Raw genomic sequence first — 120,000 nt, forward strand, 5'->3', positions numbered from 1 at the left:
ATGATGATGATGATGATGATGATGATGATGATGATGATGATGATGATGATGATGATGATGATGATGATGATGATGATGATGATGATGATGATGATGATGATGATGATGATGATGATGATGATGATGATGATGATGATGATGATGATGATGATGATGATGATGATGATGATGATGATGATGATGATGATGATGATGATGATGATGATGATGATGTTGATGATGATTGATGATGATGTTGATGATGATGTTGATGATGATGTTGATGATGATGTTGATGATGATGTTGATGATGATGTGGATGATGATGTTGATGATGATGTTGATGATGATGTTGATGATGATGTTGATGATGGTGTTGATGATGATGTTGATGATGGTGTTGATGATGATGTTGATGATGATGTTGATAATGATGTTGATGATGATGTTGATGATGATGTTGATGATGATGTTGATGATGATGTTGATGATGATGTTGATGATGATGTTGATGATGATGTTGATGATGATGTTGATGATGATGTTGATGATGATGTTGATGATGATGTTGATGATGATGTTGATGATGATGTTGATGATGATGTTGATGATGATGTTGATGATGATGTTGATGATGATGTTGATGATGATTGTTGATGATGATGTTGATGATGATGTTGATGATGATGTTGATGATGATGTTGATGATGATGTTGATGATGATGTTGATGATGATGTTGATGATGATGTTGATGATGATGTTGATGATGATGTTGATGATGATGTTGATGATGATGTTGATGATGATGTTGATGATGATGTTGATGATGATGTTGATGATGATGTTGATGATGATGTTGATGATGATGTTGATGATGATGTTGATGATGATGTTGATGATGATGTTGATGATGATGTTGATGATGATGTTGATGATGATGTTGATGATGATGTTGATGATGATGTTGATGATGATGTTGATGATGATGTTGATGATGATGTTGATGATGATGTTGATGATGATGTTGATGATGATGTTGATGATGATGTTGATGATGATGTTGATGATGATGTTGATGATGATGTTGTGATGATGTTGATGATGATGTTGATGATGATGTTGATGTTATGATGCTTGATGATGATGTTGATGATGATGTTGATGATGATGTTGATGATGATGTTGATGATGATGTTGATGATGATGTTGATGATGATGTTGATGATGATGTTGATGATGATGTTGATGATGATGTTGATGATGATGTTGATGATGATGTTGATGATGATGTTGATGATGATGTTGATGATGATGTTGATGATGATGTTGATGATGATGTTGATGATGATGTTGATGATGATGTTGATGATGATGTTGATGATGATGTTGATGATGATGTTGATGATGATGTTGATGATGATGTTGATGATGATGTTGATGATGATGTTGATGATGATGTTGATGATGATGTTGATGATGATGTTGATGATGATGTTGATGATGATGTTGATGATGATGTTGATGATGATGTTGATGATGATGTTGATGATGATGTTGATGATGATGTTGATGATGATGTTGATGATGATGTTGATGATGATGTTGATGATGATGTTGATGATGATGTTGATGATGATGTTGATGATGATGTTGATGATGATGTTGATGATGATGTTGATGATGATGTTGATGATGATGTTGATGATGATGTTGATGATGATGTTGATGATGATGTTGATGATGATGTTGATGATGATGTTGATGATGATGTTGATGATGATGTTGATGATGATGTTGATGATGATGTTGATGATGATGTTGATGATGATGTTGATGATGATGTTGATGATGATGTTGATGATGATGTTGATGATGATGTTGATGATGATGTTGATGATGATGTTGATGATGATGTTGATGATGATGTTGATGATGATGTTGATGATGATGTTGATGATGATGTTGATGATGATGTTGATGATGATGTTGATGATGATGTTGATGATGATGTTGATGATGATGTTGATGATGATGTTGATGATGATGTTGATGATGATGTTGATGATGATGTTGATGATGATGTTGATGATGATGTTGATGATGATGTTGATGATGATGTTGATGATGATGTTGATGATGATGTTGATGATGATGTTGATGATGATGTTGATGATGATGTTGATGATGATGTTGATGATGATGTTGATGATGATGTTGATGATGATGTTGATGATGATGTTGATGATGATGTTGATGATGATGATGTTGATGATGATGTTGATGATGATGATGTTGATGATGATGTTGATGATGATGTTGATGATGATGTTGATGATGATGTTGATGATGATGTTGATGATGATGTTGATGATGATGTTGATGATGATGTTGATGATGATGTTGATGATGATGTTGATGATGATGTTGATGATGATGTTGATGATGATGTTGATGATGATGTTGATGATGATGTTGATGATGATGTTGATGATGATGTTGATGATGATGTTGATGATGATGTTGATGATGATGTTGATGATGATGTTGATGATGATGTTGATGATGATGTTGATGATGATGTTGATGATGATGTTGATGATGATGTTGATGATGATGTTGATGATGATGTTGATGATGATGTTGATGATGATGTTGATGATGATGTTGATGATGATGTTGATGATGATGTTGATGATGATGTTGATGATGATGTTGATGATGATGTTGATGATGATGTTGATGATGATGTTGATGATGATGTTGATGATGATGTTGATGATGATGTTGATGATGATGTTGATGATGATGTTGATGATGATGTTGATGATGATGTTGATGATGATGTTGATGATGATGTTGATGATGATGTTGATGATGATGTTGATGATGATGTTGATGATGATGTTGATGATGATGTTGATGATGATGTTGATGATGATGTTGATGATGATGTTGATGATGATGTTGATGATGATGTTGATGATGATGTTGATGATGATGTTGATGATGATGTTGATGATGATGTTGATGATGATGTTGATGATGATGTTGATGATGATGTTGATGATGATGTTGATGATGATGTTGATGATGATGTTGATGATGATGTTGATGATGATGTTGATGATGATGTTGATGATGATGTTGATGATGATGTTGATGATGATGTTGATGATGATGTTGATGATGATGTTGATGATGATGTTGATGATGATGTTGATGATGATGTTGATGATGATGTTGATGATGATGTTGATGATGATGTTGATGATGATGTTGATGATGATGTTGATGATGATGTTGATGATGATGTTGATGATGATGTTGATGATGATGTTGATGATGATGTTGATGATGATGTTGATGATGATGTTGATGATGATGTTGATGATGATGTTGATGATGATGTTGATGATGATGTTGATGATGATGTTGATGATGATGTTGATGATGATGTTGATGATGATGTTGATGATGATGTTGATGATGATGTTGATGATGATGTTGATGATGATGTTGATGATGATGTTGATGATGATGTTGATGATGATGTTGATGATGATGTTGATGATGATGTTGATGATGATGTTGATGATGATGTTGATGATGATGTTGATGATGATGTTGATGATGATGTTGATGATGATGTTGATGATGATGTTGATGATGATGTTGATGATGATGTTGATGATGATGTTGATGATGATGTTGATGATGATGTTGATGATGATGTTGATGATGTTGATGATGGTGATGATCATGGAGGTTTAGCCACTCTTTCCAGACCCAAAAGTGGTTGTCGATAATCAAAAGGCTTGACAGAATAAGTGTGTTTTCAGTAGCTTCTTGAACTCTTCAAAGGTTTTTGCGTTTCGTATATAATCAGGTAGCTCATTCCATCTTTTAGCACCTTGAAAACTGAAGCTTTTTCTCGGGGCATCTGACGAGCATCTTGGGATTTGAAACAGTTTCTGACGTGAGGGCCGAGCAGAGGTTGTATTCCGTTGAAATAAATTCTCTATATAGATAGGGGCCATCGATCGATCAACTTTAAACGTGAGTGCTAACAATATGAGAAGGTTCCGTTGCTTAATAGGCAACCAGTGTAACTTTTTGAATAAATAGTTTGCTGAGACGTTCCGTGAATAACCCAATACAAACTTTGCAGCCAAATATTGACTTTTTTGAAGTTTTCTGATAAGTTTCTTACTTAACCGAAGGTATACAACGTTACAATAATCCAGGCTAGAAAGAACAAAACAGGACACAAGTTCTTTCCTTTGCTTTTTGCCCAGAAACTTTCGAATTGAATAGAATTTCCGAAGTTGTATATAACACTGCCTACAGACGCGGTTCACCTGATTTATAAAAGTCAGCTTGCAGTCTAAAGAAAAACATAATAAGTTTATCGAGCTTCTCAATGGTAACTCAATCCCCAGTAGAGTAGAGGAATTAATGGACGGAATATTAGAATTGCGATTGCAAAAAACAATCAGATCAATTTTGCTACTGTTATTCACTAACTTCAACTTGCACATAACATCAATTATTTGTTTCAAAATGAAACTTATGGACGTAAAGTTGTAATTTAATTCAAAAATAATTGGCTGTCGTCTGCATAAAAATGGTAAATTACGCCAGTTGCATTTAAAAACTGATACAGTGGGGTCAAATAAAATGAAAACAACACTGGTCCCAAAATCGAGCCCTGTCGAACACCAGCTTCATTGTAAAAGTAATTTAAGAGCTCATTCTCAACAGTGACTCGCGAATTGCGGCTTTTCAAGTAACTATCAAGAAATCATAATACAGATCCTTCAAAGCCAAGTTTTTTTTTGTAATATTTTGAGTAACACATTAAAATTGACTGTATCAAATGCAGATGTCAAACCAAGAGATATCAGAAGTGCTAGCTTCCTTCTTGCCAAAATTTCAGTCACTCTTAAGGCAATAAACTATTGCTGTTTCAGTTGAATGATGCTGACGATAAGCAGACTGTAGTGGCGGCCACAATCCATTCCAGTCGAAGTCATCGACCTTTTGCTGAAGAATACATTTTTCGACTATTTTTGACATTGTTCTAATATTTGTAACAGGTCAATAATTTTCTATTTTATTCTCGTCGTTTTTTATGGAGGAATTAATATTCCTTGCTTCAGCGAAGATGGAAACACGCCCGTTAACAAAATAGAATTTATGAGGTAAGTAAAAAAATTGACGTAGCAATTGATGATAACTTTAAGGACGTGCGTGGGTCATGAGGTGCCGTGGAATTGGATATTTTGTTCAACTTTAGGCGTAAATCCAAACTACTCACCAACATAAAGGAAGTAAAACTGGATTTGCTAGTTGCCTCTATCTCGAGCTTTGTGTTATGAAAGTTCTGCAAGAAGGTACTAACTTTTTCTCTGAAGAAATTACAAAATCTGTGTGGTAAGGTAGTTGGATTTTCGTTCTTAGGTAACTTAAATTTTTCTTCTGAACAATTCGTCAAAAGTAAGAAGTCTAAGATTTCTAGACTTTTCCGACAACTGATCAGATAAATAATTGTCTCGCTTCAATTTCAGAAGTTCCCTATAATCGCATAAATGTGATTGTAATCTGACCTCACTCTCAGTTGATCGAATTTTTCTCCAGGCTCTCAAGTTTACGCTTCAAGTGTTTTGCTTCAATGCATTCATCATCAAAATATCGAGATCGATTTGACAGCACAAGAAACCTTTTGAAGGGCACTAGCTTATCTCTGACAGAAATGGCACTTAAGTACAAGCAATCATAAAGTTTATTTACAAAATTAAATACTTCTTCCGAATCCATTTCCAGCGAAATGAATTCAAAAGAGCTGTTCTGAATCATTTCCAGCGAAATGATTTCGTCAAATACTAGCATAAAGCTTTCAGCGAACTCAAAGTGATTTACAGATTTCCATACATACCCTTCGCGAGGGAGCTTTTCAATTACCATGTTAAAAGTAATAGCGTAATGGTCAGAGGGCATTGTTTTATCTATATTCAGGTCAACAGGGACATCTTTGTTTATCAAAACCAAATCAAGTAAATTGCCCTTACTCGTCGTTGCTTCACTGTGAACAGATACTAAACCATGCTCTTCCTTAAGGTACGTTAACTTCAACTGATGGGGTCCAATTTTATTCAAAGCAATATTAAAATCTCCCATAATTACAACATTTGAATACATCGTAGTATTTTCAGACAGTAAACTGGATAACTCCTCCAGGAAATGATTGACGGAACCTGATGGTGGTCTGTATCCAGCTATAACGAGAGACTTGGCGATAGAGAATAATTTCAACTCCTAGGCACTCCAAGCACGGTAGCACAAGTTCAAAAAGAAGCTTTTCTTTGAATTTACTTTTAAATAATAGAGCAACGCCACCTCGGTGGCAACTTTTGCGGTTAACATTAAAAACAGAATAATTAGAGCCAGCCATTAAATCAACACAGTGTTGGGTGAAATCGGATATCCATGTTTCGGTAATAGCGAATAAAGAGATATCATGGGCTAATAAATAAGGCTCAATGAAATCTATTTTATTGCAAATTGACCATGCATTCCATAATCCTACGCGTAAGCAATGTTGTAGTCAATTCACCTGCGGCTGACTGCTAGACTTAGAATTTAATGTCTTCAGCCAGTTTCGCGCTTCCTCATTTAGAAAATACTGTCTTAATATTATGTTAGCCGGCCAAGTTTCAGTGCTCTCAATAAGTTCTGTTGTGTCTTCGAGGAAAACGACATGGAAAGATTTAAGCTGCCTGTTCCTGCTAGGTAGTTCTCTGCATGCCAAAGGTTTCAAGTTCTGCTCGTTACAATAATCAAGTGATGCTGTATCAATGGATTGCGGTACTCTACTGATAAAGTAATGTCTTCTTGGCGGAAGTCTTGGTTTTGGTTGAACTCCTTGAAAACTAGCATTCGTTTTGCTTCCCTGAACTGGCAATTTCGTTGACGGATCGTTTCCGTTTTTTTCGATTTATCACTCGACACCGAAAAGTGACTGTACTTGCGATTTTGGAAGTTGAAATATGGTTGTGGGGGGTTCGGTCCCACAACTTTTTGCGCATACGTGGATCAATTTATCGGATTGACTAACAGTTTGGTTGCTTCTGCAGCACTTGGGTCATTGAAAATATTATCATCTTGCGTATTTGTGATACTCTCTTTAATTTCACTAACATCGGATTGAAATTTGTTCAGTTTATTCAATTTTGCATTCACTTCAGATAAAACACGACTAGGAATTACCCCCAGAATACTCATCGCATGACCATTGCACAGAACCACATTGAAGTATGTAATCTGTAAAAGGGTCACATTCCTTGCACAAACCAGCAGAAGCACACCACAAGCATAACGTTGAGCACTGCTCCATTTTGCATTTGCATCCAGCACAGAATTTCGGGGGGTGACCAGCGTCAGCCCCAAGCATTTAATATGAAACTATTTAATGGAAGTCAAATTTTCAAAAAGAAGTGAAGAAAAGCGAAAGTTTTTGAGATAGCGGTTTTATAAAATGTCCTTGGAGGGCCGGCTGGCGAGCTCCGCCGCAATAAACAGTCCGCGATTTCCGAATTAGATTTCACAGCTGATAAGAGGCATGGCCGTAGTAAGTGTTAGTTAATAGTTCCTTTCCATGTTAGATTTATTAAATTTGAATTGGGGTTCCAATACAATAAGAGTTTGTTCTCTAGCCGCAAAACTAAGTTGATGTTATTTTCTGCTGGTTTTAAGATTTTTTTTACGTATCTAGAAGAATTTCATTGTTTTAATAATAGCCGCGTCAGCAATTCCAGGCGGCTATTATTGCGCTCCTAATTTTTTTTTACTTCGTCTAACAGATTTTTGTTTTGTCTTACCGTGACGTCATTTCTGCTTTTAGGTCAATTGCGTAACTTACCTCACTCAAAAACTTGAAGTATGTCTCTTACAGTGATAACGACTTGGTATTGTTTAGTTTTTTATCTCGAACTTAATTATTTCAAGTTTACATCTGTAGTAGAAGTTCAATACATTGCTTTAAAGGTCTGTATTATCTGATGGAACACGGAGAAATTTTTTCAATATCTTTAGCGTGTGGGAAAAATATATCTTTAGCGTCTAAGAATCATAAGGTAGGCGATCTTTTGCAACCCAATTAATCATCTATCTATATTCTAATCGCGTGAACACATGAGGCGGCATGTTTTAGAGGCATCACTCAGCAGCATGTTTTAACAGTACTACCGAAGAGCACGGTTAAGCGGTTGCTTAAGGTCATTGACCGATTAATGGTTCTAAAAGGTTATTGACCGAAAAATGTTACAAATTGGCCATGGACCGAAAAGTGTTGCCAAAGGTCATTGAACCAGAATGTTGCAAAGAAGTCGTGTCATCTACCAAAAAATGCTTTGCGGAAAAGCCTGTAGCCTAAACTTCTTTGATAAAGAAAATGACAATAATTGGTGTTTCAATAAACGAAGATAACAGTGTCGAAAAAATCATTGGCTGGTTAGTTGTTCAGAAAAGGGTCTGTGCCCGAAAACCTTGTGATACTTAAAAGGTATAGGACCAAAATTGTGTCAAGACAAAGGGTTTATGACTTCAAAAAAAATGTTTTTTGTATTTTCATGTCAAAAATTTGTGGTTGATGGAAAAGGTTGTCTTGAAAACTTGTGTAGGAAAAGTCACTCACCGAAAACGTCAAGGATTAAAAGGTGGATGATGGAAATATGTTTTGTCAAAGCTTGACTTTACGAAAGCTTTTTTAGTACAGAAGAATTCAACGAAAATTTGTGAAGTGTGAAACCCCAAAAGGTGCCGTTGCAAAAACCAAAGTTAGGTGCCAAAATTTATATATGACAAAACTGAGGTCTTGAAATAAATAAAACTCTCATATTGAGGGCTGTTACTTATAAATTTTTGCATACAAAACTTGACAGGTATATAATTTTCTTTGTTTTTTTGAGGAAATTTTTGTTGTTGGCATTAGTCAGCCCTTTAATTCAGTTCTGTTATTGTTGACTTATTAAAAACTTTCGCAAAGGCTTGCCAACGATTCCTCTTTATCGGCACTTTCCTCATTTTGGACACATCTATCTTGTTCTAAGCAAATTCATCCTTTTTTATGAGAACCGGTATTCATTGTTTCGCCTAGGATCTGTTTTCTTTTCTCTTTTGAACTGTTGTGTATTCCCCGCTCTTGAGTTTCTTTCTCTGTCTTTCTTTTTTCTATTTGGTGATCTTCTATTTTTCCGCTCTTTAAGTGCTTTCTCTATCTGTGTTATTTTCTTCATTCATTTTTTTTTGCTTTTTGCGCTCGCTCACTATCTCGCTGTTCTTGCACTTTCTCTCTATCTCATGATTTCGGCTTCTTTTTGCTGTACCATTTTCCTTCATTCTATCGCTTTCGTTTTATCTCGCGTTTTTTGTCTGGCTCAATTTCCTTTTTCTCTCTTTCTTTCTTTTCTTGATTCTTCAACTTTTTCTTTTCTTTTTGAATGCTTTTAATTCATTTTTTGTTTCCCATTGTTTTTCGTACGGTTAGTTTCTGATGTTCTTATGGTTTTTGTTGCGTTGTTTTATTTCCGTTCTTTTCTTTCTCATCAATTTCGATTTATCCTTCTCTTCTCGTTAATTCCCTTTTTTCGCTTTTCTCTCCCGCTGGCCCTCTCCCAGACTCTTTTTTTTTGTTTTCCTTCACTGCTTTCAACCTTTTTTCTTTTTTTTGTTTTCTTTTCGTATTTTTAAATCTTTGCTCTCCGACTCATATATCTGCTGCTATCGATCTCTTTCTCTCCCTCTTTATACCTCATTCTATCGGTTTTGATTTTTTAACGCTCTGTGAGAACGTCTATTACTCTTAACTCGCGTAAAACCTTTCTTTGACATATTTGGCTCTCTTCATTTTTCGTTGGTGTCTCCAAAGTAGTTTTGCAAACAAAATCATTGAAACGATTGCATGTACACCAGTTATCACGAATAAGTTTTCAATGAGAATATCAATACTTGAAGTTTCAAGATAAGATGCATTCAGATAGCCTTTACGGACCTGCTAGTTTTTTTTTAATGCGAAGGCTGTAGTTATAAGGATCAGTTAAATGGTATGCCCCGTTGTTTAGGATCGCGAGGACTTGTTAGAGTTGTGTGAGTTGGCTGGAGTGACAATGTCAAGAGATCTACTGAACACAATCCACTCTCTCCTCGCTTCACCATTGCACGTGTCACCTACTGCCCTATTTCACGTGCTTAAAGAGGCAACTGCAGCCTCTGTTACCCCCGCGGACCAAGTAAGTATCTTTCTCTGCCGGATTTTAAACCTATCCGAGACCAAAATTTTTTAATCGAAACTACGTAAAAGCTGGTGTCTAATTAACAACAAAACAATGAGTGAAAGAATGGTCCACCATATTCGGCAATTTTGGCGAAGAATGAATTTATTCGGCAATTTCTCAAAAGTTCTATTTGAAATGAGTGTTTCTATTTGAAAATTAACTTAAAAATCGGAGCTTTTCCTGTTCGCACTGTAAAGAAGAGTCTTTGGCTAACATTTATACACCCTGATGATGATATCAATGAATTGTAATCAATGAATAAGAGATCGGGAGTGGTAAGAGATTCTAAACATGAACCCTGATTAATTATTAATGTTTTTCCTTGTGCCAGGTAAGCGCTGGAGTGGACAGTGATACCAACGGGAGTGGTGCAGTGCCATCGACGATGGTCGAAATTAACGGCACCTTGGCCAAGCGGAAGCCACAGACGCCTCGATAACTTTGCAAAATCATCGCTGAAAGAGTCAGCTGGTATTTATGTGCAATAGACATCAAATGTCCCAAGATCTCGTGTGTTTTGCGCTTCATCTCGCTTAGAATAAGTTAACTGATCGAATTTAACTTTATACAGTCTATTTTCAACTCTATGTTCGACCTCCAAATTTTTGTCGTTCCACAGCTTTTCCAAATGTTCTACAGCTTACCCGCGTAAAAAAAACATCCTCGATGAGTTGGTTTTAAGAGTTGTCATTAGAAGTCAATTCGAATTTGTCCAGCTCTCAAGTACGACTGTTATCGTGAAAACTTTCATTGCCGGCTCTACAGAAAAATTAAATCTTTATTATGGGTCTACAACCCCAATCCCGCAAAACTAACAACCGTCCTAAACAGCAGAAGATCTTGCAATTCGTGGACTAGTTCTTCGAAGAACCTCGTAACTCGCTAACAGCAGAATATCGGCATCCTGACTAAAAGCATCAGTACAGTGAAAATTATTTCAAATGCCTCCCAAGAAGAAGGGATCCAACTGCGAGCAAATTGGAAAACCTGAGAAGGGTTTCCTGATAGCGGCCATTGTGCTGTACATCATCATATTCTTCATGTCTGTCGTAGGTCACTTGCCGCACTGTGGTTCAAATGGAGGACAGTACGGGGGACTGTGGAAAGTGTGTAACACACTCGGCTGCATTGGTATCAGCTCACAGGTATAAATAAAGTTCCGAAGCACCCCACTAATGCTGTTGTCTGTCTTAGTGGGGTGTATATAACACCCCTTCGGTTAAAAGGAACCATTAATTTAAATGAGGACCCCAGAACTAGAAAATAAAGCCCCACGGAAAATCCCCAATCTGGCTCTGATGGGAAAACCCCCACCACCGAAATAAACTCCCATTTTGGCATTCATTCAATTTATGATAGTTTCATATCAAGTCTCTTAGGCCCCGATTAGGCATGGCCATGGCCCGCAAAGCATGGCCAAATGCGCATCCCTTTAACAATTAGTTGAGGGTATTGGATCTATTCTGTTTCGGCACCCAGCTTAGTGGGCATACCCCCCCCCCCTCCCCTCAGCGTACGTGCTAATTATTTATATAAACATTATAATTGAAGGGCATAAAAAACGGCCGCCGAAACTAAATAGGGATCTTTTCCGTTTGTTCCTTCCCCATGAGGGGGGTAGCAGGGGCAGAGGTACAAACGGAAAAGATCCCAGAATAGATCGAGGGTAATTTTGCCTGGGGAGTTCTGCTACTTTTTTTTCAATTTTTACTCCTCACTCAATTTGGACTGAATTGGTTAACTGTGCTTTCATTTAACTCCGACCGCTAAAGCATGCTAAATTGTTCTAGATTACTTAAGTTGCAAGTTATTTCAAGACCGCATTGTTAATTGCTCTCAAGCGAAGTTTGTAGCATTTGTATTTGTCCTGTGGTCTTTTTATGCAATTTTTCGCTTGACCGATTTTTGGTCTGTGACCCATTTGACTTTTCGTCCTCAAAAGCGGGATAAATAAGTAGCGGTCGGAGGGCATTAAGTGGCCTAGCAGATCTCTTAGAGCCCTAAACCTACTAGAATGTTAGAATGAGATTCACCGAAATTGTTGAGGAGGCATGATTTCATGGTGTGAAGGGTTCTTAGAGTTAGACCCCCCCCCCCCCACAACCGTCTCACTACACACACTCCACCCCTTTGGTTCAACCCCCCCCCCCCCCAACTCACCTCAGCCCCCCCCCAATTTGGCTTATCCCCAACCGTTCCAACCTACAACTCATTTTTGTGTAAACTAGCCTCACAAGCAGCAGATTGATACCGTCGAAGCCAACAGCTCTCATATTGTTTGAGAACAATTCACGAAACGACAGTCGGTTGTCTTTTAATGTGATAGATATCACGTATACTGCGAAACGTTGAAAATAGGAAAGTTATTGTACCCGTACCCTACTTCAATGTAATCAGAACTTCCCGAGCAGAAAACAAAAGTTAATCTTGTAAGATCTTGCTAGACTAATGCAAGATTCTTACAAGATGTTGTTAAATCTAACAAGATTCTTAGAAGTTTTTTACAAGATCTTAAACGATTAACTTTTCATGCAAAATCTTTACAAGATTCTTACAAGCTCAACTTTTTTTTACAAGATTTTTACAAGATTCTTAGAAGATTAACTGTGTTTACAAGAGTTTACAGGATCTTTTTATGCGATTTTTGGTCTGAACCATTTGACTTTTCGACCTCAAAAGCGGGATAAATAGGCAGCGGTCGGAGGGCATTAAGTGTCCGAGCGGATCTCTTAGAGCCTTACGCCTTACTAGTCTATATTCACCGAAACTGTTGTTCTGAGGAGACAATTTCAGGGTGTGTGGAGCCGGTCCACCCTCCTCCAACGTGGCGGTTTGGACCCCCACCTCATCTAGCTTCCACACAACCCTGCCCCCTCTTTCCCTCCCCACTCCACTCGCACCCTCTAATGCTAGCATCCCTAAGCCCCAGCTGGCTACTATCAAAGACAAACGATCGCGGATCGTTTGAGAGCAATTCGCCTGACGTTAGTCGGATATGTTTACATATACGCGGCCCCAGCTTAGTGGGCGCATATTATTTGCACCCCCAGACGCGCGTGCCAAGTTTTTACATAATGATTTACTATGTAATGGCACGTGCTCTGTTACGGGGGGCTCATAACGTAAAGGGGGGGGGGCGGACAAACGGAAAAGATCCAAATTTTTATACATTTAAGGAGTGCTGAAACTTCAGAAGTTCTCATAAGTTCTTAAATGTTCAGGAGATAATCGACGAGCAGATCTTTGGAATCGCTCCTGAAGATTACGCTGTTTACCAAGGAAACAGTTCTGCCCACCTGACCAGAGTACCCTCTGACTTCATGCTCCTTAATGTTGCTCGTCTTGGACTGCTCGGGTCACACTTGTTGTCATTTGGGGTTGGTAAATTTCGACATCGGAGCAAACTGAGGAATCCAATTTTCTTGCATTCATTGTTGACACTGATTGTTAGATCTTTTCCGTTTGTGTCCCCCGCCCCCAGTACGTTATGCGCCCCCACAGAGCACGTGCCATTACATAGTAGATCATTATGTAAAAATATGGCACGTGTGTGTGGGGGTGCAAATATGCACCCACTAAGCTGGGGGGGGGGGGGGGCACAAATGGAAAAGATCCTTGTTATTAATGGCTCTCTAACGAAGTTATTTGGGTCCTGTTCGTATTTTTGAAGTTTCAGTTTTCAAATGACCTTTGATCTTGATCTTCAACTGTGACCTAAATTGTTATCATTCTAAGTTTTGAGCAGTTGAAGTCAATGAAAATTTCGGCCAAAATAATTATTTCATTGTTGAAACCGAGTCGTCTACAGAGCTGTATATTATAGCAAGCTTATTACAATCCAAAGTATGTGGATTGTATTGATGTGCCGTCTTTTTTAAAATTCCAAGAATTTGAATTGTATTAGAGCTTTTTTTTTACTACTCGAAGGAGTATTGATAGAGCGTCTTTTGTACGACCCAAAGAGGCATTATGGTTTTTTGTTTTTTTGTTTAAGTGAGCGAGCAAAGCAAACGGAAGTTCAGGGAGTGAATAAAGTTTGAAAAAGATTTCTCTGATCAAATTCGAAGAATGGAGAGAAGAGAGTGATTATTTTGCTCATAACTTCTGAGAGAGAGAGAGAGAAAGATAAGTGTGAAAAGTTATTGTAGACAAAAGTGATATTATTCAGCCTGTTTTGATACCTTTTTGAAGTTTTTTTTGTAAATTACGGGAATTTAACTCTAATTTGAATGTTTTTTCCAACTATTTTGCTAATTTTGTCTATTTTTGGAATTTTTTGCCCTTTGTATCATTTTACCAAATTTATTGATAAATAAATTTAAGCCTCATGCCTGTGGGTTCTGTTTACTACAAAGGATACAAGTTTCTTTACTTCAAAGTTGTCTCTTGCTATAAAATTTGACAAAAAAAAATTTTCACAATTTTTTTTCAGAAATAGAGATGTCTGGAAGCTCATTAAGACTTGGCTGATATTTTGTGGTTGTATAAATAATTTTAATTGCATGAAACAAAGTTTTTCTTTCGTATGTGTACTTGTACTATATGAAAAATGAATTGAGTATTCCTAGTTTTTCATGTTTAATAGCCGCCCTCATCTTCTCAGCCGGCTATTATAGCGCTCCTATTTTTTTTTACTTCGTCGAACTTTTTTTCGCTTTACCCATTTTGCCGCTTTTTCGACATTTTGCGTGAAATCTTTTTGACTTCTCTAGGCTAGTTTCACTCTTCTGTCATTCTGCTCAAAGTCCTTTTAAACAGCAGCTACTCAGCAAAGCAATTCAAAATGAAGAGAGTCAGTTAAAAAAATCAAAGTCAGAAATATAAACGGGATAAACTCATAAAGCCCATTTTTAGATGCTCGGTACTTGAACTTTGTTCTCATAAATTTTAGTTACTATCTATTATGCTTATTGGTATTGATATTAGACCCTGTAGCCTCTCGCTGAGAGACAGGAGTACGTTCAATTACAAAATGATTTCAAAATAAATCGCACTTAAAAATGTTTTTACACAAAAATCAATTTTTGTTATTATTTTCTTTTCTTTCAATCCCAATAGAGTTATGGGAATCAACGGCGTCTATTTTCCGGCAATCTGCCGGGTATGTTAATTTATTTTGGCAATTTTCTTTATTGATGAGCTCTGCAAGGAGATAATAGCTATTTGAAAAGGGTTTTGGGGGATATGACTTCGAGTTGTTTCCTGAATTCTTCCGGCTATGTGTTTTATCGGTAATCATGTTGGTGTATTTGAAGTGAATTGCGTATAAACAGTATTTAGGTCTGAAAATTGCTGGTCTGGAAATTGCTGAAATTCGCGGAAAATTGTATGTTTTTTCATGTTGCTTATTTAACAGAAAGAGAGAGAGAGAGAGAGAGAGAAAGAAAGAAAGAAAGAAAGAAAGAGAGAGCGATTGAGAGAGAGAGAAGTAGGTGTGGCAATTTCACTCAGCGAGAATTTTTTTGATCACGTGTCGTTTAATAAAAATTGTTTTTTACTTTTAGTCGAATTTTGCACTTTTGACGCCAGTTTTCAGGTTGTCTTTCATTTTGATGAAATTTAACTATGAGTTGTTTTTGTCGAAAATTCGATTAAATTTTAGCAAATTTTTGTCTTTTTTAAAGATTTCCAGTATTTCTTTCATTTTATGGTTCTCAGTGTCGATTTTCTTGATCAATTCTTAATTTAAAAAAATCTTATAGGTGTTTTTACAATGAAGTGGACTTGAAAGCTGGACAGAGCACTTATCACTGAATTGGGTTATACAATCCAATTAAATCTTCGAAGTTTAAAGAAATTATTGTTTTTTTCCTTTGCCGCCAATTTTTTCCTTGCTCGATTTTTCTTTGAGCGTGTTACATTATCCGTCAAAGGGAAAAATGTATTATTTTTCCAAATTACGTATATTTCTGTGATACCAAGTCTTTCGAAAAGTACTTTGGGAGTCAGAACTTGAAGTATATTTTATCAGATGCTTTTTCAGTTTTCGTCATTTTTCCCCATTTAAATTTTCCTGGAAGATCTGTTCACATATTTTCATGATTTTTGAAGTCAAATTTCAGAAATGATTTTGGTCAGGCACAACACAAAGTAGAGGGAAAAAGCGAGTGGTCTTGTGGCATAAATTTCGCTCCCTTTTCAAAGTGAGAAAACGGTGTTTGAAAAAGATTTTGCTTTTTCGGTTGTGGTTTTTTATTCATATGCGGCCATTTGACTTTCAATTTGCTATTTTTTCAATTTTTTGATCGGATTTTCTAAATGGTTTTCTCATTCCATTTAATGTCTGTTATAGGTGTAGTCTTTTATTTGGTCAAAGAACGTTTTTGAATTGTGTCAGGACTTGTCCTACTATGTTCTAATGCTCACACTTTTTTCGGCTTTTTTACGGCATTGAGAAGTTAAATTAGAGTGGTGATTTTAATCACGCTTGAGTAGTAAAAAGAGTGATAAAAAGAGTTGTTTGAAGCCTGATTTTTCAAAGTATACTAAAAATGGAGTGAGAAATTGGGAATTTGAACAAATTTTCATTTTTAAAAGTGATTTTTTCTTTCAATAGCAATCGGGGTTATGGGAATTCTTTAAGGCCTTTCCCCGACAATCTGCGGGTATTGTTCTATATAGAGTTGCAATGACACTATTTCAAACCCTCTGTGAAGTTGAATGACACTATGTCAAACCCTCCGGCTGTAGAAGACTACAAATTGTGACTCCTTTACTGCCTGTTGTTTGGAAGCAATTCTTCCAACGTTAGTCGGTAGTGTATGACGTCGATAATAAAAACAAGGAGGATCGTAAATGTGCATCCGCGCATAGACTTCCTGCTCAGCTTATGTAATACTTTGTATCCGAGGTTTAAAGCTGCATTTTTAAAAAAAGAACCTGAAAATTGAATTCGAATGAGGACTAATTTCAAGTTAATATAAATATATAGATATAGTTACTTAGTATCAGTCTTCACATATATATCACTCATAAAACTGAAGGCTCGCCATTTAACAATTTATGTACCAAATCGAACTGAATAAGCATAAATTTTGGAAAATAGGTCTCAAGATATCAAGTAAGGGACCAATTTACCTCCATTTGTCTTCAGACTGACTATTTTATCGTTGGTAAAAGCTGGTTGTATAATCACCTTCATTAAAACAAAACTAAAGAACGCTCCGTACTAATTTGAGACAAGCATTAATGCCAATTGATATAACCCAATATTTCAGTTATTGGTGCAGCCAACCCATGAAGTTTTGTTTTGCTATTAAAATTAGACTAAATAATTTCAGTTTTGATAATAAATATTAGACTAAATAATTTCAGTTTTGATAATATAAATTAGACTAAATAATTTCAGTTTTGATAATATAAAGGACACGTGCATCTCTTGCTGAATTTAACCACCAACTTAAGACGTTCGTTTCAAACTTATGCTTTTTAAAAAAGTCGTAACATAGCTTTTATAGTGAAGAGCTTATTTCAAGGCACTCTGCTTAATGTGGTCATTTTTTCCAGTACTAAGTAGGGCACTGCTAGCGACAGTCTTTTTTCGATATTTGTAGTGCAATTTTTCAAAACTTTATTTTTAATACAAAGAAGCAATGCCTTAGTGAGCAACAGTTGCACAGGTTGATTGAGAGTTTTAAGTTCCACATAACATAAGAACAAAGAGGAAGTCATTAAAAGTGGAGCCGCCCGTGTCGTGGCACAATAACCTAATCCAAAAATGTTGCTGCAAATATGGCCAAAAATTCATGTTTCATGTTTGTTTCGTAAATTTCATGTATCATGTTTATGTAAATTTCATGTTTATTTTTAAAAGAAGATTAAAAAAACCAATATTTAAGCTACGCTTCTTTTTTTTTGCTATTAATATTTAGTAGCTACACGGTTTTTCCATCTTATTTTTCTTGTTTGGTTTTAAATAAAAATAAAAAACAATAGTGCATTCATTTTTATTTTTTTTTTGTTTTTATTTAAACCTCTATTTCGTTCCAAACTGTCAATTATGGAAAATCGATTGTAAAACAGGATTTTACTGAACTACAAAGGAAACATATATCTGCAAACAAACGACGCTTTTATTGATCATTTAATAACCGCATTGAAAAAGCTAACAAGTGACAATTTTCACGTTTATAAAACTTTACACGGGCACAAAACAATCTAGCGTTTGATCCCAATTTTTACTTAGTTTGCCGATTGAAAAACCCAATGTATCTAATTGGAGTTGAAATCTTTGTTTGGGGACTTCAAACTAGTGCTACAGATGGTAGTTTTTTCAATTTGTGGTTGCTGCTATTAAGTTTTGATGAATGAGCATAAACTGTTAGCCGCGTTAATTGTGCCTCGACATCTCATGCAATGAAAAAAGAGCTGATGAATTGTTGAGACTGAAGAGAACGTACGCTTAATGAGTTGTATTTGCTTTTTATGCAGATCTACCATAGATTTTTTTGTTAATTTCTGGAAATTACTGTCTAATCTGTTTATCGTTAAATCATATCTTAATGTAATTTCAAATCCATAGAGAATGAAGTTAATCATAAATTCTATACTCGTTCTCGCCACAAGTTCCTTCTAGCTGTATTGTTTTCAAGTTTGATATGACAAAAAAATAAGTTGGGGAATTGTTTTTATCAAAACCAAACAAAAATTTCCAGCATATTTGTATAGACGGCTTCTTAATGTAGACTTGGAGTTTGCTATTTTAACCAATCTGATTTTGTGAAAAGAAACGAAAGTGAAAATACTTTGAAAACTTTGAGCCTTGTTTTTTTTTCCTGGAGAAGAAAAGTCTGAACAATCTATTTAATTTTTCAAGGTCTTTTCATTTTTAATTTTTTAAAAGAAATTTCAACGGTGCTACACTTAGAGGCCTAAAAATTGGCCTAAAACACAAAAGTACGGCTGGTATAAAGTTTCTCTGTTTCATGGATGGTTTGACCGATAACCTGCGTATTGAGCAGTGTTTTATCTTTGCGCTCCATAATTTTGTACAAAAGTGGACTCCATGAATTTGTACAAAAGTGGACTCCATGAATTTGTACAAAAGTGGACTCCATGAATTTGTACAAAAGTGGACTCCATAAATTTGTACGAAAGTGGACTCCATAAATTTGTACAAAAAGTGGATGTTCTGAAATCTATAAAATGTGCAAAATGTGAACAATGTGAAGAAATGAGCTATTTTAATGGCAATAAAATGAGCTCGTACTAGCCCCAGGGGGCTATAGTATATGTATGAATATCTCATTAAAAGCTATGTAAACTACGATAAAGTTTTGGTATATATATTGGAATCAATGAGAAATGTATTTGATAATTTTAATTGCATTAAAGTAAACAAAAAGCAACATGGTCAATATTGGTAATGTGCAGTTAAAAATTTTTTCTACATTTTATTTGACAGGTGATTTTATCACTTGGACTGCGGATTGCCTTGATATTCTCTCAACTAGCGGCATTGGTGATGTCGATTACACTGGCCTGCTGTCACTACATTTTTATTATGATGGCGGCTATGGTCACCCACATTGCAATATACGGAATATTCGACAAGACAGATTGGGTTGTGTATGTGATAATTGCAGCTTTCCTCCTCACTAATGTGGCCATTTTTGTTGCGTTTGGACACCTGATTGGAGAGCATTTGAAGAAGAATAAAGTGGTTAAAAAAGACAAATGAGATAGTGTTCTGTTTGCTGGAGGAGTTGTTAGTTGAGGAGAAATCATTCAATCATTGCAATCTATTCTGCCTCTTAATGTTATTTTTTTCTAACTCTATACCATTTTGCACATTTATGCTCAATTTGTACGATACTTCATTCATATACAGTCTCCATAATTGGAGGTGGATGCAGAATAGATATAGATTTGATCATTGACGTTGAAATAATGTCAAGTTTCTAATTTGTTCGAAGTGGAGTCAGTGGAATGTAATATTTTGACGATGATTTGTTTGATTTTAGAATACGATTCTATGAGGATTCATATTATGAAATTAAAATAATTACAATTCATTGAAATGATAGATTTTTTTGTTAATATCTGTCAATAATGATATACCATCTGCTTATTTACCTTGAAAAGGAGCATCACTGGAAGCAGATTTTTATTTTTCTTGACCTACAGAGATATTAAAACGTCATACAACTGAAATTGTGAGCAGTTTTTCCTTTATACCGTTAATCATTTATAATTAGTCGAGGAAAATATTGTATTAGCTTTTTTCCTGCGACACGATGATTTATAAATCTATTGAACGAAATGGCATAAATTGATAAATTATATTTTTTCACTGCAGTAATTTATCATGTTTTTGCTTACAACTGTAAATTATCATTGTTCCGACCCACTTTGGGTCCTTTTTTTAATCAATTTTATTGGAGTGATTTTTGAAGCGGGAAATGAAACGCGTGAAAAAATTTGGAGTAATTTTGGGGCTGAACAAAAGTTAAGAGCGGAGCGAAAAGAGAGTGGTTTTTGTTCATACCGCTGTTTTTGAGAGAGCGAGAAATTGATGTGAAAAAATTTTCTCTAAGCGAGCGAAATTTTTTTGTTCACGTGCGGCTTTTAAAAGCAGTTTTTTGCAACTTTTGATGGTTATGAAGTTTGATTATGATATTGTATTAGTTTTAGGCTTGTTTTGATAGGGATTGAAGGTTTGAAGTAGTTAATTCTGAGTTTAATGCTAATTTGGAGGGTTTTGATCAGTTTTGCTGATTTTTAGACGAAATTTAATGATTTTTTGCCTGTTTTTTTTTCGTATTAATGCTTTAAGTGGGATTTGAATAGAAGCCTGTTACTGAAGGAATATTCAGCTACCAATTGATTAAAGTTTGATTAGTGTAAATCATTCTTTTCTTCGGAAAATTGACAGAAAAATTGAGAAATTTTTAACCATTTTTCTTTTTTTTGCACTTTTTCTTTTTTCTTAGTTTTAGACAAGTTTCTTAGCCTATTATGACCTGCCCATTGTTTTGCCAGCTTTCCATTGCCCTAATTAGAAAGGAATTTTACTCAGCTTTACGTTTCCTTGTACTATTAAAAAAACTCATTAAGTTTTTCTAGTTTTTTTATTCAATTTGTTTTTGAATGTCGTTTCTCTTCTTCCTTAAATTTTTTATGGCGTTTGTGGAGGTTCAGGGTTCACAATAGTTGTTCTATTTTTGTAGTCAAAACTATGGACAATTTTCTCCTTCGAGTCGTTTCCGGAATTCTTCCGGCTATGTTTTTTTTAAGATGTGTTCACACATTTTTCAATGACTTTGATCTTTCAAAATGGGATAAACAGGTAAAGCGCAGCGGGCATTAAGTTTCATTAGAGGTCCAAAGTGAGCTTCAGTAGTCCGTCAAGTGCTTAGAGTGGTGCAGCTATTGGGATGGCCTTAATTAAAGGTTAAAAGGTCATTTTAAGGAGTTTTTGGGCTCAAAATGTTGCACTTTTTTATGTTTTTTTTGTGATTTTTTTTATTTTTTTCTTTTAGTAATACGTTGAAGTTTTTGAAAAATGATGAAGGCCTTTTGCAAGACAAAATATCTTGTTATGACCATTTTATGAGCTATATGTTTTGGAACTACAATACAAATATGCAAAATGATACTAATTTTTGCAATTTTTTTCAAGTTTTTTTGAAAATTTTTGTCATTTTTTCAGTTTTTCCATCTTCAGGGGCCAAGAAATGTCATTTGTGGTTTGACACTGCATAGAGCACTACATGGTTTGTAGTAATAAAGGGTTGGTTTTCAACGTTTTATTGTCTCGAAATTGGGCATTTTTTAATATAAATTTTGCAATTTTTTAAGGTTTCCTTAAGTTATTGTCAATTTTTCATATTTGTCCATCCTCAAGTGCCAGAAAAACTATTTCACGGTCTGATAAAAAGTTACTGTATGTTTGTTGGCTTAAGTGTATTTTTTATCAACAATTTAGTTTTTCGAATTTTAGAAGTTTTTTGACATTTGTCAATAACATTTGTCTTATATTCAGTTTTTCCTGCCTGAGTAGCCAGCTTACCTCATCCAGGGTTTGAAAATATGTTAATAGATAGCTGCTAGGGGACAATTGAACGGTTTTCAACATTTTAATAGAACGAATTTCTATTTTTTGAAAGTTGAGATTTTTTCAAATTTATTGCCTATCGATGTTTGAGCCAATGAATTTTTTAATGCTTGGAATTGGGTGAATGGATAGCCTCTATAGACAAAAAAATGATTCTGAAGATTTTAATATCACAATTTTCAGTAAAATTTCATTAAATTGTACAATTGACTTCATTTTTATATTTTTCGGTCATTTTTGGGTTAATCGATCTTCAATGGCCAATGAACTTTTCCAGGTCATGTAGATGTAATACTGGACCAATTTCAAAAGCAAAAAATGGTCTTCAACATATTTTTGAAACACGTGTTTTCAGATAATCTGCTGCTCAGTTAGACTACTTTTAAGTTTTTCATTCAATTCTTTGAATTGTATTTCAGGACTTGTCCTGTTTTGTTTTTTTACTTCGTCTAACAGATTTTTGTTTCGTCTTACCCTGACTTCTTGGAATTGACTTTTTCATTGACTTACCTCACTCAAAAAAATGACTTCTGAACTCACTTATGAAACTTTAAATTTTATGAAGGTCAATAGTGTGCATCTAAGTAGTGCGAAACATATATGCCCTAATTCTTGATCATTAGAGTCTGAGTTTTTGATTTCGAATACTAATTTTAGGATCTTTTCCGTTTGTGCCTCCTCCCCCAATTACTGCACGTGCATCTGGGGGTGCAAGTAATATGCTCCCACTAAGCTGAGGGGGCACAAACGGAAAAGATCCTAATTTTGAAAAGCCCTATTAGGGCTTTCTCCTTATAGAGCTTATGTGTCTCATAAAAATGACAGTCCGACGCTAACCCAAAAAGTCTAGTGGTCTATTGAAGGACTGGTGGTCGATCTGTCTGTTTTATTTTTATAGTTGTTTCAATTCATCTAACGCCACAAGCGTCCATCGCGGCTATTTTCCGGCAATCTGCCGGCTATGTTTTGTTTATTTTTTTGAGTTTATTTGTTTTGATTATTTGATTTTTTTAATAATGGCAAATCTCCTCGGCCTTCTAAAGCGGCATTTTTTGTCCACTGAGTGATTTGAGTTGGACTCAATTTTTTATTCATACACTTGTTTTTGTTCGAAAATTACTCCAATTTTTAAAGTTTTCGATCTCATCCTCATTTGGTAGACAATTAAGCCGAAATGTGGATGAGCGGGGTCGGAACATTATGTGCGAACGCATATTACCGAGCCTCCTTGTTTCATATGTTGACAAACGTAATGCATATGTGCATTTTTTGTTTGAGTTCCAAGGGTTAACTCATGCGTGACTGAAGGCTGCCTTTTTGACAACGTGCAGATTTTATTATATTCGGGAGTTAGTTGCAATTATTTTTGTACTCCTGATCTTTTGTAATGGGATTTTTCCATTGAGAGATTTTTAAACTGTTAGTTATGCGACATAGAATAAATAAACTTGTAAAGCCCTAGGTTTGCACTGAAGGGATCTTTTTAGTAACGATTGATCGTGAAGACAAAATACTTCAAAAGAAAAAATTTTTTTTTGTGGTTTGGAATTTTATTAATTGCTCTCAAACGAAGTTTGAAGCAATTATGGTAAAGCTGTCGGGCTTTTTAATGCAAATTTTGTTGCTTTGACGGTATTTGCGTTTTTGTTCTTGAACATTCTGTGACTTTCAGTGACTTTTTCACATTTTAGTTCTTCATTTTTGAGTGATCTAAGTTGCTCTCGATCTGAAATAAACTTTGTTGGTAAAAGCGATTGTGATTGAAAGGACATCAAAGGCATTGTGGCTGAGTTGATGAGATGTCAGACTGCCGGCCTGAAGATAAGCTGTTCGAACCTCTGTGGGATCGTTTTTTCGCCCTACAAAACATTTATAAGCTACAACACCTCTAATTGATTTGGCGTCGCCTCTATTGTTCGAGAGCAGTTCATCCGACGTTGGTCGGTTTGTTTTTTGTTCATCGGAATGCACAGGGTGTGTTGATAATTATGAAGTTGAAATTTCGAACAGCATGCTGGACGAAAATTTTTGCATTAACAACTCTAAAATTTTCAATCTCTGTTCAAAAAATTGTTTGAATCTTTTAATGGACAGGGACAAAAAAATGCTATTCAAATAAAATTCAAATATTGCAAGAAAAAATTTTCTGCTAGGAATTCCTGTCAAACATTTAATAGACTTTTCAATCAGCTCTCGTTGTGATAATAACAGTTGCTTAACTTCTTACCAATATAATAACTTGTTAGTGCCCTATTAATATTAAGGAATACTGAAACTGCGACGGAACTACGAAATAATGAAACTTTGAAGCTTCTGCATTTCATTAGACTAACTTTTTTGGCACTCTTTTCTTGCCACTTGCTTTATGAAGAGTGGCAGAAAAAAAGTCTAATAATCAACTTCACATTGGCATAAATTATGCAATTGTTTTAATCGCAATGAGAGTTGATTAAAAACATTACGGTGCGGTTGTTGGCGCCTTCTCGTGTCTATTAAATCACCTGACTTTGCCTCGCAGTTTGATAACTTTTCTATGGCGATAGCAACCGTTGGTAATATTCACTCCTAGTAGAAAAAGATTATAATCATTGTTAGAAGTTTACTCTAGATAAGCATTTGTAATTGTAAGCTACACACGAGTTCCTGCCAAAAGTAATTCTAAAGTTAAACAAATTGTACGGGGCAAACAGAGAATTACCAATTGCGAACGAACAATTGGTTTTTTTACAATCCAAGAATTGGATTGTATTGGTGCTCTGTCTTTTTTTCTTAGAAGATGTTGTCACACCTTTTTTCATGACTTTGGGCTTTCAAAACGGGATAAAAATGTAAAGCTCAGCGGGCATCAAAGTTTCATTAGAAGCCCTAAGGTAGCTTTAGTAGTCTTTTAAGTGCTTAGAGTGCTGAAGATGCCAGAAAGACCTAAATTCAACAACCCAGAGTTTTTGAGCTTAAAAATGTTTTAGTAGTCCTTCAAGTAGCTTAGTAGTCCTTCAAGTACTTGGTGTGGTGAAGCTCCTGGGAAGGCCTTAATTCAAGGATAAAAGGTCGTTTTTAGGAGGTTTTGAGCATAAATTGTTGCAATTATTTGATTTTTTTTATTTTTCTGTTTACAAAATTGAGGTCTGTAAAAGTTGATAAAGGTCTTTTGCAAGACGTAATTACTTCTGATGGTCATTTTAAGAGAGCTATATATTTAGGTACTCCAAACATAAACACGCAAATTTATACTAATTTTTGCATTTTTTTCGTTTTTAATTTTTTGTCATTTTAAGATTTTTCACCGCTTAGTGTCAAGGAACCTCCTCTAGGGTTTAATCATAGGTTATTGCATAGTTTCTAGTGGTTATGGAATGGTTTTCAACATTTTCACGAATTTCAGCTATTATTTATAGAATTTTGTTTTTTTTATAAAACAGGGACCAGGAAGCCTCCTCGAGCGTTTGATAAAAGGTTACTTAATTTCACAAGTAACTATTTTAATATCACAAATTATAGCAGTTTTTTTAAAGTTTGTGCAAATTTTTTGTCATTTCTTAGGTTTTTCTAGCCTCAACGGCCCAGGAACCTCCTCCAGGATTTTATAATAAGTTACTGCATAGTTGCTAGAGGTAATGGAATGGTTATCAATGTTTTATCAACACGAATTTTAGCAATTTTGATGAAAAATTTTTTCAGCTTTTCTAAAAATTTTTATCGGGTTCCAAGTTACTTAATCTTTGAGCCAGTGAAACTTTTTAGGGCTTGAAATGGGGATACTTGATAGTCTCTGAAGACATTGAAATTGTTCTGAAGATATTAATATCACGAATTTTATCAAGATTTAGTTAAAATTTGAAAATGTCTTTGCCATTTTCTTAGTTTAACGGTCTTTACTGGCCGACAAAACTTTTCTAAGTCTTGCAGGTGGGTTACATGACAAAACTCCAGGGACAAAAAAATGGTTCTACATTTTTCCTCCGAAATTTAGAAACTCTCCTTATATTTTGCCCTTCAGTTTTTTTGAAGCATTTGTCATATTTCTCGAGGTTATCTACCTTTTGTGGCAAGTTAATCTCGGTCTGTTTTTCAGTCAATTCTTTGAATTGTATTTCAGGACTTGTCCTGTAATGTTTTTCTTTTTTAAATTTGATTTTTAAATTTGTTTCATTACCAACAAAGCAATTAATGTTCTCACAAAACTGGTCTTTACAAAAAGGACTAGGTAAAAGCTTGTTATACATGTAATAGTATGCATGGGGCTAAATTTTTGAAGCGTGTTTTAGGGGACGTCCTTTTTCCTGTAAAAAATCCTATGTTTTTGATTTGTAGGTTGTTGAAATAAGCGTAGAATTCATTCAATTTCGTGCATTGAATAGGGCCCTGAGATTGTCTGTAGTCCTGTATGTTTTGCGATCTGCATTGGTTTATCGATTTGAAATAGAGTTGCAATTATTAATAGCTCCTCAGGTAAAGCGTAAGTTTGATTGGAAGTGGATGGGTGAGTGTGATCGAAGTTGGGGGAAGTATGCAAATAAAGACCCTTGAGCCCAGTTCAAAGGCAATTTATCTGTAGAAATAGCTGTTCATGTTCCCTTTCACATGGTTGCACTAAAGTTCACACTTTTCCAATAAATTTTACTTTGAACTGGCCATCGATGCTAATCTATATCTTATCAATGTAAACACTTGTGCTGAGCAAATTGTGCTGAAAGGGCTATGTTGGTTCAAAGGATAAATCTCATTCTAAAATCAAAGCGAAAATAATTCTCTTGGTAGTTGTAATTTGTTCAGCTGCCCACAAGAATGATTCTGTTACAAACCAGTTGGATCAGTGGGTTGTCATAAATTTATTTGATTTTCGTTTGAAGCGATATGTTTGATTGAAAACTGGTTTTCAAATCACCAAAATATAGTTGATCAAAGTCCTCTTAGCTATCGGTCTACACCTGAGAGTATCTGAAGTGTTCCAACGTCTCAAAGAGTACTGCTATGGGGTTGGCTCACTGTTCGCTGATCAAACAAAATGAAAACTACATTTGGGCTATTGATTTGACTTTTCTCCAGGAAGGATATTCAGTTTTTAATTAAGAATAGAAATTACAGGGAGGCTCGGAATGTGCTTTTTCACAATGTTCCACCCCGCTCATCCACATTCTTGACTTAGTTGTTTGCAAATGAAGTAAAGATAGGGAAGCTTTTAATATAAAAACAGAGTAATGGGTTCTCAACGATAGTTACTCGATTCTCAAAATATGGAGACTTAGGTTCTCGTCGATTCTTGCTGGATTCTCAAAATTTGGTGTATACCAGTGTAATTTATTTACAAAAATTGAAATGGAAATAGCATTTGGTCAGAGAAAAGAAATCAAGCTACTACAATTTCTCGAGCAGAAAATGAACAATTTTATTATGTAAAAACCTAATTTTGCCAAACAACACAAAATAAGATTTCTAATTCTGTACTTAGGTCAACCCGTAAAATGATTTGACAAACGACTTGAATATTATCACTTTTATAGTACGAGCAAGCTTTGATTGTCAACAAAGCATATTAATCCTACATACGAAAAATACACAAAAACTTTTTCGACAGTTTTAAAATTATCAGTCAGCAATAAAAAAATGTCGAGGAATTCAAAAATACGCTTTTTCAGAACATTGCGAAAAAGTTAGACAAAAAACATCGAAATAGGCAAAAATGGACAACGGCAAAACCCAAAATGTTTTTGACAATTTGCGTCAAAACGTCGTCAAAGTTAAAAGAATACGTGACCGTCAAATATCAAAATCCTTAGCCATTTCATACCATTCATTGTTGAAAACCAGCTAACATCGTTTTTATTTATCCTCAAGGGGCGACCAAATGCCAAAAATAATCACTGATTATGAAAACAACAAGAGAAGAAAGGTTAAATTAAAAATTTTTGAAAATAAATGGTTTTTGTAATTAAAATTAGCTATAAACTGAGAACAGTAAGCAAATTGAAAAATGTCACATTGGAAAGCTAAATATGCCTGCTTTTTTAAAGAACTGAAACATGCTTTATTGGGGAAAAACGAACATTTATTGAAAAACTCAAATTTAATTTTTAAACAAGAATTATCCAAGTAATGAAACCGTTAGCTGAAAACTTGAACCACCTAATAGATTCAACTATCGTTCGCTAAAAGCAAATGAAAACTTTCATTAATGAGACTGAATTACAAGACAAAATATTCTCAATTTAGATTTAAAAAGTGGGTGGAGAAGTCAATTATACTGAAGAAGGTGGTTCATGCATGCCCAGAGCCCCCTCTTGCACAATTCATCAATAAACCTAGTATAAAATGGTTAAAAGTGACCTAAGGCGCAAAATTTTAGAGTGGTAAGTATTACCGACAAAAAGTGGAGCTTTGATTTCTTGCCGTGAGGTCAGGTACATCGACGAAAATGGTTGAACATATTTCACCCCGAAAACCTGATGATTTCATTGCCATTAAAAAATCAACGAAATTAGAAAATGTAACCTTATAAAACTGGTAACCCACCAAACTTTTTAACATTTAATATTAGAGAGCAATGAAAATGTTTCGTAGTTGCACTGAAGAAGGAAATAATGAAAAATCGAGGCATACCATTAACAACAATTGAAGGCAAATTTAAAGAACTGATAAATGATGTTAGATAATTGATAATCAGACATTAAATAGCATTAGCTATAAACTGAAAACAGTCATGTGAAATTCCACATAATAGGGCAGATTAGATTTGTTATTATTGTGATTGAAACCTGTTTTTTACAACAGAAAACCAAAAAATACGGCAAAAGTAAAGTTTCTTCAATAACAAATGGTGTCGAAGTCAGAAAACCCTGGACGAAAAGCTGAAAACCTTGGAAGAAAACTAAAAGCACTATAGCGACTCACTTATACTTCAGTAGAATTGACTATTGGAAAAACCTTCATCTGATGTCTGTACCCCACTAACTCATGGCTCTTTGGAAAACCGATTAGACCAGTCAGCATTGAGCGTAAAAGATAAGAGTGCAAAAATAGGAACACTTAAAGTCAGAATTTTGAAGAACATAATAGTGTTAAAGCAATAAAACATGAATACCATCAACTGAATACTTTAAATACGTTCTCTCAGGCAAAGCTAACTTCATTCAATATAAAATTGAAAATGCCAATTATGAGACTGTATGATAAGACAACAAAAACGATGGAAAATATGGATAAAACAAGTATGCACAAATATTTATGAAAATAGGCAGTCAAAAATCAACAGCTGAGCGTTGACTGATTCTAACAACTACATATGCATCAAAACTCATTTATCAGTTTAAGTAGCATTCGCGAGTAGTTCAGAAGAATGTACAGTAAAAAAGTTGAATTGCCGGACGTGAAACAAATATCTAAAAACTTTAATTTGCGCTAACATCAAATTCTTGCTCAGTTTCAGATAATTTTTAAAAATATATTCTTTGGATGTTTTCTCTTTTGCTCTATTCACTAATCTAGCCTGATTACATTCATACTCAGATTTAATTGGCGGTTGTCGTCAAAAAGTCGAAAAATGTTCATATAATAGCAAAATCTAAAATAGGTTAAAAATGGCGCTGAAAATGGACAAAGTTCGGGTAATTGGAATTAAATTAGTTTGAAAAATTGTCAAAATTGCTTCTACAATTAGTATTTTAGATAGTTTAAGCTCAACTAGCTTTCGTATTAGTTTATGAAGATTGTTTGAACGGGTTTTTTGGCAAAGTTCTCGAGAATTATTTTGAATTTGAGTTTGAGCTAAAGCAGCTTATTTGCTGCTAGTTTTGTTAAAGAATTCTCAGAAAATTTGGCCAAAATTTTGTAAAGATCAAACGAAACGTTTCAACAAGCGTGTCTCAATGTAAAAAGTGAAAACACTATTGTCCTTGAGCACAGTTGAATCTATATTCGCCAAATTAAAGGTTTTGAGCAAAAAGTAAACATAAATAGTGAAATTCACCTAATGTTCACTAAACATTAAAACCCCGATAACTCCTAAAAACTCGACCACATTTACAGACTCGGCCGCATATGTTTTTTGTACGTTTTACGGCGTTTCTATGATAGTCTCTACGATAATCATATTGATCGGCCAAAGTGATCGAAGAAAAAACAAACCCAATTGAGCATATAGTTCCTCCTTGACTAATGGGTCGGAACAATTAAAGGTATTTTATTTCTATTTGTACTTTTTTTCTCGCTTTACTTTTTTAGTTCGCATTTTGTGTCCGCATTTTTTCCGTCGAATTGGTTATTGGAGAAACCTTTTTTGAAGTCTATACCCCAAACTGCTCAAATTGAGTGTAAAAGTTCAATCCGAAGTTAGCGATATTTTGTAAATTGAATTATGGAACGATTTTCATTATCACTTAAGCTGGGCTTTTAAGCTAATTAAGCTAATGTCATTTGATGAAGTCCTAATTCTTCCAACCCTCCAAATTTTTTGGATTGAATTTTTTTGTAAATATAGGGAGTCTTTGTTCATTTATGGTCGACCGATATCTTTACCCAGCGAATACAAAACGGGTACCATTGAAAAGCTCTTAAAAATTGTATCGATCCTTGAAGAGACATTTTTTGTTCTGTGAAAACCTTTAAATAAGTAAGTTATGTTGTATGTTTTCACATTGTGACGTTGGAATTTTGAACTCAGTTATGAAGTACTACTAAAAGCAGATTTCTATGGAAGTTTGTGGTTTAATGATGACTAATTTTATTCTCTCTGTAGTTTTGCAATTTCATTAGGAACTTTTTTTAGAAAAAGCCTTCGCAATCGTTTCGGGAAAATAAATTCGATTATAGCGCTGCACTTAAAAATGCCATATCAAAGTTTTTGAATATGTACTAATACTTTTTGAAGCGCTTAAGTTTTCTTAAATTATAATTTTTCTCAAAATTATAATAGTTATATTATGACAATTTTATTTTAAAAAAGTTCTGCAAAAATTTTAGTTTTTTTTGTTTCTGTAAAAGATGTCAAAGTAGGGTTAAATATTAGTTTGATTTTTCCCGCATTGTTACTCCTTTACTTGTGACGAAAGTGATTCCCATAACTACAGAGTTATGTCGGCTTGTAATGATATTTTAGCTCAAAAAATTGTACGCTTATTTTCAAACTTCTTTGCGAGATTTGCGCTCCTTTTTATATACGACCTAATAGACCGTTTTAAATCAGATGGTAGTCAATCGTTCTCTTTTTCAGATTTAAAAAGTGACTTATTTTTCGTTTCTCGATTTTACCGATAGTCTGTTAACTGTCAGGCCGCTATTTTTCAAGTGGAAATTTATTGAAGACTTGTTTTAAGTACACTACAGATATTTTTGTGGATATTTGTTCATTATTTGAATATGCAGCTTTGCCGATTAATTATAAAATACATAGCTTTAGAATGATTGGAACTTCATTTTAGGATGAACATTATAGGTCTTCCTTATTGAGCCTTTACAGTTGTATCTGTTGTCCATGTTGTAATGTAAGAAATTGAAAGGCGTTCCTGGTCGGAGCTAGCCTCACTCTTGAATACCTGAACTAATGACAAATATAGAACAGTCTGATTCAAAGTTCCTCAACATGCAGGTTATTATGTATGGGTTGCGTGACTCTGCTTGAAGTAGCCGTGAATTTCTCGCCTTAATTGAGAACCGCGTAGCTGTTCGAGTCTTAGAACCCACAATTTCAAAATGACTTTAAGGATCATAGTTCATGAACTTTAGGTACTCCAGGACCGCGCAGCGTTTCGAGATAACGTTTCCAGCGCGAGCTTCGGTAGTGAATTCTGTAGAGTTCAGTAACCTTGCTTAAGACACACATTTTGCAATTATTAAATTGCCAATTTCTTGAAGAATTTCAACTTCTGGCCACATCTACTTGAATTTCTGGCTTGTTCATTTTTTGCACTGCAACACACGTATTTTTCTCTCTTGCATGTTTTTAGAAACACTTAACTTGTGTTCTAATATCTCGTGCCAATTTGAAAATGCTGAATGTATTATTGGTGACTGATGCAGTTTATTGTGTCGAAGAAATTCCTATTTATTGCGTGTCCGTTGAAATAAACGTTCCAAGTTGAAATAAACGACGTTTTAAAAAAGCTGTCCGCATTCCTCAGTTGCATGCTTAATCGCATCTTGTGGTGTTTTTCGAACGTTCGATTATTCGTAAAGTCTATATATAGCCAGATGTTTTCATGCCATCAAATGTTAGCATTTTAAAACTTGCAAAATGCCTGTACGGTTACCTAAATCTGCAGAAGTCACTTTGATCTTTAAAATTCCAGATTAATGGGTTAATGAGGACTGAGTAGGTTACTAGCGAAAGGACTAATACTGCCTGAAGTGTATTGTTCTTTTCAAATGAGAAATACTTTTAAATATGATTTCATGTTCCCTGCGTGGATTCTTTTAAATCGAAGACATTTTGAATGTTGAATCTTGCAGATCTGAATAAGAATTCTAGAGAAATATTACTTTAACAGCTTTTGTGACCTTTCTTCGTCCATCGTTTGCATAATAATGATTGAGGTAAGTTTTTCACATCTTTTTAAAGACATTTTCAGATATTAAGATTTACGACAATTCAATAGATATCGTAACTTTAATCGCATACCAAATATTCAAAAACGTGAGGTTTGTGTTGTGAATAATAAAATTTTCTATCATTTTGAAAAATCGAACGAAATATATTGCTAGTACTGTCTGTAGTTGCTACAGGCTGCCAATATCAGTGTGGGGTTTTTAATTTGAATGTAACCTTCTGCAGTGATGCTATCGATACCCCAAGTAGTGACAACTTTTGGCTCTTTTGCTAAGACAAAAGTGAAAATCGGAAGAGTTTTGAAAGGGTTGAAATTGGTTTTCTGATATCGAATCAAAACTAAATCTTGATTTAAAATTTGGAAAAGTAGTAACACCAACTAGCAAGCTGAGATATTAGTGAAAGCTTAGACATGTAAAAAAGAACGTATAATTTTTTCCTACAAAAATCATCTTTTCTCTATGTTATCAACTTTTTCAAATATTCTGCATACGTTATGGGCTAGAATTTGCAACATGATGCGCAAATGTACCTTACTGAGCAACTGCGATAAATTTAGCTATTGCTTTTTCTGTTAGCTGAAAATGCATTGTAAAGTTGAACTCGGTTACCCTTTGAATTTCGAACGAGTGCAATGGCCATTAGGCACTCTCTCGTTCAGAACACAATGGAGACACTCATTCCTTTTTGAAGCGGTGAAAGCTAACAATTTTTGTGTGTAATAAACTGCCGTCTGACCTTTTTTAGTGATAAGTGCCTTTGATGTTTGCGACACAGACTATGTCATAGGTTGATGCTTCGTTAATTTTAACGACGATACCAACCAACCTTGTTTACTCTATCAACTGATGTTGTTGCACATGATACTAGATATCACTGATAAGACTTTGTATGAAGAGATATAGGGCAGCAGCCGTCTTAACTAAAAATTTTATACTTGTCGGTATGAGGACTTGAGTTTCGTTGGTTCGTTAGATAAATTTCTGATTGATGACTCAGAGATTGCTTTGTTTTTTTAACTATAGATATTGCGAGAAGAATTGCTAGTTACTCAAAGCAATTGAATTGATGAAGTTAATTGGTTGAGTGAAACACGTGTTTTATTAGCACTATTGAAATTCCAATTATCCGGATTAGGATAAAAAATGTTATTGGTCTCGTGAGAGTCATATAATCTGCATTGTGACCTGAACTCCCGGACGACTGTTTGTTGAATAGAATTAATTGATGGTTCTGGACTGAATGAAATCCATGACAATATTTAATCTAAATATTTACAACTACAGCTGATAAAAATATGAAAATTAGGAGCAAATTTATTCAATTTATGATACAAACATTACAGTAGAGTCTATTTGATGATTTAAATGAAATCCATTGTGACTGGCTCAAATCGCGATCTTTTTCTTTCAAATAAATGGCTATTTTTAAGTATGCAAAATTGCATAATCGATTGATAGTGCATGGAACTGTAATCAAGCTTGGAACAATAATCAAGTGTCAAGGCAATAGTGGGTGTACTTGAAATTAAAAATTTTAAAAAGTGATGTCATAGACAAGGTGTTATCAAACCAATCATTGCTCATGTTGGAAAGAAAAGAGATCCGCATGTTTGTGACCAGTTTGAAGGATTTGAAGTCAATTTTGAAGGATTTGAAGTTTTTGATTAGATTAATCATGGATACTTTCTGGTCTTTGCTAGGTAGAGTAGCACTGACCAGTAGCAGACGTTGAATATGAAGAAGCCCAAGGGGAAGGCCCATCTTGCCCATTCGTTGACCTTGTGCAGATTGCGCAGTTTATAATTGCTCAGTATTAGCAGACGACGTCTGCGTTGTGGCTGTTGCTTGTGGTGTGCTGATCGCAACAGCTCTGCTTCTATTGAGTTTGTTATTGGGAATCTGGTTCAAAAAGAATTACTGCGAGACTTGCATGAGAAGTAAAACAAAATAAAACAACAAAAATTTTGAGAAGTCCTGAAAACCACTGGGAGAACTTTGAAGTTGGAGAGACTTGAGCCGATTACTCTTTCATAATTAAACAAAGACGATTAAACAAATTTATGACTGAAACTTTTCAGCTGCAGAGAAAAAACTCCTTAACATTCTTTGAAAATGGATTGTAGAAAATACAGTAAAAGCGAACAACTAACTGCGCTAACCTTAGAATAGTTAGTGAGTACTAAACGCTGTCTTGTAAACTGAAGATTAAAAACTTACGAATAATGAAAATGCCCTGGAAGTGAGGGCAAAACTAGGAAGATTTTTTGGAACTATGTTGGGTGAAGTGTTAATTCTAAAAGACGATGCATCAATGGGAAACGAAGTCCACTTCTGAATCTTTTCAAATGAATAATAGCACAGCAAAAATGACAATGCTTGAGGGTAAAATTTTTGAAAATAAGTGATGTTCTGGACGTTGAAACCAATATCGGCTGGGAAATATTCTTTTTTTTAAAAAAAAAAACTTTGACTTAACATCTGACTTTGTTTTAATATTTCAAGGCTTTCTCTTAAAATCTTTCCTTCAAACCTTTGTTCAAAAACGGAGGTGTGTTTTTGGGGTAGACTTCTGCACTGTAGGTTGAAGGACTGTTGGCTACTGCGAATGTGGTGATTTGGATATACATCATTGTTATTGTTCAAGCTCTTGTTACTGCTGATGTTATTGGTGCTGTGTCTAGCGCTAAGCTGGTTGTGATTTTGGGATAATTTCTGCTGTCCGTTTAACATCTGAGATTGTTCGATTCTGATTGAGTGTCTGAAAGAGTTGCTATATTGCCATTATCTCTGCAAGATTTTGCTTTTGAAAAAAATCAATTCGGCTGGCATAAATATGACTCATTACCTCATTGAAATTTGTTTTATGGAATTAAGATGTCGTGAAGAAGTAACTATAGAAATAGTATCTATTTTTTGATAGCAAGTTTGGGTAAAATTTCTGTTTATATTGATTACTAAGACGTGAGTTTAATTCTGCTCAGTATTAAATTTTTGAGGGTATATACTTCAGTTTAAAAGTCTTATGTGAACTAACGGGTTAATGTATTCCTGTTGGTGGGTGTTGAAGATAGCCGTCTTCTGACTGTTATCTCTTTTGCTGTATTGATGTTCGAACTGGGTGCAACTATTGGACTTAGGACCCATCCTCCCGCCTGGGGTGTTAGGAGGGGCAACAGGTGGCACAGGAGGATTTGCGGCTGCGGCCTTATTGTGAGCGTTCTTTCTGAATGTGGTGTAATCTGATAGTGCGAACTCGAGCATGGCGAATATGACAAATAGGAAGCAGGCCCACAAGTAGAGATCAATGGCCGTCAGTTTCCTATAGACAGAACCAGTAATTACTTTTAAACAGTATATTACTCGAAAGCTGTGGAGCTCAAGTTAAACATTGGAGTACCTGATCTGGAATTGAAAAGGGTCTTTTGTTTTTGTGCCTATAGAGATTGTCAAATATAGGCTGCATAAAATTCAGGATGTTTCCAAATTCTTTGTGCTGCATTGGGGAACGATAGTTTTAACGCACTGCTGGGTTATGCTTGTTATGCTTTATGGAATTTGAGACATTTTACGAACTCAAAAAATTTGTGCTTTGAGATGTTAGATAATTTGAGCACCTTTCAGATGGTATTCTCTGAATTAAATTGCATTATTTAGTGTGGGATTGTTGCTGCTTTCAATTGTTGATAATAGATACCTCACTGACCTGTTCACGTGTTTCTCGTTCTGTGCCGTACTCTGAGTGGCTAGAGTGAGCATGGTTAAAACTGTCGTCACACCCAGACTGGCCCTCGCAGGTGTTGCGGCCACGTTTATCCAAAAGATAGTCCAGGACAACATCACAATCAGTCCAGCCGGCAAATAGACCTAGAAGTAACTTTTTAATTTTAGAATCTTGAATTCGTGTTTTTGTTTGTTTCAATAATCAAATTTCCTATACATTTCAATCGGAAAATTATTCATGCCTAATTGATAAAAGCAATGAGAGTTAGAGTTTACCATTTGTTACCGGCTTTTTGGCAGCCTCTTGAAAGGTTTGTCTGTGTTCTATTTTTTTCATGTTTTTTTTCCAAATTCTCAATACTCATTCGCGCATATCATCTCGTGGATTTTGAAAGAGCTGCAGAAGTTCTTTGCGATGATAAGAAAAATGACTGTGTCCCGTTTAGACTGAGTGAATCAATCCCATCTAACTTAAATCAAATAAATAACTAAAATAAAGGACAACTCTTATTAACTGAATCTGTAAACTTATAGAAATATAGAATAGTATGTGATGAGGTTCTGCCCAACGAGATTACTTTTTTTTCAATTCACAAAACTAATTTGAAAGGATGAACGGTCGAAATGATGTACTTCTTTCAATTTAAATCAATCTGGAATCCAGTCTTCAACTTTTAAAGAAAGCCTTAAAAAGAGTGACGACGTAAAGTGGACAACTGCTTTCAGGTATTAAAATGGTGTGTTGAGACATGGCGTACGTACCGACACGCAAACCAAAATCGCTCCCAAAGCGCAAAACAAAACACGCCAATGGTACGGGAGGTGAGGAGTCGAGACCCCCGTGGGACGATAGCATCTCTGACTTGCATGCTCACAGAGCCTCAAATGATGACATCACCAGAAGAAAACAAGTTGGAAGACCGTCTGAAATAACTAGGCAGCAGTTGAAGTCCAGAATTAGTGCTGGGGATGCCAAATTTGCCAATTCTCAAGTTAGTGCTCCTTCTATAGCAGCTCTTGGTATCCTTGTTTGCTTAATAGAAACTTTCATTTAAAACACGCACGTGCATGTTTAATAGCCGCCCTCATCTTCTCAGCCGGCTATTATTGCGCTCGTATTTTTTTTTTTACGACTCGAAGAGGAGTATTGGTTTTCTTAAGGTTTTTTTTTACCGGAAGTACTATTCGTTCAGACCATGTTTTGACCTAAAAGCGAAAAAGAGTAAAATTGTTACGACTCGAAGAGGAGTATTGGTTTTCTTGAGGTTTTATTTTTTTTTACCGGAAGTACTATTCGTTCAGACCATGTTTTGACCTAAAAGCGAAAAAGAGTAAAATTGCAGTGTGAACTAATTTCTTCTGAGCGAGAGAAGTTTTTTGATCATGCGGTGCGTTTAGTGAATGACTTTTTGACATTGAAAAGTAGTTTTTGACTGAATGGCACATATAGATAACCGTTTTTAGCCGTTTTTTCGTCTAAGTGGCCTAGATTTTTTGCTTGTAATTTGGTTTTTTGTAGAAATAATTTTTAATCGTTGCGATGTTGAAATGTAAACCCCGGAAATTGATAGCACAGTATTTTGCATAGCCTGAAATTGCGTTTCAAATGCGAAATTGGCTCATATTTCTTGATTTTTTAGTTAATTTTTGGCTTTTTTTTCTATTAATTTCTTCATTTTTGGATCTTTTAGCTGTTTTTTGTCAAAAATCAGTTAATATGGCAACTTCCCTTTTATAATTCATATACTCAATGCCTCTTTCTACCTTGATGTAATTTTGTTTCATAAAATTGTACATTTGCTAATCCGATTTTCGTAGTTTTTTGCCAATTTGTTTCAGTTTTTTGTTTGTATTTTGCTTTTAATTACTAGAAATAGTATTTTGGGGAACATGAGGGACTTTAATTTCGTTGCAATAAAAATTCAATCCTTTTTTGGTGTTAATTTTTTGAAAACAGATAAATTTTTTTCATAAATGCAGTCTTAAATATTTTTTGACCACTTTTTTGCAAAATGTTGCATTGTTTCGCATGTCTGAATTCTGCTTTTTCTTGTTTTATCCTGTTCAGCAAGTTGGATTTTTGTCTCGAATGACTCGTTGTCTTTTCTATGTCTCGAATGCTGATCAATGAAATGTACTCGTTTTTCTTGATTTTTTTAAATTTGATTTTTAACTTTCAAAAATCAACAATTGGTCTTTTTGTTACGGTGTTGCTAACATTGTGTCCATATTCTTCACATTCTCGTTTGTATCATTCTAGTTTTTTCCTGGCACCTACTTTTATATTCGTTATATTGTTTTTGTCAGTTGTTAAAAAATTGAATGAGAATTCAGCTTTTTCTTAGATCTTGGTTTCTTCGGCTTGGGAGTTAGGCAGTACAAATTAAGGCAGTACTGGGAGTTTGCTAGAAAGTCTTTTCCAACATTTCTACTTATTACTAATCACTGCAATTTTCTTCCGGGCTTGGTATTGTTTTTAGACGATTTTTTGCCTCTGAATATTATTCTGTTGCTTTTGTTTTTCTATGATTAATTTAATTTTTGAATTACTATGAAATCATGTTGTCTAGCATATATACAACAAGGAAGAATCATGCATTATTTTTGTCTTAATTGCCGTGATTAGAAATCTAATTGTAGTGGTTCTCTGATTCTTAAGTTTGAGCACTCTTTTTTGAATAATTTTGACTTTCCTGTCTTTTTTGAAAAGTTTTTATCTGCCATTTGCTTTCGCGATCTTTTTGAGATTAGAATCAATAATTATCTGAGGGCAATTTATGGCCCTGTCAGCTTTCTCCTGCTCTCAGTTTCTTGACCATGCTAAAAATTTCAGACTTTAACGATACCAAAGGTTTTCAATAATAAAATTTTGCTGCATTTTCTTTCTCTTGGTGACAGTGGTTTAAATTTCACCGATTTTTAGATCAGACCCGGGGAGGTAATGAGTTAATGGTTTAATACAAAAGGTAATGGCTTCAGTTTTTTGTGAGGTTGTGGTGCTTCGAGTCGCTTCCGGAATTCTTCCGGCTATGTTTTTTTACTTCGTCAAACTTTTTTTCGCTTTACCATTTTGCCGCTTTTTCGACATTTTGCGTGAATTCTTTTTGACTTCTCTAGGCTAGTTTCTCTCTTCTCTCATTCTGCTAAAAGTGAATTTGAACATCAGTTGCTAAGAAAAGCAATTCAAAATGAACAGAGTCGGTATAAAAAATTGAAGTCAGAAATAGAAACGGGATAAACCCATAAAGCCCAAATTTAGATGCCCGCTATTTGAACGTCGTTCCTATAAGTCTTAGTTACCACCTCTAATGCTTATTGGTGTTGATAGTAGCCCCTGTAGCCTCTCTCTAAGAAACAGAAGTATGTTCAACTACGAAATGCCATCAAAATAAATCGCACTTAAAAAATATTTTTGTACAAAAATCTTTTTTTTCAATATTTTCTGTTATTTCAATCCCAATCATGCTTATTGGAATCAACGGCGGCTATTTTCCGGCAATCTGCCGGGTATGTTTTAAATTGCCGAAAGTCTGCTATGCCAGATGTTAAAATGCCAGAAGTTCTATTATAGAGAGCCAAAAGTTGACTTCCATGAACTTTCGGCACTTTCAGACTTTCAAGTTGGGTGTTTTAAGCAATGTTACTTGACTCTGCAGAAGTCACTTCGCAATTGTTGCTTAACACCTTGAACTGCTTCGCTTTTCTCGGTAAACACCGAAAGTTCTATGTGATTTAAAGCAGAATCATGTTACCTATACTTAGTCTTCGTTGCAACTGTAAGTTTTCTGATCAATTTGACGGAATAAAGAGTTGGGACAAACAAGTTCATTAGAACAAAGCAGGACACTAAATTTCTGCATATTTCGACCGAAGAGCAATTAGCAAATTTTTGATAACCGAGAAAGTATGAATTGCGAAATAGTTCGGTATTTGTGTCCATATGTTTTATTAAAAATAAATGAATTTTAGGTGTTGCGAGAAATATTGTTTGCGAACCGCGATATAGACGAACTTTTGGCGGACTCTGATAAAACCATGTCTCTAGTTGAGGATTTATTCGGAGAGAATCCTGGAAAATATGCGGGCATATCAACAGTCACCCCTGCTCCTAACTACTACACTCAGCCTAACAGAGACGAAATGTACGCCAATTCATTGTCATCAGCTTATAGTGGCGAGTCAGATGGTAGCGAGACTCCTGATCGAGAGTCCAATTTGACTTCTGGGTCAAATTTCCAAGATGGACTCAATTTAGAACACTACAAATCATTACTGAGAAGTACAGAAAACGAACTGAGAATGCTAAATAATGGAATGTTACGGGCTGCTTCGGCCAACAATAACACCAAACCTGAATCTCGTGTCCAATCAGATTTGAGAGATACGCCTAGGAGTTTAATGTCGCAATTTTCTTCAGCTATGATGTCTAATCGGAGTGACCAGCCCAGCTTGCCCTCGGGATCTGTATACGGCGGAAATAATGATTTACCACCGAGTACTGGAGGCGACATGCGGTTGATTTTAAGTGCAATCCAAGATCTGAAAAGTGCCGTGATGACAAATTCAATGTCGCAGAATCAGACTCAAAGTACGATTAGTGCATCTAATGGTCCTCAATCAGATAGAGGTCAGAATATGTCACCGGAAGAACAGTTATCAAATTTGAGAAATTTGCAACCGCTTGTTCAGAAAGCCAATGAGAAGAAAGCGCAAAGTCCACATGGAATCGAGGAACAACAAATTAGTTCAACTGATGTGAACCAAAATAGCTTACATGCCTCATTGAAGTCAGGTGGAATTAACTTTAGCAATCTAAAAACGTTTGACCAACTAGTAAATGCTATTCGAAGTTTGTACGATGAACAGAATTCTCTTAATAGGAAATTGGAGGAAAGAGATCTGTACGTTAAAAAGTTAGAAGCACAAATTGAAAAGCAGAATGCAACGATCAGAGCCTTGGCTGAAGATATAATCCAGTTACAAGGAGTTATGACTCACTGGGCTGAAGTACAAAATCACAGTTGATTTTGATTGAATATTGTGCTCTTTTCCATTATAGCCCTCCATGAAAATATTGCCACTGTTATGGTACAAGTAGAGCAATTTGTGGCTTAAGATAGTTTTTAGACGTCCACAGCAACTAAGCTAGGTGCGGGGGGAGGGGCTATAACGAGAAAGAGTATATTTGGCAATTATTTAACTAACGATTATTTGTGCTGGTTAAAATTCACATGAGACTTGCTGAAAGATACTAAATGCTTAAAAGGTCATCAATTGTTTTGTTTCCTATCAGAAATTCTGTAAATAATGTACATAATCTTTTACGTGCCTTAAAAAGTAGTGTATTTTGTTGAATTGAACTTTTTCAATCTTCTTGCTTATTCAAGATGATGCTAAAGACAATTGAGAGCTTACTGACAAAAAAGAGTCAGAAAAAAGTCTCATAGTTCGGACCACGTGTAGTGTGCTTATTCTGTCAAATTTGACCCCACTCCCCCACCTGCCTTTTAGGAAATGTGCAAAACTGTGTCGAAAGCAACAAGGAGGCTCGTTAATATGCGTTCGCACATGATGTTTCGACCCGAGCTCATCTACATTTTTGACTCAATTGTCAACCAAATGTAGTGATAATCAAAAATTGATGATTGAGTTTTAAAAAAGCGTTACACACCCAAACTATTAATTGAATTACATAATGCCATGCCTCATTACAGCGCTCACAAGATCTGCCATTAAAAAGACTGAGAGAAAAAACAAACAAAATCAGCAAAAATAATATCGGCAAAAACTATCTAAATTTATAAGCACATAGTAACAACGTCAAAATGCAATCAGATAAAACCTTAATTACACAGATTTAATTTTTCTTAACTAATCACTAGATGGGACGTTTCCTTAATGAGACTAGGTAACAAGCCGACAAAAAAGAAATGATAAGGCGAAATTCAAAAGTCAACGTTTTTTAAACCAAATAATTTCAAACGTCTTAAAATCATTAGCCTTTAACAAAATAATTCTTGATAAATTTACGAAAAAGTTATTATGACAATGGTAGGACCTGTTTTTGGTTAGAATAAGCCATAGAAACGGACTAAAGATGCAGAAAAACTAAGAGATTACGAATAATTTTCGAAAACAAATTATTGAAGCCATTAAAATCATTAGCTAATATCTGAATATTGTTTTTATTTCAATTGCTAATTATACTAATTCAGCTTAAATTGTTTTCAAAGATTAAATGAAGTTAAATTGGGCGTCAATTGAAAATAATTGGGCTCTGTTATTGCGCGGATGTTCTAAGAGAAGAGAAAGAAACAAAAATTTTAACCACTGACAAAACATTTATGAAAACTGATGTTGTCCAACAAATAAAACATCAGTTACGACATAATATCAATAGAAACTTCAGTTTTTGAAATATAAGGAATTGGACGGGACCTCTCAATGATGAGGTTAAGTTACAAGTTGACAAAAAGAACAGCAATAAATGAAAAAAAAATTGATTACGAATATAAAACTTTAAAGCTATTCGCTATAAACTGACTGTATTGAGTAATATCTTTCATTCAATTAGAAGCTTATGAGACTTCTCAGCTTTTTACGACTATACAAAGAAAAAACAGCAAATTCAAAAACAAGAGAAAAATTTCGAAGCCATTAAAAATTGAATTTTTCAGTAGAAATATTTCTTTCCAATTACTTGTTTAACAGCAAGGCGTTTTTCTTTAACAAAAAGAATTTGAAAAAATCAACAAATATGAGCAAATGTGTTAAACCACGAATTTTTTTAGACAACCCGTAGTATCAATGCCATTAGATTCAATAGCTTTCAACATAAGTCAATAAATACGATAAGTTATCCCTCGATGGGAAAACAATGTTGTTTGTTGTTTATAAGTCATCAATAAGACATGACAATAAGTCTTATTACTATGAAAACATTCAGTAGGGAAGTGCGAGAAGAAAGTTTTGAAGCCATTTAAACTAGCTTTTTTCTGAAAAGTATCCACTTTTCATTTAACGACTTTTCTAAGCAAATAAGAACTGTCAATTTTAGGATAATTTGATAAGATTTCAAAAGAAACCAAAATTATGAAAAAACGTCCTAAAATAACAAAAATAAAGAATCTTTGCATAAAAACAATAGTTAGAAGTTAAAACCGCTAAGATTTATTCTGATTGCAGTAGATGGGGGTCCTGTTATTACTGAGACTGACTTACAGTTCACAAAAACGTGTTAAAGTTTGGATAACGTTCAAAAAACTTTTGTCGGAAAATTATTTTACAGTCTTGACAGCCTCAGTTCACAAAAACGTGTTAAAGTTTGGATAACGTTCAAAAAACTTTTGTCGGAAAAATATTTTAAAGTCTTGACAGCCTTTAGCTGTCCTCAAAGCACCCCATAGTATCACTGATGCTCATTAGGAAGCCTCCGACACTTTTAATCAACAAGTCTATGGCATAGGACTAAAAAATTTTAGTAAAATCTCATGACGGAACTGAAAATTTTCGAGCTCATCTACATTTTTGACTCAATTGTCAACCAAATGTAGTGATAATCAAAAATTGATGATTGAGTTTTAAAAAAGCGTTACACACCCAAACTATTAATTGAATTACATAATGCCATGCCTCATTACAGCGCTCACAAGATCTGCCATTAAAAAGACTGAGAGAAAAAACAAACGAAATCAGCAAAAATAATATCGGCAAAAACTATCTAAATTTAAAAGCACATAGTAACAACGTCAAAATGCAATCAGATAAAACCTTAATTACACAGATTTAATTTTTCTTAACTAATCACTAGATGGGACGTTTCCTTAATGAGACTAGGTAACAAGCCGACAAAAAAGGAATGATAAGGCGAAATTCAAAAGTCAACGTTTTTTAAACCAAATAATTTCAAACGTCTTAAAATCATTAGCCTTTAACAAAATAATTCTTGATAAATTTACGAAAAAGTTATTATGACAATGGTAGGACCTGTTTTTGGTTAGAATAAGCCATAGAAACGGACTAAAGATGCAGAAAAACTAAGAGATTACGAATAATTTTCGAAAACAAATTATTGAAGCCATTAAAATCATTAGCTAATATCTGAATATTGTTTTTATTTCAATTGCTAATTATACTAATTCAGCTTAAATTGTTTTCAAAGATTAAATGAAGTTAAATTGGGCGTCAATTGAAAATAATTGGGCTCTGTTATTGCGCGGATGTTCTAAGAGAAGAGAAAGAAACAAAAATTTTAACCACTGACAAAACATTTATGAAAACTGATGTTGTCCAACAAATAAAACATCAGTTACGACATAATATCAATAGAAACTTCAGTTTTTGAAATATAAGGAATTGGACGGGACCTCTCAATGATGAGGTTAAGTTACAAGTTGACAAAAAGAACAGCAATAAATGAAAAAAAATTGATTACGAATATAAAACTTTAAAGCTATTCGCTATAAACTGACTGTATTGAGTAATATCTTTCATTCAGTTAGAAGCTTATGAGACTTCTCAGCTTTTTACGACTATACAAAGAAAAAACAGCAAATTCAAAAACAAGAGAAAAATTTCGAAGCCATTAAAAATTGAATTTTTCAGTAGAAATATTTCTTTCCAATTACTTGTTTAACAGCAAGGCGTTTTTCTTTAACAAAAAGAATTTGAAAAAATCAACAAATATGAGCAAATGTGTTAAACCACGAATTTTTTTAGACAACCCGTAGTATCAATGCCATTAGATTCAATAGCTTTCAACATAAGTCAATAAATACGATAAGTTATCCCTCGATGGGAAAACAATGTTGTTTGTTGTTTATAAGTCATCAATAAGACATGACAATAAGTCTTATTACTATGAAAACATTCAGTAGGGAAGTGCGAGAAGAAAGTTTTGAAGCCATTTAAACTAGCTTTTTTCTGAAAAGTATCCACTTTTCATTTAACGACTTTTCTAAGCAAATAAGAACTGTCAATTTTAGGATAATTTGATAAGATTTCAAAAGGAACCAAAATTATGAAAAAACGTCCTAAAATAACAAAAATAAAGAATCTTTGCATAAAAACAATAGTTAGAAGTTAAAACCGCTAAGATTTATTCTGATTGCAGTAGATGGGGGTCCTGTTATTACTGAGACTGACTTACAGTTCACAAAAACGTGTTAAAGTTTGGATAACGTTCAAAAAACTTTTGTCGGAAAATTATTTTAAAGTCTTGACAGCCTTTAGCTGTCCTCAAAGCACCCCATAGTATCACTGATGCTCATTAGGAAGCCTCCGACACTTTTAATCAACAAGTCTATGGCATAGGACTAAAAAATTTTAGTAAAATCTCATGACGGAACTGAAAATTTCCTTGAAAATTACGAACAATCAGAGTCGAAGCCAAAAAAATGAGCGATTCCTCTAATATTCAATATCTGTTAATTGGGTAGCATTTGACTCTAAATGAGTTTTGTCATTAACAGAACCTCGATATGAAAGGTGACTCTTCTCTAAGTGACTAAAAAAATATGAAAAGGTTTCTAAAAAAATGGCTGTCGAATAGAATTCGGATTTTTTTATATATATTGAACTTCAGCATTAGATCAGAACTATTTTTTAGTCGCCTTTCGTCTATTAGGAACACCAATTTGATGCATTTTGTAGCGTGAAGTTTAGTTTTGAATTAATATTTATTTTAGAAGTGAACAAAATCATGCCAAATGTCCCGTGTTCACACAAAACTTCAAACCGCGATTACTCCTCGAAAAAAAAAACGAAATTCAAAAAATCATTGAAATTTCAAATTCTACGCTGGACGAGCTTTTTAATGATACGACCCTCATTTCGCTACGATGAATATATCGATCGGCCAAAATTGACTGAACAAAAAACACTTGTGTATATAGTTCCCCCCCCCCCCCCACAAGTGGGGTCAGAACAAATATTGAATATATAAATATAATGGTTTTAACATTGCTTTTTTAAATTTTATGGGAGCTTTTTTGGGCTTCTCTCTACTAATCCTGCCGTTTTCTTGACTAATTCCCGAATGCTACATTTGTAACCCTACCAGTCGTTTTATAATATAAAGATTACGTTTTTTTATTAGCGTGAGACAATTGTGTCACTTCGAACTCAGCAGTTGTTCACCTATTCAGTTGTGAGGCCTAGAGTTTTGTTGCTTTGAAGGTTTAGTCTGTAATATAATTTTTAATATCAAATTTGATGCAGAAGATAAAAACGTTTTTCAGAAAACGAAAACAATCAGACAACTGAAATAAATTTTGTGTCCATTTGATAGAAAAAGGATTAATTCACGCCTACCTGCATAAGATAGGCGGAGTATTTCCTCTGCAGGAGGAATACCGTCTCTAGAGTTGAATAGTTAGCTCCCCCATAGGGAACTCTATGATGGGTGGTGTAGGCCTTCTTCAGGTAAAAGCCCAGGTGGTCAACATGATTGTTCTTCTCATCTATGTGCACCCCGCTTGTGGTCAACTCCCCCACTGACACGTTTTTGCTCTTTCCATTCCCACTACTGTCATCTAAAAGCATATTCTATTAAATACACCGAATGTTCCCATTCCTACTGAATAAATGATGACAACTGTGTATTCGAATACGACTTGAAGGAGACAACGCGAAATATAGGAATTGCAAATGATAAGAAAAAAGTAGACTGGTGGAAGGCGCTAGGTAAGCAAGCAGACGTGTATAAAATAGAAATTTCACAAGCAGCCAATCAGCAATGAGAAAATTCTCATCTATTCTGATTGGTCAATTGCGCTGTCTCATTAACGACATTTACCCATGTATCAAGATGGTTTATGATCATTAACATGCAAATATTTCACGGAGCAGAAATAGAAAAAGTTTTTCAGTAGACTGATCTCGTATGTTCATTTGCGATAGTTACATACCGAGTCCCATGGGTAGCTGAGGCATGGTCATGGTCCACGCTCTAGATGATCACAATTAGGCTGAGAAAACGCTTTCATCCACAATATTGCAATGTATTATTTTTACATAAACAAACATCTGCTTGAAAACTCTTAACCGTGGCGGAAACCAATCCGAGGCAAAACATGGCAAAAGTTTTGGAGATGACAAAAGTTGTTCATGCGCTTTTCAGCGAAGAAGAATGAGAAGTCATGAACATGATTTTCTGGCAAAGAATGTTAGCATGATAGCTGTTAGGTGGCGGTAGCTTTTGCCGAAATGTGCTGGAAATCGGGCAATTGTAGAACTCTCCAATGCAATTAAAAATTTTATGGAATTGGGAATTCGGATACTCCAATTCTGTTGTAATTGTTTTTACTTGTGCTATTTCATAAATGGATGTCCTTTGAAATCGTGATGGAAACAGAAACAAACGCGCTTTCTTTGGGCAGATTATCTAACCCGGAATTATTATTTGTTAATGTTAAATATGAGGTATTTCTACTTTATTTGAAATTTAAAACATTTAAAGTTTTTAGAAAATATTCTGGAGTAAAATTCTACATATGTGTTACAAGACAGTCTTTGTTTTGACAGGCGGTGACCTAAATCCACTGGTGCTTCGTCTCGACAAAAGGGGCTTAAAATCTTAAATTTGTTCCTGAGTACATGTACTTGTACAAACAATTGCCATACAGAAGTTTAATTGTTCAATTTATTTTCCATTTCTCTGTATCATTCAATAAACAGTAGAACTAAGAGTGCCTTTTGAATTGGCAGTGTTCGTTGATCAACATTCCACTGTTGTGTTTCATTATGAAAATGGAGCAAAATGCGCTTCAAATTTCGAGTAAGTCTTGTGTTTGTTATTATGGCTGAACAATTACATGTGAGTACTAGGAAAGAGTGGTAGGATAACTAATCAAAAATTCATTTAGGCCACTTCGTTCCCCTTTGATGGTTTTATTTGCCATAGAAGGGTAGCGTCACTGCACCTGGACTTTCCCAGACCGGAATTGGAGCAGTTTACACCTTTCTAATCATCGTCACATCACCCCGCCCACCCCTCTCTGCCCCAATTAAGTGGGCTGCTCTGTCTGCTGTCGCAAAAACCACGGCCAACTCTTAAAAAGCACTAATATTAGTATAGGATGAGACAAGCAATGAAAATACAAAATGATCTTTTGCTGTTCACGGGACCCCGCCTACTCAGCTTTCAAAACGTTTTTTCATTGGAAACGAATTTTCGAAAACATTTGAAATAATCATAATTTGAGAAGGAAATCGTGGAAGGAACAGAATTCAATTATCGATTTATTTTATATTTTTACTGTTACTTCAGTTATATTGAATTTCCGTTAGCGAAACGAGCTGTAAAACTGAAACTCATCTACTGAAAACATAATGCGTATTTGGTATTTGAAGTATGGTTTTTGACTGCAAAGCAAGAAAAAAACTGGATGATATTGCATCATTTTTCAAGAATTTTGAAGCCACGAAATAGCAGTCTGGTTTAGCATTTTTATTACTCAGATGCATCAATTAAGCTGTTTCCTTGCTAGAAATGGGTATATTCTCTTGTAACCAAAGAAATTTGTCTAAGTGACCATATTCCCGAATTATGTTCCCATGCTCGTCAAAAAGATTTTGTTGCGAAAATATTTAAAACATTTCAGCTAGCAGAAACAAAATTTTCCGTAGATTGTTACCATAGTACAAATTTTGATGTTTGCAGTGATAACAATTGCGCCAAATTTTAACAATGAGGCTCGGTAATTTGCATTCGCATATAATGTTCCCACATCGCTCATCCACATTTTTGACTTAATCTTCTATCAACAGTGAGTAAAAAAATCGTTACAAACTCAAACCACTATTTGTATTAAATAATGCAGGCGGATTGCAGGCGTCAATTTATAAAAACACGAAGCCGAAGCCATAAAAATGATAAATTTTTCTGAGAGAATTTTTTGTATGTTCATTGGACCTTGTTTCAATGTCAATATGTCAATGAGAACTGTCTTTAAAAGACCTTGATTTGAACCTGACTTAATTGTTAGAACACGAAAAGTAATTGTGACAAGATTTCAGAGAGGGCAGCACCGCAGTTAAATCCAAATGCTTTTGCTAACAAAAAAATTCAGCCTGAAACCAAAACTTGTCTTTCTTGCTATCCCTTTGCGTCTATTAAAAAGACTTACTTGATCCTTGACTTAGTCTAATACATAATTTGGCCTAAAATTAAACAAACGTTTCATTAAAAGCTCTCATTTGTCAAAGTTTTATTAAAAGGTAAACCTCGCTAACTCCTCAAAAGAAAAAAAATCAGAGTTTTTTTAAAGAAAATATTTTGCTTTTGACGGGCTAACGATAACACTCACAACTGTCAACTATAAATATATTGAGCGGCAAAAACTGACTTTGGCTAAGTAAGTGTGTACATTGTTGAATAACACGTTGATACAATCAAAATATACCTGCTAAGAATTACCTATGTTTATCATACTACAATTAATCGTAAATATAATTCATACAATGAGGCTCATATGCCCGTACTTTAATCACAGCTAGTTTTAATCCTTTACTCATTTGATAATGAAAAATGAGTTCCCCAGCCAGGTAAAACATTTGAGTTCAAGCTGATTAAAAAAATGTATAGCTGTTTGAATATCTACTGTCAATTGATATTTGAGCTGATTGGTTTTATCAGTATAGAAAGATGATATTCAATATTACGATTTGTCGTGGTCGATAACACGGGTCAAAGAATTCAATAAGTTGAATTTTAAATTAAATTTTGAACTGAAAATATACAAAAATTAGCTTGTATTTATAGTGGTTATCTATGCGAAAATATACAGAGAAAATTTAGATTAGCTGAAAATATTTTACATGATTGGCATGTGAATAGATCTTAACTCCGAATCCCGGAGGTGATTTTCTATTTTCATCAACATTTCATGAGAATCATATATGGCTTGGGTACAATCGAGTTCATTAGTTGGAGGTCGGTGGATGTTAGAATCAGGTTTCTGTTGGTGGGAGAATTTACTTCTGACATATGATTGATAGGTCAATAAGATAATGATAGCGCCAAAACAAAATTAGAATTGAGTTTAGTTTTGTAGCCATCACTTATCGATACAGCAATAAAGTTCGTCAGGTAAATTCTTCTTTCGTTCTTTGAAACTTTAATAAAACTTCTAAGTTTCGTGATGTTTCATTGAAACCATCACATCCTCCCTCCTTTTTTAAGCAAGTTTGTGGGTATAGGTTCTCCAAATCTGTCAGGTTGTTTTCTGTTCCTAGTTGATGTTCGTGAAGGCTCTGAGGTTTCGCGTTGTTGGAGCTCTGCAGATGATGTGGCTGCAGAAGCTTCATCTTGATGTGAAGGTCCCACATCTGTGTTCTGAGGTTGTGGTTTTGATTGAGATATGGTCTCCTCCACTGCTGGTTCAGTTTCCACATTGTCCTCGTCTAGTCTCGCAATTTGGTTGTCGCTCACTAGAATAGTCCTTGCTGAGTTTTCGGGCTGTATGAAAGATGTGTTCAAGCCCTTCCTGATGATGAAGGTAGCAGGAACTGTATTTGTCTTTTCGTTGGCCTTGAATAGAATTGGTTCGCACAATTCGAAATCTGCTATTGCTGGTAGTCTCACTCTGCGTCCCAACAGGAGTTCAACTGGAGTTTTGCTCCTCGTCTTTGAAGTGTTGCGATGTGTCATCAGTGCCCTTTGCAGGAATGCTCCAAATGACACATTAATGTTTGGACTCCACGCTTGAAGTGCCCGCTTCACTGTCTGAACTGCTCTTTCAGCTAGTCCATTAGCTCTTGGATGATAAACGGGTGATTCCATTTTCTTAATTCCCAGTGATTCACACCACTGTTTAAGGTCACCACTTACAAATTCAGGACCATTATCAGAAACTAAAGTTTTTGGTATTCCGAATCTTGCAAAGATTTGACTAAGATATATTTTAACTGTTTCTGATGTTCTATTTCCCGCGGGGAAAGCTTCTATCCAGCCAGAACCCGCGTCAACAATTACTAATATATTGCTTTGGTCCTTAACATAACCCCAGTCCATGTGGAGCAGTTCCCAAACGTCGGCTTCTGGCCACGTAGAGACCGTTTTTCCCAGGCTAGGCCTGTTCAATTGACAATTCTTACATTTACTAACAAAGTGTTGAACGTCTTGGGTAATGCCAGGCCACCATGCTATCATTCTGACTGATGCCTCAGTTGCATTCGTTCCGGGATGTGTCTCATGCGCTTTTGCCAAAACCAAGTGTCGTAGTTGTGTAGAATGAAAGGAACAACACCTCTGAAGATGATTCCATTATGTAAAGTAAGTGCATCTTTCTGTTGTTCGAATCCTTTTTCGGCTTCTGAACATTGTTTCCAATTGCTGCTTTTGATTCGTTTCATTATGTCCTGGAAGAGTCTGTTTGTTCCAAGTTCAGTTTTGATTTCTGCTTGGGTCACCAAATCACTCTGAGCGAAGTAGATGTTATTGATTGCGAAGCACACTCGATCGTTGTCGGATTCGTCTTCGTCAAAATCCATTCTGCTCAAAGCATCTGCATGGGGTATCTGCTCCCCTGGCGTGTACTTCAACTCATAGTCGAAGCCCATTAGAGCTATTGCCCATCTTGTGATTCTCGCTGATGCTGTCTTCGGGATCTCCTCGTCTTGTGCAGAGATATTTGAGTGGTTTGTGGTCAGTCTGTAGGGTAAATCGTCTTCCAAGAAGGAATTGCTCAATCTTGTGACCTCAAAGACAATTGCCAGTGCTTCCCGCTCTATGTTCGAGTAGTTTTGCTCCGCTGGAGTCAATTTTCTCGATACATATATGACTGGATGTCCTTCTTGCGAAAGAGCCCCGCCAATGGCTTTTTCAGAGGCGTCAGTAGTAACTGTTGCTTCTTTTTGTAAACTATATGGCTGTACAAGTGGGTTAGCACATAATTCATTTTTTATGTCTTCAAAAGCTTTTTGTTGCATTTTGCCCCATGAGAAATCGCTATTTCTCATGTTATTTAAGGGTAGCATTTTTGTTGCAAAACCAGGAACCATTCTTCCGTAAAAATTAGCTAGCCCAACAAACGATTCGAGTTGTTTGTTGTTAGTTGGTGCTTTTGCATTTTTTTTTCAACATGTTTGGGATCTGGTGCTATTCCCTCCTTTGAAATGGAGTATCCCAAAAAGCTAACGCTATCGACTGGTTTTGAGTTAGACTTTTTCTCAATAATAGTAAAATTTTTCTCACGTAGTCGACTCTTGACTGCAAGCATTCGCTTGTCGAACTGCTCCTTGGTAGTTCCATACACCAACACATCGTCTTGAAAGATCACAACACCTTTGATTCCTTTGAGTGTTGATTCTATGCAATTCTGGAAGATTGAAGAAGAGTTTTTCAATCCCTGAGGTAATCGGCTTATCTTGAACAGTCCCTGAGATGTGTTGATTGTGCATATATCTTTTGCTTCTTCGTCAAGTTCAATTTGATAGTAGGCATCTGAGAGGTCAATTTGCCAAAGTATGAGGCCCCATGTAGGTTATGGAAGATCGTCTCCATGTCTGGTATTGGGTAGTCCTCATCCATGACCTTGCCATTGATGTGCACTTTCCACGCAAAGTCTCAGTTCTCCACTCTTCTTTCTCTGCCACACCACTGGAGATGCATTAGTGACTCCTCCTGGCTGTACCGGTTCAAGGATGCCTTGTCTGACCATTTGTTCCAGCTTCTCTGTGACCTTGTCTTGAAGAGCTAGAGGTATTTTTCTGGCTTTGCAGAACATCGGCTGTGTTCCTGGTATCAGCTTCACATGAGCTTTGTAACCCTTCACCGCAGGTAGGTGCTCGGCTGTGATGTTGTTCACACCGTGTTTGGGTAGAAGGTCTCTACCAAGTAGTCCAAATTCTTTATCAGACTGCACAACTGCAAGTTGTTTTTGAGTGAGCCTGCTTCCGTTCCACTCAACGTCACAAGTAAGTGATCCCAGAAGCGTTAATTGATGACCATCATAGGCTTCAAGATGTCTTATCTTACCATCCAACTGAGGCTTACCAAGCTCAGTCCATATTTTTGATGATATCACTGTGCTATCTGCACCTGTTTCTACCTGCATTTTTACCTTGCAGTTATTTATTGAGATATATTCCCATGTCACAGACATGCTAAAGATTTGTTCTTTAGTATAAAACATTCCCATCTCCGATGCTGGAGATGCTTGCTCTGATGAAACATTTTCTTCTTCGCAAAAGTTATTCTGTTTAATGTACTTACCTGAATTTGGTTGGGGTTTGCTTCTACACATTTTTGAGAAGTGTCCCACCTTTTCACAGGTGTTGCATTTCTTACTTAGCGCTGGACAGGGTCTACTAGAGTGTGGCTTACCTCCACACCTAGTGCACATGTTGTTGCTTTTATTAGCCGTAATTTTTTCATTTGGTTTTCGAAAAGTCTTTTTAAAGTTGAACCCAACTTCCTCTTTCACTTTAAAGGGCTTATTACCTGATGAAGAACTTGCAAAAGCCATTGCTTGACTTCTGAACTGTAAGCTCTCGGTCATTTCAGTAACCGACATTGATGGTTTTGCTTTAATACCGTCTAGTAGTCTAAGTTTTGCTTCAGGGTCCCTCAAACCTGAGATAAATTTCTATTTTTACCAACTCCTCTTCGGGGTTGGCCGCTGTTTTCAATTTTTCGAAGTCACAATAGCGTGCTTCTTCTCTAAGACGTGCTAGGAAGTTGTCGTCTGACTCCCCTACACCTTGGATTACGGACAGAAATTTAGCCCTTTCTGCCGTTACTACTCTCTTTAGGAGAAATATAATTTTGAATCGCCAATCTGATGTCTTTATACGGAGTGTCTATCAAAATCCTCGGACTCATTAGGCTCCTAAGTTTAATAATTGCATCTTGCCCGCACATACTAAGAAAGAGATTGGTTACCTTTAGGTCCTGTACAGTACCATCGGTGTTGACCTTGTCCTCTTTCTTCTCTGCGCGACATTTCGCCACAAAAGACATAATCCACGCAGTAGCTGATTCTGCATTCTGTAGATCCAAAATTTGTCTGTCTGTAGCTGGTCTGGACACCATTGTCGTGGTCGATAACACGGGTCAAAGAATTCAATAAGTTGAATTTTAAATTAAATTTTGAACTGAAAATATACAAAAATTAGCTTGTATTTATAGTGGTTATCTATGCAAAAATATACAGAGAAAATTTAGATTAGCTAAAAATATTTTACATGATTGGCATGTGAATAGATCTTAACTCCGAATCCCGGAGGTGATTTTCTATTTTCATCAACATTTCATGAGAATCATATATGGCTTGGGTACAATCGAGTTCATTAGTTGGAGGTCGGTGGATGTTAGAATCAGGTTTCTGTTGGTGGGAGAATTTACGTCTGACATATGATTGATAGGTCAATAAGATAATGATAGCGCCAAAACAAAATTAGAATTGAGTTTAGTTTTGTAGCCATTACTTATCGATACAGCAATAAAGTTCGTCAAGTAAGTTCTTCTTTTGTTCTTTGAAACTCTAATAAAACTTCTAAGTTTCTTGATGTTTCATTGAAACCATCACACGATTATTAAGGCATTTGAAATTTCTGCCAAAAAGGAGAAAGTCTGAGTTTGAAATTTTGTTGCCTGTAGCTGAGATGAACTCACATTTTTTTTATTATATGGAAAATGTAGCTTAATCTCACGGATCTCATTGGATGCAAACTCCCACTGAACAATTACTTATCTCACTAAAGGTATATTTTATTATTGATCGGGGTGTTAGCTGTATGAAAAGTCTATAAAAGGAGATATTTGCTGGACTATTCTATCATAACTCTTTCGAGTATAGGTTTCAAATAATAGATTGTACAAAAAATACAACTGGAGTAAAAAGTAGAGAAAATTTCTGAACTTTATTTTTTTCCGATTTTTTCTCTTATTAGGTGTGACAGTAAATTTCAATTAGGGTTGAGTGGGAGAAAAGCTAAGACCTATTCTTTTCCCCGCAAACATATGTTCAGAATTATAACCGACTAAGGTCGGGCGAACTGGCCAGCGGTTGGCTTCGTTAGTAGCTAGCTGCGGCTTAGGAAGGAGTTTATGCCTTTTGATTAATTGTTGCTAACCAAGACGAGTTTTATTGAAATATTCAGTTATCTGATATTCCTAAACCAGTGCACCGAGTGCATTATTATAGCATGTATAACAAGATGTTCACGCTATATTAAAAAAATGAGCGTAAGTGACCAGATATGAATACGTATTGAGAACCTTGTTTACTGTTTGCGGTTCAAAAAGCCGCGTGCGAAAGTGATTGATGTGTTGCTGATCCAAATATGGTGCTGACCAGCAATATGGTGCTGATAGAAATAGGAAATACAAAATAAATTGAAAAACTTTGACAAGAATTGTAAAAAGCATCATTAAAAATTACTGCTTTTTCCTGATTTCAGTTCAAAGCAGTTTTGGTTTCTGCGTTTGCTGTCCAAAGCATTACATGACCTGTTAGAAAACACCCAACTGAGAGTGACTGCTGGTCCTTCAACAACAGCGGTGAACGTTTGGGTATCAAAGTTCCTGGTTATGTTGATTGATCCTCTCTGTCTTCTCTGTTTTGTTCTTCTATCCAACAGGGCATTTGTCTCGGTGCCAGAAACCCCCTTGAAGATTATAAATGATATGGTGAGCAACTCTATTTCTAGTCTAATCCAAAATGATTCTTGTTGGCTAATTCAGGTTTGGTTCTACTCTGGTTTATTTAACTGATGTGCGCTTACATTTTGTTGGTTGTTTGATTATTTTTTGTGGTTGTTGCCTCATTGGTATGGTGTGTAATTCTCTTTCTAGTCTAATCCAAAACGATCCTTGTTGGCTAATTCAGAAGTGGTTCATTAACTGATGTGCTTGGTTATTTTTTCTGGTTGTTTTTGTGGGTTCATTAACTAACGTAATTGATTATTTTTTGTGGTTGTTACCGTATTGAGACAATGAGTTCTGATGATAAGCCGACTGGATCGAGCTCCTCTGTTCAAATTATTACCGTTTTTGGTTTTGCCTGATTTCCTTACTTGATGCTATATTTAGCGTTTCTTGCCTTTGGTAGTAGCTCTCGGTTCAGGCCGTAAAAGGAAAGGTTTTCGGGTTATATTTGAGTGTTGTCTTTGATGAACACAAAACCTTGTCGTTAGATCTCAAGCACTTAGGGCACAGTTAGGGCTTCATCACAATTCACTGTCAGTCATAAACTCACTTCTGTAGTAGCTTGGACACGTCCCAACCTTCTGCCCCTGGCAACACATTTGGCAGGGGAAATTGGATCCATTGCTTGTGTTGTTTCCTCTATTACTCTTGTAAGTGAGTAGGGGAAGATGTTATTGGATGCGTCTGCTTGTGGACCAAGTGAATTTGCAAAATGGGTGAGGTTTGGTTGAATTAGATCTTGGGCCCTTGTGTGTTGGTTCCACCTGACCATCATATTTCTTTGGAATTATGAAATTGCAAAGTTTTAGACAGTCTGCTCAAGAAAGATGCAAATTGATTTATTTTGACCGTTCATCGTTTCCATTTCAGCTCCTGTGCTGCCTCCTTTAGTAGTCACCGTTGTAGGGCTAACTATTTTTGAAGTCGCTTGCTTTGTAGGTCATAGAATTGTGGCGACAGGCCATTTTTTGTGCCTCTTCGAGTCCATTATTTCTATGTTTTGTTGCCTTAAGGAAACTGAAACACTGTTGCAATTTGACAGCGATAGAGTCCAGTGAAACTTTGGCAGACTCATTTTACTTTGATAGACGGTTGGCTGATGTTGCATACAGGGTGCCGTCGCAGTCAGATGGTGACATGTAGTGTCGGGACTTCCACAAAATGGATCTTGTGAGACTTCAACTGGGTCAAAATGATGTATGTGATTTTGTCTGGTGTTGTCTTCAGAGTTTTTGTTGTTTGCTTTCGTGTTGCCATCAGAAGTTCGTTTCTGCGGTCTTGCTTTTGTGGTGTCATCGCTCCTGTTTTTATGCCAGTTCTCTTCAACATGGAGGAATATGGCAATGTTGCTTGGGGCATCGTTGTTAAGCAATGAAAACGGATCAGGCGTTTAAAAACTCTTGTTCCGCAAATATCTGTCTCGTATCTTTTTTACAAGGATTCAGGGGGGAACAGATTGTTTGCCCAGCAACCCAAGCTTCGGTTTTTTGCATTAGAGCGCTAAAAACTGTTCACAAACCTATTTTAGCTCTTGTTTAGTTGACAGAGTTTACCGGTGTTGCATCGACGTGTTGGTTGCTCGAACACATAAGAGTCTGAAGTCTTATCCTCAACAGTTGGTAGTGTTCTGCTCTTCTTTGTTGCATTTTTGTCTTCCGTCCCCTCAGGGTTGTTTATTCAAATTCGGATGCATAGATTTGGCAGTTGACTTGTGAACGGATGATAGCCATTGATTCAAAGTGAGTTTCATCTGTTTTTGTGCACTTTGCATTTCGTTTTCACGTTAGCATGGCAAGATTCCTTTTGCAGGTTCTCCCGCTACAGCTTTCACATCCTGAGTCCCAATTGCCTTTCTGTGACCCTAACAGTCTTAAGCTCTCACTTAGGACGCCGTGGTCTTCACTACTAGTTTATTCTCCTATTAGGAATGTATTAAGTAAACGAGCCTAATTGTGAGTATACATGATCATATAATTGCGCCATAACTCTACAGTTTGTCGTTGAAAAGGGGCAAACCTTTCATATGAATAAGTTGGGAAAAGAAACAAAACATAAAACCACTGGATTCTTTTACAGGAGGCTTGCTATAGCTTCTTTGAGGTGTTGGGTGCGATGAGCTTGAGGGGCAGTTCGTGCGGGGTTGGAATGAGGTAGAGGCAGGGTTGAAGTGGTGGTGCTGGTGGTGTGTGTATGCGTGTGGCGGGGGTGGTGGTGGCAGTTTTTGTTTGCGTTTTTGGGACAAAAGTCAAATGACCAGATGTAGAATTTGAACAACGGGTGGGGAGATTCCCTAATCAAATCCCAAGAATTTGTAGATACTTGAATATTCAAAAAGAAACAGAGAACTAGAGTAGTGGTAACTTCGCAAGCCTATTATCCTATATAACAGAGAGGGTTATACCAGGCCCTTCTATTACAACTAAGATTCAGATTGGAGGCAGCACTATTTTTAAAATAGTAATGATAAAGTTGGAATCAGAGTTCTCTAGCCTCAACTCTGAGCTAAGTGTATGGAAAAAGGGAAACAATTATAAAATAGGTGGTACTATGATTGAGAAGTATACCAAGTTTTCGATGCAAATAAGTCATACTAAGAGATTAATCTGTGGCCCTAAAGCTTAGTAAAATTGAAGATGAAGCGAAGTTCGTCGTAGTTCACTCCACAACCCAACCAGACGAGTATCAACCACTTGAAAAAAGAATGCAAGATCTATTGCCCATCAGGTACTTCAGGGTTACTGCAGACCGTGTTAAGTGTCTACTTGGTTCGCCCATCCATACTACATGCGTTAGTCCTACTCGCCAAGTCTTCCACGAACAGGCAACCCTACCCTCAGAATGGCTTCACTTATTCAGTCTCCAAAGGAGCGCGGCAATTGATACTCTTAGAAACTTTCGTATTGAAGTTGTCTGCAGTCATCCTCTTGATGTCCAAGTCCCGGGAGATCTTAACTTAACCTAATAGTCATTGATCTCTGTAAAACCACCTATGTTCCTAAGTAGCTATGTTATGTTTTGAGTTAAAGCCAAACTCTAACTTAAGAAATTACTAGAGTTATAAATTAAAGGTTGCAAAGTTACCACTGACCTTATTCCTAACTAAATCAAAGCTAGAATCAGACTAAGTGTATTCTAAAACAAGTCTCCTAACTATTTTCTATTTCTCTATTCGATCTCCGATTCTACACTGACTCTATCGAATAATCCTAAGAAGTTAGAAGAATCGAAGAAAGGAAAGACAATTACCGCTCAAAATAACGAAGGTTGTATAACAAGCAATTGAATTTAGAATCAGGAAATTGGGTTAAGAAAAAGGTTCAAAAATTAGCCGTATTTATACTAGCTTATCTTTTCATAACTTGATTTAATTGAGTTCTGCGGGCCTAATTTAGCCTAATCGTTTGAGAAAATACCTTTTACGGGCCCTAAATGTGTCCTGATTTCTAGGGGTTTTGTATATCCGTACGTATTATGTAAAGTCCGAAAAAATGCGTTCCAGGTCATTTGTTCATGCCTAAATCTTCGAATAGTAATTTTAGTATACTTTAAAGGTGTTTCGTTTACTAAGATTATCAGGTCCAAATAATATCATTGTTTTAAATTTGGTACCAACTTGGTTTGAGAGAATCAAATCTTAACTCTAATCTTGATCTGTACAAATAACTATATTTTTGTTTGGTTTAATTTCGGTTCCGGTTTATACGGTTCATCGAGAAAATTTGAAGGTTAGTTCAAATTACTTTAACATTTGTTTTCTTGTATTTCTTAAGTTCTACACCAGAAAAAAAAGAGTTCTGACGAAAAACCGGTGGTACGAAAATTGCGTAATATAAAAGCTAGAAACTTTGTTTGTGAGGAGTTATCATAATTGATGAGCAATTCCAGAAACCATTGTAGATTGCAGTTATGCTATTTTTGTATTTTTTTTGCTTCGATTGAAGATAAAAACAGATTATGCGAACAAAAAGGGGTGAGGTCAGCGGGGAAAAATGCGTTTTGGTTCAACACTTTTTACGTCTGTGTTTGGGTGTTTAATTCAACGCGCAAGACGACATTCACAAAGCTCGACATTTTTTTTACATATGCTTATTTAGGAGAGTGATGCCAATTTTGTAAAAAAAATACTCTGATGAAGTCAAAGAGCAAATCTGATTGGCTTTTCGAAAAACTTATAGCAATAAGGATTTTTTATGAGCAGTTCCATCAGCCATGCAATATCGAATAACGAATAAGTTTTTTTGTTTGAAAATTAAACACGGAATTGAACTAGTTTTCAACAGCTCCCACTATTTGATGACTGGATTATCACTGGTTGTCGTTCGTTGTTGTATTTTTAGAATTTCTAAGAACCAGAAAACCTGAAATTGACATATTCGAGTAATCGAAGCAAAAAAGACTTCGTGTTCTTTGTAAAACTAGAGTGCCTGCGTGCTTTACTGATTTTTCCAAGTACAGGCAACTTCATTAAAAAACTTGATTTTCAGCAAGCCTTTATTAATATTAAAATTGGTTAATCTACATAGTGTTATTGCTTAAACTTAACTTAAAATCCCATGGCAGTAAAGTTTTGATCTGCAAGGACTTTCACATATTATCCCTCGTGTTTCTCTGATGAATCTATCGAAGAGACAAGGTTATCAAAGCAAGGAGGAACCGGACTGGTGCAGAATCCCTACTTATTTGGAGTTTCTTAATTTTGTTAAGTTTCTCTCCGAGAAAAACATCATTTTTTGAAACGTAATTCAGCAACTGTCTATGAGATATTTTAGTAGTCCTCGAAACTATTCATTTTCTGCAAAATTTTGCAAGAAATAAGAAGTTGGTCGCATTACTTTACTGTTGCATTGTACGCGGTGTCTTGATTGACATAAACTCAAATTGAATCGAAGAATGTAGAATGAAATAAACAGAGCTTTTAATTTCCTCTGAATTATTTCAGATAGTTTTATAATTAAAGGAGGAGCATTCAATAGACAGCTCTAATACCATTCAAATCCCTTCCTTTCAAAATGCTTTTAATTTCCAAATCGGTTAAGTTGAATCAACAATCTTTTAAATAGGCCGATAAGATAAAAAAAAATTATTTAAGCGGTTACTATGTTCTCTCATTGCATTATGTATGAGATATTATTGTTTCCTGTTTATTCACTTCATATTTACGGGAGATTGGTGCAATAACACACGTGGGCTTGATTAGCATTTCACCGTTGAATTATTAATTGCAGGTCGACGTCCTATTAGGTCGTAATCAGATCAGAAAACTGTTCTTAATATCTGTTGGAATTTATAAATACAAACTAACTTCGTTATTATGAAGCTACACATAAGTTCATTCAACGTGAAATAATTTGATAGGTGGCTTTGCATTGTTTTGGAAACTGTTGAAGCATGATACGTTTGTTTATGCTTGATTTGACAGTGTTTCTTGATTGCTTGAGCCAAGCAAATGAGCTAAGTGTTTTCACAAGCGCTAATCTAAACAAATTTGAACACAAATAATTACCAATGCTTTGAACTTTAAAGTTCAGAAGAAAATTGCAAAACTTGAAGATTTCGCCAACGCCACGAAACAACCAAAGACGAAGTTATACGGTTTTTAATTTTCAGTTATAGAAAGTTCGAAGTGCAAAATGAAATATTTTTGGATCTTAATATTACAAACAACTTTCTCGATTTCTACACCTACCATACTCCCTTTACAAATTGATACCACTATAAAAGCAGAGATTTAGATGATCTGAATAAGTGTAAAAATCTACGTTTTGAGATTTCAATTTTAAGCGTGTTAGATTGAAAATTTTTTTGGTGTAGATCAAGGAAATTTTGACTGGTCTGCTTGTGTACGCATCAAAGGCGTATCTGCCTCAGACAGTAAACATGACAGCATCTACCCCATGTGACTGTGTGCATTTATATCATGGCTATATTAGTGTGTGTGAGTGTTCAGGTATATTTGTGGGGCTGAATTAAGCGTGTATGTGCATGAAATTGGATTTGGGAAGTTTAGTGACATTTGTGACAGCTGAGGGGACAAAGTTGGGAAATTTGTCCTAATCAATGGAAAAGTAATCCTTGGGCACCAGTGGCAATGCTAGTCACATGTATGTAGATTGGGAAAGGGCTGTGCTGTGGGGTGGAGGATGATCGAACGTGCGTGCGTGAACGGAATGTATTTGCAGGTCAATATGAGTGAAATAAAACAGCAGCCTACTTCAGTCATTTCGCTTAGAGCAAATTGACCAAATCGATAAAGAAAAGTGATTTCTTACATCAATCGAACTTTTCACGGAAAAGCAGAACTAGGTAACAGAAAAAGTTAAACAGAGCAGTTAAGGTTGGGGAAACACGAATGTCGTATATAACCCTTTTGCCCTATTTATGGATGGGTGAGTTACAAACTCTTAAGGTCTTGAATCCAATTCTTTTACAGGTGGCTCATCTCAAAATAAGAGAATTCATTAAAATCAGCATATAAATAAAAGTTTTCACTCAACGTTAAACCGGACCATAACTTCTATTTTTTTCTTTTCAATGAGAGGCCGTTATTAAGATTAACTGAAACGACTTTCCAATTTCAGTGAAGTTTTTTTCCAAAGAATTGAACAGGAGTAAATTTACAATTGTCTTTACTCGATTGATTTCAAAGTTGCGGTCAAACGCCTAAAAAATTGTTTTGAGTCGACTACACTAATTTTATAAAGGCAAATGGAACAAACTATATGCATGTATTTTTTGTTCAGCTAAATGTGACCGAAATAAATCGTTTTCAGGGGGAAAATGTAAAATAATGGATGAACTGTTGAAAAAAATTTATATGAAGGAAAATGGAACTTAAATATTGCAGATTTTAAGGATTGAGTTAAAATAAAATAAAGGACTTTTTTACTTTGCAGAGGCGAGAATGGAGGGAACTCGGAAACCGTAAATTTATAATTATCTTTAATCGATTGATTTCAAAGTTGCGGTCAAAAGCCTAAAAAATTGTTTTGGGTCGAATACACTAATTTTATAAAGGCAAGTGGAACAAACGAAATGTTTTTTTTGTTCAGCTAAATATGACCGATATCAATCGTTTTCGGCGGGAAAATGTAAAATAATGGATGAACTGTTGAAAAAAATTATATGAACGAAAAAATGGAACTTAAATATTGCAGATTTTAGGGATTGAATTAAAATAAAATAAAGGACGTTTTTTACTTTACAGAGGCGAGATTGAAGGAACCCGGTACCCGTAAGTTTATAATTATCTTTACTCGATTGATTTCAAAGTTGCGGTCAAACGCCTAAAGAACTGTTTTGAGTCGAATATATTAATTTTATAAAGGCCAGTGGAACAAACTATTTGCAGGTATTTTTTGTTCAGCTACATGTGACCAATATGAATCGTTTTCAGAGGGAAGATGTGAAACAAAGGATGAACTGTTGAAAAAAAATTATATGAAAGAAAATGGAACCTAAATATTGCAGATTTTAAGGATTGAATTAGAAGAAAATAAAGGACTTTTTTTACTTTGCAGAGGCGAGAATGGAGGGAACTCGGAACCCGTAATTTTATAATTATCTTTACTCGATTGATATCAAAGTTGCGGTCAAACGCCTAAAAAATTGTTTTGAGTCGAATACACTAATTTTGTAAAGGCAAGTGGAACAAACTATATGCATGTATTGTTTGTTCAGCTAAATGTGACCGATATAAATCGTTTTCAGGGGGAAAATGTAAAATAATGAATGAACTGTTGCAAAAAAATTTATATGAAGAAAAATGGATTTTAAATATTGCGGATTTTAAGGATTGAAATAAAATAAAATAAAGGACTTTTTTACTTTGCAGAGGCGAGAATGGAGTGAACTCGGAACCCGTACATTTATAATTATCTTTACTCGATTGATTTCAAAATTGCCGTCAAAAGCCTAAAAAAATTGTTTTGGGTCTTATACACTAATTTTATAAAGGCAAGTGGAACAAACTATATTTTTTTTTGGTTCAGCTAAATGTGACCGATATCAATCGTTTTCGGCGGGAAAATGTAAAATAATGGATGAACTGTTGAAAAAAAATTATATGAACGAAAAAATGGAACATAAATATTGCAGATCTTAGTGATTGAATTAAAATAAAATAAAAGACGTTATATATTTTTCAGAGGCGAGATTGGAGGGAACCCGGAACCCGTAAATTTATTTTTATCTTTACTCGATTGATTTCAAAGTTGAGGTCAAACGCCTAAAGAACTGTTTTGAGTCGAATACATTAATTTTGTAAAGGCATGTGGAGCAAACTATTTGCAGGTATTTGTTGTTCAGCTACATGTGACCCATATAAATCGTTTTCAGTGGAAAAATGTAAAATAATGGATGAAATGTTGAAAAAAACGTATATGAAGGAAAAAATGGAACTTAAATATTGCACTTTTTAAGGATTGAATTAAAATAAAATAAAGGAGTTTTTTATTTTACAGAGGCGAGAATGGAGGGAACCTGGAACCCGTAGGTTTATAATTATCTTTAATCGATTGATTTCAAAGTTGCGGTCAAAAGCCTAAAAAATTGTTTTGGGGTCGAATACACTAATTTTATAAAGGCAAATGGAACAAACTATATGCAGGTATTGTTTGTTCAGCTAAATGTGACCGATATAAATCGTTTTCAGGGGGAAAATGTGAAATAAAGTATGAACTGTTGAAAAAAATGCAAATGAGGGAACAATAGAACTTAACGAACTTAAATTTTGCAGATCTTAAGAATTGATTTAAAATAAAATAAAGGACTTTTTTTACTTTGCAGAGGCGAGAATGGAGGGAACTCGGAACCCGTAAATTTATAATTATCTTTAATCGGTTGATTTCAAAGTTGCGGTCAAAAGCCTAAAAAATTGTTTTGGGTCGAATACACTAATTTTATAAAGGCAAGTGGAACAAACGATATGTTTTTTTTTGTTCAACTAAATGTGACCGATATCAATCGTTTTCGGCGGGAAAATGTAAAATAATGGATGAACTGTTGAAAAAAATTATATTAACGAAAAAAAGGAACTTAAATATTGCAGATTTTAGGGATTGAATTAAAATAAAATAAAGGACGTTTTTTACTTTACAGAGGCGAGATTGAAGGGAACCCGGTACCCCTAAGTTTATAATTATCTTTACTCGATTGATTTCAAAGTTGCGGTCAGACGCCTAAAGAACTGTTTTGAGTCGAATACATTAATTTTATAAAAGCCAGTGGAACAAACTATTTGCAGGTATTTTTTGTTCAGCTACATGTAACCAATATGAATCGTTTTCAGGGGGAAAATGTAAAATAATAGGTGACCTGTTGAAAAAAATTTATATGAAGAGAAATGGATTTTAAATATTGCAGATTTTAAGGATTGAATTAAAACAAAATAAAGGACTTTTTTACAATGCAGAGGCGAGAATGGAGGGAACTCGGAACCCGTAAATTTAAAATTATCTTTACTCGATTGATATCAAAGTTGCGGTCAAACGCCTAAAAAATTGTTTTGATTCGAATACACTAATTTTATAAAGGCAAGTGGAACAAACTATATGCAGGTATTGTTTGTTCAGCTAAATGTGACCGATATAAATCGTTTTCAGGGGGAAATTGTAAAATAATGGATGAACTGTTGAAAAAAATTTATATGAAGGAAAATGGATTTTAAATATTGCGGATTTTAAGGATTGAATTAAAATAAAATTAAGACTTTTTTATTTTGCAGAGGCGAGAATGGAGGGAACTCGGAACGCGTACATTTATAATTATCTTTACTCGATTGATTTCAAAATTGCGGTCAAAAGCCTAAAAAATTGTTTTGGGTCGAATACACTAATTTTATAAAGGCAAGTGGAACAAACGAAATGTTTTTTTTTGTTCAGCTAAATATGACCGATATCAATCGTTTTCGGCGGGAAAATGTAAAATAATGGATGAACTGTTGAAAAAAATTTATATGAACGAAAAAATGGAACTTAAATATTGCAGATCCTAGGGATTGAATTAAAATAAAATAAAAGACGTTATATACTTTACAGAAGCGAGATTGGAGGGAACCCGGAACCTGTAAATTTATATTTATCTTTACTCGATTGATTTCAAAGTTGCGGTCAAACGCCTAAAGAACTGTTTTGAGTCGAATACATTAATTTTGTAAAGGCATGTGGAGAAAACTATTTGCAGGTATTCGTTGTTCAGCTACATGTGACCGATATAAATCGTTTCCAGTGGAAAAATGTAAAATAATGGATGAAATGTTGAAAAAACGTATATGAAGGAAAAAATGGAACTTAAATCCTGCACATTTTAAGAATTGAATTAAAATAAAATAAAGGAGTTTTTTTATTTTACAGAGGCGAGAATGGAGGGAACCTGGAACCCGTAAGTTTATAATTATCTTTACTCAATTGATTTCAAAGTTGCGATCAAAAGCCTAAAAAATTGTTTTGGGTTGAATACAGTAATTTTATAAAGGAAAGTGGAACAAACTATTTGCAGGTATTTTTTGTCCAGCTACATGTGACCGATATGAATCGTTTTCAGAGGGAAAATGTAAAATAATGGTTGAACTGTTGAAAAAAAATGCAAATGAAGGAACAATGGAACTTAAATTTTGCAGATCTTAAGGATTGATTTAAAATAAAACAAAGGACTTTTTTACTTTGCAGAGGCGAGAATGGAGGGAACTCGGAACCCGTAAATTTATAATTATCTTTACTCGATTGATATCAAAGTTTCGGTCAAACGCCTAGAAAATTGTTTTGGGTCGAATACACTATTTTTATAAAGGCAAGTGGAACAAACGATATGTTTTTTTTGTTCAGCTAAATGTGACCGATATCAATCGTTTTCGGCTGGAAAATGTAAAATAATGGATGAACTGTTGAAAAAAATTATATTAACGAAAAAAATGAACTTAAATATTCCAGATTTTAGGGATTGAATTAAAAAAAAAGTTAAGGACGTTTTTTACTTTACAGAGGCGAGATTGAAGGGAACCCTGTACCCGTAAGTTTTTAATTATCTTTACTCGATTGATTTCAAAGTTGCGGTCAAACGCCTAAAGAACTGTTTTGAGTCGAATACATTAATTTTATAAAGGCCGGTGGAACAAACTATTTGCAGGTATTTTTTGTTCAGCTACATGTGACCAATATGAATCGTTTTCAGAGGGAAAATGTGAAAGAAAGGATGAACTGTTGAAAAAAAATTATATGAAAGAAAATGGAACCTATATATTGCAGATTTTAAGGATTGAATTAGACGAAAATAAAGGACTTTTTTACTTTGCAGAGGCGAGAATGGAGGGAACTCGGAACCCGTAAATTTATAATTATCTTTACTCGATTGATATCAAAGTTGCGGTCAAAAGCCTAAAAAATTGTTTTCTTTCGAATACGCTAATTTTATAAAGGCAAGTGGAACAAACTATATGTTTTTTTTGTTCAGCTAAATGTGACCGATATCAATCGTTTTCGGAGGGAAAATGTAAAATAATGGATGAACTGTTGAAAAAAATTATATTAACGAAAAAGAGGAACTTAAATATTGCAGATTTTAGGGATTGAATTAAAATAAAATGAAGGACGTTTTTTACTTTACAAAGGCGAGATTGAAGGGAACCCGGTACCCCTAAGTTTATAATTATCTTTACTCGATTGATTTCAAAGTTGCGGTCAAACGCCTAAAGAACTGTTTTGAGTCGAATACATTAATTTTATAAAAGCCAGTGCAACAAACTATTTGCAGGTATTTTTTTGTTCAGCTACATGTGACCAATATGAATCGTTTTCAGGGGGAAAATGTAAAATAATGGGTGACCTGTTGAAAAAAACTTATATGAAGAAAAATGGATTTTAAATATTGCAGATTTTAAGGATTGAATTAAAACAAAATAAAAGACTTTTTTTAATTTGCAGAGGCGAGAATGGAGGGAACTCGGAACCCGTAAATTTATAATTATCTTTACTCGATTGATATAAAAGTTGCGGTCAAACGCCTAAAAAATTGTTTTGAGTCGAATACACTAATTTTATAAAGGCAAGTGGAACAAACTATATGCAGGTATTGTTTGTTCAGCTAAATGTGACCGATATAAATCGTTTTCAGGGGAAAAATGTAAAATAATGGATGAACTGTTGAAAAAAAATTATATGAAGAAAAATGGATTTTAAATATTGCGGATTTTAAGGATTGAATTAAAATAAAATAAAGGAGTTTTTTTACTTTGCAGAGGCGAGAATGGAGGGAACCTGGAACCCGTAGGTTTGTAATTATCTTTAATCGATTGATTTCAAAGTTGCGGTCAAAAGCCTAAAAAATTGTTTTGGGTCGAATACACTAATTTTATAAAGGCAATTGGAACAAACTATATACTTTTTTTGGTTCAGCTAAATGTGACCGATATCAATCGTTTTCGGCGGGAAAATGTAAAATAATGGATGAACTGTTGAAAACATTTATATGAACAAAAAATGGAACTTAAATATTGCAGATCTTATGGATTGAATTAAAATAAAATAAAAGACGTTATATACTTTACAGAGGCGAGATTTGAGGGAACCCGAAAACCGTAAATTTATATTTATCTTTACTCGATTGATTTCAAAGTTGCGGTCAAACGCCTAAAAAACTGTTTTGAGTCGAATACATTAACTTTGTAAAGGCATGTGGAGCAAACTATTTGCAGGCATTTGTTGTTCAGCTACATGTGACCGATATAAATCGTTTTCAGTCGAAAAATGTAAAATGATGGATGAAATGTTGAAAAAAACGTATATGAAGGAAAAAATGGAAGTTAAATATTGCACATTTTAAGGATTGAATTAAAATAAAATAAAGGAGTTTTTTATTTTACAGAGGCTAAATGGAGGCAACCCGGAACCCGTAAGTTTATAATTAACTTCACTCAATTGATTTCAAAGTTGCGGTCAAAAGCCTAAAAAATGGTTTGAGGTTGAATACACTAATTTTATAAAGGAAAGTGGAACAAACTATTTGCAGGTATTTTTTGTGCAGCTACATGTGACCGATATGAATCGTTTTCAGAGGGAAAATGTAAAATAATGGATGAACTGTTGAAAAAAATGCAAATGAAGGAACAATGGAACTTAAATTTTGCAGATCTTAAGGATTGATTTAAAATAAAATAAAGGACTTTTTTAATTTACAGAGGCGAGAACGGAGGGAATTCTGATATTTGTATCAATGCAATTTGTTGATAAGAAAAAATTTATTTTGCATGCACGTCCATGACCATAAAATCAATTTTAACGGCTACCTGACCTTGAAATGGTTTTTTAAAGAAAAATCATGCACTCTTTTAAGTAACACAAATTTTTTCGGTGATTTTCCGTTTTTTGACTGCTTGAATAGGAAACATGGTGAGCCTCTGTTTTTATTAATCTCTTAGCTGTCAATGAAACAGCATGTAAAATTCAATGAGAACCTAAGGTTAGATAGAGCGGTTTCTGGCTAAATTGATTAAAGGTTTTTTTTACTGAGTTTGGATTTTGTCTTTATTGTTTTTACTAGCGTGTCGAGTGTTGTGGGTCATTGATTTCTCAAAAACCTTGTTTAAGAATTTTTTGAGAATAATTGTTGTGGCGTTGGTTTGGAGCATAATTCGGGGAATTTTTTTGAAACATTGTTGCTAGACTTTTAATTGATTCTCGTTGCAATAACAGTTTTCTGAATAATCGATGAAAAATTTTGTTAAAAGTCGAGGAAAGATACCCAAATCTGGAACAGAGATAGAAAATTGCATCAGACTGTTTTTTTCCGCCATATCTTTTCACCATTGTTTCCTAATAAGAAGCGGTTAGAAAAGAGTGGTTGAGTTAGGAAAAGATAGTTTAGGTAAGTATACAGTGGTGTATTTTAGACAATTCCAAAACCACTTGGTTGTTGTTGTCCTCTGCAATTTATTTAAAAAATTCAGGTGTACATTGAATTTTGTTAACTTGTCAATGGCGACCAGAATGGCGTGGCCAAGTTTATGCTTTTAAATTATTTTTCGTTAAATTTTTTGACTGAAAACTCAGTTGGTGTTGTCCATTCTATCAGTTGGCGGTCGTTTGGGCAACGAAATTTAGCTTCACTGCACGTTGTATTGTTAATATTGGTTTTGGAGTAGCAAAATGTGAAAGGGTCATCTCTTGCTTTGTTTATCATTGATTTTGTTTTTGTGTGAAAGTCTTGCAGGGTACGATGGATTTCATTTCTATTGTCAAAACTTCTGAGCAAATTTTTTCAATATTTTTTCTACATTTATCACCTCTTAGTTCATTTATCACCATTTATTTTACATGCATGTATTTTTGTTTCAAGTCCCTCTTTGTTTCAAATCGATTCTGGTGTCAGCTATGTTTTCAATTAGTCGTCTCCATAAATGGTTCCTGTGACCATTCCACTTCTTGATTTTCAGTCAGTCTTAGCAGTTTAATTTGAACGAGTGACGTCATTTGTTTAATCACTTTTGCGTTAGTCTTATGTCAATTGTTCGATAGGTTATCGATCTGCCTCACTAAAAAGCTACTCCTTTTGCTTACTTAACGGAGTTTTGATTTAAAACATTCAAAATTAATATCAACAGAGTATATCTAAATGATGTTGAAAATGGTGCTCTATTTCCTGAAGATTTTTTATCTCGAATTTTTGGTTAATATCGAACATTAGAAGTCGCCAACATTTTTTAAGTTCTATTGGTAGAATTCTTTCTTTCACATGTCGTATAACAATTGCACTCCGAATATAACCCTTATGAACCCTTATAATAACGCCTATTGCGCCTGTTTTACGTGAATCTGCTGGCTATATCTTCTTGGTTCTTTTCTTCAAAAGCTGGTATAGATGTCATCAAAATTGAAGCAAATAAAAAACCTGTTTTCTCTTTTCACCCTAAATTTTTCTACGCTAAATCTCTGCGTATCATTGAAGTCGTAAATTCTTAACATTCCCGGCCTTGAATTTTGGTGTGAGATTGTTAGTCAAAGTTTAATGAGATAGCCTCGGTAGAACGTCCGAATTTTTAGTTAAAAGTAAAAAATGGGTATAATTAACAGTTAATGAAAACATTGTTTGAGCGAACAATTGAAATATTAGATTGCACATCCTGTATTTTGAACAAGATTAGAGATTTTGAATTTTTTTGTTTTTAGCTAAAGATAATGGCTAATTGTAATTTCAAGGAATTTATATTATTTTTCCTTGGAATCTTTAACAATTGTTTCCGTTTAATCTTCTAAAACAATTGTTTGATTATAAATTCGAGACCTCAGCAGACCTCAGTAGTTTTTTCTGAACGCAAACGTTGATTTAATTGGACCACACAATAGTTGCTCATTTTGCTCCAACTGAACTTCAGCAATAAAGGAGACCACTTGGCAAGTTAATACTACACACAATGGATGAAAGATCCAAATGGATAAAGGATCAAAAACTCATCGACGTCGGAATTTTTTTTTTTTGGATACTAGAAGACATGACACCCTCGAGGTTTTTTGTGGGTTGGAACAATTGAGTGAATTTTTCACGGTCAAACCGGAAAAATTAGATCAAGCAAAGTCACAACCACTTTCAGGCCAGCAACTAAATTAGTTTTAGATATTGACTACTAATTATCAAATAACGGCTATTAAGCAACTTGAAAGAATGCCCCTTAATGAAAATTTACCAGATTGACGACCCTTGATATCAACCGCATGTATATTTTGGCTGCAAAGCCAAAACAAGGGGTACCTTTCCCAACATCATGACAATTGTTTTTGCAATTAAATTCCCGCCAAAACCCAGCACTGTTCTCAAAAAAGTAAAAAATGTAACATGTGATCGCAACACTTATATTTGATAGTTTTGATTTTTTTAAAAAATAGTTACTCATTTTTCTCCAACTGATAAATTAGCTTCGACAATAAAATTAATTATTATTTTAACCTGCTGTCTCTCGACATTATAGGTATGTAAAAGAACAACTATCTGATGCGTCAAGTAATATATGGAACTGGTTGGTCTAAACCGATTGAACTGCTTTTTAGACGAATGCATTAGAAATTTTAATTCGACAGAATCTTTAATACTTTTTTCGCCATTTTAGGGTTGATTAGGGGGTGAAACCTCGACCCGGGTCTGAAAAGTTTCTTGTTGTGACGTTGTTTACATACATGCGGTTTCTTCATATTATTATGGCGTCAACAAGCGCTTTTTGCATCTTAAGATATGCTTCGGAACTACTTAAAAGCTGAAAGAAGGGAGGAAATGATAGTGATAATTCTCATTTTTGTTTGTTATTTTCCGCTAAATGAGTTTGGAAATCAATTTAACAATCTCATTTGCTTCCTATGGTAATTGAGACTCCCTGTCAATTTCTACCTGCACAACCAATTTTAGCATAAGTAAAATGGTTGTTGATAAATGATTATCTTTTCCACTCAGACATCCTTAGGGAAATTACCGAATTATCGTCGCATTTTTGTGTTTTCACATTTAGCGCGTTGTTGCTTTGAAGCTATTACCAGCTCTTCGGTAGAATAATATCCAAATATCCGAACCGACCGAGTTTTAGGCATTGGTCAGACCAAGTTTTGGGTATGAGCCAGACCGAACAGACCAAAGAATAGGTTTGGGCCAGACCGTACCGGCTAAAAATAAACATGGATCAGACCAACCTGACCAAACTGTAGGTATGGGTCAGACCAGTTGGAAAAGAACAGATTTTGCGCAAGGACCAGGCTGAAAACAAAATTAGTTATGGGCCACACCAAACTCAGATATGGCCCGGACGGAAAACGCTACCGAAACTGTGTTTAGACTATGAGCTCGGGTTGTACTGGAAACCCCTTGCCCGCAGCCCAGGACCGGGTGACTCATACCTGTGACTCATTCTAAGATATATCTTATAAAATATATCTTATATCTAGTAGCACTTAATTAGAATGGTGCTAAGAATAACATTTTTTCTCGTACTAATTAATTAACGATAATCGCTATAAAAAACTTACCTATAGATACATTGAATTGTCCAATCCAAAATCTGTCATTTTAAAAATAATTTATGAATTATAAAGGAGTTATTAATTTAAAGATAGTAATTTCTTTAAAAAAATTTAAAAAGTTTTTAACAAATTTAACTTTGAAATTCTGACTCTAATCTACTGAAGTGAGTTGATTGTATATAGCATGTGTTTTTAATTACGATATAATTGATTTATAGCAAACATCTAATCATTCTTCCAGATGACACTGCTCTTTAAGTAAAATTTTGTTTTCCAGCTCAACTAAATTCAAGATAATTAATCTGTCTAAACTTTGCTTCAAAATTGTACCTGAAAAAGCTGTTTCAATTGTATACCGTCAATATCAACGTTCCAGTTACTCGACAAATAAGTTACTTTGCCGTCGTTCTTCATTTTTTTTTACATTGAGAAGTAATTGAAACAAGGCGGCTCGGTAATGTGCGATGGCACATAAGGTTCCGACCCCGCCCATCCACAATTTTGGCATAATTGTCTACCAAATGAGGAACAGATAGAAAAACACAAAAATCATTTTTTTGGGAATCCCAAAAACTCAAAAAAGCACAAGTATTTTTCAAAAAAAATTGTGTATGAACGATAAAATAGCCTCCAAAGCAAATAACTCAGAGGAACAAAAATTGATGCAATTGATTGCTGTGATATGCCAATATTAAGAAAGCGAGTCAAGTTGAGCAGCAAAATCAAACAACAACAACAACAAACATTAATTACATCAAAAATTTTATATCCGTTTTGAAAAAAAGAAATTTAATAACAAAATTAACATACCATCAGATAAAGCAAAAACTAAACAAAATAACTTATAAACCACCAGAAAATATATTGGACCAGTCCAAAAAAAGTTTTGGTAACAATTAGACAAAAAAGAACAAAAACAAAAAAGCTAAAACATTCGCTTTTTTTAAACAATTAAATTCAAATTAATAAAAAACATTAGAAACCAAAAAAATATCCCAAAGGTTTACGTTTACCAATTCTGCTATAGAAGGGCATTAGGAACTGTCCTTATTCCTTTTTTTAAGCGGCTAAAAAGAACAACAACAAACAAAAATTCAATTGAAACTTAACAGAAAACGCTGTCCAAACCGTCAAGCCATATTTTGGCCCTCAAATATTTTTCGATTGCGCCTTTTTCAAAGAGCGACAAAGTAGTAAATGGCCATTCATTAGTAAGACTAGGTAACAAGTTGACAAAAAAGCGAAACTTAAAAGTATGTAATAGTTTTGATTTTTTGTTCGAAGCAAAATTACATCCAAAGTCATGAAAGACATTAATTACAAAAAAACTATTTAAATAGGGTCACTTATTCATCCACAGGAAGCCATGAGACCTGCAAATATCCAAATTTTTTCTTGCGTGTACAAAAACAACGTCAAGTATGACAAAAACTAAATTAATTTACTTTGTTTTTGTGAAAAACCGGTGTCGAAGCCAGTAAGGTCATAACGAATACGAAAAAAATAGATTTTGGGACATCAATCCCCTTTGACACCTTCCCTGGTCACCCATAATGTCATATTTGACCTGTATTTAACTAACAAGATCAGGTAACAAAAAGAAATTTAGAAAGAACAAAATTGCGAAGTTAAAAAGTTTTTTTTTTATTTTTGTTAAACAATTTTTTTCTAAGTCATGGAAGCCATCAGCTACGTACTAATATAAGAAGATCTGCTCATCAATTTGTCCATGAAAAACCGATGAAACCTATCCATTTACAGAAAATTTCATACAACCCAAACGACAAAGTAAAAATGACAGTTAAAGACAAAATTTCAATTAATTTCTTCAAGAAAGAGGTGTCGGTGCTGTCAAAACGGTAATCTATGTTGTTCAGGATTTTAATAAGTGCAAAAATGATATATTTTGAACGCTTATTATATGAGATGAGAACTGTCAATAATGCGATAAGGTGACAAAACTAGAAAACGTGAAAAACTGGCAAATATCTTAAAACAAAAAAACTGAAATCTAGTAGTATAAAATCCAGAAAAGAATAACTTCAGGCTTAGAACCACAACCGAGAATACACTTCAAATCAGTAGAATGAAGAAGTATTCTTTCTTTGCTGACACTAAGCTAGAAGTTGAACAAATCAAGAAAAAAATAGAGGAAAAGTTAATTAAGCCATTATTTATTTGAAAATCAATTATTTTTAAAGGTCGAAATGACCATAAACTTTCAAGTAAAAATTTAAATGCATTAGCTTGGAGCTCCTTAGAAAGCCAAATAGACCTATTACTCCTACGCTTTGATTTGACATGTTCTGTTCCTTTTTATTTAAAAAAACGTCTTTTTTTTTAAAAAAAAAAAGACCGACTGATTGCAATCCGACTTCTTTTTGGATTGTAACAGTCCAAGATTGGCCCAAAACTAGCCCTGCTAATGCTTATTGTCCGTTAGGAACAATTGATTTTTCGAATGTTGTAGATATAGATTATTTGTTCGTTGAAAACTCAAAAAGAAATTCTGCATTTCTGAAAACCAACGAGTAAAGTTAGCAAAAAACGGCGAATTTTTAATTACAGAGCACCCTTAACGGACGCCGAAGTAGGAATAGCCCCCGTCGTAGTCTACAAAGATTGTATGAGTATTGTTTGGGGCGGTACTGCAGGCAAATTTAATCAAAGTGGACTAAAGTAGCTTATTTCGTGCCGTTTTTTGATGAAAAAGGCTGAATTTTGTAATATTTATCCAGAGTTTTTTTCCAAAAAAAATAAATCAAAACAATCAACAATGCTTGTTGATTGTTCTATTCTCAAACAACGACACTATTCTCAAAAATTTTATTAAATTTTAGCAAAATTGACGAAAATTTAGGCGAAAATTCCGGAAAAAGTGAATAAAAACAACGTGAATTCACTCTACTTTTGTCATAAGTTTAAACCTCGATAACTCCCTGTAGAAAACGAAAATTTAAAAAATCTTTTTAATTCCATATTCTACGCTGGACGAGCTTTCTAATGATACCAGTCTCAACTCTCTACGATGAATATATCGATCGGCGAAAATTCACGGAACAAAAAAAAACCCATTTGAGTATATAGTTCCTCCCCCCTCAAGAGGGTCCGAACAAAAAATGCAATAAAAAACATTTTTTTTTCTATTTACCACTGTTTAATCATATTTTCTTATTGATATTTATACAATGGATTGCCTACAAGAAACATGTTTATTGTTCCGACCCCCACTTTAGTGGGGAGGGAGGAACTATATACTCAAATGGGTTTGCTTTGTTCAGTCAATTTTGGCCGATCGATATCATTGTAGAGAGTTGTGAGTGGTATCATTAGAAAGCCAGTCCAGCGTAGGATAAGAAATTAAAAAGATTTTTTCATTTTTCGTTTTTTATAGGGAGTTATCGATGTCTAAACTTTTGGGAATAATTGCTGTTTTTATTCACATTTTAAGTATTTTTTACCAAAGTTTTGTAAATTTTGCTAAAAAATTGAAAAAGTTGTTAACTGTACTGTTATTTATTTCAACTCTAAAAATAAAGCAGGTTTATTAAGTTGTTCGATCTGAGTTTTTGGTCTAGAATTTATGCTAAATTTTTCAAAAATCAGACTTTTTTTCGAGAAAAATAGGACCTTATCTGCTTTTTTAGCCCACTTTTTTTAAATTTGCTGTAAGTAGACACGTCAATTGCGGTCGAAATCTTCTTAAGCTCAGAATGGAGCTAGTTTTAATCCCGCTGGCTTTAAGAGTCTTCAGGAGCATAATTTTGCAAGTTTTTTGCAAATTTAAACTCGATAATTACAAAAAAAAAAACATTATTTATTTTTTGATAAACTGAAAATTTTGTTTAAAAATTGATCTATTTCGCAATCATTTGAACAATTGAATGTTTTGTTAAATGCACAGCAATATTTGGGCTGATGTTGATCTCACCGTGGATCCTTACGATAAAAAATTGTTTAATTTTAAATGGGGCGCGACCTTTTTTCCAAGGCATTTCCGCGTTGTAAATGTTTTTTATGTAATTTACTGACAAGAATCTCAAATCAGGGCTCAATTAAGGACAGATACTGTCTGCAAAAAAGATTTCCAACGAAATTTCGAAATGGTTTCAGAGTTAAGCTCATGGTTTTTATGGCTTTGACCAATTGATTCGTAAAATTTTTGTGGAATGTATAGATGAAACTAGACAATTCTTTCAGTTGTTATCGAACGTCTCTTATGTCTTTGAATATACTTGTTTTAAGAAAATATCGGTGAATTTTTGAACTTTGCCACGATTTTATCTTATTCCTATCAACTTGGGGCGCAGCCTCAGTAAAAACAGGCAGATACCAATTCGGTGTGAGTAATAAATTATTGTTTGAAACGGTTTTATATTCAACTAATGTTTTCCTTGTTTTGATACTAAAGGTTTTTAATTTTTTTTTTCATTTTCATATTTGAGCATAATTGCATTTTTTTAGTCCCTTTCGTTTCCTTCCCGAATATTATCACATTTTCGGCAAATCTAATTGAACGAAAGCGTAGTAAAAAAAATTGAACAGCGTTGGAAAAATGCGTATCTGTATTTATTGTTTTTGTTCAATAGTTTACGCTTTTTGGGCTCAGACCAAGTTATCTTGCAAAATTTTTGTGGTTTTTTTGTTGTTTTTTCTATGCTTGTGTTTCCCTTTGTTGTTGTCCGCCATATACCTGATAACTATAGGTCTCAATTGCTTCCCCAGGACAGATACCTCCACCTAGATAAATATTTCAGTTTTTAGCTGTTTGTTTTAATGACTTTCAAATTAATTTTTTTGAAACATTTTTTTCAGCTGTCTCTTTTTGCTTTCAATTTGTTCAACATGTAACTCGATCTCACTGATTTTAAATCTGAATTAAGTTTGATGATTCAACTAATATTATTGCGCTTTGTTATACGTTGTGACTGATGGCTTCGGCCATTTTAAAAAAAATTTTCGAGATTTATATACTGTTGATTTTTTGGACTTAAATAACTTAATTAACTTAAGACCTGCCAAATCTTAGGACCTAAATAAAGACGACTTGCCAGGTCTAACAGGTGACATGATCAGAGCGCTGATACAGTACTGGTCCAAGACTTGCAATTTCATTGAATCTGTACTGATTAGGACTTGGCGTTCAGTTCGGGCAGTAGTACTTAGAGTCAACTAAAGTTCTGCGCAATAGACGCAACAATTCTGCAATATATTTAAAGAAGAATTCGGAAAAAAATTACCAAATTAAAATCCTACTTAAATTAAAAAGTTAAGATTGTTTATCACCATTCTTAAAGACCATAGCCGGCTTCGGACTTTAAGTTTCGTTGTTTTTGTAAAGCTTTAAAGCTCACTTGCAAAACCCGTCACAGAGTAGCTATATAACGAAAAAGGCTAAAAATTTTTCAGAACTGATTGATTTTGCTGCTTAAAATGTCAAAAAAATGAGAAGAAAGGCATAACCTTTCACCAATTTTCCTTCGCTTGCATTTTTTGACGTTCTCCTTGAAAAATATTCAAAACGTTTTTCCAAAGATATTTCTAGCATCACTTTGAACATTAGCATATTTAATTGATTTTTACAGTAGTGTATTGTGTGAGATTTAGAAGCTATAATTTGTCCCTTTTGTAAATTTAAAAAAATCTTAAAATTGTTTGTTGTTTTTTTAAAAGTTTGCTTAATTCCATTACTTGCAAAAGCTCTTTCAATGGAATACCGTCAATATCATCGTTCAAGTTACTCGACAAATAAGTTACTTTGCCGTCGTTCTTCATTTTTTATACAATGAGAAGTAATTGAAAAAAGTGCAATAAGAAACATTTTTTTCTATATACCACTGTTTAATCATATTTTCTTATTGATATTTATACAATGGATTGCCTACAAGAAACATGTTTATTGTTCCGACCCCCACTTTAGTGGGGAGGGAGGAACTATATACTCAAATGGGTTTGCTTTGTTCAGTCAATTTTGGCCGATCGATATCATTGTAGAGAGTTGTGAGTGGTATCATTAGAAAGCCAGTCCAGCGTAGGATAAGAAATTAAAAAGATTTTTTCATTTTTCGTTTTTTATAGGGAGTTATCGATGTCTAAACTTTTGGGAATAATTGCTGTTTTTATTCACATTTTAAGTATTTTTTACCAAAGTTTTGTAAATTTTGCTAAAAAATTGAAAAAGTTGTTAACTGTACTGTTATTTATTTCAACTCTAAAAATAAAGCAGGTTTATTAAGTTGTTCGATCTGAGTTTTTGGTCTAGAATTTATGCTAAATTTTTCAAAAATCAGACTTTTTTTCGAGAAAAATAGGACCTTATCTGCTTTTTTAGCCCAATTTTTTTAAGTTTGCTGTAAGTAGACACCTCAACTGCGGTCGAAAGGAGCTAGTTGTAATCTCGCTGGCTTTAACAGTCTTCAGGAACATAATTTTGCAAGTTTTTTTGCAAATTTAAACTCTATAATTACAAAAAAAACGTTATTTATTTTTTGATAAACTGAAAATTTTGTTTAAAAATTGATCTATTTCGCAATAATTTGAACAAATGAATGTTTTGTTAAACGCACAGCAACATTCGGGCTGATGTTGATCTCACCATGGATCCTTACGATAAAAAATTTTTAAATTTTAAATGGGGCGCGACCTTTTTTCCAAGGCATTTCCGCTTTGTAAATGTTTTTTATGTAATTTACTGACAAGAATCTCAAATCAGGGCTCAATTAAGGACAGATACTGTCTGTAAAAAAGATTTCCAACGAAATTTCGAAATGGTTTCAGAGTTAAACTCATGGTTTTTATGGCTTTGACCAATTGATTTCGTAAAATTTTTGTGGAATGTATAGGTGAAACTAGACAATTCTGTCAGTTGTTATCGAACGTCTCTTATGTCTTTGAATATACTTGTTTTAAGAAAATATCGGTGAATTTTTGAACTTTGCCACGATTTTATCTTATTTCTATCAACTTGGGGCGCAGCCTCAGTAAAAACAGGCAGATACCAATTCGGTGTGAGTAATAAATTATTGTTTGAAACGGTTTTATATTCAACTAATGTTTTCCTTGTTTTGATACTAAAGGTTTTTAATTTTTTTTTCATTTTCATTTTTGAGCATAATTGCATTTTTTTTAGTCCATTTCGTTTCCTTCCCGAATTATCACATTTTCGGCAAATCTAATTGAACGAAAGCGTAGTAAAAAAAATTGAACAGCGTTGGAAAAATGCGTATCTGTATTTTTTGTTTTTTTTTTTAATATTTTACGCTTTTTGGGCTCAGACCAAGTTATCTCGCAAAACTTTTGTGGATTTTTTGTGGTTTTTTCTATGTTTGTCTTTCCTTTTGTTATTGTCCGCCATATACCTGATAACTATAGGTCTCAATTGCTTCCCCAGGACAGATACTTCCACCTAGTTAAAGATTTCAGTTTTTAGCTGTTTGTTTTAATAACTTTCAAATTAATTTTTTTTAATCATTTTTTTTCAGCTCTCTCTTTTTGCTTTCAATTCGGTCAACTTGTAACTCGATCTCACTGATTTTAAGTCTCAATTGCGTTTGATGATTCAACTAATTTTATTGTGCTTTGTTATACGTTGTGACTGATCGCTTCGGATATACTGTTGAATTTTTGGGTTTTTTGTAATCGTGTCTACGTTGTCTTTTTAAGGAAGGTTCGATGATGTTAAGATGAAGAAAAAAAGATGATTTACAGCTTTTAAGGCTAAGATCTTATAAGTAAAGTGCCTTGAATAATGTGATGTTGTAAAATTGTTTGAAGTTTTGGTGTGTGTTTGTTATCTATTTGTTATTTTGTGAGGTCGTGGCGTGTGAGGTCGAGCTTCCTCATTTTTTAAAAGTTTTTCGGTCAAATTGAAACTCAGTCTTTCTAAATACAGGTCATAACCCGTTTGCATTGAGCTATAAATTAACCTTCAAAACGGTTGTAGTTTCAAAATTTTGTTTCTCGGCTTTGTTACTTCTTTTACTACGAGACTTCATATTCATAAAATGCTTGAGATTTTTTTTGAACATTTTAGAGGATTTTTGTTCTGTTTTTTGTTTATAACAATAACCGTGAGTCTCATTGGCCTTAAAATTTTGCGCAATTGAAGATTGCAATATGGCATGTCTCAATTGCTTCCTATCGAGATATAAATAAAATTTTTTGTGATATCAGGTGATATCTAATGACATTAATAACTGTAAATTTAATTGTTTTCAAAAATAGAAATGTATTTTTTAACTTTGCACCTCTTTGCTAATTTTTTCTTTTTTTGGCGACCTGTTAACCAGTCGCACTGAGAACCAGTCCCTTATCTTTTCTAATGAAGTATAGGTTAAACTGTTTTGTTTAGATTTCATCTGACGCGAGTTTGATTTTGTTATGATTTTTTTTATTGTAGACCTCGAGTTGTGGTCGTAAATAATGTTTGTTTTTTGATTTTTTTAATAGTCTTTTTTAGTAGTTCTATTATCAAAAACTGTCATCGGCCTGCTAGCGTGGCATCATTATATTCCATTGGTTGTTTATTGAACGATATGTGTGTTTTTGGTCTCTTCTTCATTTGGTAGCCAATTAAGTTAAGAATGTGGATGAGCTGGCTCGGAACATTATGTGCGTTAGCACATTACCGAGCCTCCTTGTTCTTTTTGTCAATGCTTTTGGTTTAATCTATTGATTGAAACTGTGAAGAAGAAGAAAATTTTCCTTGAATGACTGTACTTAGGCGGCTGATTTCATTCTTACGGGACCAAAGTGTGGAGAATAAAAACGAACATTTCATGTGCGGAAAAAAGAAATAGACTAATGAAAATTGGTTTATTAAACTGTTGTTTTGATGTATTGATAACCATAGTTATGTTAACTAATTTAATTGACAATTATAAATTATGTCTAAAAATAAGCTGATAAAAAAATTTGAATATAAAATTGTTGTATAAAAAAACCATTACCGGAGAATTTGATAACCATAAACAGCAGAATATTATATGACTTTCTTAGCCTGTACTATTTGTTTACCTCAGTCATTATGATACCGTCAATACGCGAAGTGATTTAATAAAAAGGCGCAATTGTTATCTGCGTATTCAGTTGATTAAATCCATAACATTAAACAAATAAGTAAAAATTATACCCGATATTAGACGAAATATTATATCTTGACCCTCCTCGCAATCACTGAATTTCAGTGCTCCCATATCTCGCGCTGTATTGACCAGCAGCTCAAACAATTAACTGTTTAAATAAATTTAAAGCGACAATCGTTAGGCGAATCGCTCTCAATTAACAGGTCAAAACCCGGTATTTGTTGTAGCTAACATAAGTTGAGTGAGGCTAGTGGTACTAGGTAGGAATTGGTTGAGCAGGCATAAACGATGAGTAAGTAAACCTTTCAAAAATCAAATTGCCCTGTAAACCATCAGACCATGAGGTTATGTTCCTCAGTTGCTTCGGTGGTCCGTACACTAAGATCATACAAAAAGCTCAAAGAGAGCTATACGGAGACTTAATGCTATCGGGGCTTGCCATTTTATCTTGTTTTCTCAGGACAAGAACTCAAATCCCTCCAGCGGGGAAAAAACTTAGCTTCAACTATAAAAGCGGTCAGACACAATTTTTTTTACATGTAAAAGATACACATGAGTACAAAAAGTGATTCAATTTCTTGTTAGAATTTCGATCAAACTATAGTCTTAAACTTAGTGAGAATTAGAAAGAAAGTTTGACTTACCAGATTAGAAAGACAAGCAATTTGATTTTGATCAAAGAAATTATATAAATGAATCGTCAAGAAATGGTGCTGAGAATCAATATTCGGTTCAAATTGATGAATCTAGATAACTATTATTAGAGTTAGATTAATTGATGTAATATCTTCCCAGCATGTATTAAATGATGATGATATCTCCGGAAGTGTGAATGAATTCTCAGAAAAGTGCAAATGCATTCCATTTATGGTTCCCTTTGCGACTGATTTGCAGAAGCAAACCATATTGGGTAACCTTTGCGACCCCCACTATAAATCACGGTGCTAAGATTAGTTTTGTATCTTGACTTTTTCACACTGATAATGGGTATATATACAGCTGATTTTTGAGTCCTTTTTCATCCCCAAATTCAAATCACCATCTTGATCTAATAATCAGATCTCTCCTGTAAATCTCTAAATTCTACTGTAAAATATCCTTTTGTTATTCTCTCATTTTTGAGAAATTAATTCTTTTACTTAGTTAAAAACGCTTTTTATTCCGCTTGCAAAAGTCCATAACCCAACAGGTTATGGGCCCAGCAATTTTCTAAGTCATAAAATTAATTTCCAAAACAAAACTAATTTGTTGTTGACAGTCATAATCCTTTTCTGTTTAGTACCTTTTCTTTTCACAACTGTTTTGCCTGCTCAAACTTCAATGGATCAACAGACAGTGAAGCTGCTGACCTACACAGGAAAGGCACAGGACTTTCCAATCTGGAGCACAAGATTTGTGGCGATGATGCAGACGAAGGGACTCTACAAATCACTACTGGGGACAGAGGAGCAACCCAATGAGCCTGCGCCACTGGCCAATGGGGCAACCAATGATGAAAAGAAGAACCACAAGGTGCTGAAGGATGCATATGAGAAGGAAGTTGCAGACATCAAGGAGAAACGGAACAATGTGTGGTGCCATCTGGCACTGACTCTAGATGCAACAACCCTCATGCTGATGAGACATGACTGTGTGGGAGATGATGGCATTGGAGATGGAGCAAAGGCTTGGAAGCTTTTGCAGGAGAGATTTCAGAGTGTGGAGACGCCGACAGTGGTGACTTTAGCGGCACAGCTTGCTCGACTGCAGCTCGAGGATTCTGAGGATTTGGACAGCTTCTTCATCAGAGGACAGGAGTTGCTCACAAGGCTACAAGAAGCAGGGGAAGCAGTCTCAGAGACCCTCTTCAACGCCTTGGTCCTCAATGGTCTGCCAATGAGGTATGAAAGTTTTGTAATACAGGAAAGCTTCAACCCGGCAACGAACTTCACAGAGTTGAGAAAAAGGCTGCAGAACTTTCATGAGAGCACGGTGCAGAGACACAAGGGACAAAGTGGTTCAGTGGCACTGGCAGTGAAGCGTGACTTCAAGAAGGGACCCAAGAAAGGAAACTGCTTTGTGTGTGGGATCCCTGGACACTTTGCCAAGGACTGCAGGAAGAAGGAGACAGCACAATGCAGCAAGTGTGGTGAGAAGGGTCACCTATATAGGGCATGCAGGAGACAAAGAGATGGAGGCAAACATGAGTCAGTGGCAATGGGTCCAACATTGGCTACACCAGACGAGGAATGCTGGGCAGCTCTTACCCAGTGGAAGACAGCAGCATGCTAGTGGACAGTGGTTGTACAGATCACATAGTGACGAACATCGATGCGTTTCTGGACTTTGTGCCCATTCAATCAGTGGTCAGAAATCCCAACGGAGAGGCTTCCAGAGTGGTGGGCAGAGGCTGTGTGAGGATCAGCATACCCTCAAACAAAGGGGAATTCCAATGCGAACTCAAAAATGTTATGTGTGTGCCGGACTATTCTTCAAACCTCCTATCAGTCTCAAGATGCACGGAGTGGGGACATAGCTTCACTTTCGAGAGAGGAAACAGCTGCATGAAACTCCAGAAGGGAACTCGGGTAAAACTAACACAAGAAAATAATTTGTTTTACTTACCCTGCAGCGTTCTAGAAGTCAAGATGAGTTCCAACAGCGTGAAACTTGACAGTGCAAGGAAGTGGCACAGACGATTGGGTCATTTGAATCAAGCGGATGTGGTCAGGAATGCACCAGAGACAGTGGGGGAACTCGATGATGTATGCAATGTGTGTGCATTGGCCAAGATCACAAAGACTCCAGTACCAAGAGTGGCAGAGACCCAAGCAGAAGAGAAGCTGGAGAGGGTGTTCACAGACGTGATGGGACCTTTCAGAATAGAGTCACTGTCAGGGTTCCGGTTCTGCATAGTGTTTGCAGACCAATACACGAAGTTTGTGTTTGTGGACTTGCTTAAGGCAAAGAGTGAAGCACTGGCCAGCCTGAAGAAATTTGTTCTCAGTGTGGGGACGCCCAAGAAGCTGAGGCAAGACAATGCGAAGGAGTTTCTCTCAGAGCAGTTTGAGACGTACTGCTTAGATGCAGGCATTCTACAGGAAAAGACCATACCAGAAACGCCACAACAGAATGGGTTAGCTGAGAGGTGCAACAGGACACTGCTGGAGATGGCAAGATGTTTGCTCATTGACTCAGGACTTCCCAAGATGATGTGGGGAGCAGCAATTCTTCACGCAGCAAGGATCAGAAACTTGGTTGTGAGACGAGGAGAAGAAAAATGCCCAGCAGAGCTGATGAGAGGTATAAAACCTAAGCTTTCAATTAGTAAATTATCTATTTTTGGTTGCACAGTCTTCATGAGGAAGAGGGACAGAGAAGTCAGCAAACTTGAACCCAAGGCACTGGAAGGAAAGTTTGTGGGTTACACTGAAGGAGAAAACGGATACCTGGTGTACATACCCAACACACGCAAGGTGATGGCAGTTCGAGATGTGATCATCAAGGAGTCTGAAGTAGGCTCAATCCCTGACAACAAAGAAACGGCGGACCTACTAGATGATGGGTCGGAACTGGGAATCTGGCACCCAGATGATGGTCATCAAGATGATGACAACAGAGACAGACAGGACACATCTACTGCAATAAAGGAGGAGTGGCATGACGCAGGGAGCGTGAATACTCAAGAAACAACACTGAGACAAGAGGCCTCGGATGTTGGAGAAACAGCACTAGATGAAGGATCTACTGCAACAAGAGGGAGTCACAGAGACTCAGAGTCACTAGAAGACAGTGACACAGAAGACTTCTCACTGTTAGAGACAGTTGGCTTCAATGAAGATGCACTGGAACACGCGGACAGAGCAGAGCCCAGACGAGGGACACGAGCAAGGAATGTTCCGCAATTTTTTGGAGAAGTCAGGACCCATCTTGCTGTGACTGAGAGCGACTATGTGGAACCCAAAACAGTCTACGAAGCCAAGCAAGGTGACGATTGGGACCAGTGGCACCGGGCAATGAAGGACGAGGTCAAGGCACTCCAAGAAAACGAGACTTGGAACCTAGTGAGACCACCCGCAGACAGGGACGTCATACCGGGCAAATGGGTTTACAAAGTGAAATTGGGACCCAGTGGTCAAGTGGACAAATACAAAGCGCGCTATGTGGCGAAAGGCTTCAAACAAGTGGAGGGACTGGACTACTTTGAGACTTTTGCGCCTACCTGTAAGCCAGAGACATTCAGGATTCTACTTCAGCTATCAGCGAAGCAAGGCCATGTGATGCACCAATTTGATGTCAAGACTGCTTTCCTGCACTCACCAATCGAGGAAGAAGTGTATCTGGAACAGCCACAGGAGTTTGTAAAACGCGGATCAGATGGGGAGAAGTTAGTATGTCGACTAAATAAATCAATTTATGGTTTGAAACAGGCTGCTAACAACTGGTACAAAGAGCTGGCAAACCTCCTACTGAGACAGGGGTTCACCAGAAGCAGGAACGATCACTGCTTGTTCGCAAGATCAGAAGCAGAGGATCACACCTTCATCTTGGTCTGGGTTGACGACATCATAGTAGCATCAAGAAGTATGACAGTGGTCTCTGATGTCAAGAAGGCACTAGAAGCAACCTTTCACATGGAAGACAGAGGGAGACTACACTGGTTTCTGGGTCTAAGAATCAGACGAGAAGAGGGCAAAGTCACAGTCGACCAAGAACGCTACATAGAAACAATGCTTGAGCGGTTTCAAATGGATCAATGCAAACCCTCAAGAACTCCAGCTGATTTGAATTTGAAACTTCAGACAGCACAGAACGGAGACGAAGAAGTGGACCAGAGGATCTACAGAAGCTTGGTTGGATCACTTCTGTATCTGGCCAAACAGACGAGGCCAGACATCATGTTCACAGTCAACATTCTGTCCAGACACATGAATGCACCTACCAATCAACACTGGATGTGCGGAAAACGACTTCTGCGATATCTTCAAGGTTCAAAAGGTTTAAAACTTACTTACACAAAAGAGGCTAGTTATGATTTAGTGGGGGAAAGTGATGCAGACTGGTCTGGAGACGTGAACGACAGAAAATCAACAACGGGCTATTACTTCAAGCTCAACGAACGTGGCGCAGCACTCAGCTGGGGTGTCAAGAAGCAGGCCACAGTTGCTCTTTCTTCATCAGAAGCAGAATATCAGGGCATGGCAGCAGCAGTTCAGGAAGCACTCTACCTGAAACAACTTCTAGAGGATTTTGGCATCCAACAGAAACGTCCAATAGCAATTGGAGAAGACAACCAAAGTTGTATCAGACTCTGCCAAAACCCAGTCATGCACAAAAGGAGCAAGCACATCGAAACAAAGTTTCACTTCATCCGGGACAAAACGGAGGATGGGACTATTTCAATTCATTACGTTCCTACAGACAAAATGGCAGCGGACATCTTCACAAAGTCCTTACCCGTTTCGAAAGTGGAAACATTCACAGCAGTTTTGATGGGAACAGACTCTACGCAATCAGCTCAAGTCTGAGTGGGGGTGTTAGAATTTCGATCAAACTATAGTCTTAAACTTAGTGAGAATTAGAAAGAAAGTTTGACTTACCAGATTAGAAAGACAAGCAATTTGATTTTGATCAAAGAAATTATATAAATGAATCGTCAAGAAATGGTGCTGAGAATCAATATTCGGTTCAAATTGGTGAATCTAGATAACTATTATTAGAGTTAGATTAATTGATGTAATATCTTCCCAGCATGTATTAAAAGATGATGATATCTCCGGAAGTGTGAATGAATTCTCAGAAAAGTGCAAATGCATTCCATTTATGGTTCCCTTTGCGACTGATTTGCAGAAGCAAACCATATTGGGTAACCTTTGCGACCCCCACTATAAATCACGGTGCTAAGATTAGTTTTGTATCTTGACTTTTTCACACTGATAATGGGTATATATACAGCTGATTTTTGAGTCCTTTTTCATCCCCAAATTCAAATCACCATCTTGATCTAATAATCAGATCTCTCCTGTAAATCTCTAAATTCTACTGTAAAATATCATTTTGTTATTCTCTCATTTTTGAGAAATTAATTCTTTTACTTAGTTAAAAACGCTTTTTATTCCGCTTGCAAAAGTCCATAACCCAACATTTCTCTTCGAGAGCAGTTATTGTTATATGTTCTAAACATTGTTAAAGTCAAAGGAAATGTTTTGAATATGTTTTTGCAACTGATAACCATAAGTTTTCCTTACTTCTAGAAAGAGACCGCAGCCAACAGTGTAAACCGCAATTGGAACCAGGAAAAAATTGTTTTTAAAAGATTCGAGTTTATACATTTTGCACCAGCTAGAATTTTTTAGCTAACAGTCAACCCTATCGAAATTGTTCAGATGATATTTATTTAGATAACTATAAAGAGCAGTAAAATATCATGACAAAGAATTTTTCTGAGCAAATATTCCATTGGTTTTTCTGAATTTTAAAGCAGCCATATCTTGAAGTTTGAACAGTCGGTTGCGATATTTCATTAAATTGTTGCGCGGATTACATCTGTTTGCTTTTATCGTTTCCGACAGCCCGAGCGATCAGGCTGGGATTCTTGTTAAAGATTGCCACCGATAAGACATATCTAGGCAACAATTGCCCAGATGATCAGGCGAAAGGCAGGCCTGGATTGGTACTCTCCTCTGTCTACTAAGTGCGTTTATCATAACCCCTTCACGCTTTTATTCCCCTGATCACATTTGAGGTCCTCGAGCTGTATACAAATGATAGGCCAGGCCAGACCGTAAATCAGTTCTCTAGTCATAACGCACGATGAAATGTATAGCCCTGATTTGGCGTAACTAACCGGATCCCTCCTCGGAGACCCAAGTGTAGAATACTTCATCTGCAGTGTATCCGAATGAGGAGAGCATGAGAGAACAGGTGACAATGTCAAATGGAAACAACATCACATCTGGTGAGCATGGTGTGGTCAACCTCACTTTCCTGTTGTACTCTATTTTACCTACACAAATAAGCAACTCCTCATTTTTATTAAGAGATTTGACCCTTTTTGTTAATTTCAGTATCATTTTTACAAGCGTGCTTTATGCTGTTTTTATGATGCTTAAATCAAAGAATTTTTTAAAATAAAAACTTCAAACTGCTAAAGAAAATCTAGTTTTATACTTCACTTAACATAAAGAAAACTTTTAATCTAGCAGTAATTGACATTATTTTTCAAAGTTAAATAATTTATTTTTCCCGCTGACAACATTATATAGTATGGTGATCTTTTGTAAATCGAATAGGTTTATGCTTTTCTTAAGACACGTTGAGTTAATTTTTTTGGGAAAATCAAATATGACCATGCTGTAAGAATGGTTGAAAACCTGTTCTGCTGGCGACAATGTATTGTTCCTCTAGGGAGTAGATCTGGGACCTGACCAGTTGGAAGTATGTGTCTGGGTACCAGATAGACTCCGGAAGGTCTCCGCCCGTGATCTGCATCAAATACAAATATCACCTCTTATCAATAATCGATGAAAAAGGTGAAGGCTCTCTGTAGATCAACTCAAATTTGCGGACTTTCGATCGACCTGCGCAGGAATCCCAGGAAAAAATTGATCGATGAATTGAACAAATGAACAAAATATTTCCCAAGGTACCATGAATTTTCCGGCGTATGCGCACTTATAGCAAACCTGGCATGATTTAGCGATGTAGGAAAATAAACTAATATCAGATGTTATAATCAGGAAAAATAAGCCTACAGTGGCAGCTATTACTATACTGATGTTTACAGACCTTTTTCTTTATACAGTTCATCTTGGGTTGCCCAAGGAGAGGGGAGGGGGACCCAAAAAGTCATAGAAAAGGCGTGGTCTCTCTCAGAGGTCTGGGCAATTGCTTCAGACAGGTCTGAGAAGAAGGCAAAGTCTGGAAAATTGTTTTATCAGAGGACAAATCTAGAAAAATGACCTGATCAGAGGGCGATTGTTTCTTTCTTTTTTATTTCCTCGAATAATTAATTAGCTAGTTGTCTGATTTCAATGGCCTATCATTTTAATCCCCCATTTACTGATATTGAGACGCAGAATGCTGTGTTTCGTGCATTTTCTGTTTTTCATCATGATTATGTAACATTTTTTGCAGATAAATACCCGGACTTAAGTATTTCAGCGCTGAACCAGCACATTTCAAGTGTAAAAACTGAATTTAGTTCTGAAAAATTACATCTCCAGAATATACCTTGATTTGACGCCAACCATTTCTACCAAAAACTTAATTTAGTTCTGAAAAATGGTAAAAAATGGTTGCGCTCAATGAATGAAAAATGGCCTTCATAAAAATTATTTGCCATCAGGTCAAGTTAATGTAGTGTGGAGCTGAAATGACGGTTTAATTAAACTCACTGTTTTCAAAACCCCAAGCCCCCTTAGTCCAAATAAAATACCCTAGCTGGCTAACTGGATACGGTCTGGACGGGGAAATTCATGGAGTTTGTTGTCACACCAATCCCAGTGAGTCTACGAGAGACAAGGTTGATATTAGTTCTGTATTGAGTATTTTGACAGCCTTAAAACTGTGTTTGCTGTCAATCTGTTCAAAATTGTGTTTCTGATTAAATAAAACCTTCGAAAGTCTGAATAGTTCCAAATAATTAAGCTCAATGACAAAATAGTCACTGGACAAAACGGAACAAAACAGACTGTTTCACTTGAGTGGCCTTGGTTAGAATGCGCTCAAATAAAATTCTTGTAACCATTTTAAATTGTTCAAGTAACTTTTGGGATTAATACCTGTGTCAAAATAGTAATATTTAATTGGTATCCTTGACCGAATTTGAAGTACCATATTAGCTTCGAGGATTTTTATTCTAAGTACAAAATTTCGCTTTCTGTTGGCAAGTTATGAAAGCTTCGAGAATGATTAAATTTATGAAACAAGTTCACCTGCGAAAAACAGCTTTTATGAACTTGTCAAAATTTCTCATATAGGATAGTACTAGTACTAGCTGTTCATGTTTTATTTCATTTTGAATATTATAGAGCAGTTGAAGACCGCCCAGGACGACGTCCCGCACCGAAATGACCTCCCGTTAGACTCATTTGAACGTAACCTTGAAATTTCTCCTCTGGAAATTACAGGCTCTACACATAATGATAGAATGATAACACTTACTGAAGTCTAATCAGAGGCCTGAGCTGGCGCACAAAAGTTGGTTGGTGCTATTTCATGAGCACAAAAATTTGATCACTTGATTTTAGACGCATCAACACCTGTTGAGAGACGCAGTAGACTGCCTTACCTGGACTTAAATTCGAATGAAAATTTAAAAAGTGGTTGTAGCAGTTATACATAAATAGTTTAATTTAGGGCGTTAGATAAAATAAAAAGTTCTATTACGAAGCAATTACAAAATATTCAAAATCAAGCGATTATTTTAGATGTCTTCGGATATTTGAAGACATAGAGTAGATTAACAATTCTTTTTTAAAAATGTGTCAGCTAGATTTCAGACAAAGTTTAATTGTGAAATGATAGTGGTTTGTCCTTTTTCATTGATTAGCAAAAATAACTGAAAACTATGTAAAATTTGTTTGAACTATTAAAAAACATCAATTTTAAAAAAATTAAAAGGTGTTCCATTTGAAGATTTTTGTAGCAAAATAGTTTAACAGAAAAATGTTCCTTCTGATATAGCTAACTCCTTAAAAATTCTCCGACAGAGTTCCGTTTTAAGTTTTCTAGACTTCTTCGTTTTCCTCAGGAATTCGAAATTCTCTGTTTCTAAAATTGAAATTCCAAAAATTGTTTTAAATAACGGAAAGTAGGCTACCTCAGAAAAAAAGTGGTTTCACAGATATTTGGGTTAGTTTTTTTACGTACAATAATAATGTGCTGTAATTTTGGTGCGATCTTGTACACAATTTGCAAACCATTGCATCTTCTGCACCATCGCTATATCTCGATTTAGTATGAAGTTACAAGTGTAACGCAGAAAATTTCATACAGTTACTTAAGAATAACAAGAAAACAATGTGTGAAGGTGTTTGATAAAATCACCCGTGGTATTCTCAACATGTTGGAAGAGTCAGATAAATAAAACACAGTCATTGAGAAAACAATAATCAGAAGTAATAGTTTGCATTGTCGAATGAAATATTTAAAAAACGCATATGAAAAGTCCAAAGAAGAGTCACGATACGTGGAAGAGTCACAAATCATTACTGTGTTGTTTTTCGCAAGGAAATTTTAGCAAATTTTACTGCCTGAAAGGTCTCAGAATCAAATCTTAAGCCAGCAATGTTGGCTTGTAATCATGGTGAACTTAACCAAATTGAAGAGCGATAAAGTTTTATCAGATGTGCTTTCACTCGCAAAAAAACTAATCAAATCATTTCACTCGCATTAACACCATGCGAAAGGTGGTGCATTTGATAGCTCGATCAGTACTTTTATTTCATGAAATTAAAATATTTGAAAAAAAGCATATGAAACATTCAAACAAGAGTCACGATACGTGGAAGAGTCACAGTAAGCAGATTGAAAAATTTCTTTTACAAAGTAACTGCAAATTATGCAACAGAAAGCTGATGTTATAGATGGTTTCTGTTTCCTAGTAAATTGAACAATAAGGCAATTTTTAAAAACTTTTCTCTATGTTCTAAGGAAAACCCCCTAAAAATAAAGATAGTCTCAGTTTTAAGCGGGAGTAACTTTAATTTTTTCTTAACTGATCAAAACAGTTTAGCAGTAGTTTTTAGACGAACCACAATAGAAACATTGCCGTTGGAAGCAAAAAATCAATCGATGCGAGAACAAAAATTTTACAAAGAAAATTATTCTTTCGTAGAAGTTTCCTTACCAAAGAGTTTTCGAGAAACAAATTTATTTGATCGAGTTCACAAAACTAACTAATTTCCTTGGATGAAAGTGTGAAAAAAATGCAAACGGTTTTATGAAGTTTTACAATTATTCTTTCTATTACTCTACGTTTTGTGAATTGATTTTAATTACAACAATTAGCCCCTCGCCCCTCCTCTTAAAAAAAAAGAAGTTTGTTTTCGCATTTATGTGGATTATTTTTTAGCGTGAAAATTTCGGGAATTGTTAATGGAATTTTTTTGGAAAATAAGGCTGTCCCTGCCACCTGAAATATCACGGGAACAAAACTTTAAATTGAGAATGATGACTTGCAATCAACACTTTAAATTCCAAAATGAATCAATCATTGGAAGTCATGAATGATGTGAATGTTGCGGAAAATTTTAAATTTGACAATGTTTTTGATTCATCTTTTGCTATAGCAAAAATGCCTTAGTCGTGAATCTGCGTTAATGAATCTGTGAAGAACTGTCATGAATCGATGGCTTCAACAGGCTATTTCCTACCACAATCCTTATAACTTTCTTCCCGGGTCGAGGTGTCACCGCCATTCAACGCAAAAATTATGTAAGGTAAGCGTTGAATGCGGAAAATTTTGTAAGATAAGCGGTGAACGAGGTGAAACTACATATATAAAGCGGTGATTGCGGTGGAAAAACATTTATCGCCTGGTAACGGTGAAATTACATAATTTCATCGGTGAATTTAACGGTGAAATTACATAACTTTACCGAAATAACATAAATTCACCGCATAATTTAGTGGTAGAATTACATAAACTGACCGCATAGAAAAAAGTGTTAAAATTATGTGAGATCAGCAGTGAATGCGATGAAATTTAAAAAATTCAACGCTTAAATCAGTGGTGAAATAACATAAATTCACCAATTATAAAACGCTTAGAATTGTTTTTTGTTCAACGAAGTTAAGATACACTTATAAAAAGACGCACCCAAAACTTACCCACGAATAATCAAACATCTTTTGAATTTTTTAGGCGGTGAATTTATGTAATTTCACCACTAGAGTACGCGGTGAACTTAAATAATTTCACAGGAATCACCACATTTCACAGCTAAAATTTGTAATTTCACCGTTATCTTACAAAAGTTCAACGCTTATGTTTTACTTAAAAGAGAGTAAATTTGATTTAAAATCAAAACAAATATTCAAAACGAGTAATTCAATACGCAGTGGAAGAAGAAGAGGCTGACATGCAAGAGGTGAGAGGTTCGAAGCCGTTCATGGACGGTAATTTGTAGTATGCGGTGAAATGTGGTGCATTTTTGTAGATTCACCGCTTACTCTAGCGGTAAACTTACATAATTTCAACGCATTCAACGCATTTCACCGCAAAATAATGTACATAATTTGCGGTGAAAAAACCAACTTTTCACCTCTTATCTTACATTATTTTCCGATTTTTTCTTGACCAGAGTTTGTCTCAAATCGAAGTCTAATATATGAGTCATATAAATTCCCTTAGAACATTTTATGAAATTTTTCATATCGGTTTATTTGGGTATCAACTGATTGAGTTTCACGCTTTTAGAGTTTAACAAAAAGTTTTCAAGAAACGCAATGATTCCGTCAAAAGTTTTTTTTCAGTTTCATTATATATTAATAATTTTATTAACGTAATTTTAAATGACGTAATGTGTTATTGTTTGTTAATCACTTTTGTAAAATTTGCGGAGGAAGGTTTCGATTAGCTGAGCATTTCTTTCCGCAACTGCGCCCTATTGTAGAGGATCCCCCCTAAATTAATCATGCTCAAAAAAGTTAACCTGTTCAAACAACTACAATCTGAAGATGAAACAGCTATTATCAATCTGAGCGACGTTAGTTTGCGAATGCTGATCCCGGCAGAGCAATAATGACCTCAGAGCTCAACCAAAAGCCATTCATTTGGATTTTTGCTCTAATTTTTTCAAGTGATGTAAGCTTGCCATGAGTTTTTAACAATTTTTTACTCATTAAATTCTATCCAGGAACCTTTTGCAAAAGAGAGATGTATGTTGAAAATCCCTTGAACTGATTAATGATGATGAAATAATGGGCTTCAGTTTTTTTGAAAATTTGTCCAAGTAGTGACAACATTTGGCAAAGATGTACCTCACTAAATGTTTTCATTTTTTTCCACTATTTCTTTAGCCTAGTTCACAGTTTCTGCAGATAAAACACTTACAAAAAATGATAATAGTTGAATGTTGACCATATGTTTGCGAAAAGATATGAATAAGATGGTCAGAAAATCTCAGTAGCAAAATTCAATTTACTTCACCTGCACAAACTGTGGATTCAATTCACAATTGATCCATTACTGTGTGTCCGAATCAAACCTTGAATCGTTTTGTTTCTGCAGTTTTTGCAGTATCAATCGTAATAGTCATTTTTTAAATTTTTTTAACAGAGCAAGGAATTGTATAATTGCCCAACCTGCAGAAAATGATGAGTAAAATTAGTTTTTCATCGCCTAATTGAACGCAATATTGATTAGATAAAAATGTTATTGGAATTTTGGTCTCCTTTGTAAAAAAATTTGTATTTAAAGTCTTCCTCTCGAATTTGTGGACTCTGTATGCTTCTCTCCCTCTACCTTAAAAAATCTGGAAATATTTGAAAGTAGGAGGTAGTTGTTCTTGAGTGAGGAATGGTATGTTATATAACTAAGTGCTGGACTGTGTATTTATAGTCAATAAAGACCCCCCCCCCCCACTAGAATTATAAAGTCTTTTCATATGTCGAGGTCTAAACCGGGGTATTAATATAAACAGTAGAATTAACGCGAAATTGAGCCGTTTTGCTCGAAACAACGCATTGATCCGATACCGATACTAGCTGATCAGCAACGTGGCAAAACCCAGGATGTATATATATTTTTTAAAGTCAATTTTTTCAAATTGTCTCTTTTCTGCAAATCTGACTATAATTTTTCAAGCAATTATTCTTTCATCTATTGATTAAGATTAATGTGATGGAATGTTGCATTTTCGTTTCGGTAAATTCTCAAAGTCAGCTTTTCAAAACTTTTACTTTTAATTATTAATTGACTCCCGCTTGTTTGCTTCCTTTAAATATATGCATCAAAAATGTTTCCACATTGTGGTAAATAAATCCATATGGTTGAAAAGTCACTTTCTAAACAAGGTAGTGTAAATAATTCAATAAATTTTGCATAATTTAAACTACGCAGCGTGTATGTGTTGACATCAACATATTTAGAGAAATCCCTTAAAATTGATTTAGAGGATTTTTAGTAGAAGGCCAGCAGCGCCAATATTATCAAAGATTAAATGACAGCCCCTATTTAAATCTATTATTTGCTTTGAACACCTTTCCAATTTTTGCAGAGATTTTCTAGCTGTCAAAATTTGAGAGCAAAGCTTGTGCGTGTTGTTTAGAATAAAAACAGGCGGTTTTGTTGTTGTTCATCTTCAGGTTAAGTTGCCTATTGTTTGTTTGTTTCCTGAAGTTTCTCTCGCTTCTCTCAGTTGTTCTTGTGTGAATAAATATCTGTTCAAGTCTTTCTCACACACCTGTGTGACCATAAATAAAACACACATAGGCACATTTTAGCTCTTTATTGAAGCTTAACAAGCCTACAAACTCAATAAGTCGATAATTTTGCGTGGTGTTGCTTGAAATTCAACTTGCAGAATACATTGACAAAATTTGCAAAACTCTTGCAGTAATTTGTTTGTTGTAATTGCATGAAATTAACAAATCCTAAATTTATTAACCGCTTTTATGAAATTTGGTTCTTCTATAATGTTGCGTTAATTTCAGAAAAATGAACACTGGAATATTTAAATGAATCATGTTGTGACATATTTTGAGGAATAAACAAGAAAATGAAATAACTATATAAATCATATTCCATAAAAAACAATTGTATCGGATTTTTTTGTTGATTTGTTATCTGGCCTTTTGATTCAACTTTGACATACAAGTTTGAAGTATAGGTTTTCGTCGCGCCCTCTTTAACCAAACGTTTTTTTAATTAAAAGATTAACTATTTTATGTTTTAATTTGTGACATTATACAGCACAAACCACAAACACACTCGGCTAGAATTTCTGTCGGTTAAAGAAATATGTATAATATTTTCACTTTCTCATCAAATCTCCGGTAATTTTTCATGCACAAATGTATTGAATTAAGATTTTTTATGAATAAAAATACGCTTAATTTTGTCATGAATTATTCATACTATTTCCTCACAGTAGTTTGAACAGCGTTTGCTTTCATTTTCACTTAAGTTTGTTTATCTCATGAAATATAAAAAAAATAGAGGCTATCACAGCAAAATTGACCGATTCAACCTCAAAAATAGATTTTTCTATCTTCGCTTTGATGTGGAACACATTCTAACTGAGAAATTTAATTTGCATTTGAATGGTCTAGAAAGCTTGTATCTTCAGTAAGATAAAAATGGCATATAACTAAAGACACAAGAGGTCATTTGCATAATAAATCAATACTGATGATGATTTATTCCCCCTCTTAACCGCCCAGCATCGAGTTTCCGGGCTAATTTTGAGTTCAAAGTCCGCATCCTAGTTGGGCTCAAAGCATATCTTGATCCAAAATTTATTGAAGTGTGCGATGAACTGAAAAGCGCAAAATAATCTACTGTCAAAAATTACAATTAAATTAGCTCATGCGAAAAATGACCGCAGATCAGCTAATAAAGTGAGATGTTCCACTTACTGTTCCAACCATGCACGTGCACTTATTTTCTCAAAAACATGAACACAAAAAAATCTGTTTAACCTATAGCCTTGTCTACAGATGAATAATGGATTGTAGTTTTCCAGCTACCGAAAACAGTTTGGTACCTAAACCATTCATTATAAAATCATCTCAAGTTCTGTTTGTTATCCCAATAATGGTTGCAACTTTCATTAAAATAAAGTGAACAAGTTTCACAAAACTGATATATCTTTTATTCATTCAATTTTTGTCATTTTCATTTTCTCTTTCTCCGTTTTAGAGAAGAAATAGTGAAAGTTGTTCAGGAACTTAACTGCAAAAAATAAATAAAAGTTAAGACAACTCAGTGAGACTTTTAAACTTATTCATATGCTTTGGAATAGCAGGAAACAACTTCAATGCTATTTTCATCTGATAATAGCTTTATGACTAATGACCGCCTTTTTCATAATTAGATTAACCTTTTGCTGCTACTTTTTGTATAATTAAGCCAACATCTGTTATGAGGCTTCTTCAGCATGCAGACGATGGAAGCTGATCCATGTTTCTAATGGCAGTTCCGGTGCAGTTCATTGCTGCAGAACACATGTTGAATTTAATTTTTATCCAAGATGTTCAAATCAATCATCCTTTTAGTTTCGACAAGTTCTGCATTAAGAGCGTCTACTAACTCTGCCAATATTTTGAGTGAAATTATTCTTATCTATTACCAGATTTCACTTTTCCTTTATAGATATGATATGAAGCTGGAGTTAATAAAAAGTGGAACAAAAAAAAGGATCATAAACTGCAATTCGCATTATTATCATTAAAAAGAAGCTGCAATTTATAATTGAAATCAAAAATTAAAATATCAATTATTGAAAATGAGGGTCTGCTTTTCAATTACTCATATTTCTCAATTATTATTTTTTAACAGAATTGGGCTTTCGGAATTTTGATTTGTCTTTTTAATGTGTTCTAATTTCGTCCAAACAAATTATTGGTCAATTTAAAAGAGAATATTTCGAATTTGTTGTTTTCATCGGTGAGTTCAAGAAAGAGTTTATAAAATTGATAGGATGAAATGTGGAAAAAACTTGCCCCTATTGTTTTAAAAAAAATAGGTATTAGAATGTTAAATCCAGTATAATTTTCTCTTTTCATGAAAAATACTTTGCAAGAATTTGTTTGTAGACATATCTTAATTTTCTTCTATTTGCTTCCTGTAAAAAATGCTTAACGTTTTTTGAAATGCCCTTACATTCGGACGCAACTTTTTTCACATTTATCTGATCATATTTATCTTTGTAATGCTTTCAATTGCTTTTTGTAAACCACGTTCATAAAATGTGAGTGGTTTTAGTCATTGATTATAAATCTGTGACAGAGAGCGCCAGCCTTTTTCTTTGAGAGTTGTTTTTTGCGGTGACTGTAGACGCTAGTAATGGGCAACGAAGTCAACTTGTTCCTTGAGTCAACTTCTTTTTGATTCTGGGAGCACGAAATCAATTTTTTTAGTGCTCATGATAAAAATAATACATTACAAAACAATGCATTGCGTGAGGACTTCTAAAATCATTCATGGGCTTTGAAATAGCAGGAAAAAACTTCAATGCTAATTTAAACTGATAATAGCTTTATGACTCATGACCGCCTTCTTCATAATTAGATTTACCTTTGGGTGCCATTTTTTGCATAACGAAGCCAACATCTGTTATGAGTTTTCTTCAGCATGTGGTCGATAGAAGTTGTTCCATTTTTCTAATGGCAGTTCTGGTGCAGTTCATTGCTGCAGAACACATGTTGAATTTAAATTTTATCCAAGAAATTCAAACCAATCATCCTTTTAGTTTCGACAAGTTCTGCATGAAGAGCGTCTACTAACTCTGCCAATATTTTGAATGAAATTATTTTTTTTCTATTACCAGATTTCACTTTTCCCTTATAGATATGATATGAAGCTGGAGTTAATAAAAAGTGGAACAAAAAAAGGATAATAAACTGCAATTCGCATTATTATCATTAAAAAGAAGCTGCAATTTATAATTGAAATCAAAAATTAAAATATCAATTATTGAAAATGAGGGTCTGCTTTTCAATTACTCATATTTCTCAATTATTATTTTTAACAGAATTGGGCTTTCGGGATTTTGATTTGTCTTTTTAATGTGTTCTAATTTCGTCCAAACAAATTATCGGTCAATTTTAAAGAGAATATTTCGAAATTTTTATTTTCATCGGTGAGTTCAAGAAAGATTTTATAAAATTGATAAGATGAAATGTTGAATACAATTGCCCTTGTTGTTTTAAAAAATAGGTATTAGAGTGTTAAATCCAGTATAATTTTCTCTTTTCATGAAAAATTTTGTGCAAGAATTTGTTTGTAGACATATCTTAATTTTCTTCTATTTGCTTCCTGTAAAAAATGCTTAACGTTTTGTGAAATGCCCTTACATCCGGACGTATCTTTTTTCACATTTATCTGATCATATTTTCTTTGTAATGCTTTCAATTGCTTTGTGTAAAGCACGTTCACAAAATGTAAGTGGTTTTACTCATTGATTATAAACCTATGACGGAGAGCGCCAGCCATTTTGTTTGATAGTTGTTTTTTGCGGTGACTTTAGACGCTAGTAATGGGCAACGAAGTCAACTTGTTCTTTGAGTCAACTTTTTATTGATTCTGGGACCACGAAGTCAATTTTTTTAGTGCTCATGATAATAATAATACATTAGAAAACAATGCATTGCGTGAGGACTTTTAAAATCATTCATAGGCTTTGAAATAGCAAGAAAAACTTCAATGCTAATTTAAACTGATAATAGCTTTATGACTCATGACCGCCTTCATCATGATTAGATTTACCTTTGGCTGCCATTTTTTGCATAACTAAGCCAACATCTGTTATGAGGTTTCTTCAGCATGTAGTCGATAGAAACTGTTCCATTTTTCTAATGGCAGTTCTGGTGCAGTTCATTGCTGCAGAACACATGTTGAATTTAAATTTTATCCAAGAAATTCAAGCCAATCATCTTTTTAGTTTCGACAAGTTCTGCATTAAGACCGTCTACTAACTCAGCCAATATTTTGAGTGAAATTATTTTTTTCTATTGCCAGATTTCACTTTTCCTTCATAGATTTGATATAAAGCTGGAGACAATAAAAAGTGGAACAAAAAAAGGAACATAAACTGCAATTCGCATTATTATCATTAAAAAGAAGCTGCAATTTATAACTTTAAATAAATTAGAATAACAATTATTGAAAATGAGGGTCTGTTTTTCAATTACTCAGATTTCTCAGTTACTATTTTTGACAGAATTGGGTTTTCGGAATTTTGATTTGTCTTTTCAATGTGTTCTAATTTCGACTAAAAACAATTTATTGGTCAATTTAAAAGAGAATATGTCGAATTTGTTGTTTTCATTGGTGAGCTCAAGAAAGAGTTTATAAAATTGATAAGATGAAATGTGGAAAACACTTGCCCTTATTGTTTTAAAAAATAGGTATTAGAATGTTAAATCCAGTATAATTTTCTCTTTCCATGAAAAATACTGTGCAAGAATTTGTTTGTAGACATATCTTAATTTTCTTCTACTTGCTTCCTGTAAAAAATGCTTAAAGTTTTGCGAAATGCCCTTACAGCTGGACGTAACTTTTTTCACATTAGTCTGATCATATTTTTCTTTGTAATGCTTTCAATTGCTTTGTGTAAACCACGTTCATAAATTGTAAGTGGTTTTGCTCATTGATTATAAATCTATGACGGAGAGCGCTAGCCACTTTCTTTGATAGTTGTTTTTTGCGGTGACTGTAGACGCTAGTAATGGGCAACGAGGTTGATTCATTTTTATGTAAAGTAATATTATCGTGAGCACTAAAAAAGTTGACTGCGTGGTCCCAGAATCAATAAGAAGTTGACTCAAAGAACAAGTTGTTCTTTGAGTCAACTTTTTATTGATTCTGGGACCACGAAGCCAGTTTTTTTAGTGCTCACGATAATATTACTTTACATAAAAATGAATCACGAGTCGACGTGTCAAATTTATGTCCAGACAACAGATTATCTGGGGTCAGTATAAATGCAACCTTTTGATAAACGATCCGGATGATATTAGCGGATTCAAATAATTATGATAAATATCAGTTGTGTTATATGTAAGATCCAAATATGTAAGATTTACGCCAAAATTCAACGCAAAATATGTAAGATTGGCGTTGAATGCGTTGAAATTATGTAAGATCTACGCTAAATTTCAACGCTAAATATGTAAGATCTACGACAAAATTCAACGCAAAATTATGTAAGATTAGCGTTGAATGCGTTGAAATTATGTAAGATCTACGCCAAAATTCAACGCAAAATTATGTAAGATTAGCGTTGAATGCGTTGAATTTATGTAAGATCAACGCTAAATTCAACGCTAAATATGTAAGATCTACGCTAAAATTCAACGCTAAATAGGTAAGATCTACGCCAAAATTCAACGCAAAATTATGTAAGATTAGCGTTGAATGCGTTGAATTTATGTAAGATCTACGCTCAGGCGTAGATCTTACATAAATTCAACGCATTCAACGCCAATCTTACATAATTTTGCGTTTTTTAGCGTTGACACTTCGGCCCGGGTAACAGTCCATATCAGTTTTGGCTAACGAACTTTACATATTAGTTTTTCTTTCAAAACAACAGCTTACTTTAAAAAAAATTTTGAACATGAACAGAAAACAGACTACTTCTCTTACAGGAACAATTGAGGAAAAAAATTTTTCAAAAAATTGAAACATATTTTGTTAATTGTGAGAACAAAACAACTAATGAGCAATACTTTTTTGTTTTATCAGAAGTATGGTATCCGAAAACTCCCGCATGTTTAATCCAAGTTGATCATTAAAGAATAAAGTTTTTTTGAGACTGAAAAGTAAAAAAAAAGTAACGGCATTTATATATGTACGAGTGAGCTGAAGTAAAAGATGTTACACATATTTGACATAATCGCCTGCCCTTTGAGGTTAAACTCATTTTTCCTTGGTATCTCAAACGACATTAAACTCTTAAAATTAATCCAATTGTTTTTAAGAAAAAAATATTTTATCTTTTGTTAAAAACGGTTTTCATAACCGCTTTCAACATCTAACACTTGGCTATAACATTTGCTCGGTAATGAAGTCTTTTTATTTTTCCTTTGCTTAAAATCCTTTTCTTGATTTTATCTTCGTTGAGATAAGATGTGTTTAAACTATAATTCCAACCCACAGTTTTCATTGCGGTCAAATGCAAAATTTAAAATTTTTGAGAGAAGATACTTTCTTTAATTTGATAAATTATTTTGTTTTTTTTGCCAACATGGTGTTTGTTACTGGTCTTAAAATTAAACAATTGGTGATAAATTTTTCTCGGTTTTCAAGTTTCGCTTTGTTTTCTTCTCTTGGGATCCCGGTGTGCTGCTTCATTTTACTTTATTGTATCATTGAAAAACTCTGACTAAATGGTGTTCGTTTTTAATTGTTGCGACCCACTTTTGGAGAGAGGAAATAAATACTCAATATTTTTCAGTTCAGTTTTTTTTGTTCAGTCAGTTTCGGCCGATCGATATATTCATCGTAGAGTGTTGAAGCTGGTATCATTAAAACGCCCGTTCAGAATAGAATGTGGAATTAAAATAATTTTTCTGAATTTTGTTTTTGTTTACAGGTAGTTATCGAAATTTAAAGTTTTGTGAATAAGATTTGTCGAAAATCCGTTGGTTTGGTCAATTTTGCTAAAAGTTGATCAAATTGTTAACAACAACGTTATTAGCTTTACATTTAGGGATAGTGAAGGCTTGTTGATTGGTTTTATCCGAGTGTTTTGGTTAATATTTTTGCTATAAAGTTTGTGACAATTAGTATTTTTTAATCAAAATTGGCTCAAAATAATTTTTTTGTACAATGTCGTTTGAATTGCCGGAAGAAGAGACCAGAAATTCGCTGTCGCAATCTTTGAAATCTCCAAAAAATGCTAGCAGCACTTGCGTTTCCCAAAGGAGTTTTCTGGAATAAAAACTTTTCAGGTTTTTCAAAAATATAGATCATTAATTATAGGAAATGCGCATTTGTTTTCGGTGTATTGAAATATTTCATTGACTAACTGATCTTTTGCGCATATGTATGGGATAAATAATTGTTTTTATTGTAGGCGCTGCAAAATCCGAGCTAGGTATAGACACATCTTGGATTCTTTTAAATCATTATTTCTTACTTGTTTTCAAATTATCACATTAAAAATTAATCAAAATGGAATTGAAAGAAAGTACAAATTAAGTTTTTAACGATTTCAGAGAACAGTTTACAAATAAAACGGCTGCAAAACCATTCTTGCAAATTTTACTAGAATATTTTTGTTTTTGCCTCTAACTGTTGTGCGTTTGATGTTGTACGGTATTTTCCCGAAAATAAGCCTTAATTTCTTCTATTGATTTTAAGATAAATCTTAAAGAAGATAAATCTTTAAGATAAATCTTTTAAGATAAATCTTGTTTAAAGAAAATTACTTTGTACTTCCAAATTCTGGTTCTCATTGTCGTCAACAAGAATCTTTGTCTCATCATTGACATAACTCATCAACTCTCTGCTCTTGCCAGCATTATTTGTGCTGTTTGTTTTGTTTTAACTGAGGTCTTTAGAGCTTAGGAACTTGTTTTAACAAGGATCTTGAGGGTTTTCATTATTGAACAATTTTTGGGATCCTTTTTCCTGTATTTTTCATTATGACCATTTTCGAGAAAAATGTTTAAAATCAAAAGGAACGAAAAAAAATTCAAGTATTTACTGACAAAATAAATTATTAAAATTTTTTCAATGTCTCATAATTTTACTGATTCAACATTGTGTCATCGATAGAAGGATTGGGAAACTTTGGGTTGTGTCCGTATTCCGTATTTTTAACTTTTGTCGTCTTATGATTTGGTCTCACTAATTACAAGCAGAACTAGTTTCCTGAGCAGCAGTCGAATATTAAACTGTTTTTTGTTTTAAATTGAAATGCAAAAGTTTGTTTGAATTTTCGCGGAAAATTCTTTTAACAAAAACAGTAGACTTTGAGTTTTGCCATTTTTCTGTTTTTTTTCTGTCATTTTTGTAGGTTAGTTATTTTAACGGCAGGTCGCATCCACTTTCTAGTGAACTAAGATATAATTTTTATAATGGTTATGTTTTCAGCTAATGGTTACTTGGCTTTTGTAATACGCAATTTCTTTAGAGAAGTGTAATTTTTGGATGTTTTCCTAAATCTGAGTTTTACTGTTTTCATGTTGTATTGCCCAATTGAGTTGAAACAACGGGGAACTCACAATAGTTAATGTACTCCATGAATAGGTTAGGTTTTTAATGGTTACTTACTTGTTAAATTTAATTTACTATTCTTTTCGTTTTTGTCGTTTCATTTGTTGTCTTCTGACATATAATGGACAATGACAGGTCTCAATTGCTTCCTATAAAAAATAAACTAGCCTTGTCAATGAGCCCTTGTTGATACGTATTGGTTTTAATTAATTTGAAATTCGTTGTTTTCATCAAAAGAAGCGTATTTTTGAGCTTTGCGCCGTTTTGCTTCTTTTGTTGACTTGTTATCGAGTCTAATCATTGACAGGTCTCATGTCTTTTCTAATGAGGTACAGGGTACTTTATTTGAAAAATACATTTTATCTTATTCCATTTTTTGTTGTTAAGGGTTTTTTAATTATAGACATCAAGTTTTAGGCTTAGTTAATGTTTGCTTTTATTTGATTTGTCTGTCACTCTTGTCCAGTACTCCATTAATGACAAGTCTCATCCTTCTGATCCAGCATTATTTTTTCAATTATTTGTTTGTTGAAGGATATGTGAATTTTTGGAAAGTTTTTCATTCAAACGTTTCCTCATTTGGTGGACAATTAAATCAAAACGTGGATGAGTGGGGTCGGAACATTATGTGCAAACGCACATTACCAAGTTTCTTTATTTATTTTTACCAAAGAACCTTATTCTTCCGAACCTAATTGTAACATAGGAAAAATTGGGGAAAAATTGAATCCGATCTGGTTTGCTTTCATTCCAAGTCGATACAATGTTCGTCTATAGACATATTGCTGATTTCAGGATAGGTGAGGTGCCCGTGCCCATTTTTTGCGTGTATGTAGTACCTGGTTATGGACGGTAACTAAAAGCACTGAGTATAAAAGCTCACCATAAAAGCTGCGTTGCAATTTTGCGAAAAAGTTAAAATCTGATGAAAAATTGTTCGGATTTTAATGGAAAAAGCAATTGGTGTGCTATATAGTCAATTCATACAATTATTGTCTTTGATGCCTTTTGTCTGAGCACGTGTTGTTATAAGAACTATAATTTGAGCAAACCTGGACGAACCTGAACAGGTTAGAACTGGGTTGTTACCTCTCATTCCCTAATAGTTCATTCAGGTCTCTTCAGACAAAAAGAACCCCCTTTTAGAGTATCAATTAAAAATTAATCAGTTCCTGGTATATCATCATGTCGAAGGTGCAATATGAGGTGTTGATTAGTTTCCACCTTAATACGCTCATAGCTTGACTGCTTAATAATGCGGTCACCAGTAGCTATGTATCCCTTTTTGCTTTTAATCACTTTTTAACAAGACACTTTTTTAAGCAAGATAAATTGAAGAACTATGCATTATCTTGCAAGATTTCTTGCAAGATTCTTGCAAGATTTTGAATTCCTTGATCCCTAGGGAAAGCAGAGGCTCCGTTAATTTTGAGAGATGAAAATGAAGCCCACTCTGTTCAAGTAAGTCTGATCTTGTGTCAACTCACAAAGCGATATAACTATAAATATGCCTTCAAGAGTTTTTTCTGCCTTTCTTCAATTTGGTTGCATTACTTCTGGCTAATTATTACCGATCAACCAACGCCAATTTCACTCGGAAAGTTTACTAAGTTGAACGACTTGTTATTGATAAATAGTCAAATAAAAAGACTTTTAGCTTCACATACAAATTTTTGTTTACATTGCTGCCATGTAAATTCTCAGGTTGTTGCTGTTGTTTGCTGTCTCAAATTACATGAATTAACCCTAAAATTCTGACTGAGCAGCTCGATTTATAACTTTGAAACTTTGAGCAAATGATTAACGGAACTGTTTTCAATTATTCAGCCCCAGTGAAATATGACTATATCTATAATTGGAAATTTTACCATTGACATGGTATGTGTTATTTGTAATGGCTATAGTACCGCATCTCAGTAGGCAATATGAACTATTATCGATGCAAAAGTGGGCATCATAGTTTGTAGACATCTGGATACAGGAACGAAAAAAATTCTCAGGTGGAAACGACAAATTTCTTGATGACCCTAGTGATGAGCGGATTCAAATCTTGCAAGATGATTCAAAATATGCGAGATTATTGCAAGAATCTTGCAAGAAATCGATCAAGGCGAAAAAAATAAATCACGGTATGAATGTTTTAGAAAATATCTTTGAGGCAAATTATTGTTTAATAAATAAGTTACAAAACCGAATTGAATGAAAAATTTTTTTTAGCCCGGATTCAAAATCTTGGAAGAATTTTGCAAGAATCGTGAGAGATTTTGAGTCCTGGAAAATTTATTTCTGTATTTTCGGTAGCTAAAAACTAAATGAAAACCAAAAAGAGCTGATTCTCCCAGAATTTTTGATCAGCAGAACTGATTATAATTTTTCCTAAACAACTTTCAATGTGAAATGTTTCAAGAATCTTGCGATTATTTAGCGAAAACCTGCTTGCTAACTTGTATTCAAACTGATTTCTTTTATCTGGTTTTGTCGTTTTGTTTGTTTCGGAGAACTGTGTAAGTGCGGTTTTTTGCCCAACTATATCAGTACTCCTATTGTTTACTTCTGTAACTCCGCCACGGCCGTTTTCAGTCCCAGAATAAAAAAGGAGGGCAGAACCACAAACATCATACTGGAAAATCTCGAAAAAGTTGGTTTTTAACTAGATTTAATTAGATTTTGCGACAGTTTCTTGCAACAATTTTTACAAGATTTTGAAATCTTTGATCACTAGGGGAAAAACTCCAGACCTAATATTGTCGCAAAAAGAAATGCGGGCTAAAGATCAGCAATTGTTTCTATTTGCTCGCTTTTTTTTATTTTATATCTATTAAACATTCAGCGTTATTGATTGGGTGTAATTGTATCACATATCTCATAATACCCTTTCTATCTTGTTCCACGTTGCTAAGCAGACAGAGTGTTTTGATATATAACAAGCAGGATCGATAATGTGCGACCGCACAATAAATTTTTACCAATCTTACGTCATATTTTTTGATAAAGCACAAAATTAGTGGGTTCAAACAATTAACATCTGTCGAAAAATGTATAATCATATACTTTGAATTAATTTTTTTACTCATATTATAATTGTGGCTGTACATCAAGAAGAAAAATTTATAGCAACAAACAGCACGATGAGTACAAACATCTAATAAAACAATTAGCTACCAAATATTGATAGAAAACTGACTATTTTGATACCAAAAAATTTGTAAAAGCAGCAAAAAAAGTTTGAAGGGTTAAACTAAAAAAGCAGCGCTCAATTTCTTCGTCAAATTTGATTACCAGCTGACCACATTCTGCGCTCTTATTTCATTTATGAAACGCAGCCATGATTTTTTGTTTATTGTCTCTTTACTCTTAGTTTTATGAGGAAGTCATTCTTTGGGCTCAAATTCAAATGGCAGATAGTAACATTCTATCTCAATTAAGGAATTTTTAAACCACTCAATTTCCTTTTTTCACTTTGAAATTTTCACTCACACTGTTTTTTTCTTTTAAGCCCTGCATTGGTAATCTTGCATAAAAATTTTATTTTTCTGTTTTACTAAAATAAACAAATATCTCTGAATCATTGATGACACTCTTTGTATGAATTTCGAGTAATAAAACTACACTGATAAAGACAGACGTAAAGGAAGTGCGTACTCAATTCAACACTCAGATTTAAAAAAATTTGGCGAAGAGCAAGCACGCTGCAAAAAGTTTACCTTAATTCAATCAGCGAGGTCTTTTGCTGTTTTGTGATTTTAGATGACTTTGGATTAATAAAAAAATGTTTCTGAAAAAAGGACAGATTTCGATCGAAGATTTACATCGTTTTTGTAGCAGAAGCCTTTTGTTGTGATAGATAGAAATCACCTCCTCATCCTGATTTTGCACTTTTCATCAGTAACTAACAAAAATAAATAATTTTAACCGGAATACTGCTTGAAAAGAAATAAAAAACTACTAAAGTTAAATTACTTACCAACTTAAAGAACTAGAAAACTAATTCTAAGCTTATCTTCAAGCAAGAAAATGAAGAAAATTTTATCGAAAGTTGATCAAATTTCGTACCATTTTACTTCTCTCGTAACTCTCCGGAAAAAACATCGATAGGAAAAAGTAGATTTAGTAAAAAACAAAGGTTAACTGATGTTCCTCATAGTTTCATCGATGGAAAAATTAAGCTATTGAATTAATAAATATGGTAAAGAATTGAAATTCATTCATAAATCGTGAATCATTGCTATTTTCGGTGCCCCAAACAAATTTTTGAGAGGGTGAAAAGGTAAAAAAAGGAAAAAAGAAATTCTGACCAAACGAAAGGACAACACTTTTACCTAATTGCGATAGCTCTTTTTTCAGCGACGCGCAATAAGATTTGTCACCAAATTTTCCGACATATTTTGGATCAACTTTGGCATAGTATTAATAAAAAAATTTGTTCTGAAGACCCCGAGTTTGGTCCGAAATTAAACTAAAAATATTCAATTGTCAGATGAATATTTTCTCTGGATATATATATATATATATATATATATATATATAATGAAGGTGGCTAAAAGCCAAGATTGACTGAATCTGATTTTGTTTGAATCAAAGATTATTTCTTCTTATTTAAAACAGGAAAAATCGAAATTGATATGGAAGCCAGCACGGCAGAAGGGTTTCTAATAATGATAAAACTCCAAAGAAAATTGTTTTCTTTTTTGAAAATCCCCTGACTTTTACGAATCTCCTTTTATGAGTTTAGTCTTCGTTTTTATAGAAATCGAAAAGGCTATGATGAACCATCTAACTATATTCGCAAAACCAGTACCATTATCAATTTCGGACCCAAAAATTTAATCCGCTATTTTTCAAATTTTCAGTGTGCTAACCTAATTCTACCTTGAAAACTATATTATCATGGAGGATTCTCGATTTAAGAGTGTTTGGAGACTCACACGCTTTTTTTTTGTTCCGACCCTCTTGAGGGGGGAGGAACTATAAACTCAAATGGGTTTTTTTGTTCGGATAATTCTGGCCGATCGACATATTCATCGAGTTTTGAGTGGTATCATTAAAAACCCCTCCAGCGTAGAATATGGAATTAAAAAAGATTTTTTTGAATTTCGTATTTTACAGGGAGTTATCGATTGTTGAAGTTTTGTGAATAATTGACGGATTTCCGATGTTCTTTTTTACATTTTCCGGAATTTCGCCTAAAATTTCGTCAATTATGCTAAAAATTGTTAACAATAGTGCTGTTAATTAATTTTTGAGACAAAAAAAATTATGTTGACAATTTTCCTTTAATTTTTCTGGCTAAAATTGTTGCTAAATACTTCAAAACCTAGCCTTTTTCATCAAAAATTGCCCAAAATAAGCTTCTTAAGTCCACTTTGATTAAATTTGCCCGAAGTACACACCCCAAAAACAACAAACGCAATTCTTGTAAACTACATAGGCGGCAAATCTTATTTCCACTTTCATTGAGGGTAGTATAGAATCAAAATTTTGCATTTATTGCTAACTTCACTCTATGAAAATCAAAAACTCAGCATTTTTTTTTTGATCTTTAAAGAACAAATTATCTAGATCTAAGGCATTCGAAACAATTGAGTGCGCTCAAAATGACAAAAAACAGTAGCGGGGTTTGTTTTGGTCCAATCTTGGACTGTTACAATCGATAAATAATTCGGATTGTAATCAGTCGGTCTTTCAAAAAAAATTCAAGAGCTTTTTATGTTAATTAAAGAACAGAACAATTCACATCAAAGCTCATAGTTGATAGGTCACAATGGTTCTCTAAGAAATTCAAAAGTATTATATTAGTTACTTTTACTGGAAAGATTTTGGTCGTTTTGACTTTTAAAAATAATTGCTCTTTAAATGAACAATTGCTTTTTGAACTTTGCCATAATTTTTCTCTTAATTTGGTCAACTTATAGCTTAGTGTCAGCAAAGAAAGAATTTTTATTCATCCTCTTCCTTCAATTGAATTAAATTTTCAATTTTTTTAGGTTTTACTCGTTCAGTTTGGTTTTCTGGCTTTGATACTACTCGATATCACTTTTTTTGTATTTTTTGGTATTGGCCATTTTTCACGTTTTTTCTTGTTTAATCACTTTATCACATTAGTGACAGTTCACATATTGCATTATTGGCATTCAAAATAAGACAGAATTGAACAGATAAAAGCCTTGAAATGCGTGTCAAATAGTTTTACATGCTTCAACACCCATTTGTCCTTTTAATCGTATGAAACTACCTAGATAGTGACAGGTCTGATCGGCCTTAAATGAAGAAATTAATGAGCCCGTATATATGAAAGTGCCGAAAGGCATAGATTATGGTTACAACGGCTTCAGCATCCCTTTCTCAATGAACTAAATTGATTTTTTACAATTGTCTTTAACTGTCGTTTTTACTTTGTCTTTGTAGTCGTATGAAACAATTGTTTTCAAAAACAAAAAAAAACTTTTCTCAACGTTCTTTAACTTCTCATTTTTGTTGTTTTCTGTCTATTAGTTACCTAGTGTCGTTAATTACAGGTCAGATATGTTATTATTGTTGTCGAGGGAAGGTGCAAGTGTACAAAATCTAATGTTTTTTTTTTGAAGAGTTCGTTATGAATTTACTTGATTCGACACTGGTTTTTCGCACAAAAAGTAAACTAGTTTTTGATTTTTGTCTACTTTAATGCTCTTTTTGTAGACGCAAGACATATTCTCGTTTATGACAGGTCTCAAGCACTTCCTCTGGACGAATAGGCGAACCTACTTAAGTGTTTCATTTTGTAGCTAACGGCTTTTATTACTTTGAAAATAATTGTTTTCGAAAAAAAACAGGTGCTAATTAATTTTGCCCATTTTCTCTTTTTACTTGTTACCTATTTTCCTTACTGAGAAGGCCGATACCACATTTTTGGCGTTCGAGGAAGGCTCAATTGAACATGTTTTGGGGGGCCTAATATGGCTTTACGGCTTCGACAGCGTTTTCTCGAAAGTTTTAATTGAATTTCTTTTTGTTGTCTCTTTTTGTGGTTCCCTTTGCAACCGCTTAAGCAATTGATATTTGATAGGTCTTAGTGCCTTTCTATAGAGACATCTGTAGTCATAAATATATTGGATGTTTTCAATTGCCATCTAATGGTTTTCTTACTTTGAAATTAATTGTTTTTTGAAAATTTTTGTTTTTTTGTTCTGTTTTGTCTATTTTTTACCGAGCCTTTTTAATGAGTGGTTCCATATCTTTTCTAATGAAATACAAGTAATTTTGTTTAGTTTCACTTTTATGATACGCTATTTTGATTTTTTTAGATTCATGAGATGCTGCATTATGTTGTTAGTAAGTTTTTTTTAAATGGACATAAAGTTTGTTGTTATTGTTGTTTGATTTTGTTGTCCGTCTTGACATGCTTTCTTAATAGTGACTGATCTCATGAATCTAATGCAGCATTTTTTACTCCACTGAGTTATTTGCGTTGGGAGCAATCTTTGTTTTTGCACTTTTTTTTTGAAAAATACTTGAATTTTTGGGGTTTTTTTATCTGTTCCTCATTTGGTAGACGTTTAAGCCAAAAATATGGATGAGCGGGGTCGCAACTTTATGTGCAAACGCACATTACCGAGCCTCCTTGTTTTTTTTGCTTCAATTTACTGTGTTAATTGAATTCACTTGTGTATTTTACTGTATATTTTAATCACCGGTACCAAACTGGTTATTACTTTTGTTAACCTGGAAAATTTGTCATCATCGACAATTTTATTATCATTTCGCCCAGCTAAAATATCCTAAAATTTCTGGCGCAAAAAGTTGGGAAACCCTAATAAACACGGTAACTGTTTCAAGCGGGTTTCTTACAACTGTTTCTTAATGTTATTTTTTAACAGAAATATTTGTGTATGGATGGATCCAAAATCGATTTCCTGCAACAGCTACAGGGTTTTCAATTGTATTTGCTGAAGATATTAGTGCTCTGAACATTGGTTTTGAAAGTCAAATCAATTAGACTTGAGGGCATTAGTGTACTAATTGGAAAATTACGCGTCCTCGTTTTTGTTGAGCCGGAAATCATCCACACATTCTTTTGAGATATTTGATTTGAAATCTTCCCTGATGTTTCTTTATTCTCCAAATTTTATCACATGCAGAAGTTTTTTTCTTAAATTTTTCGAAATAGTTGGTTTTGGTGTCTTTGAATCTTGACGCATTTTAGTTTCAAAATCATCAGTAAGTTCTTGAGCTATGGTTTCAATTTGCTTTAATTATATATTTACATTAGTTAATTTTTTTAGGAGTTTAATGACTTTCGAGCCTAATTTTTTTCTGTGTTCGCGTTAGAATTTTGTGGATTTAAAAATTGTCCATTTTGCGTTCTTTTCTGGTAATTCGTCTCTAGGGTTGAAAACGAAAACATCTACGAGCATTCCGTTCTATTCTTTACTGACTATACTTGTGAATTTTCTGGCAGTCAGATTTTTGATTTTGATGTTTCGGGTCATGCATGACATACAATTTTTTTTTTTTGAAAAAAAATCTGTTTTTGGGCTCATATTTTGAAATTGAATTGACCGTAGAATGTCTAAGGGAAAATCAAATGATGCCAAAATAACTCGGACATAGTGACTAAATGGTACAGCTACCTTAAGTGGGGCTATTTTAGGTATGACTCTTGGGTCCTGCCAGAACTGAATAAGGTAAAAGTCCAGTGTAGTCTCACTTGAGATATCCCTCATACTCTCAAGGTGTATATACACTGACACCCTGACCGCTGATTGGTTGAAACCTGGACGGTGGAACTTGTTGTAGGGCTCCTCCTGAGGACGGGGCTCTAGAAGGTCCTCAAAGACGAACGTCGTACTAACTTGGTAAAAATTAGTTAGTAATAGTAATAGGATGGAGAGTATCGCCGTTAAGTTATTAATTCTGCGGTAGCGCAGGTGATAAAGGCAGTTAATGACTGGTATTACAGTAGGCATTTCAGTGGGATAATGACGCTTCCTAAAAACAGAGAGGAGAAAAAATTTGAAATAAGTATAAGTTAATGGAATTGGTATCAACTTCGCACGGGAGAAATGTTCGCATATTTGGTTATAAAAGAACCAATGTTTAATAAGGGGATGATAATGAGGTCATCCTTTGCTCTTATAATAAATTCAACATTTAAAGTAGTCTTTATTCGATAAAGCCATAAATAAGCATTAAAATTAACAAAAATTGCTGATTCTGTGTTACTTGATTAAGTGAGTTTGTTTCTACCAAGGATTGTTAAATTGGCAACACTGCGAATGCGATATTATTCCCTTGCATAGAAATTAATATATTTTATCTGAATCTGATACAGGAACCACGGGGCTATAACAATTGGAATATTAGAAATCACTCTCACAGGAATGGACGACCTTGTAAACGTCACTGCAGACTCAGCTTTTGCAAAGAAAACATTTTGAATTACAACAAAAAAGCAAAGCTTACCAATCAATATTTACGTTCAATAAATGTATGGCCCCAAGACAGGTAGAAATGGAAAAGTAGCCAATCCAAGCTCACCTTCTATTGGATAAAATTCCTCCCTTTATTTTCCCAATTTCTTTTCACACTCTGCCTCCTAGGTTTTTATTTGTTATTCGCAACGCTTGAACGGAAGCATATTATCAGATTTTAATAAATTGCGCTCAGAGAGGTATGAAAAACGTGTGGTAATAAATATCGTCTGAATAGGATTATTAATGGCCCGCATAACTCAACCCTAAGAAAGAAAATATGACACAAATATGAAGTTTCCCATTATAAATATGGAAATTTTTCCTCAATAATTTGCGCGTCTAATCATGCTTATGCAAATTACTATGACAAATTTACATGCTTACTACTTCTGGGGGAATTTGAGTTCATAATACACTCTGAAAAAGAGACGCCCATTTTTGTAAGAGATGTTAAATGCAACATTTAGATTTTGAAGCATTTTGAAGCAAAATTGAAAAACAAGTTGTTCAAAATAAATCACTTGACCTTAAAGCAATTTAATCTCTTAAGAAAGCCTGTTTTTTATCAGTCAGAAACAACCAAAATTAGACTTCATTTTGTCGTGAAAATGCAGTTTGTTCAGCATACTAATTATTGAAAAGAATTAAGAAATGCGCGATTATTTTGAACAATTGGCATTCAAGCATTAATTCCCGAGGCTTTAGCTGAATTAGTTTGATCTTTTCGAACACTGCCTTTGAGAATTTTAATTTTGAGCAAATTGAACTTCCTTATGATTTCTGTAACATGGCGCCAGGAACTTGTTTTGTGCAAAGTTTATTAATTTGGATACTTTAAAAGGCACAGAAACCAAAACAGGGAAAGACAAGACCTTTTTTTGAAAAAAATATCAATTTCAATGAATCCAATTTTGTGTTTATGGCAAAAATGTCCAATATTTGCTTGATGTGATTGCAGATATTACTGAACCTCATTTTATGGGACAATAACCCATGATCAGTTTATAAATTGTAAAGATAGTTGGATCGAAAAATGAAGGGATTGAAAATCTTTCAAGCAATTCATAGTTTTTCAATTTTTCGGGCAAGATTTTCATTCTGTTTTTTACCTTCAATGACGAGGGCGTGGTTCCAGCTCAATCATAATATTGTATCCAAAAATTATCTCCAGTAATGTTGAAAGCTGACTCTGGAGATTATCTGGAATAATATTTCCAGTGTATGCTTCCTCTTTTTCGATTGACGGCTTGGGACCAGCAGTGATAATAAAAAAGAAATATTAAACTCCAGGGGCACTAATATATATATATATATATATATATATATATATATATGTGTGTATGTATGTATGTATGTATGTATGTATGTATGTATGTATGTATGTATGTATGTATGTATGTATGTATGTATGTATGTATGTATGTATGTATGTATGTATGTATGTATGTATGTATGTATGTATGTATGTATGTATGTATGTATGTATGTATGTATGTATGTATGTATGTATGTATGTATGTATGTATGTATGTATGTATGTATGTATGGGTAAAAAATCAGTGCATGCACAGTTCTCCAAAACAAACAAAACAAAACAGGAAACATTAAAAACAAGATAAAACTAAACAAAATATTATAACGGCAGATTTTGAAAACTCAGTCAAATTTTATCTACCATTCTGGAGGTCTACCAATTGTTAAATTTTGAAACCTCTTATTCAATACTTTTCATTTTCAGAAAATTCTTCGAAAAAATTTTGCGAAAAAACAAAACCATTCAAGAATCCTGCAAGATTCCGAATTTAACTAAGACTTCCCAGTTCTATTTAAATCGAAAAATTGCCCATATATCATTTTCTAGAGATATAGAATGCTTTTTTATTTTTTGGTTCAGATTAATATTTTGCAAACTTCCTGATTGACTCCTAAAAGATTTGAATCCGTACAAAACTTGGTGGTTCTATAACTGCTACCATCGCCAATAAATTACAATAGGCCGTGGAGCTGGCATAGAATTGCAAAAAGATGATGTTTTGCCCACAACTGAACGAAATATCAGCACACTATTTTAATGCATAAGAAAAATAAGTGATGAAGTATTTTACTTTGGGAAATTTTGCCAAATGCAAAAATGTTACTTTCAATCAACATATAAAGAAAATTTTTGTGTTTTTCCGATTATCTGAAACTTTCTGTGCAGTTAAAGTAGACTACAAAGAGACAATTGCTCAGTCTGATTATTTCTGGAAAGGTCTCAGTCCGTATTCCGCGTTAAGTCCATTTACTGTACCAAATATAATCTTTTTCCAGAATAAATTTCAGAATTTTCTTGTGCATTTTTTGGGCATAGTTATCTAAGAAATTAAACATTCGATTAATTTAAGTATGTTGTGCAAATTCAGCTACTCTAGGTCATAAGCCACGCTACGACGTTTTCCTAGTTATCCAGTGCCGGAAACCTGTGATTCAAGAATTTTTTTTAAAAAAAATCGTGTTTTCAACATAATTGAATAGAATTTGAAAGAAAATGAATAATGTAGATATTTCAGGATACGCTGCTTGACAAGTAATACCATTGCAACACGTACAATTTAGAGCAAAAACAATTGCAATTTTTTTTTCGATTTCGTAACTAAGTAGTAAATTTGAGAGAAAATAATTTAAAAATTGAATTTAATTTTCTGCATTTAATAGTTATCTAAGAAATTAAAGATTTGATTAATTTAAGTATGTTGTACAATTTTACCTACTCTAGCTCATAAACCACGCTACGACGTTTTCCTAGTTATCCAGTTTCGGAAACCCGTGATTCAAAATTTTTTTAAAAAAAATCGTGATTTCAAAAAAAAATTGAATAGAAATTGAAAGAAGATGAATAATGTAGATATTTCGAACTACGCTGCTTGACAAGTAATACTATTGCAACACGTATAATTTAGAGCAAAAACAATTGCAATTTTCTTTCGATTTCGTAACTAGGTAGTAAATTTGAGAGAAAATAATTTAAAAATTGAATTTAATTTTCTGCACGTGGGGGGGGGGGGGGGACAAAGTAATATGGGGACAAAGTGACAAAAATTTTCATAGAAAATTCAGTGAATGGTATGTAGTTTTTTAAAATGTCATCTATTTTTTTCACAAATGTTTGGAATGCAATCAAGAAAAATTGTCTCTGTATTATTTTTGTTCACTCTTGGGTTCCGTAACTTTGTATAAGAACAGCTTCGTTTAAACAACTCGTCTATCTTTTTTGTAATTTTGAAAACTGAATGTCATTAAAAATCATACAAAACTTGCTCCAGAAATTTAACATCTTTTGCTTTGAAATATTGTAAACAACCATTTTTCGAACAAACAAATTGTTTTATTTGTTGTTTTTGTTAAGAATTTGATTATTTTTTTACAGGTAACTTGATAATTGTTTTTCGAAATAACAATGTATTTTTTTTTTGGAGAGCACTATCGTAAAACAACTATGCAAGGTTGACAATAGTTCATTTCAAGCTGATTTAAAAGTATTTTTATTTTTTCATCAATTGGACACAAACTAATTAAAGGATTTTGTAAAATGGTTTACTGACTGTCTTATTAATACAGTTAAAGGGAAAAAATAGAGAGGTGAAGCTGAGAATAATTTTTTGGGCCGCTGGTTTTTACGGGTCAATTTTGGGACCAAAGTTGTTCAATTGTCAAACATATTGTTTTCAAGAGACCTCATATGTGATTGAGTCAAGAATATCTGGAATCAGGAGCAATGCTTTGATTACTGGTTTATTTTATGAGTTACAGTGTTGCTTAACTTTTTTGGGGAGTTTGATCTTGTATGTGTCATGAGACTACACTGATTGCTCGAATAGCCGATTTAAATCGCTGTCCTCATAAAAAATACCCTATTTTACATGTAAAAATCGGAGCTTATTTTGATGATCACTTTTTACGGAAATAGACTACTCATCGGTTTTTTACTACTGATGACCGATTTCAGAAATACTCATCAATATTTTAATTTATTCAAAAAATATTCATTTTTACTCAAGACATTAATCTAGTCACAACCGCACGCACTTTTTCGAACCCAGTTCACGTTATTGCTCGCGTTATAAGTTTTCGCTGCCAATTTTTTTAAATATTATTTCCCTAGGAGCTGTTTGGTTACTATTTTTTGTTGCAATATTGAATGGTCTTGATCAAGAATTATGCTGGTAGCAGCAGTTTTCAATTAGCCATTTGAAATAACTTAGATGATATGTAGCATTATTACGTATCAAAAAAACGTTCGTTTCTTTTTTGCCTTTGAGCCCAGTAATAACTGCTTTTTGTTGAAAATGAGCAGTTTGATGTTGCAACAGCAGGAAACTTCTCAGTAAACCGAAACTTGATACCCTTTGATAAGAAACCACTGAATCATGTAATACTTGCTAATTTCATGACAGGTTATATGGCTAGAGATGTGTACGAGCTTGCAAGATCTTTAAACTGGTACGAAGAAACAAGATCTGGGAAAGATTAACCATGCCATGGCTAGACATTTCAAGTTGAAGTTAGCTTAATTTCCAGCAAGTGGGGGACAATCAACTTTTAACTGATTGAATAATTAAGTCATAAAAACTATAGATATTTATATTGAGCTGCTGCGGGGAACTAATGCCATGAAATGGGTACAAATGACAGATTGAATTGATTAGCTACACTCTGTTTAATTGAACTTGCATTTGTATGAAATATTTGTTGCTAAAACCTGGCCAACATTTCACGCGTCAGCGATCTAAAGGTTAGATTTTAAAGAGATTTAACCCTAATCTTCAACCAGACACAACTTCAAAGCAGTAACTTCAAAATTACCCTTGACACTCGAACGGTGGATTATCTTTATTACATTGTATGAAGAAATGAGCAAGTTCGAAAATTTAATTACGCTATTTTGCGATAAATTTTAATATTTTCGTCATTTAAAACCACGTTTGAACCTGCTTGATAGGTCCAAACACTAAATTATTCAATAGAGAGTATCAAAAATTATTTTCGATTGACACAAATTTGTTCAACACAGAATCGATTTAATAAGTCTGCTATTTAAAAATGGCGCTGCAAAATGACTGCCATATATGATTGCCGGCTCACAATTTTACTGTTTACATACCTGAAAGACAATAAAATTTTAATATTCTTTTATTTCTTCGAGTAACCCTAAAAAGTAAGCAAAGGAAGGTTTCAAGATCTCAAAATACCATCTTGCTGTCATTTAAATTAATGCTTACCATTAAAACCATAACTATCTTAAGTGCAAATCAGACACTCTTTCAACTAATTGCAGAAAAACTTCTAGTA

At 34.4% G+C, this 120,000-nt stretch overlaps 3 protein-coding genes across 3 annotated transcripts; 2 read left to right on the forward strand and 1 right to left on the reverse strand.

Annotated features, from left to right (window-relative positions):
* The first annotated feature begins 9,903 nt into the window (after nucleotides 1-9,903).
* On the forward strand, nucleotides 9,904-20,082 carry LOC142339906 (uncharacterized). The gene is made up of 4 exons (XM_075390262.1): nucleotides 9,904-10,266; nucleotides 10,643-11,456; nucleotides 13,533-13,688; nucleotides 19,715-20,082. Exons 2-4 carry the CDS (start codon nucleotides 11,253-11,255, stop codon nucleotides 19,988-19,990), a joined length of 636 nt encoding a protein of 211 aa, XP_075246377.1. The 5' UTR covers nucleotides 9,904-10,266; nucleotides 10,643-11,252; the 3' UTR covers nucleotides 19,991-20,082.
* Nucleotides 20,083-34,504: 14,422 nt separating this feature from the next.
* LOC142339263 (gamma-aminobutyric acid receptor subunit rho-1-like) lies at nucleotides 34,505-114,676 on the reverse strand. Its single transcript, XM_075389148.1, has 8 exons — nucleotides 113,830-114,676; nucleotides 89,700-89,811; nucleotides 89,174-89,332; nucleotides 46,937-47,157; nucleotides 36,609-36,769; nucleotides 35,940-36,224; nucleotides 35,436-35,663; nucleotides 34,505-34,804 (listed from the first exon to the last, which is right to left on the reverse strand). The coding sequence occupies exons 1-8, from the start codon at nucleotides 114,163-114,165 to the stop codon at nucleotides 34,579-34,581; spliced, it is 1,728 nt and encodes a 575-aa protein (XP_075245263.1). The 5' UTR covers nucleotides 114,166-114,676; the 3' UTR covers nucleotides 34,505-34,578.
* On the forward strand, nucleotides 37,352-41,999 carry LOC142339264 (uncharacterized). The gene is made up of 2 exons (XM_075389149.1): nucleotides 37,352-37,617; nucleotides 40,595-41,999. Exons 1-2 carry the CDS (start codon nucleotides 37,375-37,377, stop codon nucleotides 41,648-41,650), a joined length of 1,299 nt encoding a protein of 432 aa, XP_075245264.1. The 5' UTR covers nucleotides 37,352-37,374; the 3' UTR covers nucleotides 41,651-41,999.
* Nucleotides 114,677-120,000: the final 5,324 nt, after the last annotated feature.

Source organism: Convolutriloba macropyga, chromosome 5, assembly GCF_964194025.1.
Source record: "Convolutriloba macropyga chromosome 5, txConMacr16.3, whole genome shotgun sequence".
In the NCBI taxonomy this organism is placed as follows: Eukaryota; Metazoa; Xenacoelomorpha; order Acoela; family Convolutidae; genus Convolutriloba; species Convolutriloba macropyga.

Excerpts from the sequence above, each read along its gene's own strand:
- LOC142339264 (XM_075389149.1), top strand. The coding sequence starts at position 37,375 with ATGGCGTACGTACCGACACGCAAACCAAAATCGCTCCCAAAGCGCAAA. Across the intron at positions 37,618-40,594 it reads CCAAATTTGCCAATTCTCAA|GTGTTGCGAGAAATATTGTT; the intron begins GTTAGTGCTCCT and ends AATGAATTTTAG.
- LOC142339906 (XM_075390262.1), top strand. The coding sequence starts at position 11,253 with ATGCCTCCCAAGAAGAAGGGATCCAACTGCGAGCAAATTGGAAAACCT. Across the intron at positions 11,457-13,532 it reads GCATTGGTATCAGCTCACAG|GAGATAATCGACGAGCAGAT; the intron begins GTATAAATAAAG and ends TTAAATGTTCAG. Across the intron at positions 13,689-19,714 it reads CACACTTGTTGTCATTTGGG|GTGATTTTATCACTTGGACT; the intron begins GTTGGTAAATTT and ends TTTATTTGACAG.
- LOC142339263 (XM_075389148.1), bottom strand. The coding sequence starts at position 114,165 with ATGCCTACTGTAATACCAGTCATTAACTGCCTTTATCACCTGCGCTAC. Across the intron at positions 89,812-113,829 it reads CTAAAATAGCCCCACTTAAG|ATCACGGGCGGAGACCTTCC; the intron begins GTAGCTGTACCA and ends TATTTGATGCAG. Across the intron at positions 36,225-36,608 it reads AACGAGAAACACGTGAACAG|GAAACTGACGGCCATTGATC; the intron begins GTCAGTGAGGTA and ends TTCTGTCTATAG.